Below are 132,123 nucleotides of genomic sequence, written 5' to 3' on the forward strand. Positions count from 1 at the left end.
TGTTGGAGGAGAGCTCTATGGATACCCTGGACCGCCCGAAAGGCAAGAGCTAATCAAGCTAGAGCTGAACATCACTGGAGGCAAAAACGACAGAACTGAAGCTGTCCTACTTTGGGGACATCATGAGAAGGCAGGGTTCTTTGGGAGAGACAATAATGCTGGGGAAAAGAAGGCCGCGGGAGGAGAGGGAGACCAAACAGGACATGGGTGGGCTCATAGAAGAAGCCAGTCATGAGGCTATGGAGCCGAGCAGGACTCTATAGCCTGCTGAGGACAGGGCGGCGTGGGCGTGGCTCACAGGGTCGCCAGGGGCTGGAACACGAGTGAACACTATTAACAGCTGCTTCTATGCCTTCCAGCACGGACAGGCATCCCAGCCCTTTCTGAAAAACCTTTACTGTGGAAAATATTCCAGATGTCTCCCTTTCCCCCTTGGCCCCTCCACCCCGCCCCCACTCCCTCCCCAGGCCTTCCCCGCACTGTGCCCGCGGGTGCTGCATACATGCGTGTAAGCTCTTGGTTAACCTCTCCCCACCCACCACCTTCCCTGAGATTCACCAGTCTGATCCAGCTTTTTTATTTTTAAAATTTTTATTTAATATATATATAAATATACCTTTATTGATTTCAGAGAGAGGAAGGGAAACATCAATGATGAGAGAGTCACTGATCGGCTGCCTCCCGCACGCCCCCTGCTGGGGATGGAGCCCGCAACCCGGGCCTGCGCCCTGACCGGGAATCGAACGGCGATCACCTGGATCCTAGGTCGATGCTCAACCGCTGAGCCACACCGGCCAGGCTCTCTCCTTTGTAAATAGAAAGGTGGCGCGCCCACGCCCCTGCACCCCTTTTCGCTCGCCCTGCGGGCTGCCGCGCTCCTGGACCGTGTCCGCATCGTCTCCCGAGGCCGCCCGCCTTCAGCCCTGCGCTCTCCCAGGTCATTTAACCAGCCTCCCCCCGATGGGTGCTCTGGCGAGGACTGAAGTCATCTGCTATTTACTAAATGGCTGCAGAAAGTGTGGTGCGTGCCTAGGGCAGAGTAGTATTCAGCCTTGAAAAAGGAAATCCTACCATTTTAACACGGATGGGCCCGGAACGCGTCATGCTGGGTGGTTCAGTGGGTGTAAGGTTGGTTATACAGGGTGCATAGACCCTGGCGATCCCTGAACAACACAGCGCCCACAGTTAACAATACGGTGCTGCGCCCTTAAAAATTTAAGGGGGTAGATCAGGGGTTAAGCATTTTACCACACACACACAGAGCAAAGGGACACAGGAAGCTTTGCAGGTGCTGGATGTATTTGTTACCTTGATGGCACTGACGGTATGTTAGGTGTATGCATATGTCCAAACTCATCCAATTGCACACATGAAATATATGCAGTTTCCTATATATATCAGTTATGTTTCATTAAAGCTGTAAAAATAATTTTGGTACTTCTTTTTACTATTAGGAAGACACTATGAGGTAAGTACTACCTACTCTACTGTCAACGTTTTAGTTTCTCTGCTGTGACACCTCCCATTTGGTGGTTTCTCCGAAATAGCTAGCATTCTTCATTCCTGCATGATATAAAACACCCATAAACAAAGAACTGGGCCCTGGGGCACCTCAAAGAAACACACTAAGATATCATTACAGAAGCAAAGATGCGTCATTTATTTCACCGATTAGTTGGAGAGCAAAAGATTAAGGTGTTGGCTGTTGACTCCAGCAACTCGGCCAGGGAGAGGAAAACAAAGGGAATGAAAGCAGGAGGCCTCGGGGAGCCGGGCGAGGCCCTATCGCCGACCTCGCCAGGGCGTCTCCTGGACGCTGAACTAGGACAGCGCAGCCTTTCGTAATAAAACGGCTGAGGTGCTCGACACTCCAGAAACGACTTTCTGGGCGAGTGAATTCTTCAGAATGTGCCTGATCAAGTGCTAACAGCCGAGCTTCCCGGTTCCTAAACATCTCTCTTAATTTAACTTAGATCTAAGTTATAGTCTGTAAATGAGCGATGCCAGTAAGAATGAGGGGTCGATTTATTTTAAGTACATTTATCATGAAATATCAATGTGTACAATTTCAAACATTTATAAATATTGCAATTTATAGAAAGTTGATGTATTCTTAGAATTTTTTGAACAGTGATTTTCACAATTCTTTACAATGAACTTAACCTACCTTTGTAGAGACATAATTATGTTGCAAAGTACCCTGCCACAAAGTAGTAATTTCACAGTACCTTTCTATAATATTTATGTCACTAAAGTGGCACCAGCATCAATAAAACCCAGAAGATTCAACAATTTAGAAACAGCACAATGAGAACTGCAAATCCAAGTTAGCATTAACTCCAAACAAAACTTTTTATATTAACATATAAATATTTTTCCATTTTCAGCACTGATTGAATAAAATAATTAAGAGGCAATATATTGTTTGTAGTAAACAGCAATTAATTTTAAGATGCTTTTAAAATCGACATCAAGAAGCTAGATTAGGCACACGTAATACTAAATATTTTGAGAAATTCTTGGTTTCACTGGAAGCATTTCTAATAGTAAACCTTTTTTAGTTGTGACGGTAAGCAGAGGTAATTCTGTCATCCCAAATAGAAATTATAATTGCTTATCAGCAATTAATAACATATTTGGATGGAAAGTGATCTTGGCTTTATTCCTAAGGTTGTTGTTTTTTTACTTAATCTTTAACCATTTTTGACATCCTCTCAAAAGGATCCCAAATATGTTTAAAATTATGTCAAAGGAAAATAACTTTATAGGGACTAGTCCTTGTGTTTCAAAACAACACTTACTGTAGTATTCCACAAAATTTTAAATAAAAATGTAAGGTATAAAAATATAGTTGAAGTCACAATAAAGTATATTTTCTTTTATTGACATAGGACACATACTTTAAGTTTCAAATGTTGGCTCTTTAAGAAAAAATTTCTCCTGGTAAATAATATGTATAATTGTTGCTCCAAAACATATACAGCCGTCTTCCCCAAGATACTTATACACATAGCGGTCCGCTTAAGACCAGTCCCATTATACCCTAATGAATACAATGTGCTCTTAATTTATAAATGGGCTACCTTCAGCATATAAAATATATAGGCATGTATGTAATACATACAAAGTAAGAAATATAAAAAGAAAAAAAAGTGTTCTTCTCTATAAGATCTGGACACAAATTCAGTGTAATTAGTGAAGCCATGTAAAATGTACCCTTAATTTATAAATGGGCTACCCTCAGTATATAAAATATATAGGCATGTATGTTATACATATAAAGTAAAAAATTTAAAAAGGAGAGATGGGGGGAAAGGGGGGAAAATGTCCTTCCCTAGAAGATCCGGACAGCAATTCAGTGTAATTAGTGAGACGGTGTAAAATGTCTGAAGAATTTTGGTTTTGGCAAATACTTTCCAGAAAAACATCTAAGCTATGAGAATACGAAATTTTCATTTTAAGAATTTAGTAGAGGATTCCATTTAAACATTCAGTGAAGATTCTGTGGTCTCCCTCATCAGAAAAGAGAACTTTGGGGGCCTGCTCATTTTGAGGCGGTTAGCAATCCCCTTGATCGCGTGTGTGTAGTGCAGGGAATCAAACCCTGGCCCATGAGCATGGGGCTGTGCTGGAGGAAAGCTGCCAATGGACAGGGCCTGGATTCTTCCTAGATCTTAGAGGAACTGGGGCGGGAGTGATGCCAAAGGAGGGCTCAGCTCCAAAGGTGGCCGGTCCAATCTTACGGTTGATGTTAAAAAACACACCAAATGTTTCTATAGCATTCTTTCTGCTGCATTTTCTTTATTTCGAGCCACAGGTCTACTTCGAGGGTCATGCAGCAAGTGGCTTATAAATAAAATCAGAGTCTATTAATAGTGTCATCAGATTAAGAGAGAATCGCTGGAGTCTCTTGTTAGGTAAAGAGCTCCCATTGCTGGAATCCGTGAGTTGGTATTATTTATGGGACACCTAAAATTGGGGGCAAAAACCAAATATGTCAATAACAACATACATGCAGTTCAGGAGTTAAAGCAATGAAGACTATTTAAGCATTTACAGAGTTAGAAATTCCATATGGTTTCTAAACATTGCTTCACGGTTAAAAATGCAACGAATATAATGGCCAGTTCCAAAATTAGCAAATAGTAACAATTTTGCTATTTGTTTACCAAGGCAAACAATTTCCACTGTTCTCAAATCTCAGCATATGTTACCAACAGAGAACCTAAGATGGTAACCATACCCATTTTGGAAGCCTAGGAATTTGGAAACTTAATGCATCTTTTGGCTTAGAGACAGGCTGCATGTCGCAGTTTTCATCCTGTCTTGGTGGCAAAGGGGAAACAGAGAGTGGGAAAGAAAGTCAATGGGAACATTTAGCTGCAACGTTCTTTCCTTTCCTTTTCCAGATGATCATTGTGCAGCCAAAAACACCCGAGGATACTGAAAAGCTAATAGAACTTTCCCCAAAACAGCATATAAATTTCTTTACAAATTTAAATTCCAGTTCTTCTGGGGAATATCTGGCCTCTTCCAAGAAAACAGACATCTGCTACTTAGCTATAGATTTACATACACAGAAGCGCTTTGTAAGGTGTAAAGCACTAATACCAACGTAAAGTGTGGTTATTATGGAAGCAGAAGATTTGAGCAAATTCACCGTAAATATGGAGAATACAGAAAAAGGTAGTCTTAGTTTTAAATTTTCATGCAAGTAGCCCATATTTTATCATTAATAAAAAGATAACCTAATTTCCTGTTGATGTAAATAATTTTCAGTCCATGTTTATATATAGCACTAAACTGAAAATGGCAAGCTGAATTAAGGCCTGTCAGATTTGTACACACACATGTTTCCCTCATATCAATAAAGTTTAAATTTTACATTTGAAAACCAGGCCATCATCTAATTAATTAAGAGAAAGAATTTAACTCTCCCTAATCATGAAGATTTTTAAAATGTTTCACTCTCTTGGCAACATATGAAACAAGTTACTTCCATTTTAGCCAATCAATTTGAAGAAAAATTGAGCTATCATCAGGAATAGCTTCCAAAATGATGATTATATTTATATTAATATAGGTTATGCAACGTATTTCATCACATGCTGAGCAAGTTTACTTTCATAAGAATATTCAGTAGAAATTAAGGTACAAAAATAATAATTCAGTTCTAATACAACCCCGATTTATTTAAGCAATAGTTTTAAAAACTTCAGTTCACAAAATGTATTCTTTTAACTAAAGCAAAAGTGATTATAAATTTCCCCCAGTTTTAGAATTTTGTGGAAACTCTGCTAACACACTCTGGCCAAAACTCTTACCAGAATTAAAATCTTAAGCCATTCATAGCAAATTTTTGTAGTATGAAAAACATCTTATGTACATTTGAAAGCCAATTTCATTAATGTCCAAAATTATACTTTTTCACCTGCCACTCTGAAAGTCCTGGCAGGTGGCATTAACAGTAGACTTTCACTCTGGCTCATGGCTGTAGCTGAGAGCAGAATGCAGCCCCTCAGATAGATTGTCTACTAAAAATAAGAGGTTGAGCAGAGCCACAATCTTTAATTCCGACTGCCACAAAAGAGTCATTAGGCTAATTAGACCTTTAATGGATTTTCCAGGTTCCTAAGCATAGGAAAAATGAAAAAAAAAAACACTGAAAACTTCCTGCGGAGTTATATACAAATACATTCACGCTAACTAATAAAATTGTCTAATTGAAAGAGTAACTGACCTGAGATGTACCTTGCTCCGATAAACATTACCATGCTACTCATTATAAAAAAGCCCAAGGGTAGACTACAGAAGATACTAGGGTCACCTGTGGTCATCCAAGTAGAAGGGAATTCCCGTCAAGCAAACCAAAAGAGAGACACATAATTACAATATTTGTGTTAAGAATCACATGATAGCAAAACAAGTTATAAAAATAGTATATTCATAAAAGCTAGCAAAGAGTTATTACTTCCAATCAAAAATATAATCAATATTGAAGGCTTGTGACAATCAACAAACAATACAGGTAGCATGCCACAGGTAGCCAAGGACATAAAGCACACGGGCCATCCGCCTTCCGCTGCCAAAGCCGGAGGAAGCCGATGGAGAGCTTTTTGGGAGGCCGTTGACTTTAGCTTTATCCCCTCAAACACACAAAGTAAGCAACCGGACCCCTCCCCAGTTCAAAGTATAGATCCTCTGGATATCAGAAAAATTATATTAACATACTGAAAACAGATTTCAACCCTTATTGGTTTTGTTTGCTTTTTTCAAATAGAATTTGGTATATAAGGAAATGCACCCGACTGTTCATATTACTCTCATTTGAAAACTAAGTTGTATTTTAATCTGCATTCTGAAAAATTGCCTGAGAACATGGCTGTTTTGATGCTTTCTGACTGAGTCTCAGAATAAAAGATTGAAAGAAAAAAAGATAGCGCCCTGGCCGGTTGGGCTCAGTGGTTAGAGGGTTGGCCCGCAGGCTGAAGGGTCGTGGGTTCGATTCCAGTCAAGGGCGTGGACCTCGGTTGCAGGCTCGATCCGGGCCCTGGTTGGCGTGTGAGTGGGAGGCAGCCAATCGACGTATCTCTCTCACATCGACGTTTCTCTCTCTCTCCCTGTTCCACCCTCTGAAATGCAATGGAAAAAATATCCTTGGGTGAAGATTAAAAAAAAAAAAGAAAAAAAAAAAAGAAAGGATATTAAGCTTACTTAGGAGAAAAAACACAAAAGCTTCAAGTAGAAACACCCCGGGCTAAAAATACAGATCACAGTGACCTGTGCTAGTGGATGGTTCCAGAAGCTTCTCCTAAAAGCCAGATACATCAAAACTGGCCCTGGCCGGGTAGCTGAGTTGTTTAGAGCACCAAGGTTGCAGGTTTGATCCCCAGTCAGGGCACATATAAGAATCAACCAATGAAAACAGAACAACAAATTGATGTCTCTCTCTCAAATCAATAAATAAAATTAAATAAATAAATAAATAAATAAATAAATAAATAAATATAAATAAAATAAAAGTGGTTCTGCACCCACTTTGGGATTGGAAGGCAGGTTATGCTTCAATATATTACTGGTCATTGTTCCATTCATTATGTTCCAAATCTTGCATTGAGCAAATAATTACAATATTATGTTATATGAAAGGCCCGTTTAAACAGCACAGGCATGTTGAAGAAGCTTAAGGCCATTTATAACTAAATATCTACTTAAGCTGAATACTTTCCTACCTAAACGATTAGAAAAAACAGTCCTGTTTTCTTCCAAGAGCATTTCCTTACTTATTATGACACTTCTAATTTACTATGTTTGGTACCTTTCTTCCTCTCTGAGTCCAATGAATTCCCATAATATACACTTGCTAAGGACTTGGAATCAGCTTAGGAAGTTGTGAAATATATTCTGAAATCAATATAGCTTTTGGTTGGTTCAGGTCATGAAGACGGCCTCCCAAAAAGTAAAGTAAGACATTAAGAGAGAAGAAAACAACAAAGGCTGCAGTTGATTATTTTTTTTCATTAAGAAGAAACTAGACAAAAGAAGAAACTAGAAATAATTTTACTTTTAGAAAACTAAGCAATCAATCGAATAAACTAATAAGGAACGACATGGCAGGATGTATGCACATCAACCTGACAATTTACAACTCATGTTTAGAACTTTAAAGTGTTTTCAAAATGTTAGAAACTCTGGATATATGGCAATGCTTTCCTTCAGAGCAGCTTTGCTAAGTAGAAATGGGCAGATACTTAAATAAGCTACTTAACATACAAAGACAGTGGCAGTGATGATAAAAACATAGTTACCACTTCCCGAAGACTCGGTTGTAACCCAACCCATTGACTTCATCACCGCTTTCTTCCAGGTAGAATAACGAATTTCGCTTTCTAGAAACAGAAGGCAGGCAACACACACACATGAAAGGCAGGTTCCTGAGCTGTTCGAAGCACCGTACTTAGGTTCACTCTTGACAAATTGTTACACATGATGCGATGTGGGGCTTTACCAGGGCTCAGGGTTGAGCCAGTGTGGTTGCTGGTGACGGCCAGTGGCTGGGGGACAAGCCTGTTTGGAGGCTGGGGGGGAAATCCAGCACGATCTGCAGGGTGACAGGAGAATGGGACACAGGCCGCCTGCTCAGCCCAGGCCCTTTGCAAGCAAGTGGTGACAAATGAGAAAGGGGAATCTCATTTCATCTGATTTCTCTTTTTTTTTTTTGGGGGGGGGGTGTTGTTTGGGATACAGGGAGGGGTATGCTATAATGTGGAAAGACTAGAATTATTTTTGGTCCAGCCAAAGGATTTAACAAGCATTGATTTCTCACAGGGTTCAAATTGCATTCCTGCCAGACAGGATTTCTTTAGGTGGAAACCCACACTAAGAGGACTAGACAGAAATGGGCACGGGCGCGTCTACACATACCCTGCACCCCTGATAGGCAACATGCATGAAGCTGCCCTTCTTTCGAGCTCCCCAGCCTTCTCACAGCACCCTGAGCCTGCAGCTCCTGCGAGGCACTGCTCAAATGTCACTCGATTCAGAAAGCTTTCCACTGGCCCACTGCTGGCCCTCTTCCGACTCCCACAGCACCTCACACACACCTCAGATCAGCGTCTACACTGACTCTTCATGGTTTGTCTGCCTCTCCCAGGATCCTTGAGTCTCCTGGAGGGCAAGGACTTGGTGGTCTTTTTTCATCTCTATATCCCCACATAACGACAGTTTCTGGCCTGTAGTCAGCTCTAAACAAACATTTGCTGTAAGAACTAACTATCTACATCTAGTGGCTGATTCCTGTGTGTGTGCATTTGTGTGTTGTGGGGAGAGAGAGGGGCTGGTGAATGGAAGGACAATTGATAACTGATCAACTCTGGGCCAGAGCCTTAAAAACCTCAAAGATACTTCTCAGGAGACAGTGATCCTTAACTTTTTGCACAAAACTTCCTTGATTTCGGAGTGGGATTAGCATCTCAAGACCATATACTTGCTGTGAACATTATTTGCTTATTAAAAAGTTGATTTTTTTCAGAACATGAAAAAAAATTGAACTTCATGTTTGATCCAATATTGCAAAAGTGAAAAATTATTTCCAGATAGACTATTAACTTTTGAAACACATTTCTGCATCAAGGTACATGGCATACTGTCTGACTTTAAAGTCATTAGTATTACAATCCACTCTCTTGTATATGGGAAAGAATGAATTAAATTAAGAAGCGCTGGCATAGTCTTCCAGAAAATTAAAAATGCATTTGAAGCTTATTTCCCAATAGCTCAAAATTCACTTTCATGCTATTTTTATGCATAGGTTTTTAAAGTTAGAAAACCAAATTCAGTGCACATAAAACCTTATTTTTGTACTCAAATTTGCTTCAACTTAAGAGATGAAGCACTATTTTTTTTTTTTTTTTTAGCACTATACTATTTTAATAAAGGTGTCAGTCAGAGCTTGGACCTTAGTTTAGTTTGTTGAAAAGTGAATATTTAATACTCATTTATTTAAACTGTTGCTGCTTTTGTCAGGTTAGCCCTGCTGTGCTTCAGATTTACCAGACTATCCCTTAGTCCAGCTAATCATGTCCTAAAACTTGTCCATTGGCACCAAAGACAATCCTGTGTAGACATTAGGGGTGGGTCACTGATATGTCTCCCTTCTCCCTTTTAAAAATGGCTATTCAGCCTGTCGGGTGTGGCTCAGCGGTTGAGCGTCGACCTAGGATCCAGGAGATCGAGGTTCGATTCCCGGTCAGGGCACAGGCCCGGGTTGCGGGCTCCATCCCCGGCAGGGGGCGTGCGGGAGGCAGCTGGTCAATGACTCTCTCATCACTTATGTTTCTCTCCCCCCCCCCGTAAAATTAATAAAAACACATTTAAAAAAAATTCTTTAAAAGCTATTCAAACAAGCTAGAACTGATAGTGTGGCAGTGTTATCCTACACAAAACGACTGTAACACATGAGCAGTAAAAACGTGATCCTAGAAGTTTGTTTCTTTTAAAATAAGGAACAATTTCTCTCATCCACACTCATCCAGAGTAGCCCAACATGCTTAGTAGCCAAACCTGAAACAGTAGCATTTGCTATTGTCCCGAGTCCCTTGACTTATAAACAGAAAGGCAAGCTCTCTCTCGCCGAGGTTGTGTTCACACTATACCATGAAAAGTTTCATTTTCCCTTCCCCAGTACCTAGCACAGTGTCTGGCACATGGTCAATGGACTCAAGGGTCTCTATGGTCAATTATAAGGTCCCTGAATTAAAAATAACACCTCCCAGAACACAGTAGAATGAGTGGGTGAGAGTGCCAACCTCGACATAAAGGAAGCCTGAGAGGGGAGTCTCGCCGAGCCTCGGGGCCTCACCAAACGCCTCCTAGTTCTAGAACGCAGCAGTTCGCAATGCCCAGCTGATACTACAGCCCAGGGCCTCCTATTTAGACACGGCTGGATATGTGTATAAGTAATGAAGATAAATGCTATCTTTTAAATCACGGGCTCACACCATAAATAAATAAAAAGTTTCATTTTTCAAACGTACCCTCAGCATTGATCTGGGGTTCAAAGCGCTCCATCGTGACGGCTGACAGGTCCTCGGGCTCCAGGCTCCAGACGCCGACTCCTTCTGCGGCCCCCGCGGCCATGGCAGCCCCCAGGGCGGTGGTCTCTGGCATGGAGGGCTTCACTGAGGGGAGAGCGGCGCCAGTCAGCGCGGGCCCCGCACCGGCCTCCGCGCCTGCGCTTCAACACACGCCCGGCGCCCAGCGCTCCCGCAGGAAGCAGTGCGGGGGACGGGCGGGGCCCACTCACCCACGGGGATGTACAGAATGTCCGCCTGCAGCTGCATGAGGATCTTGTTGTTGGTCATTCCTCCATCCACCTGCAGGTGGCTCAGCGGAATCCCACAGTCGCGGTTCATGGCATCCAGGATCTTAAATAAGCCAACGCAGTGAGCATGAGCTACTTCACAGTAACGTTCCCCGGGAGCGGTGATCTACGAAAGGAGTGCTCAAGGGCTTCCCAAAGCCTACAGGATAAAGTTTAGGCTCCTCACACAGGTCCTCTAAGCGCTCCTGGGTCTGCTCACAACCAGCTTTTTGTCCCCTAACACCTCGGTCCTCATACTTCTAGCCAAAAGGTCCGGTGAAACCGAACAAGTGTGTTTTATACTCGGGTTTCCCGCCCCAAGGCCTGTTGGTGCAATTCCCTTTGCCTGACGTGTCCCACTCAGCATGTCCCCAACCATAAAGTGCCCAGTGCCTGGCAGATGACAGAACTCAGAAGGTAATGCCAGCTGGAAAAAGAACAAACGCTTACACTTCTCAGATTAGTGTTTAGGCAGGTTTAGTTTTCGATTAAGTATTTAATAGATGTATTAAGCAGTCAATAAATTTCTGACACTCATGTAATTTGTTTAAGAATGATAAAAGCAGGTGAAGTGTAAGAAAGCAAGTCCATATTTATTACCTCTCGGGTTTGGAAACAAACAGCTTCTAATGCAGCAAAAGCAATATGGCATTTATTGGTGAACTGAGTGAGCCCACAGATGATCCTAAAAATTCAAGGATTTTTGAGGTTAGAGTGATGAGAGTGATAAGAAACAAGTCATCAATCTGAAATGCCCTGAATATAGAAAGGTTCAATTTGGTAGATAGAAATGTTCAGGGGGGAAAATAGAAACTAAAAACAAACAAACAAAAAAACTAAAAAAAAAAAAAAAAAAACTAAAAAAAAAAACCACACCAAAAAACTAGACATAAACGTTAAGTAGTTTAGAAAGTCCTTGTGGTCCACAATCCTGCATCCACATATGAAAAAGTTCAAGATCCATCTGAATAGATGACAAAAATATAAAACCAAATCAGCATCGATCTCGATGATGTCCCTTTGCAGATGCCTTGAAGATAAAAGATAAAACACTAATATGAATGTGGACATAGTAGGGGCTTATTGTCAGATGATTTGTAACTTCTTGGAGATAAAAGGATATGAAACTATACTCTCCAAATAGAAAAGGTTTCCTCAATACTTTAGAATCACTTGACAATAGACAGGAAAGTACTGACTTGTAAATTATTAGACCCACGAAAGCATACCTTATTTTTAATTCTTACCCTCTTGCACTGGGCTCCCAGTAAGGTGCATATAACCCTGAGAACGCTGGGACGAAATAGCAGCCATAAGAAGTACCTACTTCTTTAGCAAGCTTTTCTGACAGTGAAAAAGAAAAACAAAACTAAAAATCATTCTATATATCCCACTTACTTTAGTCAATAAACATGTCTATTTAAAAAATCTTAGGACAGGGCTTTTGGTTTCCTACTCATTAGTACAATAAAATGTTCCTAATTATAGCAGTATGCTAGGAACAACCAAAATAAATCACCCCACACTGAACACCACCACTAAAATGTAACCCAGTCCCTCAAATAAAAGAACTGGATTAGTTTCGTTAAGGTACTTTAGCTCATTTCCACTATTTTTAATGTTGCTGACTAAAATATGAAGTGGCCTCCAGTGCATCTCTAATCAGAAATGTGATTAGACAAGTAGGCAAAATTAAACAAGTAGATGAAAGAGTGGGTAGGTGAGCTCAAAATAATGATCCATAAATGGAAAATAGCCACATTAATACCTAAATTATAGGTGCTGGAGTTGTAATGCTCACTCTAATCCAAGAGTTAAAGCTCTTTCTCATCAGATAAATTTAACTGGACTACTTCCCCTGCAGGTTCTGGCAATCTTTGGTGTTCAATTTTACACTTGGGTAATTTTTATGCCCTACCTTGCCAGTTTATTAATAACCACCACTAAATATGTCAATTCGCTGTTTTATAAATCTTCACAAACTAGTCTTTTATGTATAAATCAAACTTGTAATAGGGATCCATAGAATTTAATGTCGCACATGGGGCAAAAGCACAAGTAACTAACGGATTGCGAAGGTAAAATACTAAAAATTTTCATTATTTAGATGAGAACCTTTCATTAGAACATACTCACCAATTTCATCTGAGCTGTTTATAATTCCCAGATTGTCTCTTAGCCAGCGGATAACAGCACCGGCTATAGCCACAGAGCCCTATGGAAAAAAGGAAGCCAAGAGAAGTATATGTTATCACTATGAAAACTTTTCCTGTGCAGTCTCCGCATGTGGCACTACCAGATGGCTAGAATTGAAAAATTTCAGCTTTGGGACTTCTACAAATATCATGCACTAGGTCTTCTAACACAAGCATAGTTTAATCCAGGTCCTTATAGAAGTCCTTCATGAGACATGGAAAAGAGAACCCTCCAGCGCACCCCTGGACCTGTCCCCACAGGTGGACATCAACGTGTTGAGCAGTTTGCTGCTTGTACAACTGTTCTATCTGTTGCTAGGCTACTGAGGTATATTAGCACCTGGAACACATTCCCATCTTATCCGCAAAGTTATCGAGAGAGGTCGTATTCAAAGTTCTTTTCAAGTCCATTTCCTGTATCTAACAACAGTAGGTTAAATCAAGAAACAACAATAGAAAAGTTAGCAAAGACGATAACTACGAAGTAATTATTCTGCGCAGCAGTGTCACCAAGGGATGGGCGAGGCAGCTGTGGCAATAAGGGAGGAAGCGTGTGACTCGAAGTCAGATGAACCAGGTCTGAGTGTGAGTTCTGGTTCTTCAAGGCTGTGATCTTAGACACACTGGTCAGGCTTTCTGAGCCTCCACTTCTTCACCTATAAAAAGGTGGTGGCGATAGCAACACCTACTTGAACAAACTACTAGGAGGCCCAATATGAGAACATTCGGGAAGGTTTTTACTGAATGTAAATAGTAGCTTCATTAAGTTTTTAAATGTTAAAAAGTTTCCACTGACTGATGAATGGATACATAAAATGTAGTGTACCCACACAATGGGATATTTGGCCGGGAAAAGGAATGAAGTTCTACAACACGGATGAACCCTGAGAACATGGGAAGAAAAAAAAGCCAGTCACAAAAGACCATGTATTGTATGACTCCATTTAGATGAAATAGCCAGAATAAGCAAATCCATAGAGCAAAAGAGTAAATTAGTGTCTGCTTAGGACTGTGGTGATGGTTGCATGACTTTGAATATACTCAGACCATTGAATTGTACACCTTTATTTTTAAATCTATCTTTATTGATTTCAGAGAGAGGAAGGGAGAGGGGGAGAGAGAGAAACATCAATGATGAGAGTCATTGATCGGCTGCCCCCCGCACACCCCCTGCTGGGGATCGAGCCCACAACCTGGGCATGTGCCCTGACCGGGATTCGAACCCCCATCTCCTGGATCCTAGGTCGATGCTCAACTGCTGAGTCAAGTCCAGCCAGGCAACAGACAGATTCTGAACTAAGGTGACCCCCAGAATCCCTGCCTCCTGGTGTTCATACCCTTGCGCGATCCGTGCCCCTTAAACACGGTGGGACCTCTGATGTGCTTCTAACCAAGAGCACTAGTCAAAGGTGAGGGGATGCGCGTGTTTACGTTGCTCATTAGCACACCTGTCTTCTGGACTCTGTCCCTCCCTTGCTGGCTTTGAGGACGCAAAGGGCCATGTTAGCAGTCTTCAGGTGAAAAGGGACTGCAGGTGGCCTCTGGAAATGGAGGGCGGGCTACGGCTGACAGCAAGCAGGGAACTGAAGTCCTCCGTCCTACCACCACAAGGAACTCAGTTCAGCCAGAAAGCTGCGTGAATGTGGAACAGGATGGAGCTAAACAGGAGACTGCATCCGCGGCAACACCTTGACCGCTGCCTGAGCAGAGGGCCCAGCTAGGCTGTGCCCATGGGAACTGTGGGATAATAAATAAATGGGCATGGTTTTAAGCCACTGACACTTGTGGTAATGTTGTTATATAGCAGTGGTTAACTAATACTCCTATTTTAGGTATAAGCCTGGCTTGAGAGGGATGAAAAACTCTAAAAAGAAAACCTTAACACTATAGTCATAAATCAAACAAAAGAAGAGATGGGAGAAAGGACATTTAAATAAACCAAGGTGGGGGGATACAGGGAACCCTCTTTGAAGCTCATTTAAATAGACACAGTGGCATAACATAGGATGGTATGTAAACAATATTTATTGAGTGTTTACTGCATGTCGGCTGGCTGAGATGGAGTGGTGGAAAAGAAAGACAAGTACCCTGGCCTCAGGGTACAGTATCCTAGCGACAGAATACAGAAGTCTCAAGTCCTAAATAACCTCAAGTTCCTAATCCTATTAAAGGCCCCCAAGGGATTCTGTTTTGTGAAATAACATTTAGAAAAAGATGAACAAGGAAAGAAAAATACCCAACTTCGGGAAGACAGTGCACTATTAATAGATGGGAGAAGGAAAGCAGAACCAACCAGCCACTCTATTTCATGTCAGTCTCTTCTAGCGCTCAGAAAAAAAATCTCAACTAGAAAGAGTGGGAAACATTTCAGCAGTGAAATGAGTTTTAAGCCTTAGAGCGAGCGAAGGATCATGTGACCCAATTCCTGTTCACTGAGAATGAAAAGGGGAACCTAGAGACGTCACCATGTCCGGCCTAGATGGGTCACATGCCAGGGCGCAGGGGGAAATGAAAGATTATTTTGGCGATGAAAAAGAAGTCGATGTTCACATCAACGGAGGTGGTGAGTTTGCACTTTTTTAAAAAAAAAATCCTCTCTGTTCTAAACACAGCGGATTACAGGAAAAATGGGAAAAAGAGAAAAGTGGAATAACACATGCTGAGTCAAAACCAGAAACGCTGGATGGAGCAGGAGTGGCAGGCCCAGCATGACGGGCTCTGTATGTGTCGCGGGGCAGGAGCAGTGGCCTCTGGAGGAAAAGGGATCCAGAACGTTTTGGATGGAACAAGGGACAGGATGGGCCTCGGTGCTTGAAGCCGGGCCTAGGTGGCGCTGTCCCGCCAGCGGACGGAGGCTCGCAGCCCAGACCGGCTACTTGCGGCCTAAGGCTGCTGCTCCCATGGAAGAGGCAGGGTGACAACCCCAACACACAGGCCGCAATCTGTTAAGCCATCAGCCGGCAAAACCTGGCGGCTCGAGCAGAACTCAGCCCAGTCCGACAAAGGCTTGAGAATGAGTGTGTGCTAAAAGTCATCAGAGAGAGAAATGAAAGCATGGTTTCCATTAAAAGAAAAAAAAGTCATGAAATCAGGAGTCAAAAGAGAAACAGAAATAACCAATTAAAAATCCTACAAAGGAAATTAGTGAGTGAAATGAAAAAAAAAAGCGATAGATGAGGCAAACTGTAGAAAAGAGAGACGGTGAGTAAATTAATGTTCCTGTACACTGCTGGTGGTATTTTCATACGCTAATAAAAAAGAATGAAATAATAGCTATATTTAACAGCATGGATGAATCTCACAAATACAATGTTAAGAGAAACACACCAGATCAAAGTATACATACTGTATGACTCAATCTCTCACTTTTCTTTTTCTTACATTTTTAATATATAGTGTACTGAAAACATGCAAAACTAAACTCTAGTGCTTAGGGTTGCACATGTAACTGTTATCACTATAAAGAAAAGTAAGGAAATATTTTAATAACTATATATGGTGTCAGATGGGTACGACATTTATTGGGATGATTACCTATTAAGTTATATAATGTCAAATCACTGGGGCGTACACCTGAAACTAATATAATATTGTATGTCAACTGTAATTGAAAAATAAAAAATGATTTAAATTAAAAAAAAAAAAAAAAGTAAGGAAATGCTTATAGTAAAAATCAGGGCAGTGGTTGCCTTAGGGGGAGGGAGGAGCATGTGATCCAGAGCAGCACATAAGGGGTTTCTGTGTGTTGACAGTGCTCTGTTTCCTGGCCCTGGGTGAGGTTACAAGGGTCTTCTCTTGATAATAATTGGTTAAGCTGTACACGATGCATTTTTCTGTATGTCTCATATTTCACAATAAAAAAGGTTTTTTTCTGTTTTATTTGTTTTAAAGAGAGAATTTGGAAAAGTAAGGTAGATACAGAGAAACTCACCAGGATTATAACAGAGAAATAGAGATTAAAAAGGGCAGTTAAGAGACAGGGAGGGTGGGGGGAAAGGTTGCAATATCCACACAATAGCAATTTCAGAAGACAATGGCAACAATGGTAGAGAAGCAATATTGGAAGAGATAATTGCTGAGACTTTTCCAGAATTGAAGACAGACTTGTATCCAAGTCCTAACAGGATAAGTAAAAATAAATCCAAACCCAGGCACATCCTAGTAAAACTATAGAACATCAACGATAAGGAGAGAATGTTAACTCCCAGACGACAAACAAGATTATCTACAAAGGACCCACAGTTAGAACAGAGCAGCAGAGGTCTCATCAGCATCAAAAACGGCAACTAAGATAATACTGTATGTCAACTAATAGGAAAATTTTAAAAATGGTTTAAAAAAAGCAAAAACAACGGTTAATCAAAGATTTTTTTTACTCGTCCCAGAGAGATTTGCCACCACAGACTCTTATAAATACGATTTACTATCGACTGAAAATAGTACTAGTTATTGCATGTTTAAGAAAAAGGGGAAATGAAAAACTAAACATTCAAGGTCCTCATCTTGGCTGGGTAGTTAAAAACAGTAAACTATAAACACTCTTAAGAAAATGTGTAATTAAATAATACCTTAAAAATGGAAAGGCACTACAAAAGAAAAAAAAAAACAACCCAAAACAACAACAAAAAAATTAGAAATGCATTTCTTGCTTCCAAATCAGCAGAGGAAGAATAAAAACTAAGATGGATAGCTCTAGTTTCAGTTTTTAAAAGGCGTAGAAAGTAAAATTTTAATACCGCAGATTGCCAAGCCTAACAATAATCTGTCAAATTAAAGAAATGAGTGTTGCCCGGCCGGGCGTGGCTCAGCGGTTGAGCATCGACCTAGGATCCAGGTGATTAGGGTTCGATTCCCACTCAGGGCACAGGCCCGGGTTGGGGGCTCCATCCCCAGCAGGGGGCGCGCAGGAGGCAGCCGATCAATGACTCTCATCATTGATGTTTCTCTCTCTCTCCCTCTCCCTCTCCCTTCCTCTCTCCGAAATCAATAAAGACATATTTTAAAAAAGAAAAAGAAACGAGTGTTGAATATATGCTTTGTAAGCACTTACAGAAAAAAGGAAGCACTGTGACCAAGTGCAATTAGCAGGAACTTACTGAGAAAACGTTTTAACAATCTAACTTTATTCCCTGCTTTCTGTTTGTGGTTTGGTTTAATTTAAAAAAATTGTTTGTTACTTTAAAAAAATTAGAAGAATATGGGAAAGAAAAAATCGTATACTATTGTTAACATGTGTGTGTGGTGTGGGTGAGTTGCTAGGTTAGCAGTTTAAGGAAGTGACATGAGAGATGCCGCGAAAAGAACACTGGACTTGGGCCCTGGCCAAGCAGCTCAGTTGGTTAGACCGTTGTCCCAATACACCAAGGTTGCGGGTTCAATCTCTGGTCAGGGCACATACAAGAAGCCAACCAGTGAATGAATAAATAAGTGGAACAATAAATCTCTCCTCCCCTTCCTCTCTCAATAAATAAAAAATTAAAAACCAAACAAACAAAAAGTACTGGACTTGGGAGAGTAGAGTCCTGACTATCCAGTGGGGTGGTCTAGGCATCTAGACTCTGAAGACCAATAACTTGGATATTTGCCTCCTGGATCAGCTACTTACTAGCTGTCAAAAGTTTCTTTGGCCAAGTGACTCCAGTTTCACTTGTCTACTCTCACATTCCTCGTGTGTAAAACAAGGGGGGAGCAGGGTGTGGCAAAGCCTGTTGTCATAGAATCTAGTGTCCCTGCCTGCTTTTAAAATGTTATGAATCTAAACAAAGTTATATGAATTGAAACAAAATCAGAAAGCATATGCTTGTTAAGTCTCCAGATGAGACAAAACTGGAAGAGTAGCAAAATAGAAAAAGAATTCAGTCTGCATTGGCATAGGCTGAAATCACTATCGCGGAGGGTAACAGGAAAAAACAAAGAACTTTATTTAGAGGACAAAAGATCGGTGCAAACACAGAATGGAGACGACTTGGCTTGACAATGATTCATTTGGAAAAAGCGCTAGATATTTTAACATGAGCTCCTGGAGCCAATGATGAGATGAGGTTTTTCAGGCTAAATGAATGAACTCTCAGGCTAGAGCAGCCGAAGCAGCCAGGCTGCATATGGAATATTCTATTTTCTTCTGGAAGACACTGGCAAATGACCGAAGTCAGAAGGATATAGACAAAGGATAGAAGAGAAGGCTTTTCATTTTGGGAGGGAAGCTAAGGCCAGGTAACCTGTATCCCTCAGACCCTTTCCAGGCCTAAGGCAGCTGTAATTCCAAATGACTGGTTGTCTCCCATACAAGGAAAAAAGAGCAGCTTCCTATTATTGTTATAGATACCACATATCTGAGTGCCTATTGCTGTACTAAGTCCTTTCTATGGGGGGGGGGGGGCGACAGAGGGAGAGAGCCTGTAAGAGTTTAAGTTCCGAGAAGTATTAGGACACCTTTAATACACAGACCAAGTGTTTCACAAATGCTCCTATTATCCATAGAAAAGGGGTTGGGGCAGAGGTTACAGTGCTCATAAGGGAGAGGGCAAGAAATAACTGAAATAAACTAAAGATCCTTATGCTCTACGCTTACTAACTAATAAAATGTTTTAACTAAAAGCAAATCTAACACTTCTGAGAAAATTATTAGGTACTCCAGGAAACAAGACTCAATAAGTTTTCAGATCATACCCTATATTTGTATATTACAAGGGAGCCATTTAAAATTCATTGTAAAGAAATACTTTTAAGAAATGTATCTGATTTTACCAAGAGTACTGCTTCTTTGACTTTTGAAGTAAATGTTTCTAAGGTTTTTAATGCAAACTTACCATGCTCTATAGACTTAGGCTGACATATTCCTATAGGAATTTACAAATGGTTTAAAACAAATGATTTCGGCGAAATATGGCCTAAATCTCACTTCATCTCCCACATCAAAATGTAACACACACTATTTTGATGAAGAGACACATGAAGAGAGCTGCTCTGCCTTTCTGTGCCCACTGTTTCTCTTTGGAACACTGGGGCACTGTGGTCATAAAAACAGAATTTTCAAGCTGAAAGAGATATTAGAGCAAATCAATGCCTCATTATACGTTAGAAATAGAAAAACTTTACTTTGTGAAGCAGCTAGATAATAGCAATGTGGTTAAGGTCCCACAATTAATTGGTAAAAGAACTGAGGAACCAATATACTCAAGGTTTTCTGGGACCCCTGACCCCCAGCTCAGTCCCAGGCTCCTTCCACTCAACCAAATGTCAAGAAGAAAACTGAGGTTTTTCAGTCCTGTATATTATGATTTGCCAGAACAGGTGTTAGAAAACGCTGTGATTTTCTTAGTTTTGAATGTTTGTCATATTTTCCATATTGATTGGAAAGTACTTACTTCCAGTGCATAATACACGGGTTTGTCTCTGCCGAGCTTGTAAGCCACTGTGGTCAGAAGGCCATGCTCAGAAAATACACACTATAGGGAAGAGAAAAAGACTTCAGTAGTCAGGAAAATAAAAAAGATAGCTCATTATTTAAAGCTAAAATAACCTAGGTACAAAGTAATTCAATAAGTATAACAATTTTAAAAATCAATCTTAGTCAAAATTACCAGTATTAGGAACAATACACTACGAGTTTATCCTTTGTTCCAAATTACATTTGCATTAAGAATCTAACAACGTCGCTCGGCCGGGCGTGGCTCAGGGGTTGAGCATCAACCTAGGATCCAGGCGATCAGGGTTCGATCCCCGGTCAGGGCACAGGCCCGGGTTGCGGGCTCGATCCCCAGCAGGGGGCGTGCGGGAGGCAGCCGATCAATGACTCTAATCATTGATGTTTCTCTCTCTCTCCCTTCCTCTCTCTGAAATCAATAAAGACATATTAAAAAAAAAAATCTCACAAGGTAAAAAAAAAAAATCTAACAAGGCCCTAGTGTACATATCTCTCCAGCACAATTAAAACCTATAAAATTCAAAGAATGTAGAATGGTGTAAGAACCATTCAAGTTTCGTGACATCATTGAGCTCTTAATTAGCCCCCGATAAAGATTAAATAAGAGCAGCTTAATAGCAAATTATGCTAAAGCATCATTTATATGAAGTTAAAGAAGACTTTCACCAATTTTTTTATTTTTTAATCTTCACCCAAGGAGTGAGGATATTTTTTCCCACTGATTTTAGAGAGTGGAATGGAGAGGGGAGGGAGGAGAGAGAGAGAGAGAAACCCAGATGTGAGAGAGACACATCAATTGCCCCCCTCATGTGCCCCTCCTGGGGGAGGGGACGGGACCTGCAACCCAGGTACGTGCCCTCGACCAGGAACCAAACCCTCCTGTGGGCAGGCCAACGCTCTAACCATTGAGCCACACCAGCCAGGGAACCAATCTTTTGATTTGAAAAGACCCACCTTCCGGCCTGTATTACATAGTAAGAAGCAGCCTGTTCCATACCTATAACGGAGGGAGAATAAACAGCATGACGATTTTATTAAAAGTGGTGAAACATTAATAACACGAATTACTTAAACTGACACTTAGTACAGGTAAAAGTCATTAAAGTTTTGGAAAAGTTCTAAAAGCTAACCAATGTCCCATACTCCTTTTGGAGTCGTGTTTTAAAGATCAGCCTAGAAGAAAAAGTGCTTAGGGCAATCTTAATGGAAAAGTGCAGGCAAGGTACCCAGTGCTTAGCCAGTCATAGCTCAGGGCTGTTTCTATAAAATATCACTGAATTACAACCAATCTACCTTTAGCTACAGTGACGTTGCTGCTCACTCATGTGAACCGAAGCACTGTGACCACGAGCCATTCACCAGTGGGGCACCAGCTTAGCTCTGTCACTAGAACAGTCACAAGCAGAGACGCCGCTCTCTCCTGGCACAAAGGGAAGGCCAAGTCCAGGGTGTGGGACAGTGTAGCTGGACCGTGGGGACGAGAGTGGCACAGAGGGCAAAGCTACTTCAGGCCTAGTTTTCCTGTCCCCTCGGCAGGGCTGGGCGCTGTCACAGCGCTGGGCGAGTCAGGGCCGGAATGTGACAGTTTCCATGGAACAAGGGAATTTATTCTGTGGCAGCTTTATCAGCCTAAACTTCGGCCTCTGCAACAAGTCCGGCATGTGGACGTGAGTAGTTCTGACCTGTGCCAGGCAGATAAGCAGCCCAAAATGATACCAATAAGGGTCACAGGGCAACACTTTTCAACCGAGTTGGCTGTGATTGTCACCTTTGGCTTTCCACAAGCTGCCCTGCCTGAGGTCAGGATTCCCTCCCCATGAGCCCCGCTGCTATGCTCTGTGACATCCCGCAGGTGGGAGAAGGGACAGCACTCAGTGTAGGGGAGGGCAGAGGGTCCTCAGCAGCTCTGTGACATCCCGCAGGTGGGAGAAGGGACAGCACTCAGTGTAGGGGAGGGCAGTCAGCACCCTGTCAGCAGACCCCATCCGCTGCCTGTCTCGTGGAGCAAACAGAAACTGAGGGCAATTTTTTCCGATCAACATTTTTCCAGGTACCGGTTTTAAATAAGAATTAGCCCAATACATTCTATCTCTTCTCACCCAAATATATTCTCGGCCTGCTTGATGTACAGCTGACACACTGGGGGAGCACGGGATTAATGAATACAAGTTTTAAAAGACACCAGTCAAATAACATTAGGTACAGGTAATAATATATTTACAAAGTAAAACACCTAAATTACTTATACCTTTTTACTTCTGCAACGCCGAAAAGGCTATATATTTGAAGTTATACGTTTCAATAAATATTCATAAAATGGAAGTTAATGATTTGTTTCACACTTTTAAAAGAACTAATCTGTATCAATTTAGCACTCATATAAACATCATTCATGTGAACTGTGGTGCACAAAGTTCATGTGAACTTTGTTCCAAAGCACAAAGCTGATGCGAAGGCTCGAGGCACTTAGTCAAAGTGAATCCTTAAGTTAGTATACTTACTAAGTAATTAATGAGCATTAGCAATGTATGAACAGACTCCCTTGCTACAGTGAGGCCACAGCTTTCAAGGCAGTACACAGGCAACTGTTTATCTCATAAATTTTATTACTTTCTTCCCACTCATCCAACGGATCTGGTGCCTTCAGCATTTATATGGTCTGCCTCTCCTTCCTCAGACATCACAGAAAGATGTCTGGCTTTCCTAACCTCTCTGAAGGTAAAGGTTGCTCGCTATCCTTCAGAGAGAAGTGTGCTGAAGACGGTGCAGTGGGAGGGGGGTGGCCCTGGCCGAAGCTGTGAAGGCCTAAAAGCCTCATTTATTAGTGTCTCTGGGGAGAGGAGGCACCTATCTTAGGTTCTTTTTCTTAAAAGCAAAATTAATGTTCAAATGATCCATGTTCATTGTAAAGAAATTAAAAATACAGAAAAACTAAAAGAAAAATTAGAGTCACCCATAATCTGTTCCTCCACCTAAGAACAGAGATGGGCTTTCCACAGAATTCTGAGCTGTCACTGGCTCCCCGCTGAGTTTCAGAGAGATTAACTAAATTCTCAGTCCAAATCTCTCCAAATTCTTAAGAGTTTGTTCTGCTCATCACTTATCTCCCTTTAGTTTTACAGCCTCCATCTGTTCTCTGTTCAGAGCCTTCTCTGGTCTTGCTGTGACTAAAAACACAAACAAAATTCTCCAAACTTGGTATGATCCTGTTAACCTAACAAACTACCTACTTCACTCACCATTCTGGATGGTTGATTTTTACAAAGCACGTTCTGTCTTCTTGTCTCTATTTTTTTTTTACCTACCCACAACACATATTTGACCATTTGCAACCTGGCTTTCATCTCAAGCATTCTAAAAGCTTCATGGTTGGAGGTCCCGCTGAAGACCTAATTTCTATGTACAACAATCTGTTCTCATTCTCAGCCTCCACAACCTTTTTAGTCTTTTGCACTGCTGACCAAGCCTCCCTCTTAAATCTCTCTACCCTGGATTTCCACATTCTATTTTCCTGAATTCTCTATCTCTGTGTTTCTTACTTCTCCTAAATATCCCCTCTACCTGTATATATACTTTTTTTTTCTTGGTAATTTCATCTATTCCTATTGCTTCCAAAACATGACTTCTAAATAGGGGAAATTCAAAATTTCTACTTTTATACTAAACTCATTCCACATTTACAAATATGTGCAATATATAGCCCACCAGTATCACAAACATTTCCCAAACAGAAATTCTTCTACTTGAACCCGTTCCTTATTTTGGCTAAGCCTAACCAGTGGGCGCAGGTGAGTAGACTCCATACCTAGGCTCCTGTATCTTCTGCTTCTGCAGTGCCAAGGACATCCACCAGCAGCCTTCCTCTCTGTGCCCCAAAGGGAACCAAACCCACAGCCTTCTGGTGGATGGGAGGATGCTCCAACTGAGTCATCCGGCCAGGGCCCCATCCTTCTTGGTCCCTGATCTCATTATGAGCACACTGTCGTAGCCTCCCCACGGCCTCTTTGCCTCTAGCCTCTCCTCACTTTGACCTAGGGCTGCTCTATGATTAAACAAACAGCCCCAGTCATCTCTGAACACCAGCTCACAAACCTTCAGAAGTGTCCCAGTGCCTATCAAGAAAAGAAGTCCTCAGGCTCTTTCTGCCATCTCGGAGCCTGTGGAGGCTGCTGGGGACAGGACCTCTATAAGGACAACTATGTCTGCAAGGCTGTGGCCCAAGGCCACGTTTGCTGGTTATAAGCAGGGTCTCTGGAACCAGAAGGAGCACACAGATCTTAAAACTGAGGGTGACTATGCTCGAGACGAACATGAATGCTGTCTGGGCAAGAGATGTGCTCATGTGCACAAAGCAAAGGACAACACAGTGACTTCTGGTGGCAAACCGGACAAACCCAGAGTCACCCGGGGAAAGGTAACTTGTGCGCATGGAAACAGTGGCATGGTTCCTGCCAAATTCCCAAGCAACCCTCCTGCTAAGGCCACTGGACACAGAATCTGTGTAACACTGGCCTTAAACTTACTGAAAACTAAATAAATAAAATGGGTTTGTTCTCGTTAGAAAAAAGAAAAAGAAGAAAACTCCTCAGTCTGAAATCTAGGGCTTCACGCCATGATCCTGGCCTTCTTTCCTACCACTTTCTCCCCAAGTGTTCTCTAGAGCCTCTCAACAAAGCCTCCGTTTCCCCACCTGCATCTCTGTTCAGTGCTCTGCGCACTCGCCAATACCGCTCATTCCTCAGAGCACCTTGTTACTAATAGTCTTTTGTGATTTTTCTTCCCTCCCTTTGGAACCTAACAGCTGTACCCTAAAGTTCCTTAAGGCACCCGAAGTTCCCATTTATAATATGATTAACTGCCTATTTGTGCTCTTCCCCTCAGGACGAGGGCCAAAGACCTTCTAATTTGCTGCCCCCTCCTCCGAGCTGCAGACCTACGCCACGAGCCCTCCCTTACCTCAATCCATCATTTCAGGGCTTGCTGATAATGCTTAAGCAGAAAGAGGAACCCCAGGCAATTTTATTGGGTACCGTGTTAAGTACTTGACAAATGGGGTTAGCATCTCATAGACTAGCATTAGTGTTCCTGCCAAAGAGGAAAGAAGGAGGGGGGAAGAGCCCAGCTTTCTATCATTTGCCTTATTAAGCTGCCTGGAAGCCAGAATTCAAAGAGCATGTTTCCAGATCCATGCTGACTCAAGCTCTCTTGTTCATGGCAACCTCAGGATACCATGACCTGCAAACAATTTTTATTACCCCCTCTCCTCCCCCCCGCAAAAAAACCTCTCATACTCTCGCAGGAGGACTGCTGACCCTGCCAGACTACAAGAACATGTACTCTAAAATGTTAGGCATTCCACAGAAGAACTTAATCACCGAAGTTAAACACTGACGAGAGGGATTTAGGAAATTCTCAAGAAAAGAACAATAAAATGTAGATAGTCTCTTGCCAGGCCTGTGGAAATCTTTATCACACTGGGGACTATAAAAGTGCAAGAGTCTGGCTAAGTCAAAGCAGATGGATCTGGGTGCAAAGATTGCTTCTGTCACTTACTAGCTTAACCTCCCTGAGCATGTTTTTTTCACCCTGAAGTGGGAGCAATCTTAGTACTCTTAGATGTGGGGCTTGTTAAGACTCTACGCGTGTTAGTAAGGAGATGAGATTAGGAGAAAAATGCACCAAATCTCGACTTTTATCATTCCTTCTGCATCTTGTCAAAGGGGAAACTCCATGTAATGGAGAGAATGCAGTGCCAGGAGAATAGCATTGAAAGGTCCACAAAAATATGACTTTCTAGTTATAGTGAGAAAGTCTAGGGCAGGAACAATATGTCGAAAATTGTAGTTTAAAACATGGCTCTTCCTCCCCTCTGTTCAGCCCTCCCCTGCCGACCACCCCAAAAAAGGCATGGATACTGTAAACCAAAATTTAGTTTCTGGATTGGAAAAGGTATTGAATTTTATAAATGAAGGTTTTCACAAGCCTCACCAATGTGTTTACATGTGGCATAGTGTATTTTATTTGAAGGAGCTAAAGAAAAGCAAGTGGAAAAAATGTGTATATTCCTATTGGAACTCTTAAGCTATTGATTTTCAGCCCGGATGAACATCAAAAGCTTTTCCTCATTCAAAGCACCTAAGGGAAAAACAAAGCACCACTGGTTTTTAGGCCTGTTTCTTAAACTCACGTATTTTTGGCTTGTCCATCTCGGAAGCACATTTGTCCCACCAATGCCGCAGACTGGTCCCCCAAACACTGGAAGTGTAAATGACAATAAAGAACACTGAGACAATATTACTAATTTCCTTTTGAGACGAGCCATAGGACTTCGTTTTCCTTTTCTATTTATCAAGGAATGAATTGGTCTATGTTTTTTGCATTGCCTCCATTTGGCCAGTTTCTTATTTGTTAATACCCCATGAGATGATAGGTATGTGAAGGGAGTGTCAGAATTAACTTATTCAAAAGATTCTCAACCCACGTAAGAAAGAAAATGCGCCGATTTTGCTGCTCTTACGTCTTTCCCAGGGTTTGAAAAGGGGCAGGTTGATTGAGATCTAGAAGGAAAGCCTTCCCGTGGAAGGGGTGAGGGCGGGGAGGCAGCAGGGAGAGGTCAGGTGGGGAGACTTACCCCAGATATTGGCACACCTTCCAAGGCCCCAGCTTTCTAATAAAAATGTAAAAAAGAATGATGAATACCCGCAAATGGGTGGCTCTACTCACATAACTGCAATAGGAACGAGCGTGAATGGCGACATGCCAGAGCATGTGGGGCAGACAAGACAAAGCCAGTGTTTCAACTACATGAGGGGCTCAGAGACAGATATTAGAAGTAGCCCTAAAATGACAAGAAGAGACATGGCGCTGGAGAGTGGACACGAGACATCGGACTGGGGCTCTATTCCTGGTTAGTCAGAATTAAGCCACTGAGCAGGCCGCTGCGACTTCTCTGTGCCTTGATCTATTTATCTGCGAAATGGGGCCTGGGTTCTACGAAGACCGAAGACCGTTAATTCTTTGCTATTATCGCCATTACTGAGAAAAGACTAACACGTTCTTTAAAATGAACATATTAATCATAGCTATCAAGCCAGCATGGAACTGATTTCTTTTGGAAGGCTGCATTTTACCAACCCTTCCTCCTACCCGAACTGCTCTTCAGATAAGAAACACGACAGCGTTCAGGTATTGGGTAGCATTTGTTCATAGCTAATGTCATTCTTCAAGTTTAGATAAGCAAGAGTGAATTTATGTCACGAGGAGTGGTTTTTATTTTGATCAAGTATGGCCAGCATTCCAGGGAGAAAAGCAAGATTTAAGTGGCTGACTGTGTACTTCAACAGACTTGTTTTTTTAAAGAAACATACACTGACACAAAGCAATCTGTACTAGTATTAAGGGATTAAGGGGAAGGTAGGTGATCCCTGAGCTGGGTGTGATGTACCAGGAAGCGCCCCAAACAAAAGCCTTGGACCCACCCGCAGCCTGTGATCTGTGGGCCAGGCTCCTGGCCTCTGGGAGCTGTAGGCCCCCTTGCCCGTCAGAGTGAGGGCAGGGATAGAAGCCACCTCGCTGGCTCTGATGATACGGAAATCATAGCATGTGCGTGGGAACCCTTTAAAAGAAGCCTTTTCTTAGACCATTGACGCTGTTATCAAACTACCGGCAGGATCTACTGTGTGAGGTCAGGCAGGGAAAGAGTTCCTTTCTCTTCACAGGGAGGGGTCTCTGGAAGATTCCTGGGAACATCCTCTGATGAAGCATGCAGAAAAAGTGACAGTGCATTTCCAGCTAACTGGTCTCCAAGGCTGGTCAAGGTAGATGTTTGGAACACTTGAAAGTCACGTCTGATTTCCCTACTATGCTAAAGCCCAAAGCACATCACAACTGTACTTTGTAACTGGGACATCAGAAGTCCTCAGGCCAGGAAACTTAGCGCAGTCTTTCGTTTGGAAACATCACTTAAAAGAAACCCTAAAGCTTGACTAGAGCTTATCATAATTTGAAGAGAGTCACGATTCTAAAGAAATCTGTTTGGTAAATGGACTTCTGCTTATTTAAAACTAAATGGAAATGCACTGTATCTTTTCCGAATGAATGGGTAGAATAATTGGTGGGCAACCTACTCACCAGGCTATGAGAGATTTTCTATAGTCAGCAAGGGGGAAAAAGGGGGACAGAAGCATAATATTTTAAACGCAAGAGAAAACTAAGCCAGTTAAATGTTTTTTTCAAGCATCCTCTGAAACGGTTTCTCAAGAGTAGTTTTTTCTCTCTGACATGACTCAGTTTGTAGAGAGCTATAAAATCATCTACACGCTTTCACTATAGATAAGCAGTGACTACCCCTTAAACAACTCCCTGTTGCCTTAAAAGGCTTTATTATGAACAAAACATTTAAGAATTCTTGCTCAAGCTTTATCCAGAGCACTTAGTGTTCAACTTGATTACTGCTAACACTATAGAGTTTCTAATATTCGCCATGAAATGTCTAAATAATTTTCTTGCAATTTTTTCTTAGATGTACTTTTAAGTTTTATCATTAATTCCAGGTTTTCATGTTCAAACATCAGTACAAGTCCTCCTAGAGCTTTTCATCCCTGATGTGTAATCAAATACTCAATGATGCTAAGCACATTTTTTGCTAAAACTACTTTTTCTCTGAGTTTCAGTGAAAGCAACAGTAAAAATGTCCATTATGGAACCCAGTTTAATGAGCAATCACATATCAGAAATAGACTCTTTGCTTTCAGTTTTTTTTACTAGAGTTTTGCTCAGGCTGACAAAGAATGTAATCTAAAACATGGTTTGACCATTAAAAGAGGCTGTATACCAACAGTATTTAAATAAAAAATAAATTTAAAAAGGTTAGATTATCCCAGTAATACTTCAAAAATATAATACTCACAGAAAAGCCAATTAAAGTTTAAAAAATATAAAATGAATTGGTAAGGACTCTACAATTTTTAAGTTATAAAACGATTTAAATACTAAAATCTTATTTTATATACTACCAACATTCACAGAGAAGTCACAACCCTCAAACTATCAAATGTAACACAACTGATTTTTAAATTCTGAACAGTAAAGTTCTTAAAATGAAAATTTATATTTACCATTAAGCCATAGATCTCAGAAGAACTCCGGACATTTGGGAGAATTTTCATTGGAATTTCAAAAAATCTGAAAACAATAAGATTGTGTATTTAACACTTTGAAATAAATATCTAGAAAATTTACATGCACTTAAAGGTAAAAAAATGTAAATAGCAATTAGTAAATGGATGTACTTGAGTATAAAAGTAAATAGTAACAAATAAAGAAAGCAGCAGAACACAGTTGTATGACTAGATATTTAACATTAGAATTTTATACAAACCAATCAATAAAAAATAAAAAGCACACAGAAACCTAAGTACTTTTCTATAGCAACCTAATCTTCCTTGGAGAATAACTGAGGCAATTGCGTAATTTGGCATGTTTATTGTATACGCAACAATAGTCTCTCTTAAAAGATTACACAACAGCCCTGCAGGACGTGGCTCAGAGGTTGAGCTTCGACCTATGATCTGGGAGATGGAGGTTCGATCCCCGGGCAGCTGATCAATGACTCTCTCACCATTGATGTTTCTGTCTCTCTCCCTCTCTCTGAAATCAATAGACATATCTAAAAAAATAAATAAAAAATAATAAAAAAATTACACAGCACAGGCCTGTGTGTCGTAGCTGAAATACCAGCATTTAAAGTTTGGTGTTCCACTGACTTTGGAAAAAAAATACAATTTCGGTCACAAATAGGTAACATATTTGGAAAACTGTTTTTAGGGGAAATACGACTCACTCGCAGAGCTCCTTATCCCATTCCAAAGAATGAATGTTGAAAAGCATCGTCCTGCTTGCGTTCGTTACATCCGTACAGTGGACGCCTCCATTGGTTCCTCCTGTCAAACACTGGACAGAATAAATAGGACATGCGAAATTCGTACTGGTTTGCAATTTAATTTACATTTCGCCAAGGGCCATAATCAGCAGCAGAGCATATAAAGCAGAGCGGCACCTTTCCACTACTTAATTTGCTAGTTTTCAGCAGTGTTCAATAGAAATGCAAAGCGAGCTACATTTGGAAGTGAAAATTTTCTAGTAGCTACATTTAAAAAGCATCAAGAAGCAGGTAAAATTAATTCTAATAATACTACATATTTCATTTAACCCAATATATCCAAATATCCTTTCAACATAGAAACGACTAGAGACATTTTACCCTTTTTTGGATACTAACTCTTTGAAATTCAGTGTGTGTTTTACACCCACCACATGCCTCGATTCAGACCAGGCGCATTTCAAGGCTAAGCGGCTACCGTATTAGACAGCACAGCTCTAGTTAACTGATAGCTGAACAAAAAACCAGCCTTGTTTTCACCCTCTAATCTTTGGAAAGTGCAGTGTCTTACTAAATCTGGCAAAGTGGAAAACATTGAAATGTCTGCCTCTTCAGGATCTTCCTCAACCTTGTCTTGCTGTTCTTTTCGGTTTGCTTTGGAATAATTCTCCCTGGGCTGTGCCTGCACTGACCCAAGCTCAACCTTGAAAGCAGAGTTTTAAAATCTCTGATGTCAATGTCCCTAGACTGGAACTGAAAGCACCGATGCCTTCTTCTATAAAAGAAAATTTTTTTAATTACTTAATTTATTATCATCGTTATTACTAATTTTTAGTGCTGCTTTCTTTTAAAAATGTGGAAGCAATGAGGTAAGAAAGGAAGAAAAGTGGAGAAAGACATCACAGGGGGCACACAGGGAATGCGCGCCCTTGGGTTCCCTGCAGCTCCCAGCTCCCACATCGCGCCTGACTCTGGTTCCAGGTCACTGTCAAAGTGTCAGAACTAGTTCCACTGCGGCTGACACGTGTGAAAACTGCTGGCCATGACCACAGGGCACGGCCTGCTAACACGGTGTGTGTAAGGTGAGCTTCTGGACCCTGGTTTTCAAGGCCAGCTGTGGGGATCTGGCTGGTAGTAGGGACAATATTCCCTTGAAGCTCCCTGGATGTTGAAAACTGCTGAAGTCTTTACAAGTGAAATTCTGTGTCTGGGATTTGCTCTACAGTGGTCTGTGGGGAGAAAGAGTGTGTGAGTCTAGTTGAAACAAGATTGGCCATAGTCGATTGCTGTAGCTGTCGCTGTAGCTGGCTCCCTGCTGCTTTGGGTATGTTTGAAAATACTTATAAGAAAAATGAGACAGAGACAGAGACAGAGAGAGAGCATGTACTTTAAAGAAATATCTGGGAAATGTTTGAAATGTTACTTTTACTTATTCATGTCCAGCTTAGGCAAAAAGATTATATATCAGAAATTTCCACTACGATTTTTCATTCTATAGCTTAATTAAATAAGAGACAGGCGGCTGTGTACTGTTGAAAGCAAATGATAAAAGTTAGCCCAGGCGTTTCAGCGTGTTAAATAGTGTTTCTTCTAAGAAATGGCTAGTGGGAAACTTTATGAAAGGCAAGAGAGAAAGACGACCTAAATTACCAATTACTAATCACTGAAATTACTTAAAGATAATACATGAGATGTGGTTTTGGTAATCATACTCCATTTTTACTGAAATAAGGCAAGAAAAATGGAGGCCGAACTCTTAGTAAACAGATAGTAGGCATGGCAGTCCAAAACTGTTCTTTAAAAAATTTCTCCATAAATGCATTCTATTTAAACGTACCCAAATAAGCCATGAATCAATAGTCCCAAAAAGAGCTCTATCTTCTTCAACAGCCTTTTGAACTTTTTTCACGTTGTCAAGAAGCCAACGAAGTTTCACGGCACTGAAGTAAGTGCTAAGTGGGAGGCCTGTTTTGGACTAAAAAGAATTGCAAATTAAATTCATGACAGTTGTAAATAATACAAGACACCAAACAAAAAACCTCCACAAATCACAAAATATTCAGTGGCCCTAAAGGCATGGTATTATGGACAAAAATACCTTACCTATCTCATGGCACAGGAAGGCACGTTCATGAACAAAGATCAGAGGAACACGTTTGCAGTTCAAAGAGCATCCACGTAGCATAGTAAAAAGGAAATCAAATGGCACGATGCCCTGTAATCTAGATTTTTGCGATGACTTGGATTAACCTAGTCCAAAGCTCTGCTTTTTTATTTTATATTCCATGAAAGTGATAAACTACTGACAATCGGAGAGTATATGAAATTATAAACTAATGACCAAAACCAGAAAAGTTTGTTTTAAAACATAGGACTTAACACTACATTCATATGTATAAAAACAAGTACAATATAAATATATATTGACACACATTCATATTCAAATAATTTAAAATCAATGGAGAATTAAACTTGATTTTTATTGTTGACACTATTACAGATGTCCCCATCCCCCCCTTTCCCTCTGGCCATCACCACACTGTTGACCGTATCTATGGGTTATGCATATATGTTCTTTGGCTAATTGCCTCGCCTTCTGTTATCCAGTCCCCCCCTCCCCTCCCCGCCGACAGCTATCAGTCAGTTCCATATATCCTGTAATAAATACGATTTGAACACCAGTTTCAAAACCAAGAACCACAAAAAATTGTCCTAAGAGTCCCACTGAAAAATATAAGGGAGATGACAATACCTTGCCTGTTTCAAAAATTCCCTCTCCCTTCATTTATCTGAAGAGGCCTCCAAACCAGGCAATTCTTTATTAGCTGTATTCAGATCAAGAGAGCGGGAGTGTTTAATAAAGAGGTCGATGAAATGGCCCTGGCCGCTGTGGCTCAGCTGGTTGGAGCCTTGTCCAGCGCACCAGAAGGTGGTGGGTTCGAGTCCCGGTCGGGACATGTGTGGGAGGCAATCGATGTTTCTCACACCGATGTTTCTTTCTCACTCCCTTCCTCTTTCTAAAGTCAATAAAGACAGAGGTCAATAAAATGTCTCCTACTTCCTTTCCCTGAATCCCGGGGCCGAAACACTCAAAAGCACCCAGAACTTTCTTTGATGGATAGTAGAAAACAAGAGAAATGGATTTGAAAGTCAGGGTTCAGTGACAAGAAGCACCCCCTGGGGAAGACGGCTGAAACCATGGGGATACTTTATAATCACCTCCAGCCAACCAACCTTAGGATATTATTCCTCCAAGTAGGGCAAGGAAGACAGAAAAGACTTGAGCTGTCCTCAGTTACCTGTGCAGAAACGCTTTACAAATTGTATGACATGACTATTGTGCAATAACATGTAAGGCCTGAATAGTCTTTCCGGTGAAACCTCTGCATTTTTAAACAAGCATTCACATAGTGTTACTTTTGAAGAGTTCTCTTACCTTGACAAAGTTATTATTTCCTGGGATTCTTTTACTAAGATGCTCAACGGTAGACTGGGTTCTTAGATCAAGCCACACTATAGACCAAAATATAACAACATATATATATGAAAAACTTCATTAAAAACAAATCAGATCTTAATGAAATCACTGCCAAGGATAGGAGACTGATTAGTTTCCATAAGCAATTAAAATGCTTTAGCTTTCAAAAGACAGAAATTAGAAAATTAGAAATGAATGGGCATACTGTTAGAGGACAATAAATTTATGAGGGAGAATTTAAAGTTTTATGCAAAATCACAAACCAAGTTAGGAGAGCAATACAAACCTTACGGTGTTTATTTTGTATCCATTTTAGAGAGAGAGAAAAAAAACCAAAGGTGTTTTGGATATGGATTTTCTAAGCATACATGAATGCAGAGAAAATCTAAATGCTAGCCAGGCTAGTGGCCAGGGCAGAATGCACAGCCCAGAATCACCATACAGTGTATAAAGCACGTATGTTTGAAAACCTGGGAACAATCTGTTACAAAGTAGAGATCCTGATACTGTTATTGAGGGGGAAAACAAGATTCAGTCTCTCATGTATGAAATGCTTATTTACATTAAATTCTTTCAAAGTAGATAAGAACCTGGAATCATTAAAAGAATTATTTCACCATTCTTTCTCCATGCTGGATTATAAAAAAAAAACACCTCCATTTTGAACAGATCAACATTATTTTTAACTAAATAATGATTGTCCACTTTCTAATCCCCTACTAGAAAGTATTTCTGTTCTGCTTCATGAAAGGCTTGAGAAAGAGAAAGCATGAAATGGTACATAGGGCAATTGTGAAAGGTAACCAATAGATCAACCGAGCTTTATTTGCCAGATTTAAGTTTTATACCTAACTTTTATAACTTTTAATGTGTTAGTGGTCACTAGGTATTTTTAGGCACTGACTGCGCTCAGATTACTCCTGAAAAGACTCAGGCCTATTTGAAAAGTCTATTCAAAGGACACCAGGGAAAATTACACAGGCTGGTCCACTATCCTTGTGAATACCAACAGTTATTGTCTAGTTTGGGTCACCATAAGTATACTTCTTCTTCCTCTTCATTTATAAACCAGTAAAATTCTGGTAGTGAATTTAAACCAATTATTTCAAATTACTTAAACGGTCATTTCCCTTGTGCTTGATTTTGACAGTGGCTACTGCACATGAGATTTAAATCAGGAACTTCGGGACACTCTACTGGCTTCCACAGGTGTGAAAAGCCGCAAGAAAAGGCTTGTCACAACCAAGGAAATGGGAGGCAAAGAGGAAGCCCATGGACATGCATGGCCCATAGAGGACATCTGCTGCCCAGCATCCATTAATCTTGCTCCTGGGGCAGTATCTCAAATTCTCCTTAGGTAATCATCCTTCTCAACCTTAGCCATGAGGTGTGCCTGAGATTTGACCCTAGTTACAGCTCCAGTATCCCGTCCTGACCCCAGTGGTAAATTCAGGAGAGAGCATGTGGTCTAATCAGCCCAACTAGATCCGCGCTCAGTATGCAGGAGTCGTTCTCAGCTCAGATGGCAGCGTGTAGCTGGGGCCTGCTGCCCTCATGAAGAGAGAACTTAATTGGCCATATTCGGAGCCACCCCAGGAAAGAGAGGTTTGTGGGGATCCAGGTGGCTGTCTGAGTCTGGAATAAATCAGCACCTGAACTAAGCTACTCTTGGATGGCTGGTTCCATGAACAAAATAATGTCTTTTTTCAAAAATTTCTTTTACTGTAGCTGAGTTTTCTATTACTTGCACCGTGATTGATACAAGCCATTAGCAGCAGCATTGTGGAGTTGGCAAGATGTCCCATGTCCAGGGAACAAGGGCAGTCCACTTTTTACACAGTGGAAGTATTGTATGACTGTGACAAAAGTGGGTTTTCCTCATGAGGCAAGTAGGTATTAATGCTTAACAGGAGTAATTGGGAAAAGTAGAGCAATTTGAGAGAAAAGTTTTAAATCTCTGATAGTTAGAATTAACAAGCACATCTCACCCCTCAGTTTTTCAAACTACAGTGGGGGTTAGGGGTTTAAAAGCAATTTAATGAGTTTTGATGACCTACTTTTAAAAAATGAAATAGGATGGATAAGAATGGAACATATCAGAGGTCACTGAACTTGGTAAGAAGCCATTGCTCTAGGTCTTTTGTTGAACGACTCAAAACCTTCTAGATCAGCATTCTTCTACATTTTAATGGACATAACAATCACTAAGGAGCTTAAAGATGACCTCATTCCCAGAAATTCTAGGATAATAGGTCTGGGGAGGGGGCCCAGAAATACACCTTTTAAATACACCTCTTTTAAGAAACACTGCTAGACTCCATGGCAGTTGTTCTTACCCAGAAAGCACACCAGAACCACCAGGAAAACTTTGAAATCACACATCTCAGGCCCTACCTTGCAGGATTCTGGTTGCAGGTCTAGGCAAGGAAGGCCTGAGTCTTTCTACTTTAGTTATAAGCATCCCAGGTTCTTCAGTATTATACTAGAACTTGAGGACCTCTTTTCTAGAGCATGTTCTTTAGGATACTGGATTTGTTTCAATCATTTATTAAAAAAACAAAACTAAAGACAAACTGATGATCAGGTAATTTTCCCCGAGTCCCAGTGGCTCTGTTGCTCCTTGAAAAGGACCACTCAAGTAACTGGGCACTTTACTCCTCATTTGAAAGCTTCCAAGTATCCACAGTGGTATCCGCAGAAGTAACCCCTCACCAGAAAGAGTCAAAACACTGGGTGTGAAACCATCAGGCCAAAGTTCTATGTCTTCTGGCTTTGCCACCAAGCTATGTGACTCCAGCAAGTCATGTTACCCTTTGTGGCCTGGATTTCCTGAATAAAAATAAGGCAGTTGAACTACGTGCTCTCTAAGGTCCCTCTCCTCCCATTATTCCATGACCACAGAGGACTGGCCTAATATTTACTGTTTTTTTACGGTCCACAAGTTTAAGACAATTAGAATACATACAATGAATTAGTAAGACTGCCAAAGAGGGGGGGGAAATGTAAGTGGCTGGTACACTACCAAGCAATTCACAAATGCTCAAAATTAATTCAATTAAGAGCACAAAAAAATTAGAAAACTCATTAAAGAAGCTAAGATGGCAGAATTAGATTTGCAGAGTAAGAGACCAAAAGCCAAAGAGAAGACCCCAAGCTGGAAGACTAAGCCCCTTGTAGAGGTAATTTCTGAGAACAATCAGAAGGAGTGTGAGATCCAGATCCAGCGGCAGTGGTCATTTCCCCCAGCACGTCTGAGTGGGAAGGCCGGGCAGTGAGCAAGAGCCAGTGCACCAATACCTGAGGAAGGGCCAGCAGCTGGAACTGAAGAGCCAGAGGGAACAACGGCAACTGGATCTGAAGGGCCAGGAGAAACTGGAGCAGCTGGAGCATTAGGAGAAATAATGGCAATTCATGCTAGAGATGGCCAGGTTTAAGGTCTGTGTTCCCTTGTTGACCACTTAGGAAATGGGAGCTCACTCACTTGGGCAAGTTCATCACAATGAACATTGTTTTTTCTACACAATTAAGCGTAGAAAGAGAGACACGGAGCAGAAGGGGAACAAAAGCAGTCCAGTCAGTCTCCGGTTCAAGAATGTGTCCATTTGAACAAGACCAGGTGGAGGCCTGTATTTTGTTCGGGGTGACTCTTCCCCACCTTGCCACATATCTGTGACCTCTTTAGAAAAGTGACTGCGTTGGGCCCTGGCGCTCACCCAAGCACTGAAATGGAAAGGCTGCGTGATGCAGGGAGTGAGCGCACCCACAGGGGACGCTGGAAAGGGTGCTAAGGAAGCGGCCCGGTCTCTGTCGGGGCACCTGCGGGAAGGCATGGAGGCGAAGGCCAGGGCCACAGAAAGGCACAGCCCGTCCAGAGGGACAGGGAAGAGCGAAGTTCCAAAGTGATCGTTCAAAAAAGACGCTAGGGAGTCCAGAATATCATCCGGCCTGCTTCTGGAAGGCATTTCCCTTGTTTAGACCAAGTAAATTGGATTTCAATGGCTCAGACCACCGTATTAATAGGTTACAAAAACAACTTGGATGATCTGAAACTTTCATTTGTATTAAATAAAGCGACTTCCAGGGTATCTGGTAGATTTTGGTTTGTGCTGCAAAACAAAGCGTTAAGAGTGAAGAGAAATGCAGTTGCCTAAGTGCCCGTGGACCAGGGTTAGTTTAGTGGCGCAGTAACAGCACAGAGGAAAAATATTAATTTAGAAGACACTTAAGAAATTTGTGTTATTTTCGGTTAGCCATAACAATAGAAGGGAAAAGTACGTAAGGAAAAAATACACTAGAGATCATCTAAATTATTTTTAGCTGACTAGAAGCCAAGGGAAGTAATGTGTCATCTCTGAGATGGTTTGTTACGAGGAGCCAGTGGCCTGACAAAGGAAGCGAGATGAATGGGAGGCTCCAGGTTATGGGGCACACCCTAGGCAAGGGCTGCTGACAGCTACACAAAGTGTCATCCAGTCTCCCTCACAAGCGACACAACAGTAAACCAGATTTAATTGCCGTGTGTTACCACTGCCAAATGTTAAGCTATTAATTAAGCTGGGCAAGAGGTCATGTGGAAAGAGGAAGAGATTATATTTGATGACTGTCCCTGATGACATTTTCAGAAATCAGGTGGGGGCCAGAGGAAATATGGAGCGGGGGGGGGGGGGGGATGAATTAAAATACATATATGTTTATGCCAAAACGTGGGGGCTGAGACCTATTGCAGCTGTTAGGTGTATAAATGCCAAAATGCCAATGACTGGGACGAGTGTGTGGCCCCGGGTAGGCTCTGCATTTCCCCTAAGAACATCTGTCGTGTATAAATCAATCTTTCCATCTGGCATTCCTGGATTAAGAATGCCACCAGCCAGTTCAGAAGAGTGGCCGTGGCCAACACTCACCGAAGCCTCGCAGCTGGCCGCACTGTGTTATACGCCCTATATGTTAACACATGATCTTCGCTCCCCTCAAGCCTATGAGGGCCACACTTTATATTGCTCTCGTTTAACTGCCGAGGAGACAGGCGCAGAATGGTAGCAAGTGGAAAATCCCAGATTCGAACCCAGAGTCGGAATCTAGAATTAAACCTCTATGACATAGGTATAGCCAAGGTGACCTCACAGTCTTAAAGAGAACATAGGGAAATACTGAAGATCGGAGACCTCAAAGTTGAGATCTAATTTGGTTATTTTACTTCACATTTTTTAATTGAAATTTTATTTTTCAATTACAGTTTATATTCAGTATTATTTTAATTCAGTTACTTTAAATGTAAACTGGCCAGAGTTAAAGAAGCCAATCATTGCAAAATACGGCAGTATTTCTTTATCCAGGATTGGGAGACATCAAGCATTCAAAGAACTGTGCCATAAAAGACCCAAAACAATGAAAAGTAAGTAGATTTAGATAAAGCTGGATATTCTACATTTTACAAAAGTAAAGAATCTGCAAAACAATAAAAATAATCACACTTTTGTTGTTTAAGGCCAAGTGTTCTTAGGAGTTTTAGGTCATTTGTCATCTACGGTTCTTTCATGCCAACACTTTGAAACACAACCTAATCCAGGGAAGATTTAAAAAACCTGAGCTCAAGTTTCTTTCAGATCTCAACAGATGATTACACAGGTTTAATCATTGGCCCAGGGCTAACCAATATGTAAAAATTTAAAAAGGCAAAGAGGATGAGCCATGTTTAAAATTGCACACTCCACCTAAAAAGTTATGTATCATAGGGAACTTTAAATCCAACACCTTATGAAAAAATGTTTGCAATACAATTTAAATAAGGAAAATTGTTTCAGAGACAAATGTTTTTGTTGGTGGTTCTCTTTAATACACTGAAGGTCTCATATCAGTGGCTCTTGCCCCCCTGGACCTGAGTCCTGACTATGTTCTACCCTAGTTAGACCAGGACATTTCACTGGTGGCATCAGTGAAACGTGCATATGAACACGCTACAGTCATTGATTCCAGCCTTCCCCGACTCGACACTGGAACCACTTGGGTAATTTTGTACTTCTTTATCAGTTTAGTCTGTGGTGTATTTATAAACCCAAACCTTTTTTCAATACTACTTAGATACCGAGGTATGTAGACCACTAATAAAGTTGGTTTTGGAGGAAAGGGGCTTAGAAAAGTGGCAGAGTGGGGGTGGTGGGAACACTTTGGAAAAGAATATTGATGAAAATAATGCTGAGAGGGAGAGAGGAAAGTACCAGCCAAGGGTAACTGAGAGGCCTGCTTCAGATCTGGGGCCACAAAGCTCCAGCAATCCACCTGTGAGGTCATAATCGTAAACGGCAGCATCATGGCACAGCGACTGGGAAGCAGGGATGCAAAGTGACACTTCTTTGTTTCAGATACCACACCAGTGTTTACCTTGCTCAGGGGATTAACACAGCATTTTAAGACTAAAACTACTAACGGGGGCCATCTGTGCCTCAGTGGGCCCATTTAAACTTTTGCTATGCTTTTAAATGTATCTGCTATAAAAGATGTCAGTGCACAAACACCTTCATCGCAAGCAAAACCAAATAAATAGCCTTTCTCAGTCTTCAGCTTCTTCAAGTGTATCTCATGTCCACTAAGAGTACTCTGAAAGTCCCCTACTTGAAAATGCCTTTTTACCTTCAGGTTTCAGCACATGTTCAGGTATGGCTTTCTGCACTCACCTTGCCTGGGGATCAAAGTGCTTCTTGATTTTGTGACTTGTTATCTTTCATCTCTTTTCAAAAATTTTTACCATCCCTCTTTCCTTTTCTTCTGGAAATAGGGCCCCCTCTACCCTCATCAGCCCTCATCTATCCAAATTAGAACACAGGCTTTGGGGTTGGAGAATTTCATGTTCAAACTCTAGTTACAAGTATGTTGAACTTCCTCACCTTACTCCGTATTTCTCTTACTTTTTTTCCTGTATTTTCTAAACCTTTGTCTCTCTGTGCATCACTCTGGATATTTACTTCCCATGTCTCTTCTGGTTCACGAATTCATCTTTAGCTCTGCCTAATGCGATGTAAAATTCATCAACTGAGTTTTTAATACGGTTCTAGAATTTCCACTTTTAAATTTCTAATTTTGTTTTTGCTAAGGTTGTCAAGCTTGTCAATGAATTGCCTGAACATGCTGATCGTGATTATTTTAAAGTCTGATAACTCTAATATCAGGGTTTCCTATGGGTCTGTTTCTAGTGCCACTTGTTTCTGTTGGTTTTTAGCCATGGCTTGTTTTATATGCCCGACTGTTCTTTTACAGAAAGCTAGAAATTGTGTATGAAAACTCTAAAAGGAAGTTAGACTAGGAGCGTTAGCAATCTCAGAACATCTGAATCGAACTGCAGTTTAAAATGATCTGAATCTGGGCTTCAGTTCCTGGGGAGATTGGAATAGTTTCAGTTTACCCTGCTCCTAGGATTGACCCTTCACGGTCCCAATCAAAAGTCTGTGATTTGACCAATTGTCACCCCCATCCTTGGCAGCCCCTGGCTCCATCTTTTGCCTTCCTCTCTTCATAACCTCTGAGAGCGCTGCTTGGCCTCTCAGAATCTACAGATACCTCTAGGAAATCACCACCACCAAACGCCAGGCCCACCGCCCTGGCCTGCCTTCCCTCCTAGACATTGGTCCCACCATTCCTCACTGCTTTGGTAGCCTTCTGGTCCTTCAGGTAGCTTCTGTTCTTGTCATTGCTCCACTTCTCTAGCTGTTCTCAGCAGACAGGTGCATTTGAAAGAACCCATTCCACCCACTTCTGTCCCATTTTGCCCCATGTTGCCCAGGGCATGGTTTCCAGGGCCCTCTCTATCTTCATCAGCCCCCATGTATCCAAATTAGGACGCAGGCTTTGGGGTTGGAGAGGTTCATGTTCAAACTGGCTTTACCTCTACTTATAGCTATAGGGCATGTATAGCTTTTCCATAATTAATCTAGAAAACAAGGCTAGTAAAACCTACTTCAGGGTCACTGAGATGAAATAATATGGGTAAAGTGCTTATTGAGCATTATTATCACTGCTAGTCCTATTAAAACCCTTAAATAAATCACCCTGTGCTCGATTTGGACCCATCTCTTCACTCTTTGGTGAAATAAGTGTATACATTTTCACCTTCATAGCTTGTTTACATTTTCCTCCAACTTGCTCTTCTCCTAATGTAATTCAATACATTCTTCAAGGCCTAAAGTGGAGTCTAACCTTCCCCAAAGGCATGCCAAAAATTCAAAATCCACACTAAACTGTACTTATTCTAATTCTTCAACTTAGCAACACACAATTTATCAACTATTCCCTAATTTTGTGTTAGTCTCTTTCCAAAACTAGATTATAAAGTGTTTTAGAAAACAGCCAATAATTCCTATCCTCCATAACACACCCAGTATAGCACAAGACATGCAAGGAGTTCTCAAAACATGCATTTGGTTCAGTTTGGAGAAGAAGTTCTTCATATAGGTATGGGTGGAATTAATACTCCAAAGCCCAGAGAATGGGGAGGGGTGCAGGGGGACACAGGTAGAAGACAAGGGATTGCATACAGAAGTGCGTAACAAACAGAAACTTCTCCTGGTAAAATATTGACTTGATATTCTTCAGTATAAGTATAATTTCAACTGACCTCGTTACATTATTTTAAAATGACAACTCAAAGTCCAAAGTTGCACTTTTACAATTAGACTTTAGAGTTTAACAGGAACTTTCTGGTTCCTTTGAGTAGGCTCTTCTTTTCACTAGAAAAAAATAGGACCTTTGGTTGCAATTTTTTGACAGTTTTGGAGTCCTTTTAAATCATAAATAACAGAAGACATACTAAATGCTATCTTATAACACAATAACATTAAATGCCTTATTTTTTATAAAGATGATTTCCAAAGGATTCATGCTACTCTTATAAGGCACGTTTTTAGTATATTTTCTGCTCAAATATCACTTTCTTCCAATTAATACTAAAGTAACTAGATTATTCAAGTCACTGTAAAGTAAAAAGACTTCACTCTATAAATCATCCCATTTCTGACAATTTCTGCCTCCATTCCCCTCCCCACACTGTTATTTTATTGACAAAAACTGTGCTTTGCTATTTGTGACAGAATAATGCCTTTTGTGATTATATATTTAGAATGAAATTTTCCTTTTAGCAAGTGACAGTATCATTCGGTGCCCAAATGTCACGTGTTAAGAGTGATGCTAAAATATATCCACGGTCATTTACATTTAATAAGCTGTGATATCTAATGGTGGTATATTTGAGACTTTGGGTGAGTTTTTGAACTCCTTTTGAAACAGCCTAATTTGTAGCAGAAGGAGCTGAAATTGTGAGATTTTCATAACCTCAGAAGAATCGATTCAAATTCCTAGGTGGGAAGACCAGGTACACAAGTGCTTTACAGAGAGATGACTACGAACATTTGTAATTTTGATTTCTGAGGGGAGGAGGAATGGAGATCTCTTTTAGGTATCAGAAACAGCAGGGATTATAAAACAGTTCTGGCAACATCAACTCGCTTGTATAATAGAAATCATCAGAAAAAGGGGAGAGCATGGGAAAGAGTGAATTCAAGATGTGAATAAATTGCTAAAAAATGGGGCATATATAACAATGACTTTCTTAGAGGACCCTTCTGTCCATCCCATCGAATTGCAGGAATCACGACCACGTGCTGTTTTAGCCAGGTATTTTAGTATGACAGCATTTGCAAGCGGAGAAAGGCCTTGCATTTGACATCCATGCACAACAGCTTACCTACAGCATTATAGAGAGGCTCTCCAGTTATCTTGTCCCAGACCACAGTGGTTTCCCTCTGGTTACTGACGCCAATAGCTTTAAAGGGAAAGTTAAACAGAAGGGAACAGAACATTAAACAAGAAGGAAACTACTTCAGAATAGTTCTCATTTTTCTTACAGGCACAGCTAAACATAACAATTCAAAAGAATATCTGCAACATTTGTAGTGGTATTGAGTTTATTTTCCTTAAGTGGCCCCAGGAAAAGGGAACGCTCAATGTCAAGTGTTTCTTTTTATTGCTACATACCCCTTCCTGCTTCCTTCTCAGCACACAATGACAAGAACCCAGACTGATATCCACATGAAAGGCTCCAAGGATGCCTTATAAAAACGGGATGCATTACCTTTCCAAATCTATACTACCCAATTTATTATTCTAAGGAGACCAACAATCGCCTCATTCATTTATTTACTAGCTGCTCCAAGAAATTTCCTTCGGTGTGTGCACTTGTGTGTGTGTGTACCTGCATTTTAGGAAAATAGCCACAGATAAGATCCCTCCATGCTGGGCAAATGCATTTTATGGTCAGTTAGAAATTCAATTTCATTTCTGTATTTTAATAATACGACATAAGACGTATGCATTTAGATCAGGCATAAGTACAATATGTGATGGTACTTACATTATACTGACCGACATACAACTCAAGTGCTACAGTTACAGTAAGTTACTGTAAGTAAAATACGAATCCATATCATCTTATGTAATTCAGCTTGTTTCAGCTAAATTAGTTCTCAGATTTGGTTGTACATCAGAATCGGCTGCAGGGCTTTTTAAGAAATACCAATGCCCAGGCCCTGGCCCAAACATTCTGATTTAACTGATCTAGGGTGGGATCTGAGCATTAATATTTTTTCTTAAAATTCCCCAGGTGATTCTACTGTACAGCCCAGGTTGAACACACTGGGCTAAAAAAAAAAAATGGAGCTCATCCAGAATTTAAGACCAGACAGACGTCAGAGGCTATGTATAATCAACAAAATATCTAATGCTCAAATCTCCTCTAGAATCGCCTGTCATGTGACCTTCCAGACAGCACTTCTAGTGACAAGGTACTCACTACCTCTCTCCAGGCAGACAATCTCTATTGCATAGCTTTGCTATTAAAAATAAAATCCTTAAAAGAAAATAAACAAGCCCGGCCGGGCGTGGCTCAGCGGTTGAGCATTGACCCAGGATCCAGGAGATCAAGGTTCGATTCCCAGTCAGGGCACAGGCCCGGGTTGTGGGCTCGATCCCCAGTCAGGGGGCATGCGGGAGGCAGCCGATCAATCACTCATCACTGATGTTTCTCTCTCTCTTTCCCTGCCTCTCTGAAATCAATAAAAATATATTAAGAAATAAAAAATTAAAAAAAAATAAAGTAACCAATATTTAAAATAAATAAAATACACAAAAACTAAAATAAAAATAAAATCTTTTTCCTTGTAGCTTCCACCTTTAGATCTTAGCTAGTCTTTGGAGATACACAGGAGAAGGTTAATTCTTCTTCCACATGTCGCTCTTTCATACTTGAAGCAGCTCTTTTGTCCCTCAAGTCTTCTCTTCCCTTGTCTAGGCTAAATGATCCAACTTCCTTCCACTGCCTCCATATGGAATATTCCTCCTCTCCTAGGAACATGCAATTATCTGTATTACTCAAATTGTACACCTAGAATAAAACACAATAGGAACATCTGACCAACACAGACCTGAGGGGGACCAGCACTCCCCTTGTTCTAAATAATCTTTATCCAATGCAGATTTACTTACTTTAACACCTTTTCTAGAGGTACAAAGATGATTGAGATTCTACTCCAAGGAAACTTAGAAGACATTTGGGGGGAGTGTTTTTCAAAAAAAATAGAAGGCACAAATGTTTGTAGGACTAAAGAGAAAGGAGAATTGGTGGGGGTGTGAGACTGGGAATCAATGGGACATGGTAGTGACAGGAGGGGATGAGATTAATACACAGGCGGAGGAAGGAACCTCAAGTAGGACAGAAAGCTACAGCTTCCCTTGTGATGGGAGGAAGGTGGCAAGAGATCCAGACATTAAGTAACGAAACAAGAAGTTGGGGAATTAAGGCCCCAGAGCTTCAACTTACTCTGTGAAGCACACAAGGTTATTTGCTGAAATGGGGCCTAGAAAAAGTTGAACCGCAAGTTTGGGGCACTATTTAGTAGAGCTCAGAAGCCAGACTGCTGGGGTTCAAATGCTAATTCCTCTGCTTCCTAGCAGCTCGACTCTGGGTCTAAGTTTTACCTTCTGTAAAATGGGCATAACAGTTCTCACCTTACAGGGTTACAGTGAGGAATCCCTAAGATCATGCAGATTAAAACAGTGCCTGGCACACAGTAAGCACTCAGGAAATGTTACTTACTGCTGCCTCTGAATTTTTCCAGTGTTCTAACATCTTGTCATTTTTACCCTGAAACCCTGTTTTGTTTTTTTCTTTTAAGTTTTCTGATTGCTAATCCCAGCACATGTGCCTCTCTTAATAGTTATTTTCTCTTTCTCAGAATAACACATTCAGGTTTTGTAATCTCCACCCTAGTCCATCTACCATTTAAGAACATGTGAGCCCTAGCTGGTTTGGCTCAGTGGCCCCAGACTGAAGGTCTCGGGTTCGATACAGGTCAAGGGCATGTACCCCGGGTGCAGGCTCAATCCCCACCCCGGCTGGGGTGTGTGCGGGAGGCAACCAATCCATGTGTCTCTCTCACATCTCTCTCTCTCTCTCACATCTCTCTCTCTCTCTCACATCTCTCCCACTCTCTGAAAAGCAATGGAAAACATGTCCTCTGGTGCAGGTTAAAAAAAAAAAAATAGAGCATATGAAAGTTATAGGCATAAACTCTATTATTTCCTGGCCCCAAAGAGACTTTTGTATCTAGCAGGTTCATGCTTCACCTACATATTCTTTCTCAGGGGGTATTTTTCTTAACATTGAGTATCTCAGTGAAATTACTAGTTAAATGCTACATTCAACCCCTCTGGTTCAATTTTGCTTAAAAGTGCCTGTGAAAAGTTATCACCACCATCATAGTTAAGGAAACAAGACTTAGAAAAAAGCCTTTGGAAATACTCCAGGATGTTATAATTGTTGTCTTGGAAGAATTATGGATAACATGCATCCTTAGTTAAAAAGAAAATCGTAATTTATAACTGGAATACATTTAAAAAAAAACACCCAGAGCAAAATAAGCAAAGTACCCTGTGGGAGGAGGTATAAAGCTTTTTAAGGAAACTGCGTCTGCAAGGTGTGTGCTTGAGCAAGGTTGTAACAATCGCAAATGAGATGGTGGCCACTGCTGGGGAGTTCTTTAGGGGAATGAGGTGCCCGAGACCCCCAAGAGTCGCAGGTGGTGGAAATGCATGTGACTAAGTAGGGCAGGGCGAGGCAGTAGAGGAATGCATGTAGCGCTTTCCCTTTTCTCCAACAGAGACAACTATTTTTTTTTAAAAAAAAAAAAATAATGTTTTTATTGATTTCAGAGAAAGGAAGGAGGAGGAGAGAGATAGAAACATCAGTGATGAGAGTCACTGATGGGCCACCTCCTACACGCCCCCTGCTGGGGGTCAAGCCCGCAACCCGGGCCTGTGCCCTGACCGGGAATCGAACCGCGATCTCCTGGATCCTAGGTGGATGCTCAACCGCTGAGCCACACTGGCCGGGTGAGTACTACTTTTGATATAAGAGAATCTAATTGCTGAGAATGCTATGCCCTTAACTTTTAGACAGTCTATGTTGTGTTGATTATATCACATGAGAGAGGATGAATGAAGAGTATCTGGCACTGTAGTTTTTGTTCTTCTGAAGAATAAGTATTTAAAATTATCTAGATCAGTGACTCCCCGATTCAAACACTACTATAATTTAATCATGCCATATGGGCCTAATGGTTAGAAACGCTACTTTAGATGCAAAAATTATAAATTAAGAATATCAACATAATGTAAATGTAAATTTTAGTTTATTTTCTTTTGAATCTGGCATCATTTTCTCATGGATAATATTATAAGCTTTGATTAGCCTAATTATGTACTCTCTCTTCAAGTAAAGTGAATAATTTCCTTATACAGGGGTGGGCAAAAGTAGATTCACAGTTGTTCTTAATGGAAAAATAATAAATGAATAATAATACAGTAAATTGTGTTTCATGTACTGACAATTGGAAACCTACCAAAAAAGCCCAGCCCTGTACTTCAGAGTTCCTTGGGCCCAATGAGAGGCAAACAGAGCTGGCCGACGCTCTAAGTCAGGGAGGAAAGCAGGAGCCTATTTACTTGTCTTGTGCTTACACGTGCTGCTCAGCTAGAAAGTGAACTTTCATTTTGGAGGCATTGTTCCTAGAAACCTGAAGTCAACCAACTTTCTAACAAACGAGGACAACTAAAACCAATGGAGCTGGAATTTGCAAAAGAAATCCAACCAGCTCTAATGAACTCTTAATGATCATAGGTTAAGACTATATAAATAACAAGTCGCTTTTCTGCAGGGGCGGTGGGAATCATTATTTGCAACATTGGAACTGAAAACTGGTTTGTGAGGTTATCATCAGTGTCACAGGATCAGCAGACAGGAGAGCTGTGCTTGAATGTCACCTACCACTGCGCAGCTCTCTGACCTGCACTAAGGCTCTTCCCCTCATTTGCAGCTAGGCCTAGGTGACCAAAGGTCGCTTACAGCATTAGCGTTCAGTGACGCAGAGGTCTATACAGGCAAGCAAAAGCTTGGCCCTTGGCACAGACAATAAATTACCTGCGGGGGGGGGGGGGCAATTTGGCACAGCTGGCAAACCGCATCTGAACCTTGGGGAACGCAACTCTAAAAGAAGTTTGAGATACTCCCACTTAGGTGGAGGGGTAAAACGAGGGCAGGGTATGAAAAAATTGTCAACAAATATCCAATCTACACATGGCTGTTTGTTACTCTCAAAAGTCTGCAATAACAGAAAGAACTGTATTATTGTTACCATTCTCCATTAATTTGCAGTTATTGTGGTTATTGGGTTAACATCGGTCTTCCACTTTGTTAGCTGCACAACCTTATCTGTGCTCCACTGTTTCCCAGCACACAGTAGGCACTCAGGTTTGCTGGTTTTGATTATGCTTAGTCTTTTATTAAGTGATTTATACAAATAGGGGAAAGTCTCAAAAAAATCAAAGCTTCATCTCAGGAGGGTGGGTAAATCTCAGAGCCAAGAAAGATGATGTGAATCTCAAGGCACTGCCATCACCAATCTATGGTTTCCCCCTACCCTGAGTCAAACTACCTAATGAAGAAAAAAGTAGCCCTTGAATGATGTACTTGAAAAGCTTAAACTATAAGATATGGCGATTACCACATCATGCTTCTACCCCTTACACCACCTTATCAGTTTTGGATGGCTAGGTTATTTTTTTTCTCCTTGTATAAAATAAATGATACAAAGCCAAAATTAGGTAGATATTCCATTAAAACTACTAGGAATTAACAGAGAGATTCATAATAGTCTAACACGCTCAAACATTTATTTCCAGGGAGATTTTACTAGCGAAGTGTCTTGATTTCGAACAGCCTCCTCTCCCCTGCTGTCCCTTATTCTAGCCTTTCTGCCCTCAGGGAAAGGCACCCCTACCTACCCGGGAACTCCAGCAAAACCCCAAGCAGCACCTTTCAGCCATCCTGTCTTTACTACTCCGACATCCAATCCACCAGGACATTCTCGCCCTTTCTCCCCACCCTCACTGCCATCGTCATTCCACTCTCCACAGGGCTCCACACTGCAGTCAGGAAGCTGTCTTTAAAACACAAGTCAGATCCTGTCATCCCTTGTTGTCTGGCTTACAACCGTTTCACGGCTCTCTGTGATACTGAGAACAACATTCAGACTCCTACCTACTTCCCTGGCTCCAGCTCCTATTGAACCCTCTTACCTACCTACCCACTCTTACCCCGTGCCCTTCTTTTACTCTACTTTTGACACGCTTGCTTGCTTTTTGATCCAAGCTCACTCCTACCTCAGGACCTTTGCACATGCTGCTTCCTTTTCTTCAAATACTCTTTCCCCAGATACCCGTATGGCTGGTGCCTTTGAGACCTCAGGAACAGTGTCACCCCCTCCAAGAGGCCTTTTCTGGCCACCCAATCTAAAGCAAGCCTGTCTAGGCACACCCTACCATATAACTCAGTTTCATTTTCTGCATGGAACTTAGCGATATCTGAAATTAGCCTTTATTTGTCTACTCTTATTGTTGGTCTCAAACCTACCAAAATAAAAGCTTCATGAGAATAGGGACCCAATCTTCCTGTTTATTGTCATATCCTCAGTTCTCACGGAAATGCTTGGTGCTGCACAGGCACTCAATTATGTGCTGAATGACTGAATGACATTGATTGAGATAACTGTACCATGGACAAAAATATTCTATTAAAAATACCTTTTATGTTGGAAATGTCAATATTGAGTTGTTCGAGTTTCTCACATGTTTTCTCTATACACTCATAGACAGACATCAGAATTTCCTTAGGGTCTTGTTCCACCCATCTTTGAACAAAAAGAATGCATTTGGTTAGTCCACAAGAAAGCAATACAACTGTAATTTATAGCTCTAGAAATGTTCACTCATGAGGCTGCGGCTGTCATATAAACTAAAATCATATGAGCAAAGCAAGGCATATTCAATACTCTAAAGAAATGACTGAAAGGAAAGCCTATTTTATTTCCCTTACATTATTATTCTTCATACAGTAATCGATCGTTTGAATGGAGGCAAGTAATAACAGGTCACAAAACAGCAAATAGTCTATTTTTAAACCCAGTAAGGAATTAGTTCCCAGAGTCTTTATATCCCATGGATTTGATAAATTGATAAACTATCTGATGTTTCACTAGTCACTATTTATTTATTTCTAAGTAGACCGATATCTATCTAACTATCTAGCAAAAGGAATTCTGAAAAGTCAAAAAGCATACTAATCTATTTTGCCATTTTTCTCAAAATGTTTTGTTAGTATTTAGGGGGTAATTTAAATTTGTTCTAATAACTATTTCAAGTAGACAAGCAATTGGTCCCAAGTTTTCAGACCCAGTCCCAGTGCAATTTGGTAAGATACCAGGGCCTCAGAAAGAAGGCTGAAAGGCTCATAAATGATGACACAGAGAAACCTGGGGAAACTGAGGAAACCCCCAAACCAGAAATGACACAAGCTAAGAGAATCCTACCCTCGGATCTGCAAGTATCGAGAGAATTCCAAATGCCTTTCTCCTCTGCCTTCCTCAGGCCTGCCTGGCTCTCCCGAGCTTGGAGTTCTGTCTCTAAACTCCCTTTTTCCAAAAACCCAATCTCCCTCCACATATTTCTCATTTTCATCCTTCCAAGCCACAGGTATCCTCTTTCCAAATTGCACTGGGATCTGGCCTGTGGACAGTTATTCTAATGCTGCTAACATATCAATAGCTTTTATTACTAAACAAATGAATTCTTTAAAACAGAACATTTTTCCTAGAAAGAAATTATAAAATTTGGTAGGACACCAATCCTTTTCTTAAATCGAAGTGAACTTTACAGTGAAATGAACAGATCTAAAGTGCACAATTTGTTGAGTGTTAACAAATGTATATACTCATGGAACCAACACCCCGGTCAAATTATGGAATATTTCCATCATTGTAGAAAGTTCGTTGATGCCTCTCTCATGTCAATCACATACTCCACGGCAACCAATTTTTGGATCTGTCATTCTAAATCAGTTTAGCCTCCTGAATTTCAGATAGAGCCATGCAGTATGCATTCTTTCGTGTCCAGTCTCTTCCACTTTCCATGATATCGAGGAGATTCATCTATGTTGCTGAATGTACCAGTTCAGTTTAAAAATTGCTGAACAGTATTTCATTGTTACCCACTCTACTGGTGACAGCCATTTGGGTTGTTTCCAGTTGGGTTATTATGAATAAAGCTGCTATAAACATTCATGTATAAGTCTTTCTTTAGACATGATTTCACTGCCCTTGGATTAATTCCTAAGGGTGCAATGCTACAGAAGGATGGTTAATTTTATAAGAAACTGCCACACAGTTTTGCAAAGTGCTTGTATCATACATGTCATTAAATTTTAAATCAGTGATTTTCAACCTTTTGCATCTCACGGCGCATATAAACTAATTACTAAAATTCCGCAGCACACCAAACAAGAATATATTTTTGGCCGATCTGACAAAAAAATTAGGTATAATTTTCACTCACTTACACCCGATGGCTATTATTGTGCCGGTTGTTGTCACTTTTTAATTTGACAATCTAAGGGAAAAGAGGTCCGTGGCCCTGACTAGTCAGGTATTGCATGCTTTAATAATTTTTGCAGCACACAGGTTGAAAATGGCTCTTTTAAATAATATACTTAACATTCTATTTTAATCACAATTACTACATATAAACATTATTGTCAAAAAAGATGATTTCAGCATTAGATGATAGGTGAATGCTTTTTAGGAAAAACGTATCTTTAAGAAAGAAGAGCACACTCAAATCATCAAACAGTTAATGTAGAATTTCTGATATTTAATACATCTGTGCTTTATTACTTTATCATTGCCTTCTTTTCTGGCACTGAATTCTTAAGCCATCAAATACCCAGATATTTTGCGGAGCTACCAAGCTACCGCTCCTTTTCTTGACTAATAAACACCTATCCCATCCCTCAAGTCTTCTCAGGAGGGTGTTTGATCAAGTTTATTTTAAAAAGCCCCTGAGCAGGTGGGGTGAGACAGCCTCATAAATGTAATATGTTTACATATTAAATTAGGAAACATACCCTTCTCTTGGAAACTCTTGTTTTATTTCCACTTGATGGTGACTAAGTAGTTCAGCTGTTTTTGAATTGAAAACCTGAAAAATATATTGCAATACCGTGGTCAAAATGCAGGCCGAGAGCAAAGATGTTTAATTTCTTTAAAGTCATTCAGCAACTGAAGTTCTTATTTACTGATAGAATAAGTCCAATCGGATGAAATGCCATAAGATGTAGTACCTTCTCTGCAGACAGAAACGTAAAAGTTATAAGGTAGCTTCAGAAATAATAAGTTTCCTTTAGATTAAAAAAACCCACAAACCTATTGAAGAGAAAGCTACAGAAGCAATCCCTTAATCTTTAAAAAACCAAAATGGCTCCAGATGTAGGAGCCAGCCAATTAATAGTATAGATTTCTTTTTGAGAATAGGAAAGATCAAGAATAAAAGAGGGCTGGCAAGACGCCGAGAGTGGTGGCACAGGGCCCCTTCCCCCTGGCATCGGCCTTGGAGTGGAGGCAGGCCCGGTGCCTAAGCAGGGAAGCGCGCGGCGGGCATTCCCTTAGCGGGAAACGCAGCAACGCCACGAGCTCGCAGGAGAGGCAACTGGGAGAAGTGTCCCCTGGCACCCAGCTCCGGGCTCTGTGACACTTGTCAGGAATTGCTGACCCTTGATATAAAACCTTAAAACCCAGGGGGTGAAAGCTAACGAAGAAGGGCTTTACAATCCCCCACACATTGAATACTACTAAAACAGCACTTTTCAAAACTTATCAACCTCTTTTCAAATTCTGTGGATCCTTGAATAACGTTCCCCCCCACCCCCATCGAAAACCCACGGAGAACTACTCCCACATACTCGGATTTTGCAACCACGGAGTTGACCGTTGAACAACGTGGGTTTGAATAGCACCGGCCAATTGAACTCCTGCCCCCTTACAAAAAAAATCCGTGTTGCTCAAGAGTCAACAGTATATTTTTTTTCACCCGGGAGCACCTATACTCGAGGACCAAAGTACATAGTCTTTCAGAGTCTGTAATTGTGTCTGGCTGGCGTTGGCTCAGTGGTTGAGCAACCAAGAGATCCAGGTTCGATCCCCGGTCAGGGCACATGCCCAGGTTGTGGGTTCGATCCCCATGTCAGGGGCGTGCAGGAGGCAGCCGATCATTGTCTCTCTCATTATTGATGTTTCTCTCTCTCTCCCTCTCCCTGAAATCAACAGAAACATATATATAAAAAACAAAACTAAATCGGTGCAATTGCAGCGGTGGAGTCACATCCAATTAGGCAAGGCCGTGTTTCCATGCCTAGGCTTCCAGTGGGAGCCAGTTACCTGCTCAGTGGAGACTAAGAAAGGGAAAGAAATAGGAGAAAACACACTGTGTGTTGCTGCCCCGCTCCCTAACCACACACACACCTCTCCTTTTGGGGAGGAAGTGATAACACAGTGAAAGCACGAAGGCAAATTCTCAAGCCCTTTGAGGAGATAAAATATCTTACAAGTCAAAGGTTAACTTAACACAACATAAGTAAAGGGCACTTGGCAGAAAGCCATGTAATTCACAACTTAGCATTAGGTTCCTCGGTATATCTGCTCCATTTGTCCTATTTTATTTGCTGAAGCATCTCTAGGGCCTAGACTAGTGCCTAGCAGAGCCCTAGCACACTCTGCCTGGGAAGCCCAGGTAGAATGAAAGATGATACTCTTGCCCGGCCGGTGTGGCTCAGCGGTTGAGCATCGACCTAGGATCCAGGAGATTGGGGTTTGATTCCCTGTTAGGGCACAGGCCCGGGTTGCGGGCTCCATCCCCAGCAGGGGGCGTGCGGGAGGCAGCCGATCAATGACTCTCATCATTGATGTTTCTCTCTCTCTCTCTCCCTTCCTCTCTCTAATAGATATATAGATATTTTTAAAAAAGATACTTTTTTCCCTCTCCATGTGATTTCCCCCCTAGCCGACTCTTTTTATGCCACACTCAAGGCTACCAGGTAGCCCACTGAGCAATGGGCAGCTAAATAAATATTTGTTGTATGTCTGAAAAAATATGGTCTATCAGGTACTTATTAGGAGAAAAATTATCAAATAAAATGAGAAATGGTTATGTGGCCTAAACCCTAATAGGAAACCAGCTGTATTCCTTTATTATATCACTGCTGCTCCCAGGGTCTACTCTCAGATCCCAAGGGACACTGGTGTCATAACAATGTGTTCCTTTTTGCTGCCTGGATTTATGAAAACCTTGATGGCAGACCTATAGGGCTATGAATGGAGTGCAACCGTTCTTCCATCACCTAGTTTTAACTAGGTTAACTTTAGGACCCTCACACTAAAAATGGATTTATAGGCCTTTGAAATAGGCAGAGAAAAGGGAAAGATTTTGATAAATTCTGTTTGTTACATCAGAGCATGATGCCATCTGATCACACAGCATTTGGATATAACAGGATGGAGCCTGGGTCTCCCCTACTTCTTCAGAGCGCTAAATCGAAGCAGAAAGCAGACACCATCTTTAGCTGTTTAGGATTTGAGCCTGTACCCCACTCCCAGGCTTGTCGACATGGTTTAGATTTAATGTTTTTAGAATCTGTGACTTTTTTAGTGCAGCACCATCCAATAGCAATATAATGCAAATCACAAATGCAAGTCACATGTAATTTTAAATGTTCTCATTTAAAAAAAAAAACAGTTAAAAGAAACAGGTGAAATTAATTTTAATAACACATTTTATTTAAGCCAATATAAAATTATTTCAACATGTGATTAATATAAAAATTATTAATGAGAGCTTTTACATTTTTGTTTAGTACTAAGTCTTTGAAGTCTGGTCACAGAATGGGTTCGATTGACATCTGGTCACCCACTAATCTCAAGAAAAATTTCTGTGCATCCAGGAATGCTGTTATATGGCACACAATCCCCAAACCCAAGGCACATCCCCCTTAGGTATTAGTGTGGCTCTAAGAGACCCAAGGCCTAGCTAAACCTGCTAATGTGCATGTAAAAAACAAAAACAAGTGTTATTTTTCTCATCCCGAGAGTTGACTTTTTGATCCCTGCAATCAAACTACTTGGGGCTTTTATTGTCATTCCTTTTGTTTATTTGGGGTCCCCTGACAGCTTTCAGGGGAATTTGTCTTTAACATGGGATCTTCACCCTCTAAAAATTCCCCAAAAGTTCCTTCCACGGGAACTCTAGCTAGTTATACGTACAAACATTTTGGTCCCTCCTCTTTTGCCTTTTTAAGGAAAATGGACCAATTTAGCCAAAATAATTGAAAACTTAAAGGAAAACCTCTAAGTTGACCTCAAGGCACTTCTCCCCCATCCCCAAAGAGGATTCCAAACCTCTCAGGGACAATGGACTGTATTCTTTGATTGATATGCAGAAGCTTCTAAGAGACATAACGGCTTTAAAAAACAAAACAGCTCTAAAAGGATCCCAAAAGAAAAGTTTAGCATCTGAGCTGGTACTTTAAAATTTTCTTACTGTTTCACCTGCCCCAAACCTGACAAGATATTTGAGAGGACTTAATAACTTTTAATCAGAAACTTGGCAAAATTGGAAGCTAAAGATTCAGAGCCTAATAGAAATTTTTTTTACAAAGCCTCCTCCCCTAAGGTAAAATAAATTATGTGTCCAGAGGGAAAGGAGCAAATTTGGAATGACGCAGTTGGGACGTCAGGTCAACCTACGATGTCACATAACTTACAACCAAATTCTTTGGGGAATAGAGAGCAGTTGTCACAAATCTTACAAGTCTTTGTGAAACCAGAAATGCAACTCGAAGGAGTTCAAAGCCCACCTATTGTTACCATCCTCAAGTCCTAAGGCTGAAAAGAAAAAAATAGCAAAGGATGGTTATTTGTGTGTTTGTTTGTTTTTGAAAGCCCAAACTGCTGCTCTGGCCCCAAGGCTCCTTGCCAAGAACAAATACAAATCTTAATCATCTTCTCCACAAATATTAATAAGAAAAAGCCATCTGAACGAATAAACTTAACTTACTCCAACTGCTATAAATTAGTGGCGTTTCCCCCTTGTTGTACTTGTCTCATGGCTAAAATTGTATTTATGGCTAAAATGATAAAAACAAAACTATCAGGTTTCTGGTTACATCTAGTATTAGTGTATGTATGTCTACTTGCAGAGAATATTACCAGAATTGGTTTGTAAATGTTATAGCATGGTATGAAGCTAGGAAAATGGCAGGACAAGCGGAACAGGGAAACTAAGACAGTGAAACAGCAGTTTGCAGCCGCCCTAAACCAAGGGCACTCGAGAGGAAATGGTTTGCACGTCTCCTCCCCAGCCAGAGGGTAAATAGCTTGAATCACTCTACTCAGGGAGACAGAAAACAGAAATAACAGAAATCCAGTTAGTGCCATTTGCCAACCACACCCAAAGGCAGACAAATTAAGAATAAATCTCATTTTAAGTACATCAGCATAAAGCTGATGATTATTCTATTGATCCACCCCTAAGACCTCCCCTAAATGCCTAGCCTTTAAAACCTTTGAAAATAAACGTCCCAATGAGCTCCCCCCTAGGGGAGCAGGCCAGTACCATCTCCTTCCCCTTCTTCCCTCCGAGGGGACCCTCGAGACTTGCAACCAGGGGAGCAGTGGGCAGCAGCAGCTCGTCCTGGGTTAACCCCTGAACCTGTCTCTGGCCCCCTTTTCTCTGGCTTCTCAGTGGCCAGGGCAGCCCGGCCTGGGCTCTTCTGTTGCTCCTTCTGTGCCCTTCCTTGTTTCACTGTCCTAAGTGTGTTTTTGCTTCGATCAGTTCTATACTTTGTCTCTCTCTCTTTTTTTGATACACAAATATGTATCTGTACTTTGTCTCTTGACTGAAATCTTTCCTTCAAGAAGGGAGACCTGAGGTCTCCTCGTCTCCCTGTAACATAAAGAGCTCTGTTTAATTGGCTTAAAGGAATTAAGTGCTTACATAAAAATCCTCAAAAATATAACAGAAAACTAAACCAAACGCTATTTCAGGATCATGTGATATGAGAAAAAAAATATATATATAGAATTTAACCCTCACTCAAGGATATGCTTATTGATTTTAGAGAGAGTAGGAGAGAGATAGAGAAACACATTGACATGAGAGAGAAACATCTATCTGTTGACTCCCGTAAACTCCCCGATCAGGATTGAACCCGAAATGTAGGTGTGTGCCCTGGTAAGGAATCGAACCCACAACCTTCTGATATATGGGACGATGCTCCGGCCAATTGAGCCACACCGGCCAGGTTGAGAAAATATTTGATATTAAAACTGGTTTGAGTTTGCTTTGGTTAAATAGGCATGTCTTCAGCGTATCTTTTATTCTACCTGGGCTTACTGGTCAAATAAGTCCATGTTTTCTCTGTTGCAAAATTTGTCAGCAGGAAGAAGAAAAAAAACTCAGCACGATGAAATTTCATAAGTAACCTAAACATAATTATTGAGAACAAGTAAAATAAATAGACGTGGATGGGCTAAAATGTTTTTTTAGGTAAACTCAACAATGAGTTTATGTCTTACGGTAAGTCTACTTAAAATAGTTTCCCAAAATCTTTTGGTAACTTGAAACCTTAGAGTTTTGCCAAGTTTAATGATGAGTCAAGTTAAATTCACTGAATGTGTGGATCATTTCCAAATATGATAAAATACTCAGACATTGTTAAAGAAAGAAGGAAAATTATTTTTATAAAAGGTTGTTTAAAAAGAACTTTCTGAAACAACACATGTCCTCTGTCTTAGAAGAGCAGTGGAGAGACAAAAAAAAAAAGTGGTCCTTACCAAGTAACTGTTCTTTAGGCTTGCCTCGCTCATCCTAAACCGAATTCAGCTACTCCCCATAAACATGCACGTTCATTTCCCTCTGCATGTGATTTCCCCAGCTAGCCCACTCTTTTTCATGCCACACTCAACTTTAGGTGCGATAAGACAATTCTCAGGAATGTAAATTCCCTCTCTAGGACACTATATTACATAAATTTAAATGACCGAAAATAAAAGTATGTTATATTGCAAATTTCACCACAAAAGGGGTAACAGCATCTTCCAACCAACCACAGAAAACATAGCAAATAGCACTGTAGTTTTCTTCAATATGAAAGTTATCAAATAGCTTATATATACATCCAATGCATCTATAGTTGCCGAATTTCAGTCTTTCCAAGACCCCACAAGGTTCACCCTTCCTAGCCTTCCAAACCAGGAGGTCTAGTCATTACCTCTGAGCCCTGTAGGCCCGTCTCTGCTGAGGTCTATTCATGTGAATGAGCACCTACCACGAGTCAGATGCTGTATTAGGCTTTGGGGAGGGGAGGAAAAAGGCACCATTCTGCCACTCAAGGAGCTCAAAATGGAAAGCTCTTGACACTTCTGCTTGTGAGAAACAAGAGGACAAAAGAGGGTGGCAGCTCTCTGGTGAGAAAGTGCTCTTGCGATTTGTGTAATGTGCCAGGCAAGTAAACAAACCAACTCAGTGGGGGAAAAGGTCCCACAAAAGAATCCCATCTATAGTTATCACAAGAGTGGCCTCATTCCAGCTAGGAATCAAATGAATTTTCACCAAATTTACTTGCCCCTAAAGGGCAAGTAAATGTGTTGAATAAATAAATGAAAGAAAGAAGCAGATATTTGTCCCTGAGCCTCATGAGGTCTCTAAGTATAATGAGATAACTGGGGCCAAGGCAGTCTTTCCTGCCAAAACAAGCATGGAACTACAATTCTACTCCTTCTTCCTAGATGCTGGCTATTGTAGTGAAGTGGTTACACAACCATTATCCATGGTGACTACACCTGAGGCCAGCCCAGGGCCCGATGAGTCACAAGAAGATCAAACCAGCAGTGCTTATTCAAAGGCAAATTTTGGGACAGATTGCAAAACCAACCTGTGAGTATATATTTCTTGGTGAAGATTCGTTTATGGCCACAATTAGAACCGACACTTGAGTGAAAGCTGGGCAAGTGGCCTTTTCCAGCCTCCCATCTTCCCTTCAATGTACTCCAGGCAGTGAGGGAGCCAAGGCAGGAGTTAGGACAGGCTTCTGAGTGCTACACACCTGGACTTGAATCCTAGTTCCACCAGTTACTCTGTGACCTTCGGCACAATCTCCAGCACAGTCTAATTACCTGTGTAAAGGAGCTTAATAATACTCCCAGCATCAGAGTTGTTATAAAGATTAAATGAGCCAGGCCGGGCGTGGCCCAGCGGTTGAGCATCGACCTAGGATCCAGGAGATCGCGGTTCGATTTGGGGTCAGGGTGCAGGAGCAGGTTGTGGGCTCGATCCCCGGCAGGGGGCGCGCAGGAGGCAGCCGATCAATGACTCATCATTGATGTTTCTCTCTCTCTCTCTCTCTCTCTCTCTCTCTCCCTCTTCCTCTCTCTGAAATCAATACGTATGTTTAAAAAAAAAGATTAAATGAGATAATGCTGGAAAAGTCCTCTACATAGTACCAGACTCATTTCAAGTCACAACACATTCTAAGCCTCTGTTTTTTCTTTAACATTCAACTTAACGGGGGGGGGGGGGGGGGGGGGGGGGGGGGACAAAGCTACCAAATGAGAGAAGGAAGTTGACTGTTTAAGCTGCAACTTTTGTCTTATAAAGAAATGGCCCCTCCTTAAAACCTGTTACAGTAATTACCTTTCCAAGAAGTTGTTACTCTGCAATCTGAGTAACCATGTGCCAACCACAGTTCACTTGCCTATGGGACAAGTTGGAAATTTCCCTTTAGCACAAAGCATATTCATTCATAGGTTGCCAAGAGTAATTCTTTTGACAACTGGAGGAAGAAATGAGTATGTTCTTAAAATTTCAGATCTACTACTACTAAAATAAAAGAAATTAAGAAATTAAACATACCCAAGTTAGAAAGTTTTAAGATTTTCCTACTAGGTAAAAAAGATAACCAGAATTAAATTCAGCTGCCCTATTAAAGGTCAATCTGTATAAAGTGCTCCCTGTAGACAAAACACATGTTCATTTGCTGTGTTGAGCAAGACGTTTTAAAGAATACAATGAACTAGACCTAAAAGGAGGTCCCTGCCCTCAAGCATAGCAGGAATAGAATTATAATACAAAGTAGCTCATAATCAGAAAAGTGCTATAGGAAGTGGGAGAAATCCTGACAAAGGGGTTGAGGAAGACTTCTCCTAAGAGTTGGCAGTTGAGCCACTATTTGGAGGCAGAGTAGAATTTCAAGAAGGTATGGGGAATAAGGGAGGAGGCATTTCCTTTGGATGAAAGACCATGAGTTAATATCACTAGCAGAGAAAAGGAGAGAAGAAAGCTTGGAGAGGTTATTGGTCTTGTGAAAGTTGAACTGGATATGCAAATTGAATAATGTCCAGGAAATCATTTAAATACCTTTAACTTTATAAGCTTCCTTATGACAGTTCTTATCCACTGCAATCTTTGTGAGAAAGTAAGCAATTATTTTTGAGTCATAATTACAACGTGGAACAATATGACTGGAACAACTCCTGGGAATCACCTTGTGATTGAAGCACTTATTCAGCACATCTACTATCTGCATTTTGCAGGAAGTGGCTTAACAAGCTCTTTCCTTGTAACCAAAGGAAAAAAGACTTTGCTAAACCATTCCTAAGTTGTGGTGTTTGTTTTTTTGACTTTGCACAGGATCTCTAAGCCCTTTATTTCCCTCTGAAGCATTCTCTCCTAGTTTCTCAAGGATAGGAAAACTGTATTGATCGACTTTCACACATCAGCCTATAAGCAGGACGGGTATCTCCTGAATTTGTACCTTAGCTTACTCATGGAGATCATGCCATACAGAGATCAATAAACAGAAACTAACTTTCAAAGGCTCATGCTGTTCATGTCACATACTGAACAAATGACCGAGAATGTGAAGTTGACTTAATTATTCCTTCCCCAGCAGAGCAGAAAGATGTCCCCTGGGCAGCAGAATCTGAGGGACCAGGTACAGCCTGTAGTGGATAAAGATCGCTGGGCTACGTGGAGAGCAAGAGTGAAGAGATGGAAGGAAGAGCACAGTCAGGCTGGCTCCTAAAAAGCCTATGAAGTTATGAAATATTTTACCGACTTCCCTAGAAGGCAATGGCTGGAAAACAATCTCCACGTTTGATTTGTCCCCCACGGTGCTTTATGAACTAGTCAACATTCAAGAACAGGAAGATTACAGAAGATTACACTGAAAACTTGAGAGGACCACCTTCTTTAAAAAAAGTTGAAGATCTGGCAACACTGGTCTTGTGTTCTTGCTTGGCAGCTATAGACTATCCCCTTGGCTGGTCCGGGTCTGCTGTCTCCATTCCACCCTCAAACCTGTCTATCTGCCTGGCCCCTGGAGGCATTCATGGGGGCAGTTTTTTGTTTTTTAAATATGTCTTTATTGATTTCAGAGAGAGGAAGGGAAAGAGAGAAACATCAATGATGAGAGTCATTGATCAGCTGCCTCCTGCAAGCCCCCAATTGGGGATTGAGCCCGAAACCTGGGCATGTGCCCTGACCGGGAATCGAACTGGGATCTACTGGATCCTAGGTCAATGCTCAACAGCTGAGCCACTCCGGCAGGGCTTCATGCACTTTGGTCAGGACGTGTGTCTTAATGGTCTTCATTTTAAATATACAATGATGATTGTATATTTCATATGTTAATGAAATCCAGTTAGGCAGACTTTCTTAATGATTCAGGATTACTTTATGAAAATAAGACAAAGTGAAACCTGTTTTTGGTGATCAAAAGATAAACAATGTAAGAGATTGGAGAACCATGTCTTGGCAGCTGAAACTGAAATCAGATTCAAACTAAAACTGCACCGAAAGCTTTCCAGTGCAGACAACAGAGAGGAGCATCCAAATGAAGGCACAAATGAAGGTTTTAGTCCAGTGGTCAGCTAAACAGAAGTTTGGAATAACATATATTCTGCATGTACAATATATATATAAAGTATATTCCCACATACGTATGCATGCTAAATAATGCATGAAAAAATGATTTGAGGTAAAGCAGTGAAGATGGAGCTAAATAATCATCAACTATTTACATCAACTTGTCAGGTTAGTCAAATGTCCAATTGTTTATTTAAATTATTTTTAAATTACCTTAATGAGCTCAGTGCTAGATCACTTTAAGAGCAAGATTCCTCGCAGAGAGTCACTTTAAATAGGACTGTTACGATAAGTAAAAAGAGAAACAGAATTTCCCTGTCACTTTTCTCCGTGAAGCACGAAGTGTTTGTAATAGGCAAAGTAGCAGAACTGAAATTAGCTAGTGCTCGACATCAAGCAAAGGGTCTGCTGGTAAAGGCAGAGCACCGTCTTTTTCCTAATGTGTTCTGCGCCCCCCGCCCCCCGCCGTCGCATTCTACCTTCTACGATTTCTGTGGGAGAGGATGACAACGCATCATCGCTAATACTATATTTGTTCTACTGCTCCAAAGGACGTTGTGTTAGGCTATCACAGCCGTGACACAGCTTTCCCCCCATCCAAGGACGTCCTGAGCCCCGCAGGCCAAACGATCCGGGGGAAGACCGCAGCAGCGGTCAATGTGACCACCTGTCCCTGGCTGCAGGCGGAAGGCTCAGCACGGATGCTCGGCGGTTCCTAGTTCCCTTTGGAGAAGGAGTTCCCCCCTTAGTAGGTGACCCGGCTGCACCACTGAGGCCGGGGCTCCGAGCTCGGCCGCCGGGGTCTCGAGAGGCCGAGGTTCCCCAAGTCCGGGCGGGACAGCTCCAGCGTGGCAGGTCCTGCTCTGGGGGGCCTTGGCCTCCTTCCCTTGTCTAGAGGGGCCGGGGGAGGCGCGGGATGGGGACGCGACAACCAGCGCCAGCTCCCGCCCTGGCTCAGCTCCTCAAATGTCACCCCGGGCTCACCAAAAAGCGCGTCGAGCTGGTGCCCTGGTCCACTGCCCCAACCAATGGCCCCAACACTGCTTTCTTCGTGGCTGCCATGAAACCAGCTTCGGGTCGGCTGGAGATCGCGGTCGGTTTCCCGGGTGACCGCGGCCAGCGGAGGAGGCGCAGACACCCAGTGCAAAGACTAGGCGGCGTGTGACCGCAAAACGATCGCACGGTGCTCCAGGCAGCCCCTTTACCCGCGCGGAGTCTTCTCGCTCCGCCCCTTCGGCCCGAGCCCGCCCCCAATCGCGTTCCCCAGGACTCCGGAGGCGTGGCGGGAGGGGCGCTGTCTGCCGGGCCGGCCAATGGGCGAGCGCAGAAAGACGCCGAGAGGCCAGACAATCCCAGGGCTCTGTGACGTCACGGGGCGGGGCCTGGGCGCGGCGGGGGCGGTGGCCGGCGCGGTAGGTCACGTGGGGCCTGGCGACCCGGCGGCGGAGCCAACCTGAAGCAGCGCCGGCGGCGGAGGCGGGTGCTGCCCGTTGGCAGGGAGGGCCCGCGGCCCCGGGCAAGGGCACATCCCCAGCCGCGTCCTGGGCGCCGGGGTTTACTGCCTGCGATGCGTGCCACAGAGCAGAGCCGCCCGTTCCTCCGAGCGCTCCCGGGCCGACGGGGCCCCGCCTTCCCGCGCTCCCTGCGCCCCGCCCACCTTCCCAGCTCCCCGCCCTACAGAATAATAATAACGACCCCCTCTGCGGGAACCGACCCCCACGGAGTGTCACCTCCAGAAGCAACGCGAACCCCTCACCTTGTAGGCTTTTCTGGGACGAGGAACGCGGAAGTTCTTTCGATTTCGCATTTAAAGGAAACGCTCCAAATGAACGTCTCCATGTCCCTGAATTTACTGTCCAGCAGAAAGCACCTCCCAGCCCGGATGCGCCGTCCCTTGTCGCTGGACCTCGCTGCGCGGCGCCCCCCTCACGCCCCATTTCCTCTCCCTCCCTTCACTTCTCTTGGCGGCCAACGGAGAGAAAAGGGGCTTTCTCATCTGACCTTGAATTTACCTTCCCTGGATCCTTCCCGGTCCAGTGTTTCAGGGGCTTTCAAACTTTGCAACAAGACCCACTACGTAGGAAATAGTTTACAAAACAGTCCCAGGCATGGATGTGCACGTTCACTTATTTATAACATATATTACAGTTACATATATAAAAGTACATTTTATATATAGCTATGTGGGCGACGAAGAAACTTTACTCTTGTAGGTTCTTTCGGCTGATCTTATAATTAAATCCACAAGAAAGATTAACAAGAGAAAATTTAATTTAATTACATGTGTATTAATAGGAACCCCCCACACATGAGAGGGTTCAAAGACAGAAAGAGAAAATGAGGTATATATGGCATTTTGAGCTAAGGATGAGATAACGTGCTGGAGGCTTCAAAGGGAGGCCAAACTTTTCCCTGCCTTAGAGATAGTCATTAAAAGTTATTTCTGATAACTCATAATGGGCAAGACCCCCCAATTTGAATTCTTTAAGGGAAGGGAGAGGTAAAAGTTTCTCCTGAACTGGCAGGGTCTCCTTCAGGCAAAAATAATTCACATGTCAGGTAAAGACAAATGCCATATGGTTTCATTTATATATGTGAAATCTAAAACAAACAAATGAACAAACAAAATGAAACAAAACGAGACTCATAGAAACAGAGATCCTGTTGAGTTGAGGGTTGCCAAGGAGAAAGGTGATAGGGGGGTGGGTGAAAAGAGTGAAGAGGAGCGTAGTCAATAATATTGTGACAAATTTGCAGTGACAGATGGTTACCAGACTGAGTGTGGTAATTACACTGTAAGGTATATAAGTGTCAAATTACTATATTTTACACCGGAAACTAATATAATATTGTATACCACCTATAATTAAATAAAAATAGGTAAATAAAATTTTAAAAATTAAGGTAAAAAGTAATGCACAGGCCAAAGTGGCAAACCTTGTGGAAGACTGGTCTGAACCCCTTAATTGACATATATTGAAAAATGTTCCCAAAACAATATTTATTCTTCCATGCTATGTATTTTACATTGTTTTATTCTATTACTTAGCATTTTTATTTTAAAAATTATTTCTCCCCCTCTCTCCTCTTGTTTTTCTTTTTCTTTTTTTTTTTAAAAAGATCCCTCCCCCTTTTTATTTCATGTAGCATTTTAAAAATATGCTGGTTGAAAACCACTAAACTGGTTTTGTAAACTTCCATGCTCTCTATCAATTTCTAAAGCAGTCTACTATTCCCACTCTGTCACTTTTTTCATTCCTTTGCCCAATCTTTCCATGTTCTGAAATATCAATTCTGTCTTTCCCTCCTCTAGCCTTACTCTATAGTACCCCACTTATTCATTTCTGTGTTTATAGTTTTACCACATTTGCTCTGGAAATAAATTTTCCTATATTATGTTTAGAAATCAGATTCTGGTGTTTCATATGAGGCCTGCTTATGGAGATGCTGGATTTGATAACTACAGATAAACTGGCTTGCTTTAGGACAGGGATGCAAATGAATCAGTATTTCTAAATTTCCTGGAAGAGGAAAAGACACAGGCAGGCATACAGATAAATGTAAAGGAACTAGGCGAGTGTGCCTCTCAGCACCGTGAAAGGCATTAATTGAATGAAAACACATAAGGATTTCTGAGACTCCGCAGGCAGGAAAAAGAAAGCCACCAAACTTACCACATTGATTCATTTAAAAATATTCCTGCCCTGGCCAGTTTGGCTCAGTGGTTAGAGCATTGGCCTGGGGACTGAAGGGTCCTGGGTTCGGTTCTGACCCAGGGCATGTAGCTCCATTGCAGACTCCATCCCTGGCCCTGGTCAGGGAGAGTTCAGGAGGCAACCAATCGCTGTGTCTCTCTCACATCAAGGTTCCTCTCTCTCTCTCTCTCTCCCCCTCCTTCCACTCTCTCTGAAAAGCAATGGAAAAAATATCCTTGGGTGAGGATTGGGAAAAAAAAATCCTGACCCTGTTTGACCTTTTACATACTTTTGACTCTCAGATTCTAACAGGACAGCAAATTATTTGTTTGGAAGTAGAGTGAGATCGGAATTCAGACATTTCAGAACAAGTAGGGCTAGATACGCATGAGAGATTCTCAAATGTATTGGTCCTGTGGTCTGTACTCCACATCTTCATTTCTTTCACAGAAACAAAATTGAAAGACTGAAATATTTGAGCTTTCAGGAATTGCACACATCTAAGCTTTGTTTTAGAGATCAGGGAAAGTCAAAGGGAAGAGTCTTAAATGTAAGAGTCTAGCTCAGCCTGTGAGGACCCACCAAGACAGAGGCAGGCCCCTAGGCCCCCGGACAGGGCAAAAGGCTTACATGAGTGACTCAGTGAACTGCAGAGGGTGGCGGCAGTTCCAGGAATTAACTTAAACCCGTGGGTTTGACAAATACCAGGTGCACTCCAGCCTCAGGCGCCTGTGGTTGAGGAACATCCTGAGCCCACCCTTCCTGCAGAATTTACAACCCTTGCAAGGACAATGATTGCTTGCTCACTGTAACCCTATATAAGCTTGTTGTAAATTTAGATCAGGGTTCGAGTCAGAATTCCACTGCGTTGGATACGACCGAACCCCAGCGAGCTGGAATAAAAGTCCCTTTTGCTGTTACATTATCGACTCTGGAGTGATTGTCTTTCCGCCGCATAGGGGATCTGATTCTCGGACATAACAAGCCTATCTTAACTTCACACCATATATATATATATATATATATATATATATATATATATATATATATATATATATATGTGTGTGTGTGTGTGTGTGTGTGTGTGTGTGTGTGTGTATATACACACACACACGCATATGTGTATATATATGTGTATATATTTTTAATTCTCACCGGAGGATATTTCCCCCATTGCTTTTCAGAAAGAGTGGAAGGGAGGAGGGAAACACCAGCTTGAGAGAGACACACCAAATGGTTGCCTCCTGCACGCACCCGCACCAGCACCAGGGCCAAGGAGCCTGTAACCGAGGTACTTGCCCTTGGCCGCAGTGGAACCTGGGACCCTTAAGTCCACAGGTCGACACTCGAACCACTGAGTTCAACCAGCTAGTGCCACACTTTAAATATTTACTCTGACTCTCATAGACCTACAGTGTATTTTTTCTTTTTCTTTTGGAATTACTCCCATTTGTCTGCTCTTATCATTCTAGCCACAGCTGCAGTCTGAAAATTCAAATTTAAATAAATGCAAAAACCAGTCAATCGATATTCTGACTTCATTTATCATACCCCCATTGAGACTGAGTTGGAAGTAACAATAGGGCCCCCCCGAGGCCCAGAGAGCCTGAATGACTTGTCTAAGACCGGCCAGTCCTCTGTGGCAGAACCAGGATTAGAATTTCAATCTCCTGACATCAAGCCTAGTGCCCTTTTACAGCTGCCTGAGGGAATGGAAGCTGAGGAGAATTAAGAAGGACAATGAATAAAAACAAAGAAAGCAGGGTGCTGGCCCACCTTCATCTCCCCACCACCCGCTCTAGACCTGAAGGCAAAGCAGTGGAAGAAACACTGGATCTGAAAGCTAAGGCCATTGGTCTGATCTTGGCCCTGCCTTTCACCACTTGATCTTCCTGACCTTAAGTAACTGCTTTGCTCCCATGGCTTCCTTTTGCTTATTTGTAAAATAGGGAAAATGTCACTGACGTGGATGGGTTAATGTGAGGCAAGTGATGTAATGCCTGTGAAAGCACTCTACAAGCAGCATGGCTAATCATGAAAGGCAAGATGCAGTCTCACTGGCAAGTCTGTTTCCACCAAAGAAACTCAATGGTGAAGACCAAGGTCTTTCATGCAACTGATTTAAGGAGCTTGAGTCATCTGAAGCTCACTGTGATGATTTCCGACTGGTAGAGCAAGAAAGTAATGTTAACCCCCATTTATTTCTCCTCTGGTTTTTCCTGCTCTTTGTTAATTTACAGAGAATTTATATAAGCAGGAAGACTGACTACATTTCCCTAGAGAATCTTTAGAGAATTTTTTTGTCTTGTCCAGTAACGCTTCTTGGTCTTCTTATACTTGCCTGACTTATTCTCTCTAGTCTAGACTATTTGGAAAGTTAGCCTTTCCTAATCTCTCCTTGCTATTATAATGACAACTTGGCTATGGATTGACATGGATGTGAAAAGCGTAACATGGTGCTGGAAAAGATTACAGTAAATAGCACAGGCACTCCTTTATTTTATGGGATTGGGATGATTTAGGCAGATATAAGAAGTGATTTGCCCAAGGTGGCAGAGGGAGCTAAAGACAGATTAAGAATTTAAGCATACTTGATGAAAATAGCCAAGTTGGGAGCTTCCCCTCCTGGTATGCAAACTGGAGAGCCCACTCACATGTATGTTAAAAATCTCACAGTAACTACCTAGAATTATGTGTCACTTTATGTAATGTTGCAGTTGTAATCGAGTTAGAATACAGCAATGATTCCCAAACTTTACCTACATCAGAACCACCTAGAGGATTTGTTAAAACCCAGGTTGCTGGGCCCCAGCTCCAGAATTTTTATTTAGTAGGTGAGATCTGAGAATGTGCATTTCTAACAAGTTCCCGAGTGATGCTGATGCTGCCGGTAGAGGGACTGCACTTCGAGAACCACTGGGCTATGGGTCTGCTGGAATCTGTTTCTAGGAGTTAACAAAATTGCGTGGTGAGAGAGATCTGTCTTATGATTTGTGTTAGTGCTCTTTTCTTGAAAATGTATTTCTCTAACAATCAAGTAATCCATTTAGAATACTGATGGAGAAAAGCTTAAGGCAGAGGCTCTCAAAAAGTCTATATCAGAACCACCTAGGATACTTGTTAAGGATGCAGATTCTTTCTCCCTTCTTCCTACCCCAGCCCCTCAAATGCAAGGAGTTAGGCTCCTTGATGCCAAGGATTTTGTCCCATTATTATTATATCCCTAGGGTGTGGGTGTCCTGTAAGTGATTGTTGAATAAATGAATGAGTGAATGTGACAGACTGTTACACAGGTGGTTCCTGGTGAATTATGCCTTCTGGTAACAATGCCCTTGTGTTGTACCTTCCCACATTTAAAAAAATTGTTTTAAAGTTTTATTGTAGGCTTTGCTGCTGGATACAAAAGGAAGGCATACGACTGTCACAAGCAGGGCAGTAGCTACAAAGTCTAAGCTGTAAAAACCATTTCAAAACATAAACTTGATTTTTTGGAAATACATTGTGTCATAGGCTGCCTCTAGGAATATTTTTGGTACAAAACAGTAACATTTCCCTTGGTAAACAGACAAAACCCATCCATTACTTTACACACATTCCCATCTCCTTGTAACTACTCTACCTGGTCTAGTCTCAACCACCCTTCTTAGTCAAAACTCACTGCTGTCCCTTTACAGGCACAGATAGGACTGGGCTTGTGCTACATGACTTGCGCGGGCAATAGGATGTTAGCAAACATGATGCAAGCAGAGACTTGATAGGTGCGTGTGCAAAAGTGGCTCTTTCTTTTTTTTAAAAAAAAAAATTATTTTTATTGTTGAAAGCATTACAGATGCCTCTTTTCCCCCCCATTGACTGCCCCCCCCCCGCGCCCAGGCCTACCACACTATTGTTTATGTCCATGGGTTATGCATATATGCATTTAAATTCTTAGGTTAATCTCTCCCTACCCACCCATCCATCCACCCCCACCTTCCCTCTGATATCCCTCAGTCTGTGCCACGCTTCCATATCTCTGGATCTATTTTGTTTTTCAGTTTACTTTGTTCATTAGATTCCACATATAAGTGAGATCATGTGCTACTTTCTCTGATTGGCTTATTTCGCTTAGCATAATACTCCCCAGGTCCCTCCATGCCAAAAGTGGGTCTTTACCCCTTGGAGACAGCTGCCATGCTGTAAGAAAGTCGATCTAATCTGCTAGCAAACGAGAAGCCATGCGAAGGAGAACAATGGCACTCTAGCTGACCGACAGGCGCTTCCAGATCTGTGAATGAAACCATCTGGGGTGTTTCAGCCCCAGCAGAGCTCCTGGTTGATTATAGCTGCTAAATGAGTAACTTAGTTAAATGAGTGACCTTAGGCAGTATTACCTAGAGCGCTGCAAAATCACTCAGCTGACTGAGCCCAGCTTGTGCACAGAGTCAAGAGAAATAATAAATGGTTGTTGTTTCTGGCCACTTGGTTTTGGAGTGGCTTGTTATTCAGCAACAGATAAATGACACAATGAGCACATTCTGCTGTGATCTCTAGTCTTTTTTAAAAAAATATATTTTTATTGACTTCAGAGAGAGAGGAAGGGAGGGGGAGAGAGAGAAACTTCAATGATGAGAGTCAGTGATCGGATGCCTCCTGCACACCCCCTACTAAGGATCGAGCCCCCAACCCGGGCATGTGCCCTGACCGGGAATCTAACCGGTGACCTTCTGAGCCACACTGGCCAGGCTATGTTTCTTTTTATTTTCTGCATTTTGCCACTGTATATAAAGATATAAAAAATATGAATACTAACAAAAATGAAGTCAAAGTAACCACAATTATGTTCAAAATTATGTTCATCCAGGCCAACATGACTCAGTGGTTGGGAGTAGGCCTATGAACCATGAGGTCATGGTTCAGTTCCCAAGCAGGGCACACACCCGGGTTGTGGGCTCGATCCACAGTAGGGGGTGTGCAGGAGGCAGCTGATGGATGATTTTCTCTCATCATTGATGTTTCTCTCTCTCTCTCCCTATCCCTGAAATCAATAAAAACATATTTAAAAAATAAAAAAAATTCTGTTCAATTATGTGTGATTTCATTTATAATCTTAGGGCACTGACCTTTCAAGTGCTCCATTCACACATTATATCATACAAAAATTATTTAGTGCCTTCTCTGACAAGTCACAGAATAGGCACAAAATGTATGTTGAATGTGTGAAGGGAATTCACTAATCTCAATGAGATTACAATCATTCATTTGCTGATTCCTTAAAAAAATGGGTGTTCTTTAGGCTCCATACTTAAACTTGATTAGAAAAAATTGGAAGAAAATCTATCATTTATCATTCAGTAATGGCATGTAAGGAGAGAAGAACAATGATCTTAATTGAACTATATTCATTGTCTTCTTAATGGGAAACTCTACTCATTTTTGAAACACTTCACTAAAATCACATGTATCTTTGGGGGCACTTTTTATTTGTGAAGGAACCTGTAGATTTCATATTTTAAAGCATTGGAAAGAACATTACAGATTGTCTAGCTCAAAGGCACTTATTAGAGCTGAAGAAAATAAAGGCAAGAATAAGTAACTTGTCCAAGGTCACTCAAATGTATGACATTGCTCACGAAGCGCTGAGATGTTAATGTGTGTTATGAATTTATCACTATTTATGAAAAGAAGACCTCAGAGTAAAATCCAATCTACAATGAATCAACAGTATTCTTTTAGCAAAGATACTGTAAACATATAAACATTATATGTATAAACAATTAAGCCATCACTGAAACCTCAGATACTAGTGAGAACGTTGAACAACAGGAACTCTCATTCATTGCTGGTGGGAATACAAAACGATGCAGCCCCTTTGGAAGACACTCTGGCAGTTTCTTACAAAGCTAAACATATTCTTACCATACAACCCAGTAATTGCACTACTTGGTATTTACCCAAAGGACTTGAAAACTTATGTTTACACAGAAAACGTGCACCAGATGTTTATAGTACCTTTTTCCATGATTGCCGAAGCTGGAAGCAACCAGGATGTCTTTCAGTAGATAAATGGATAAAGTAACTGGGGTGCATCCAGACAATGGAGTATTATTCAGTGCTAAAAAGAAATGAACTATCAAGCCATGAAAAGACATGGAGGAATCTTAAAGTGCATATGACTAAGTGAAAGAAGGTAATCTGGAAAGGCTGCATACTGTCTGATTCCAACTGTATGACATTCTGGGAAAGGCAAAAGTATTGGGAACAGTAAAAAGACCAGTGCTTGCCAGGGGTTGTTTTGCGGTGAGGGTGGGGGTGAATAGGTGGAGCACGGAGGAGTTTTAGGACAGTGAAACTACTTTGTGTTGATACTAAAAAGGTGGGTCTGTATCTCCTTATGCATTTGCCTAAGCCCACAGAATGCCAGCGCGAAGAATGGACTCCAGCGCTGGCTGTGGGCTCTGGGTGGTAATGAAGTGTCAGTGTGCAGGTTCATCAGCTGTGACAAATGCGCGGCCCTGGGAGAGGATGCTGATAGCGGCGGAGGCGTCTGTACGGGGCTTGGGGTCATGTGGGAATTCTCTGACATTTCCATTCAACTTTGCTGGGAACCTAAAATGGCTCTAAAAAAATAAAATCTATTTTAAAAAACTATCAAGATAGTTTTGATAGATTTGGATGGGTCTGTCCTGTACTTACTCTCTCCAGCTGACTGCACGTTACGGGGCCTTCATTACCTTGGTGGAGATAACACCGCCCTTTCCCTTCCATGGCCATTTCAATGGTCTGCTCTCAGCCTCCTTTACTTTTCACCACACTGCTTTTATTGGTATATGTCCTTTCACTGCGAGAAAATAAACTTCATTAGAATTCTTTTGAGTTGTACTTATATAAGCTTATAAATTTAATAATTTTTTAAAGCTAAGCTTCTTTTAAATATTTTGTAAAATACTGGCACAGCATGAAAGCACTAACTTATGGAGAATAGAATTTTTTCTCTTTTTAAAAACAGTTGGCCCCCAAATTCCTGCTCTTCAGTAAAATTTCACGTACACTTTGTGCTAACATTTTCAAATATACCTTAACTTCTCTACTCTCCTTCATGTCCTTTCCCCTAATTGCTGGTTAACGACACTACAGTTTACGAATGGAAATTTTTTCTTTGTAGTTTGTGTCTGCCTGGCTGCTTGGAAATGATGGTAGTGTCACAATCGTTGGTTGGCAGTTAGGCAACACAGCAAGAGGAACCTTGTTAAAGGGGAAGTAACTTCTACTGGTAAATTAGTGTTTGTACAGTGAAGAAACCATAAGTTTGTATGACTCTTCTCATGACTCCATCTTCTTCTGGATGGGGTAATATGACATCTCTGCCTATTAAAGAGAATTGGCTTTGATTTAGTGCCTATGTCTAGACACTTTGGGATGCCTGCATATCCCACAGGTGTGACAAAGTCCATATTACTTTGACCTATGGAGATCTCTAGTCTGCCAATTTTGCATATATGGGCACCCAAACTGGCACACTCATTCAGGAAAAGGGGACAGAGTGATTACTTTCAACTTATCATTCACAAGTCTGTGATTTTGAAGCTTAAAGGAACAAGCCCCATTTCAAGTAAGGGTTTTGTGCCTTCTGTGGTACCCCCAGTGAAATGTTTTGCAGCAGAATAGTTTTTCCCCCCTATAATTATGTTTACTATTTGGGAACTTTTTCTGTTATCAAGTATAAGAGAGCTTGTTATGAGGATTATATTCAGGAAATACACTATTTTCATTCTTTTGCTATTTTCCCCCCATTAATTCTACTGAAATTCTTTTTTTTCTAAAAGTGGAAAAGCATATTATATATTCCAACAAGAGTGAAAATACTACAGGTACTTATTGTATATTTTATAACTATTTAGCCCAGTATTTCTACGGCTTTAGAGTCATGAGTCCCTGAATTAAAGTCTGTGCTCTTTCAAAGGTAGGTAGGTCAAGCTAAAGCAAATTAAAGGTTTTCTTAGACTCACTTCCTTAAAAATACCACTCCTCTGCCCAGCCAGGGATGGCCTAGCGGTTGAGCATCGACCTGTGATCCAGGAGATCGCGGTTTGCTTCCCAGTCAGGGCACAGGCCCGGGTTGTAGGCTCCATCCCCAGCAGGGGGCGTGCGGGAGGCAGCCGATCAATGACTCTCATCATTGATGTTTCTCTCTCCCTCCCTCCCTCTGAATTCAATAAAGATAGATTTTAAAAAAATCTCAAAACTTGATGTAAAATAAAATGTATAATTTGAAATCTATTTTAAAAAAAAGAAAAAAAAGAAAAAGCAACCATGGACTGATCCTGCTAGCTCACAGTGCCTGTTCTGTCTTGGAAACCCATTGCCTCCCACCCCTATGCCGTCACACCACTTGTCTAAATGACTCAGTTGGCAATTCATCATGTTTCCCCTTATCTGTTTCCTTAATTTGTCATGTGTGGATCATCTGGAAAATCACATAACTATTACTAAAAATAAAATTCAGAGGAGGCCCATGTCCATATAGTCGATTCTGATGGTTTAAGGAGTAGAAGTCAGGGTGACAAGGTGAGAAGACCGAATGGGTGTAAACTGATGGTGGCGGGAGAGGCCTGAAATGCAAGCTGGTTACTAATGGTAGGAAAGGAGGCGGGGGCCTGCCCGTAAGTGTTGGGGAAGCGGGGGAGGCGCTCGGTCCAAGCTCTTAGGGGAAGAACTCTGTAAACTTCCTCATGCCTGAATTCAGAGTAAGCGCTTGTTTACCTTGCCAGGCCCACCTCTGGCAACTTCCCTGTTTGTACTGTACGTGTTGCCAAGCGAGTGTGCTTTTCATTCTCCAAAGTCATCCTGCTCTTTCCCCACTCTGTGCCTGTCACTGTGCCGTTCCCGCCGCCTGAGATGGCGTCTTTTCCATTGTTGCCTGTCAGATTAGACTTGTCCTTCCAGGCCGATCTCCAGGTCCACTCCTTTCATAAAGTGGATTACTCAAGCAAACGTGACCTGTTCCTACTCGAACTCCCACCATCCATTTCACAGTCTGCTTTGTGTTATCATTTTACCTGTGCTTGTTGTATCCGTCCTTTCCTTCCTCTCCCCTCTGTTATCTATTGGACACCATCCTATATTTTATCTAGGCCTATAAAAATGCATGTCCTCAGGGCCTCTTCTCTCAAAAGACTAGTTGGTCTAAAGGGAGATGCGGACGGGTAAATGGGAATTGTAACATGTGGTAATCTGAGCCTCTAAACAGGAAAATCTCCTTCAAAATTTTTATTGATTGATTTGAGAGAGAGATTTGTTGTTCTACTTATTTATGCATTCATTGGCCGATTCTTGTATATGCCCTGACCGGGAATCGGACCCACAACCTTGGCATATTGGGACAGCGTGCCAACCAACTGAGCTACCCGGCCAGGGCCAAGAAGGGAAATGTTAACCAGCTGTTTAGCGTCAGGATCCTGAGGGTAAAGGGAAGAAGTCATCCCAGCAGAGTCAGTAGCACAAGCAAAGACACTGGGTTATTCACAGATTGCTGGAAGGAGCAACATATTAAACATGTATTTTAGATCTTGGGTAAATTAATAACCTAAACGTATATATTCCATGAATGCTTGCCTATTTGTTATAGCTTCTGACAACCTTCAAAAAGCTATCATTTCATCCCAATTTATAAATGAGGAAACCAGGCTCGGGGCTTAATCATTAATCTGGAGTCAATGAAATTCGAAGTAGAAGAGGAAGGGTGACAACATAGGTTCCCTGATGCCAAAGCCATGCTCTTTCCTCTACATTCTGCTTCTCAGATCTGGCTCCTCCTGGTGGGAGAGAACTGGGCAAAAGGTCAAGGACAGGTTATAAAAGAAAAGTTAGGAGCTGGAGGGTAAATGACATAACCCTCACAGTTTTTGCCCAAGACGAGCTCTGCTTAGTCAAGTACACAAAATTCAATGTCCAGCAGGGAGACCACAGTGCATTAGTTCCTTCCCATGGACTCTCCTCTACTTTCAATGGTTGGCATTGCCATTAACAGAGGTAATAAAAAGGGGGACATGCAGGGTGACCTCTAACCTACCTAAAGAACTGATGCGTATGCAGTGATGGGAGCCCACAAGGATTTCATAACATTCAAGTGTAAAGGATTGGTTTGGAGTTGCACAAATCACCAGAGTGAAATTCTGACCTCAGTGACATCCCAATGATGCACCATTTAAAAAAAAAAAAAGCTAGTACTATATTCTAATTTAAAGCAAAGTTTCACTTAATTTCCACTTAAAAATATGCATGTGCTATATATCACATTTAGGAGAATTAATAAGAGTTTTGTAAAAGCAAAGATCACTGGAACTCTAAAAATTTTGCTTTCTACAGAGACCAGCACTGCCACCCTCAGTAAAAGGTGGAAATTGCATAATCAAGTACTACTATTGGATCCTTAAATTAAGTGTAAGTCGCTCCCTTAAATTAACAGCCTTGGATGGTGGAATATTTGTGTTGGAAGAAAGCTTGGAGGTCACTCCTTATTTTCTACATTAAAAATTAAATTAAGGGAAACGTGGTGACTTTGCCAAGTAACATTTCTTTGGGATTTTCATGTACTTGATGCCATTTTATCTTTGAAACTTTGTGAAGTAGACATGATAGGTGGGATTCCAATTTTACAAGAAAACCAAGCTCAAAGAGTTTAAGCCTTGGTCATTAGCATAAGGGCAGTAAGTGATCATGCCAGGATTTTTGTGGTTTTTCCTGTACCACGTGACACTTCATGAATTTTTAATCTGAAGGAAATGATAGCAAGGAACAATAACAAAAAAGCACTTGGCATTTCACTGTTTTCTCATGTAACCCAATAAGGACGTGGAAAGTGTTTTAGATCGGAGCTTGAGGCTTACTTCCAGCAGCGACTGGCTGAGTGACCTTGGGCTACCTTCTTACATGTGTTCCTCTCTGAAGTCACAAGCCTGAAACTTGACCTGTCTTACAGGGTTGGTGTGAGGCTCAAATGAGATAATGGTTGGGAAGGTGCTGTGTGAACAATAAAATGCTAAGTGATTATACGGTGAAAGCAAATTCTGGACCATCCAAGCTTTAGGAATGCAGGGTGCTAATCTAATGAGGGACACCTCTAACCTATAAGGGAGGATTCGACAACTTCAACAGCAGAAACGATAATCCTGAACACAAGAAGAGACATTTAGGCTCTTGTTCAGGAAGACAATATAATAAGGAAGGCATTTCACAAGGGAATTTACAGATTCAATACATTACCAGTTAAAATCCCAACAGAGTACTTAACAGAACTTGACTATCTGTAAACTTTTTATGGAAAAACACTCAACCAAGCAATATTTTTAGCAAATACGATAACAGCAGAGTATTAACTCTGCCAAACTTTGAAATGATTTTCTCATTTTTCTGGTACTATTTTTTTTTTTTAAATATCTTTATTGATTTCAGAGAGAGGAAGGGAGAGGGAGAGAGAGAGAAACATCAATGATGAGAGTCACTGATCGGCTGCCTCCCGCATGCCCCTGCTGGGGATGGAGCCCGCAACCCGGGCCTGTGTCCTGACCGGGAATTGAACCCCGATCTCCTAAATCCTAGGTCGATGCTCAACCGCTGAGCCACGCCCGGCCGGGCTCTGGTACTATTTTAAGTAGAGAACATAGAATGATGAAGTAGAATAGATATAAAAAAAGACTAATAACATTTTAAAAGATCAATATATGGCAAGTCAAATGACACAAAGTAATACAATTGAGTCACTGGTAAATGTGTTAAAGAAAACATATGAATATGGAGAAAAAGAAATTTACAGCAATATCTTGTATCACATTCTAAATATAATTCAAATTAGTTATAGAGTTAAATGTTAAAAAGCCATCTACAAACAAATCTAGAAGAAAGTGGAATCGTAGATCTTAAGTAGGTTGCAGAAGGGAGATAATTTCTTGATAATTAGAGAAATAAAAATATTTGTGGTAAAATGGAGATAACAAGAAATGCAATGTTTTCCTACAACGATGAATAATAAAATCAAAACAAATGAGTGAGGAAGATATTTGTAATTCCTATGTAGGAAAGAAATTTTAGCCCTAAAATATGTAAGCAAGAGTGATATGGGTTTATAAAAGCAGTAACTACTTTTGATAGAAGCATAGTCAAAGAATGTAAATGTACATTTATGTAAGAAGAAATGTATGGAGTAATCAAATGTTATTCAAGAGTTTAGCTTTGAGAAGAATTAAAAATTTTGTGAATTAGAGCAACTATAAGGTGTCATCTTAACTATATTTAATTAGTGAAAATAAATCAATTCGAGTAGATCATTGTTGACAGGGTTGTGGGGAAAAAAGATGTTCTTATATATTGCTGGTAGAATGTGAGCAATCATTAGCAAGGAAATACTTCAAAAGAAAGGAAAAAGACCCACTTGTACAAAGACATACAAAGACACTTACATTTGTGTATTGTATTCCAGAAGGAACTAGAAAGTATCTGAAATACCACTGTGGAGAAATTACTAAGCAAATTGTGATGTGTTTGGGCAATGCATTAATATTCCGATTACAAATGACAAATGGTAGGAGCATATAAATATGTGGAAAGAAATATATAAAAGGATAGTAAGTAAAATAAATAAACAATGTACATACGTTGATGCCAGCCTTATAAAATTTATAGCATAAACAGTAGGGTTGGAAGGGACCCTATTGCTAAATAGGAAATAATGTTTAAACAAAGGCTTGCCCCCTCATTTAAATATTTTGGTTTGACTTTATTTTATACTATGTACCTAAAAAGTTAAAACATAAAAATAGGAAAGTACATTAAAGTCCTGCCCAGGTGTGGCTCAGCGGTTGAGCATCGACCTAGGATCCAGGAGATCGCAGTTCGATCCCCGGTCAGGGCACAGGCCCGGGTTGCGGGCTCCATCCCCAGCAGGGGGCGTGCGGGAGGCAGCTGATCAATGACTCTCATCATTGATGTTTCTCTCTCTCTCCCTCTCCCTTCCTCTCTCTGAAATCAATAAACATATATTTTTTTAAAAAAAGAAAATACATTAAAAAGTCAGAGATAAATAAAATTCTCCCCGGGGCTGTGCATTATTATCTTTAATTTTTTTTCACATCTGCACATTGTTATTTACTGCTATAGATTGAATATTTGTGTACCCCCAAATTCACGTGCTGAAACCTAATCCCCAAAGTGGTGGTGTTTGGAGATGGTGTTTGCCAAGTGATTAGGTTGTAAGGGGAGAGCTTTCACGAATGGGATCAGTAACCTTATAAAAGTCCCCAGAGAGCTCCTGTCCCTTCTTCCATATATGGCTATAGTGAGAAGACAGCTATATGAACCAGGAAAGGGGCCTTCACCAGCCATCAAATCTGCTGGTGCCTTGGTCTTCCCAGCCTCCAGAACTCTGAGAAATTTGTGTTGTGCAAAAGCCACCCAGTCTATGGGATTTTGTTATAGCAGCCCAACTGGACTAAGACATTCACTATTTATAATTGTGATACCTTTTGATACTTTTTTTTTGGAAAATATGGTTTTTTTATTGATTTCAGAGAGGAAGAGAGAGGGCAAGGGAGATAGAAACATCAATGATGAATTATTGATGGGCTGCCTTCTGCATGCCCCCTACTGGGGATCGAGCTCACAATACAAGCATGTGCCCTGAACAGTAACCTCTTGGTTCATAGGTCGACACTCAACCACTGAGCCACGTCGGCCGGGCCATGGGTCACATTTTTATGGCATTCTTGAATGTGCATTTGGATCAAACTTGGACATTTTCTCCTGTTAATCTGTCTCTGTTAATTTCATTATTAACCCAGCTTGAATAACTCAGAATTTGAAAACCAGGTCAGAAAAAAAAAATCACCATCTGAAATGCAGCTAAAATGAATCAAAATGAGGGAGATTAATCATGAACAAGAGGGAGATTAATCATACCTAGAGAGGTGGTTTGGGTTATGAGGGTTATGAGGGTTATGAGGGTTATGAGGGAACTAAGCCAGAACTTAAGTGCAGGTCTTCTGACTTTCAGTTCTAGAAGTTTTACTCATTAAAGTGGAGATAAAATACTGATTTGTTGAATTTTGGAGGGATGGGCAAAACTTCAAGGCTGAGGTGACTTTCCAAATAGGAGAATCTGTCATTGTGGGCACAGGACCCGGTTAGTGTCCTGTTTGGCAGGGCACTTCTTGTATTTGCTCTACCTGGTGTTGGGTAAAGGTGTGGGCCCAGAGCAGGCTCTCAGCAAGTGTTTGCTTGCTGCTCCACATGGCCTCTTCTCCAGTGTAATGTTCTTTTTAACCTGGTTGAAAAGTGCACACTATTAGAAACCAGGTGACAGCCTCCACAATGGTCGGCTCACAAGGAAATGTCAGGAGAGAGTGAGATGAAGAGGCGTTTGGGTGGGGTAAGAAGAGGAAATGATGCATCACTTCGGGCTTGTAAATACAGGTAAAGGCGGCTGAGAGACACACGGTTGCTGTGCCATTTTCAAGGCATTATAAAGAGCTTCATTCAGCTGCATGGGGCTCCGTATGTACTGTGGGGGGGGGGGTGCTGGGTTGTGGGGACAAATAGGGAACACAGGAGTGCCCTTCTCCAAGCAAGCTTAGAAAACATTCCTGTCACCCTGCTTCTCTATCTCTACTCACCAAGAGGAAAGACAGGAACATGGAAGCCCACTTCAACTACATCAACTAAAAAGCCAAGTGCCATTGTGTAGTTAGCATATGTTATTCAACTACGTTGTTGCTTCTGATGACATATTCTGAAAAGGTTATGAAATCTGCTTGAGAAATGGACAACGAAGAAAGGTAATATCTTCATTGGCAATTGGACGTTGCACGCCCATCCTTTCCCCCCTTCACTCTGAGTGTGTACCAACTTGCCCATCAACTTTGGAATCCAGAAAAAAGGTCACGTCAACTGAAAGACAGAACAGTTTTTATTCTGTTAAAATTCAAAAAAGGTCAACCCCAGTGACTTTTACAAAGCTCTGTTTCCTGAGTTAATGGGGGGGAAAAATCACTAGCATTAGACATTTCATGGTGCCATGATTTATTTTCTCTCTTCCAAATAAGGTTTATGTCATGGCTTATCTTTCCTGTCTGTATGTCTCTATTGTTGGAAATTTAAAGTTTGCACTATGTTTATCCTGACTATAGATCAAAAGTAGTTAAATGACCTTCAGCAAGGAAGAACATATTGCAAAATCACAGATCATTGCTCTGTTTACATTTTTATTAAATATTTGTTTTAAGTGAAAGGGTGTTCTTTTTAGTCACCTCTTTTAATGAAAGTTAGTTAGCAAAGCCACTTCAGAGCTATCAGAACATAAATATTTGTTTTCTTATTGTGTTTTATAGCAGAAGTCAGAGCTCAGTCAACGCTCTAACTTGTAGAGACCCCTAACTTAATAAAGAACTAGATTTTATTGGTGTATTTTTTCTTTGTTGAGCAATATTTAATGACTTTGTTAATTGTTTTTTGGAAAGTAATAGGTAGTTATAGGAGACCAAGTGGGGGATGAAGAAAACAATTACTTAGGTAAGAAAGTCCAAAAACTTAGTTTTAAGGCCATAACTTATTAACTGAAACCTTGAGAAACAGGTTGATCTGAATCATACGAGTTGCACATGAATTGAGGAAATGGTAGCTGTAAAAGCCTAACGTGGCATAATTAGTATACTAATTAGGTCTTGAGAAAGGGCTCTGGAGTTAGACTGTGTAGGTTCAAATCCCAGCTCAGTTGCCTATTGCACTGTAACTTGGAGTAAGTTACTTAACTTTTCTGTATATCACTTGGCCATATATAAACTGTGGATGAAAACAGCCCCTACCTCACAGTTATGATGATTAAATGAGCTAGTATGTGACGAACACATAAAAAGAACTATGTAAAAGTTAGTTATTATGTTAAGAGTGGTGGTCTCAATATTGAAACTTGTGAATGATCAATTCATTAAGAATTTGTCACATATCATGCTTGAACTCGATCAAGAAGAAAAATAAACGTATGGATGACAACCAGAAGCATCTATACCCACAGAGCTCACTGTCTATAATCATTAGTGTCACTTTATTACTCTATTTCCCACTGTCTTCATCACCATAACTACTAATCTCAGCAGACTCTTGCCCAAGAAGATAACAGTCGCAAGTAACTTTATTATTCATTCTGAAAACTTTCTGAAAGACACACTATACCCCCAGGCTCTTTGAATTCCTTGCCTTAAAAATCCTCACCTTGCTCTGTTCACCACCAATCCTAAATTATTATATCACTGTCCCTGCCTAATCCTAACCAAGGTTACTTACTGAACGGCCTTCCGTAACCCAGCTTTCAAAAGCCTGTATCCTGACTTTCCCCTCCCTATGCAAGATTCTTTCCAGGTCATTCTCTGAGTAAGAATGAACTCAGCTTTGTCTTATCAACAAATGGTTTTGGTGATATTTATCGGGGGAGGGAGCAGTATTGCATAGGAATTAGTCGACTGAACTCTAGAACTCGAGTTAGAAGGTATGAGTTGAAGTCACAGCTCTGTCACTGGGCCAAGTCACTAATTTTCAGATGCCTTTTCTGCAAAATGTATGCATATATATATATATATACACACATATATATTTAAAATCCTCACTTGAGGGTATTTTTTCCATTGCTTTTCAGAGAGAGTGGAAGGGAGAGAGAGAAGCATCGATGTGAGAGCGACACATCCATTGGGTGCCTCCTGCACATGCCCCAAGCAGGGCAGGGGATCGAGCCTGCAACCGAGGTACGTGCCCTTGGCTAGAATTGAACCCGGGACCCTTCAGTTCGCAGGCTGACGCTCTAACCACTGAACCGAACCAGCCAGGGCTACATATGGCATATATAAAAGTACCTATATAGTGTGTGGTATAGAGTGCTTAATAAATGTTTCTTATATTACCCTTCTTTTTCTTTTTGGTTGCCTGTAATAGGTTACCTGTAACTGGGGAAGGGTAAGCTGGAGAAATGACAATATTATTAGTCTGCTGAAACCATCATCTTTGGGTAAATGTTCCTTGGCCCTCAGTAACACCTTGTAAATGCAGCCAGTGCAAGTTGAAGACCCTGGAGAACGAGGGTACATCTTTCTTCATGAGACACCCTAGTTTTCTGAAGGAAATGCACATAGACCCAGAGCAAATATTAAAGTGTTTTTATCTGCAGAGATCTAGTAGCTGATCCCAAACCTTATGGGTGGAGGGCTGAGGAGGACCAGCAGTCAGCTCCTTTGATCCTCAGATCCTTGTGGGTATGTGACAGGTGTCCTATGTGGCCATTCCTAGGCCTTCATCACCTTGCTCACTGAGTCCTCTCCTTCTTTCTCACCTCCTGTGCCCATTATGGGTTTATTGACTCTCTTTACCCTTTTGGCCTACTATGGGAAAACGGGTCAAGACCCTTTAAATCTTGTTTTGCTAGCTGCACAATGCTAACCTTTGTCAGTAGAAGGTGTCGGAGAGACATTGCAGGAGGGAAGGATACATATGGTCTGATGTGCTCGCTCCGCAGGCTCCTTTGGGATGCTGGGCTTCACCAGTGCAGCTTCTTCAGTGTCCAGGTTCCACAGTGCACAGAAGGCAGCAGCTTCTATCGTCCAGAAGCTTCCCCTGGCACCCACCTTGAGTGGTTTTATAGCAGAGCGCCTCTCAGGAGACACCTGTCTGAACAGCTCCTCAGGAATTCCAGAGGACTGATTTTTCTCAGCAAGATACTGTTGCTAACTCTTTTATTTGAACAACAAACGAAATATATTTTATAAGGAAAGCAGAAATAGCTTGTCTTTCATTGGTATGATCCATGTTTCTATTCTAAGAGAAGATATTGGTCAGTGTGTATACACACACACACACACATACACACACACACACACACAGAGGAATGGGAAAGTGCAGTGAAAGTAAAATAAGAAAAAATCTTTATGTCAGTTGGTATACCTCATGCTGAAATCCTTTAAATTGAACCAAGGGCCTCCAAAACAGTCAATCAAGGGTGGTATCTTCTTATAGGTTAAAAGGACATTTCATATTCATACACTTGCTCATCCACAAAATTTCAACTTTTTAAAAAATATATCTTTATTGATTTCAGAGAGAGGAAGGGAGAGGGAGAGAGAGAGAAACATCAATGATGAGAGTCATTGGTCGGCTGCCTCCTGCACACCCCCTGCTGGGGATCGAGCCCGCAACCCGGGCCTGTGCCCTGACCGGGAATCGAACCTCAGTCTCCTGGATCCTAGGTTGATGCTCAACCACTGAGCCACGCCTGGCTGGGAACAGACTATTCATTTTCTTTTCCCAGGGATCTTTAGTTTAATTTTAATTTTCAATGGTTTCTTTGTTAACTGACATAATGGTTCTTTTAGAATGGTCTTGATATACTGTCTCTGACTCTGTTTGAAGGCTCAGGCCCAACAGGAAAAAGACACGATTACAATTGCTTCCTCTAGACACATCTCTTTTCATTTCTGCAGTAATGCAGTTTTAACAATGTGAACCGAGCACCCTCTGGGGGAAGTGTGTGAATGAACTCTCTTTGCTTCAGTCATACTCGACAGTTTTATTAGACACAGATCCAAGTGTAGGCTATGATTATGATTTCTTTTTTTAAAATTGATTTTAGAAACAGAGTGGAAGAGATAGATAGAGAGCTTTGTTGTTCCACTTATTTATGCATTCATTGGTTGCTTCTTGTATGTGCCCTGATTGAAGATCGAACCCGAACCTTGATGTATTGAGACAGCACTCTAATCAACTGAGCTACCCAGCCAGAGCCTGATTATGATTTCTTAAAAATCTTAAATTCTATCTCCGAATAGAATGGAATCTCAGCTACCAGAGCACATTAATTGATACAGCACTTTATATGCATGACAGTTGCCTGTATCAATCTGAGCTCTTCTGCCTTACATTTTCCTTAATGGACTTTCCATTTTTCCAGAATTTAATATTTATGAAGCAGCTAAATTTCTCTGCTCAAAAGACTATTAGTAGAATGACAATATAGTTTATAGAGGTATTAACAAGATAGCATACTTTGAACTCTGGTTTCAAATTGACCTGAATTTAAATCTTGGTTTTATTATTTGCCTCAGTTTCCTCATTAAAAAAAAAAAAAAAGGGCTATGACTAGTATCTAACTCATGGGGCCATGCAAATTAATAACTCAGATGACACACGTAAAGGGCTTAGTAGTATGTCCAACACATGGCAAGTGCTTAAGGAATTATATTTTTGCCTCATGTTAAAACTAGAACACTGGGGATGTTTTCAAGGGAATGTAGAGCTATCAAAAGGACAGAAAATTTCTGAATTTCCTGAGGAAATAAAAAATGCAAGTGGGCTATTGTTTGGTGACCTTGGACCTCTGAGGATGACTGTCTTCTCTTAAACCATAGTCTCCCTTGCTCCCTTTTGAGGCCCTATCCAGCATGGCCTTTGCTCATGCCTTAAGCACAGCATACTTTCTCTCTCGCAGCTCTGAGCTGGTGAGCATCTAGTAATTCTTGGTTAGTTTCTTCACTCCCAAGCCTTTGCCTGGCAAAACGCTTCTCATTCAAGCTACAGTTGAAAAGTCATTTCTGGGGAGGCCCTGCCTCACCTGGATGAGGTCAAGTTCCCTGTTATTATCCACTTCTGCATCATCTGTATTTCTTCTTTTCTTACATTTGTCATATTTGTTTAGGGTCTGGCTTTCATATGACTCCAGAAGATCCCTGATGCTAGGGACCTACAGCTCTACTTCTCATACCTAGCACAGGACCTACACAAGAATAGATGCTCAAAAGTATTTGTTGAAATTATTGGGGAGAGGCCCCATGATTAATAGTGCAACTGGCACATCGAGTGTACAAGTTTTCTACACAAAGTGTATATTTCTACAAAGTGTATATTGGTTTAAAGCAATAGTCATTTTACTTGCTCACTATTTGGTGTGTCAGCAACTTGGGGTCGGTTCAGCTGGCTTTCACTAATTCATATTCACCTATGAGCAGTCCTGAATAATTTATGATGTAGACCGTGAGAGAAATAGCATTCCTTCAGTAGTTCAGTATAATAATCTGTACTTGGTAGAGCTCTTCCCAATATCTATCCATTCTTTTTTCGTCCCTAAATTTCAAAGTTCAGACTCCTTGAATTGTAGCTGAGTAAATAGACACCAAAGTAGACTTTTTTCAGGTTCCATTATAACTGTGCCTATGTAACTAAATTTTAGACCATGTGTATAAGACATGTGAAACTTCCAGGAAGTACCTTTAAAAGTGAGCTAGATGCTGTTCTCCTTTCCTCCCCCCTCTTCCTGCAAACTTGAATGAGATTGTGATAGCTCAGGCTGAAACAGTCATCTTGGGACATGAGGCAGAAGCTATGTGTTGAGGACAGTGGAGAAACAACCTAGAATGGGCCTGAACCCATCATCTGACTGTTGGGTTGGGTGGAATGGAGAATTGGTGTCCTGGGTGCTCATGCCCAGATGCCCACCATCAGGATCTTAAGGGAGTTTTCGAGACCCTGTCACAGTTGTACACCAAGGGGCAGGCCTTCTCCACCTTGGCCTGTGTAGCTGGATCTTAGCATCAGGAATTCGCTAGCTAGTGGAATATGTCTTGTCCTTGACCCAAATAGCAGTCTATGCTTTAGGACTATTTCTATCACCTCTCTTTGTTATGAAGAGACTACTTAAAAACAAACAAAAACCACTTTTCTTATATGATGTATTCCACATCCATAATTATCAATATTTGGAGCTTTGCCTCACTGTGTTTGTGCCACCCTCAAACTCCTTTTGTTACAGGGCTTTGATTACCTTTATCTGTCTAGACTCCAGTCCTCTGTTATACGCACCATCATCATCTAGTCTTCTGTTAGCATTGGTTTCTGCCACATAAATGCCTTAATCATTCCTCACTCAACACTGAGTGGAATAGTCTTCCTCACTATGTCATCCCTAAAACTAATTATGCACCCATCACACTAAATCTCTTATTCTCTGGGTATCTCGCTCTTTGGTATCCCTCCTGGGACTATCTGTGTGTTTTTTCTTGTATATACATGTTTCTAATTACTGTAATATCTCCTAAGCAGAATGTCTTTTGCAGGGGAAATCTGGGTTTTAGCTTGTTTAATCTTAGGTATAATTGTCACTCTTGTTTGTCAGGCCATTCATGCCATGGGTAAGAGGTTAAGGGCCATCTCTTGAAAATCGTATTTGGAACAAGCCTGCAACAGTTTCTAAAATTAAGTTTTTTTTGGTAATAGTTAATATAGACACATGTTACAAAAGGGTAGAATGTTACCAAAATTATGTTTCATGTAAATTCTTCCAGAGACGTACTAGCATTTAAAAGAGAGATTGCATACGTATTATGCAAGTGCTTTTTTTACTTAATATATCTTTAAGATTGTTTTATATCAGTATACATACTGCAACTTCATTCTTTTAAATAGATGCATTATTTATTTATCAAGTTCCTTACTGGGTAATTTCTAATCTCTTACTATAATAATAAAAATGCTGCAATGAATATCCTTATGCATACATCATTTCACACACATGTGATAATATCTCTGTGATAAATAACTAAGAATAAAACTGCTTAGTCAGAGGGTTTGTCTAATTAAATTTTTTGTAGATATCTTTGACCATTTGTGTGAGGGAAAAATGAAATCATTTTCCAGTTCCAATTTACACTTCTCTGATTACAGTGAAGTTGAACATCTCTCAGCAAATTTTACAATGACTGTATGTCGACTGCTTCATCTGATATTCAGCTGCAGTCATTACCATTCTGAACACACTTTCCAACGTTCTAGATCAGCAATTTTCAACTGGTGTGCCACAAAAAATTTTAAAACATGCAATACCTGACTATTTACTCTGGGGCACTTACCTCTTTTCCATTAGATTGTCAAATAAAAACACGACAACAGCCCAGCCGGGCGTGGCTCAGCGGTTGAGCCTTGACCTAGGATCCAGGAGATCGTGGTTCGATTCTGGGTCAGGGCACAGGCCCGGGTTGCGGGCTCGATCCCCAGCAGGGGGCGTGCAGGAGGCGGCCGATCAATGACTCTCATCATTGATGTTCCTCTCTCTCCCTCTTCCTTCCTTTCTTTGAAATCAATAAAGATATTTAAAAAAAAAACAAAAACATGACAACAGCCAATGCAACAATAGTGCAAATGAATCAAATTATACCTATTTTTTTTTGTTGGATCAGCAAAAAAGATATTTTTTTGTGTGTGCCACAGAATTTTAGTAATTAGCTTATGTGTGTCATGAGATGAAAAAGGTTGAAAATCGCTATTCTAGAATATCTTTCTCCCTGCAATGTCCACTTAGGGAAGTGTGAAGAGGCTGGTTGTTCTTAGGCTGAAGGGTCCCTCGGAGTGAGACCCTAGATGGTACAGCACCACGACTGCTTGTGTTCTCTGTATTTCCTCTTCTGATTCACTGATAATTATCTCAGTTTTTCCACTCGGGGGCTATGGTATTTTCAGCTTCCTGTGGAAGGAAGCCACTCGAAGTTCCTTGTACTCATCTTGGCTGGCCAAGGTCTTCAGTGTCTTACTGAAGGTTCCAGGAGGCAGTTGGGAAGAAAAAAAACATGAAGGGGGAGAAACAAGAATAAGCTGGAACCTGCGGGGCTGAGCTGGAATCCAGGAAGGTGGACTGGAACCGGTGTCAGTTTCTCACACCCTTTAGCTTCTGACTTTGATGATGGGGTTGTCCCTTTGGCACAGAGTTAAAGGCACTTGGCCTGGGAGTCAGAGGAGCTGGAAGAGCTGTCGCCCTGCTGCCACGCGCCGACCAGGGAATCCAGCAGATAGGTGACACACGCATGAGCTGCAAAAGCACTTCACACCCCCCTCCAACCTTCTGAATTAAAGAAAAATGCCTGCTATTCTATTTCCACCTTCTGAATGACGTGCGGAATGTCCTATGATTCCAGCTAAACTGGAGCTATGCCGGGAAGGAAGTTCTGGGAAGTGTAGTTTCAGCTTAGCTAAGTTAGACACCACCAGTTCTCATCCTGGGCCTTTAACAAGACATTTCAACACTTAGTGGTTTAAAGCAACAAATATTTATTGTTTATAAGTTCTCATGATTCGATGTGCTTGTTGGGCAGTTGTTCTTTCTCTGGCCAGGATCTGCTGGAAGCTGAGTGGTCTAGGATGTCTTCACTTACTGGTAGTGGGCAGGCTTTTGTTCAAGTGGCCTCTCAGCTGGGATGGCTTGTCTCTGCTCTATTATGCATTACCTCATTAATTCAAATTGCACTGACTCTGCCCTTGCCCACACAGCAAAGGCCTCTAGCACCCTTCCATAATCTTAAGTGTACATCCACTTATTCACTTTTTGAGCCTTGGTTGGGGTCTCACATCAGCTCATCACTTGTCCTCTCAAGTTCTTCCTCTTCAGTACTCTTGTGGATATCTGTTCCCACAAAGGCCACTGCAGGTTGGTGTCTACACCTTAACACAGACGGTGACATCCCCACTCCATGAGAACACTGCTGTTTGCGTCGAGGGAACTCTCTTCTCAGGTTCTTAATGCTGCAAGCCCTGAAGGTATCAATACCCCTTCTCACTCCTTGGAGTCCTTGACACACCGAAGAGGGGTGCTTTTTACATGCAGAAGTGGCGAGAATGTCCACCCTCCTCCACTCAGTGTTGTACTTTATCTCCTGGGCATTGACCCAGGCCTGTTTGTGCCTCTGTGCCAACATTTCCTTTTTTAAAATACTGATTTTAGAGAGAGAGTAGGGAAGAGAGAGAGAGAGAAACATCGATGTGAGAAACACTGATCAGTGGCCGCCCTTACGTACCCCAACGGGGAATAGAACTGCAACTTGGGTAAGTGTCCTGACCTGGAATTGAGCCCATGACCTTTTGGTGTATGGGACAATGTTCCAACCGAGTCACCTGGCCAAGGTCAACATTTCCTTTTAAAATTAACTCCTCAGCTCCTGTCTGCCAGCCACATTCCCAATGGTAAGTCAGGAGTCCAGGGGTAGGAAAGTCATATGTGGGACAGACGTCAGGCTGTCCTTTTCAATGACCAAAGGTATTCTTGTACAAAGAGTGTCTTCGTGACCTTACTCACCAGTATGTGAGGTCAGCCTGAATCCCAGGTCAGGTGAGGCTGGGGTCATGCGTCCACAAGGCATGCTAGGTCATTCCCAGTGGGGGCCCCTACCCCTCTTTCCTGGCTCTTCTCCTGTTCCCTTTACATTCACCCCCCCCACCTTACCCTGGCCCCTACAGTGAATTATTAGCTATTCCCTCAGTGTGCATTAGCTTTCACATCTTTTTAACTTTACCCACGCTGGTCTCTCTCCAATTTCTACTTGGAGATAGCTTCTTCATTCTTCCTAACTCAGTTCCAATGTTTCTCAAGACTTTTGGTCATAATTACTCCAGTAGCACCTTTTAAATAAGTCCCCTACTAAAGTATTTACGATATTCTGACTTGAAACTATTTATGACTCAGTCTGGGCAGACACTAACCAGGAAGTCAAACGCAGACAATTGCTTGATGGTAGGAGCTATCTCCCAGACTCTGGCACAGAAGATAAGGTAAAAAAACCTCTTATGATTTGACTGAATGATGAAATGACTGAACAGATAAAGAAAGAATGGTGTAAAGGACAAGACGGCGTGTGGGAGGTAAATGGCAATGCCACAGCTGAGGGCTTGTGGAAATAAGTGTTGCTCTAGTTCTGGGAGTAGCAGGCTATTTCAGAAGACGAAGAAGGGGTTCTGCTGGAATCCTTGACTTCTTGGTCAAGGCGCTTTGATTAAGGTGCATTCAAGGGGAGGAGGCGCAGTTCCTAAAATTGGAACTTGTCCCAGTCTGCGCATGGGCTGAAGGTATTTGTATACTAGCCACTCAGAAGGGACTATCCTAGGGGTCCTGAATTGCGACTATCCTGAGGAGGGGGCTCTCAGGTCTTGGATCTCTTGGAGTTTTGAGGATGTCTGGATGGACACAGAGCTATGCTGTGCGGGTGTATATTTATAATAACAAATGAGGCACTCAGTATATTAAGTGGATCAATAATAGAAAATGGCTTTAACTTTAAACTGGGCAGCTATTAGGAGTATATGTATGGAACTGTGTATGGTACATTTCTGTAAACAGTCTCTTTCCCTATCTTTTTTCCCGTTCCTTGATTTCTATAATTTGTCTTTTATATATGGCAATATTCCAATCATTTTCCAGACTTTGTTTTTTAGGGTAGTTCCAGGTTTACAGCAAAATCAAGCAGAAAGTGCAGAGACTCCCCATTTACTCTCTGCCCTCATACATGCTCATTTTGTTTTCCACTTTATTATTTTTAATATACAAGCAAAACACTCATTAAAATCCCCAACTAAGCAAAAAGAGAGGGGAAGGAAATTCTTTTCAAATAACATCTTTTAAAGATAACTACTGTTAATTTTTGGTGGCTACCCTAATATAAACAAACATTTTTCTTAATAATCTTGCTTAGAATGTAACTGAGTGGAAAATAACTTTTCTCACACACTATAATTTTATTTTTTAAAGACTTGCTTTTTTTGTAGGCAAGGTAATAAATAAATACACACAATACATGTTCTGAAAATTACCAAAGGGTATACAGCTTCTTCCATACACTCCCAGAGACAAACATTATTTAATATCTTGTTTTTCGGTTACAATATCTTGGAGATCTATTACATTTCCGTTCACTGAAATTTTATATACTTTTGGTAGGTGGTAAGAACTATTAAAGTTGAAGTTATCTTTTTTCAAGTAAGACTAATTTAAACAATTAAACATTTAAAGGGAAGCTAATACCTTTTTATTTTTATTTTTGTTAATCCTCCCACTAGGATATTTTTTCCATTGATTTTTTTTAGACAGAGTGGAAAGGGGGGAGGGAGGGAGGGAGTGAGAGAGAGAGAGAGAGAAACATCGATATGAGAGACACATCGATTGGTTGCCTCCTGCACATGCCCCGACCAGGCTGGGGATTGAATCCGCCATCAGGTACGTGTCCTTGATGGGGAATCAAACCTGTGACCCTTCAGTCCATGAGCCAACACTCTAACCACTGAGCAACACTGGCCAGGGCAAGCTAATGCCTTTTCAGTGATATTCAGAACTGCTAATATCAGGAGGCACAGAGAATAGGCATTAGGCAAAGAGCAAGAACTGTGGAGCAGATGCTAGGGAACTGGCAGAGCCTGAGGGCCGGCGTGGAAGGAGTTGCTCAGTTCTAGCTGGTCAGAGGAATGGGAGTGGCCAAGGTCCTTGACTAGAGATAGGAAGGGAAAGAGAAATTCATGGAGAGGAATGAGAAAAAAGCTACTGAAATGCTGAAGAATCACTGGTTTTGTTCTACTTTGTACGTGGAAAGGGGAACTTTCTGTCTAGTGGCAATCCCTAGTTTGTGCCTCAGAGCACATCCTCATGGCACACCCACAAAGCCTATCTCTTCCAGCCGCTCTCCTCATTGGTAATCTCTCTTGCAACTCTCCTTCCCACCTCAGACTGCTCTGATGTGAGGGGACTCTCAAGGCCCATCGGGAACTGCTTTGCGTGGTTCTGCTTGAGATGACTTCTTTACCATGGCTGGGACACATGCCAGAAGGGCATCAACTTCCCTTCCCCCGAGAGTCTTTTTTGCTCTCCCATGGGTTCCAGAACTCTCATTCAGCACCTTTCGCAGCACAGCACCAGAACTTCTGCTTTTCAGAGATCCTCTGCTCTTTGCTGAGTTAAGAAGTCTTGAGAATTAATGGCTGCTCCCCACTTTCTGTGGGAACAGGTTCTCTGTCGACCTTCTGAGGCGCCCAGGTGATGCTTTGAGTTATAATTGTTGGGCTTGGGAGAGGATTACTGCGTGGCCCCAGTGACAGCCATCAAGTTGAGTTGGATCAATGGATTGGTCTCCTTTATCAAAGTAGAGATTTTGTTTTGTACAATGCTTAAAACAGTTCTTAGGCTCTGAGTTCAAAAACTATATTGAGTAGATAGAAATAACAAGTAGAAACAATAAATGAACAGATAGAAATGTAAAGAGGTTCCCAGGCTAGCACAGAAAAGTTAATTTAAGCAGAATGGAGGTGGAATCCATGTTAAGAGAACTATAGATGAGAACCACTAGGTGTAGCAATACTTCCAGGGGAAATGTCTTCAGAGGTTCCTGACTCCTTGAGGCAGGTTTAAATGACACAGTAGATCCTTCCAGTGCCAAGCTCTAGGTGGAGTCCATCTGGGCAGGGACTGGAATTCTAAGATTGGGGAATAGAGACTAATGGGGAGTGGAAAGGCCTTAAGAGGGAGCAATCCAGATTGGGTTTGGAGCTTAGGGGCTGACCTGGGCATGAGGGAGCTGAGCCCTGGTAAAGGAAGCTTCCTGTGGAGAGGAGAGGTTGACTGTCTTCCTTTCTCGTCTGTGTCACTGGGGAGGCTCCTGCGTAAGATAAGTAGACACTGAAACCTCAGGTCGGGGAGGGGATGGAGAGGGGAGTAGGAACAGCAGCTAAAAAGTTTGGAGTCCTTAGTCACTGAATGGGATTTTCTCTTCCCTTCTTTCTTGCTGGTAAATGCTGTTGCCCGCAGAGGGAGGTCTGTCTCCCCCTAAAGTCCCTTCCCTTCTTGCAGAGGCCTTCTACTCTGCTTTGATCCGAGAAAGGCAGTCAGAACTTGGGAAGGCAGACCAAGGAAAGATGGAGGTGTGGCAGGAAAGTGGAGTTAGTCGGACAGCAGGGGTGCAGTCGGTGGTGGGAGGGGACAGGAAAGGAATTCCATGGCCCAGAGGGAGGCAGGTTCTTGAACTCACAAGGAAAGATCAAGTGGGGAGCTTGTTTGCATTTCTGTCACAGGTAAACACGAGAAACATTTCTCTCTAGATGAGAAGTGTCCCATTGGCTGGAGAAATCGAGTTCCACTTAGAAAAAAGAGCTCTCACCTTGGAAGGTAACCTATAAACTCATTTTAGTGAATTGAGTAACAGTACCACTGCCATTATTTTTAGAAAAAGAAAATATTGCCCAAGATGACTAATGCCTGTGGTAACGGAAATGGTCCTATTGTCACACTCATGACTGTTTCAGTGCCCTGGTCTTCTCCAGGAACAGGTGTGCTCTTCGACGGGTGTCTGCCATATGCTCAGTATGACACAGACCACATCATGTTCCCATCTGCAGACTTGGCCACCACATCCTGATCTTGAAAATCTGAAATGTAAACTGAACTGTGCTCCTTTTAGGACTCTATTCTTAGTGACTTATGTGAATTAACTTCCTACCTAAATTTCCACATACTGAAGAAGGTTTTTCCACACATGCTTCTGCCTCTCCTTGAGGAAATGAAACAAATAAACCAAGACTTTTTGATCACATGATATTTTGTATGCAAATTGGCAAAAGTATCTGTTTCATGTATTTAAGTAGTTCTCTTATTCAAGTAGTGGTTACAAGTATGCCATATATATATAATTTTAGGTTTCTCATTAGTGTTTTAAATTAGGGGATGTTCTAGCAAAATGGTTTTGAGCCCGGCTGGGGTGGCTCAGCGGTTGAGCGTTGACCTAGGATCCAGGAGATTAAGGTTCGATTCCTGGTCAGGGCACAGGCCCGGGTTGTGGGCTTGGTCCCCAGCAGGGGGCAGGAGGCAGCCGATCAATGACTCTCATCATTGATGTTTCTGTCTCTCTCTCTCCTTCTCCTTTCCTCTCTCTGAAATCAATAAAGATATATTAAAAAAAAAAAGATATATTTAAAAAAAAATGGTTTTGAAGTCAGTCTTCTTGGGTTAAAATCTTAGCTCCCTAGTTATTAGCTCTGTGTCCTTGGGAAAGCTAAGTAACCTCTCTGTGTCTCTGTTTCCTCATGTTCAAAAGAGGGCTAACATGGGCCCTGTTGAGAGGATTAAATGAGTTAATACATTTAAGATCCTAAGAATAGTTTTTGGTGTAGAATAAGTGTTCATTAAGTCTTAGTAGCTGTTATTGAAACTCAAAACTGTTCAATACAAGGAAAATTATTTGGTGTAATGGCAATAGAACAAGCTTAACATCAGGAAGAGCTAGACTGGCATCTTTAAGTCCCAGTCCTTGCCTGAGCTAGAAAATTATTTAACTTTTCTGAGCTTTAATTCTCTTATTTGTAAAATAGAAATAATGATATGTATTTTATAAATTTTTTTTAATAATTTATCTTTATTGTTGAAAGTATTACAGATGTCCCCTTTCCCCCCCATTGATCCCCTCCACCGTGAATTCACCCCACTCCCAGGCCTTCCCCAGACCAATGTCTGTGTCCGTAGGTTATGCGTACATGCAAGTAAATTCTTTGATTAATCTCTCCCCCTCGCACACCCCCACCTTCCCCTTGAGATCCTTCAGTCTGTCCCATGCTTCTATGTCTCTGGATCTATACTTTGTAAATGTTACCGTGAGGCTTAAGTAGGGTAATAATAAGTCATAACTCACACGTGGTAGATATTCTAGTCTCAGCAACACATACGTAACTGAATGCTAAACTTGTCCCACCCAACTCCCCTAATAAGGCCGTTTCTCTGTTCATTTAGGTCAGCAGTTTTCAAAGTATGGTTCCTAAGACCTTTTCAGGAAGTCTATGTGGTCAAAACGATTTTCTTTTCTTTTTTTCTTCTTTTTCCTCTGAAGTCACTAACTGATACACTCCCAGCACTTACTAACATATTTTCTGAACAGAAATAGCTCACACAGAAGAACTCTGGATCAAATGTTAGATAATATTTTCTAACTGTATTACGTTATGTCTGTATTTGAATGAGACAAATCGGGGGTGGTCATGTTGAAAATCATTCGGTTGGAACAAATAACTTCTCACAAGTTTATATCTCTTAATTTTAGCAAGTGTAGTGGAGGAAAAACTTTTCCATTACCCTCTTAGCCTCAGTGACTGGAAACCTGTTAATTAAACTAACTAAACACAGATTAAGAAAAAAGGCATACAATTTTTATTGATGCTAATATTTTTACAAGCATGGGGTGGTGGTGGGGATTCACAGAAAAGTGAAAAACAAAAAACAAAAACCCAAACAAACAAAGAAGGGGTTAGACTCAGAGGTTTATATACCATTTTAACAGGGGCTGACAAATTGTGAAGTGACTAGACAAAGGAAAGGAGGTTTGGGCTTCTAAGGCTGAAAAATTATGTGAAAGTGACTAGGAAATATATAGAGGAAACGAATACAGATTAGGGTGACCCGAGTAAGGTTTGCTTATGTGGACTCATCTGGGTGCCAGCCCTCCCTCTCTGGTGATAAAGGTTGCTCTCCTCACCTTGGTACAGGCGAAGAGAAAATTGATGCCCTGCTTTTAGGTAGAAAGGGCTGGGCAAAGGGCTCTTCCTGCACTTTCTGTTTCTCAATTGCCTTCAGCTCAAAATAATCAATATGCCAAAGTGACATATTTTGGGGTAGCATGTCCTAATCCCTGTCACAAACAAGTGAGGCATCTTTGTCCCCACTTTATAGATGAGGGCTCTCAGGCAATAAAATGTTAGGAAACTTTTCCATGATGACTCTGGAAGGAAGGGGTGAAGCCTGTAAAAACGCTTAGTTCTATTGACTTCTACTCACACATCAAAACCATTTTCATAATAACACCAAGATGCTATTTGCCTTTTTCACTGCACTGACGTTTGCACTGATGGTGAAAAACAATAAAAAAAAATTCTGGCTGCTTAGCACAAATAAAGGCAGTGGCACAAACCCTCCTAGTAATCATTTTACTCTTCATCACCACACAATCACAATAAAAAATGCCTATGTAATTTAAGAATGTCCTTGATGAAACAGCAAAAAATATTAATTTTATTAAATCTTAACCCTTGAGTACACTTTTAAAAATATTCTCTGTAATAAAATGTAAAGTATGCCTAAAGCACTTTTGCTGCATATAGAAGTAGAATTGATGCCTCCAGGAAAAGCACTTGGATGACTGAGCTGTGAGTGGAACTAGCAGATTTTCTCATGAAACACAATTTCTACTTGAAAGGACAACCGACAGACATACTATGGCTATTCAGACTTGCAATTTTGGCAGATATCTTGGAAATGAAGGAAGGGAGTTTGTCACTCTGATGAAAACAATTGACAGTATATACGTATTGCTGATGATAAAATAAGCTTTCAAATTAAAATTAAAATTTGGAAAAACTTGATCTACTCTTATGATCCTGAAGGCCTCCCAACACTTAAAGACTTTTCTGATAACATTGGTTGTTACATTAACAAATGTGAGTTTTTGATAATAAAATAGGAAATGTGCCAGCATTTGCAAGGGCCTCATAACTCAGTGAACCAGGATTTTTTCAAATGACCAAAGCATAGTGTTACAATATCATGAATGAGTAAAAGATACATCAAAGCCTGGTGGCTCAGCGGTTGACCACTGACCTAGGATCCAGGAGATCGAGGTTCGATTCCCGGTCAGGGCACAGGCCCGGGTTTCGGACTCCCTCCCCAGCAGGGGGCGTGCGGGAGGCAGCCGGTCAATGACTCTCATCATTGATGTTTCTATCACTCTCTCCCTGGGGCTCTCCCTTCCTCTCTCTGAAATCAATAAAGACATATTTTTAAAAAGATACAAAGTATAAGGTAGATCAATGGATTTTAATGTAACAGACTATGTAAGCTCATTGATATGGTTTCAGATTCCACATTACATCCTTTAAGAAATTATCATTTTTTGAGTTTTGGTGTCGGGTCAAAGAAGATCCACAATTACCTAATAAGTCTATTAAAATACAGTATTCTTCCCTTTTCCAGCTGCATATTTCTGAGAGGCTGGATTTTCTTCATATACTTCAAGTTGAAATTTTTAGTCCAAACAACATATTCCAATAGATTAAATGCAGAATCTAGCTCTCTTCTATAAGCTAACATTACAGATTTGTAAAAATAGGAAATGATTCTACTCTTCTCATTAGTGTTTTTGGAAAATAATTTTTCTTTAAAGCTATGTTATTTACATTACTATTTAATGGGTCTATCATTGTGATTATTAAATGAGTTTAAAATATTAAAAATTTCTTAGTTTTAATTTCTATTTTGGAAAATATCATCATAACCTACCAAAACAAAAGTTCTTTGGCATCCACCATAATTTTTACATTTATAAAGGGATCCTGACACCAATATATTTGACACCTACTGCTTTGGACCATTACTCCTGAACACTAGAAGAGCTGAACACTAGAATCACCTGAGGAGCTTTTAAAAAATATGAATGCTTGAAAAAACAAACAAACTCCCAAAATACCAATGCCTGGCCCCACCCTAGATAAATCAGAATCTCTGGGTTTGGAGCCTCGGTATTAATATATATGTATGTATATTTTCTAACTCTCCAGGTAATACTAATGTACATTCAGGGTTAGAAAACTATTGCCCTACTATAGTATTTTCCCACCTTGCCCAACCATAAGAATCATCTGAAACATTTGTTAAATGTAGCAGTCCCAGTTACCTCCCTAGACCTAATGAACCAAATTTCCAGGGCAAGTGGCTGGAAAATCTACTTGTTTAATAAGCATCTCAGGTGATTCTTAAAATGAGACAACTTTTGGGAAACATTGCACCATTCTCTTCCCAACCTCTTCATTCTCGATGGCAGGCTATCTAAGGCATTAATCGATAACGAGGTCATTACTCCACTAAGCTAAACCCATGAAGTTTGGAGTACACACCTTAAAACTACCCCTGGGAAATTACTTTTTAATGTGAGATTTTGCATGCAGAAATGACTTTAAAATTTAAAAGATTAAAGACAAAGTGGTTAATTACTTGACAAGGTACTATTCTCACATTTTTAAAAAAAATTGATTTTAGAGAGAGAGAGAGGAGGGAGGAGAGAGAGAGAAAAAGAAAGAAAGGAAAATGGATTTTTGTTGCTCCACTTATTTCTGCATCATTGGTTGACCCTTGTATGTGCCCTGACCAGAGATCTAACCCGCAACCTTGGCGTATTGGGACAATGCTCTAACCAGCTGAGCTACCCGGTCAGGGCAAGTACGTACAATTCTTCTATGGAGGGATTTTTCTCCCAGGCCACTCAAATTTTGTGGTAAGTACTAACTCTATACATTGGGATGGAGTGAGCGAATTTCCCATAGGCAGCTAACTCCTCAGCCCAAGTGTTCAGAGGGCCCTATGCCAAAGGACTGGCAACAACCAGTTTTTCTTGATTGTCTTGTACCCAGGATAAAAGCTTTGTAAATACAATTTCATTTCCTCATGAATTGTAAGAAGGCAAACAGATCCAGGGACTGACTCAAATGGGTTACCTTAGAGTGCAGACCAGAAAGTGGTTTATGGGGATCACAGTGAAGTGAAACTTGACTTAAGAGAACACACCCTCAAATTCCGACTTTTTATCTTTGGGTAAAACAGGAAGAAGGCTCTGCCAGTATTAAACAGTAATTTCCTGTCTGCAGAGCTACAATCATTCTTTTTCCTGGTCCGAGAAACAAAGAAATCACTCAACTATGAGTGAGTGGAGGTAGAGATTGAGCCTTAGTTTTTATGTGCTCACTGCTTAATGCCTGGCTCATAATAATTGCTCAATAATAGTAGTGATCACTTGTCTAGAGATCAGTGTTAAAAAGTACAAAGTATTAATAATTCTATATAGACATTTCTTTAATGTAACTTGTGTTCAATGAGGATCACATTGAAAATTTGTAAAAATGTATAAGAAAAACTTAGTTCTGCCAGAAAAGATAGCCATATAGCTGAAAATAGTATTTTCCTCTGGGGAGTGGAAATGAGGGAACTAGAAGAGGAGACTTTTCCCTTTATAGCTCTCTAGTAGTATATATATATATATATATATATATATATATATATATATATATATATCCATGAGCAATTAGTTTATAGACTTTTTAAAATGACAAGTTTAAATTTTGAATTACATAATCATACAAGTGGAGACCTTGAGGGTACCTTGGAGGCCCCTCTCTCCTCATCAACACCAACTCTCAGAATAGTTCCAACTTCCTCTTCATTGTTATTCACAAGTGGTAGTTGTTGGAATGCCTACAATTCTAGTCTTCTATCAAGAGGTAGAATTTTTAAAAGATTTTTTTATTGATGTTTTTTAGAAAGAGAAACAGAAACATTGATCGGCTGCCTCCTGCATGCCCCCTACCAGGGATTGAGCCTGCAACATGGGTATGTGCCCTGACTGGGAATCAAACCAGTGACCTCTCAGTACACAGGATGATGTCCATCCAACTGAGCGACACCAACCAAGGTTAGAGGTAGAATCTTTTGAACATGGGTTGGCCATGTGACTTGCTTTGATCAATGGGATGTTAGCAAATGTGATACAAGCAGAGGCTTGAAAAACACTGGTTCACTGGGGCCTTCCACCTTGATGCCCTTATCACTTGCCTAGCCTGTTGATGATAGAGAACGTCCCATTCATCTTCATTGCCCTAGCCAACCACTAGACATGTTAGCAAGGCCACCAGGGGCCAGTCAGCCCACATCTGACTCTCCAACTGACTACAGACACATGAGCAATCCCAGATGAGATCAAATACAGCCTGGCCCAGACCAGAAGAGCCCTCCTACAGAGCTGTGAACTAAATAAATGGTTGTTATTTTAAACCACAAAGGTTTGGTATGGCTTATTATGCAGCAATTGGTAACTTGATACAGTCTCAAAATTAGGAAATCTCTGCTCCAGTCAAATAAGTCCAATCAATCTCCATGACAAATTATTTTTCATACCCCTATGTTCATACCTTTTTCCTAAATGAACTACACTCCTTTCTCTTTACCCTACACTCTATTCTCTTTACCCAACACCTATCTCTTTTCTTTGAATGTCTCTTCATTTTTCCACCTCTCCATGACCAAGAACTTTCTTTTCTAAACTCTTGAAATACGCGTTATATCTGTTAACTAGGCCAGTGCTAAGTTTTAAATTTTATTATAAATATTTCTGTAGTTTAACAGAACAGAAATTAATGACAGTTAATCCAAAATAATTTTACAGAAATATGTTGTTGATTAATTTTTCCTTCCCAATTTTATTACTATTTAACCCATTAGTCTACACTTCTTTGAAATTTGTGTTATCAGCGGGGTGTCCTACTGATAGGGCCATATGGTTATGATGGGAATACAGGCAAGTGCAAGAAAGCAGGAGCAAAGCCGGAGGAACAAGAGAGCAAATCCTTTTGTCTGGGGACTTTAATCTTCTAAGATTTTGCACGCTTGCAGTGGCTCCACCCACTCTAGCCAATCATCTTCCCTATGTCACTATGACTTACTGTGTATGTGCCATTTTTCCCTTTGTCTAGTCTCTTCCCCCAGTCATCTGCAGGGAATGGACTGGTAGTTCCTTGGGGAGTGTGAAATTGCAGTTTCCTGGTGAAGCTGCCCAGATGGGCATGCTTATAATGCCTGGCCTCCCTTTTGCTCCTTTTCTATTAATATTAATAATTAGCTTTTAATAATTACAATGGTAACAATTGTACAACACTTAAAAACTGTTATTTTATTGGAAAGATACAGAGAAGATTAGCATCGCCCCTGCACAGGAATGACAAAGAAATTAGTGAAGCATTTCATATTTTTAGAAAAAACAAAAACAAACTTAAAAGTTGTTATTTATCTTTTCTATGTACAGGGGTGAGCAAAAGTAGGTTTACAGTTGTGAGTATGCCAAACAGAGTTTATTCTTGTATGATTATTTTTTAATTATTGTATTATTTGTTTGTATTACAACTGTAAACCTACTTTTGCCTATACCTGTATATGTCCAATTCCTGCCATTTTACTACTATTGGCTTCCAAAGGGTAGAAATTTTCCTCATCTCTCAAAGTGTTTTGCACAGGAACCTTGTATATAATACATAAAAAATAGCGTTGTAAGTTTTTTGGGGGTCCAAATCCCTAGCACTAACTGTGTGACATTGGGCAAAAGAATAAACTTTTCTGAAAGCCAAACTTTCCTTATTTAAAAAAAACACATACTTTATAGGCTTATTTTGAGGATTAAATGAGATAAATCAAACATTCTAATCAGTACTGCATCCATAGTAGGTATGCTCTACATAAAAACTTTTGATGTGAATAAAGCCTTGCATTAAAATACAAAATACAGGTACATTTAACCTGGCTACTTAAAGTGTGGTCTTGTGCAGATGTGCAGCATTGTTATCCCTGGGAGACTGCTGGAGAGCTGGAATGTTAGGCCCCACCCCAGACCTATTGAATCTGGATTTTAACAAGATTCCCAGGTGATTCATACGCATGTCAAAGTTTGAGAAGCACTGCCTTAAAAGACAAAGTAAAGCCAAGAGATCTGTAAATTGATTTATATGATATCTGGGCAATTAAGCATTCCTATCCGATGGATTAGACTCTCATCTAGCCTCCTTATTTGATGGGAATTTCTGATAATGAGCCCCCAAAAGAAAGTTTGCATCATTATATGCATCATAGTAATTCCTCCAAGGGAGTTAATAGAAGAGACTTCTTTCTTCTCTAAACTTCAAAACCAATGAATTGATTTCTACTAAATGTGAATACAGAGGAACTTGTAGGTTTAAACCTTATCTTGAAAAGTTTTGCTTTTCATTAGCCTCAAAATGTTGTGGTTTTTTTTTTTCATCCCTAGGAGTTAAAGAGCAAGAAAAACAGTTACAGAGAATAGAAATTACTTTGTTGTTGTAAATGGTACCTGTAAATAGAAGTTGCTTAAACACAGCTAGAGTCTATAATACAATATATACATCGCTAGAAGTTTACTCTACAGGGACAGAAACCAAAGGAGTGTTTAATGTGGCCAGTAGGAGATAGTGGTGAAAAATTTCTATCCTAGAAGCCTCTCCACAAAGGGAAGAAATCTGGAGACTTAAGGGCTCAACAACACTATTTTCACTTCCCTGTTGATTTGTGAAATAATGTCATTTGGACTTAAGTTTTAGTTTCTTCTCCCTAGGTCTCATGAGTCCCTGGTTGCTTTTATAAACATGAGTCAGTACAATGGCATGATAAAAATAGAATTAAGGGGAAAAAGCTAAGAGGAAACATTCCAAAGAGAATGTCAATTTTTAAAAATCTGGAATTTTCTCTGGGGTGGTAGGAACTTCTACTTGGCTTCAGAGTATGTAGTTCTTTCCTCACAAATCTACCCAAATTGCACAGTCTGGTGGAATTAGAGCTCACAAAGATTATGTAGGTTTAATTTTTCTAGGCCTTTTCACCTTTCAGTCAGGATCTAAGAGCTAGCTGTTCGGTTGGCTCTCATGAAGGATCCTATGAACTTCTAATCACTGCTTGGTGACAGAAACCAAAGTTTTCATTAATAGCATGGGTGTAGGGCAGTATTTAAAGTGCTTGGGGCCTTTGCCCTCCAAAACCACTGTCCTAAATAAGTCAGGCTAGGAGAGAAAGATGAATTTGGGGAGTCCACTATCACCTTTGGATTTGAAGTTTTACTATGCTCTTTGTTTTGTATTATAGCTCAGATTACTGAAAATGCAGAAATAGCTAAGGAAGATGGAATCCATCTGATATCAAAGTCCAATTTTACCCTATTAATTAATATATCCTTTTCATTTAATTCAGTCTAAGAGATCCAACTTTCTCTTTGTCTTCTTTCTTTTAAAAGTCTGAAAGACAAGCAAGATAGGCTTGGGTTTGGGGTAAAAACTGATGCATGAAAATTGAGATTCTCTACAGATTTGGTTGAGTCTTTGGCCTCCTGGTCTTAACAAAATGAATTATTATGAGGCTAAAGCAGAGTTCATACAAATACTCATTTGTGTGAACTGCAAAGAACAGGTAAACAAACAACACCAGTAAAATGAAAATTCTCAGTTGCTCAACTAAGGAACAGAACAAGTTTTTTTCTCTTTCAAGAGCAATTTATGACAGAGGAAGTGAAGCATTATCTTGACTTGAGGAGGAAGTGTCTCTGTTCCTAAGACCCAAACATCAGATTGGGGGGAGAGAAAATGGGTTAACAGAGAAAAAGATGAAAACTGGGAAAGAGGGGCAGAAGTGTGCAAAAATGGGCAAAAAGAAGCAAGGACTTGTGCCAGAACTCTGTCAAGCATTTCCAGGGCTAATTTATTTTAGAGTTAATAATAGAGATTTGAATTTTGGTGTTAGAGATTTTTGCTAGATTATTATGGCAGAGAATGTCAAGTAGTAGCAAAGACTGACAATTAGAAAACAGAAACCAAAATAGTTCATGGGATTGTTAATTCCTCAGATATTCAGGTACTTGCTTTGCTACCTCTGATTAATGCCAACTACAGGGTAATGGCCAACAAGGATGAGCTATTCTGCACACTATACATGGCCTTAAAATGAAACATATGGGATTAAATTCAATTTGCCCCTTTAATTTATATCATATTTCAATTTTGAGTTACTTTTCAACTGACAATTTTTCAAAATGCTTCAGAAACTTTATGAATGCTGTAATCATATTATTTGATGCTGAAATGAAAATCTCTGAAGTAGAAAATGGGAGTTATTCAAGAGCAAACAGTATATATTACAATCAATTATATTCTAAGTAACAGAATCTCTAGTGCACAGCAAGCCATTACAGCTTCATAGGAAATCAGAATGTTGTAGTTAATAAAGCAATTATAATCTGTCATCCCATCCTCAAGATAAGCAGTACTGCCCTGGAGCTTACGTTATGGATTTCTTTGGTATAAATTAGACCTACTGAAGTATAACCAAGAATTTTAAATGTCATATTAATTTTACTCTATGGAATATGTAACATGCTCCTAAGCTCCAATATGTTCAAGTTAATTTTTATAGAATATCAATTAAGATTAATCTTCTGCAGAGGAAATGCATTAAAACTTCATATATAATACTGTAATTGTGTCTGCAGGAAATAGTGATTGTAAAAATGACTGAGATAAACTGTGAAAAATGAATATGGGAAATGGAATTGTGTTTTTAAAGATGTTATAAGTTACACATTATTGTGAAAAAAGTTGATTTCTCTACCATTATGTACTGTTATGTGGGCGCTAGGGTTTTTGCTTTGCTCATTTTTCCTAGAGGTACGGATCAAATTCAGTTATAAATGATTCTGATCTATTGAGTCAACTTGGCAGGCACTGGTGACTAATTATTTGTAGAGATCAGGGCTAAGGTGAAATTAGAGAGGACTTCGACATACTGAGCTTGGGCAATGCTATAAAGATAAGTAAGGATGTGAATTTTGGGGTCAAAAGGTTAAATTTTTAAAAAGAAATTATGTGAACCTTATATATGTGAAGCAGTCAAATATCCACAAATGAGAATCCAGAGGTAATAGGAGAGAGATGCTGATCCTGGAGGTGCGGAGTCACAGATCATCCAAAGAAGATAATGGAAGGTAGGGCAAATGATGGGTTCACTAATAAGATACCAGTGGGGAGGCAAGAATTTCAGTTCTAGGAAATAGACGGTTGCTAGGAAACCATTGAAAGAGCTTAGAAAGGAGATAGTGGGGAGGCCAGGAGAAAAACTAGCAGTGTACAATGACACCAAATCCACTGGGTGGTGGTAGGGACACCTTCCTGAAGGAAGGACTACGTCCACAGAAAACTGGATAAACACATTATCACTGCATGAGATGTCTATGTAGCTGTTAAAAAGGATGAGGTCAATCTGCATGTAATAAAATTGGAAAATTTTTTTCATTTTGTAATTTAATTTATTAGGGTGACATTGGTTAATAAAATTATATAGGTTTCAGGTGTACAATTCTATAATGCATCATCTCTATATTGTACTGTGTGTTCACCACCCCAAGTCAAGTCTCCTTCCACCACCATTTACCCCCCTTTCCCCTCTTCTACCCCCCCACCCCCTTCCCCTCTGATAATCACCATGCTGTTGTCTGTGTCTATCAGTGTGTTTCTTTCCCTAATCCTTTCACTCTTTTCCCTCAGCTCGCCAAACCCTTACCCTCTAACGGCCTGGCACTGAAAACTTTATATAAAAAGATAAAGGACAAAATAGCATATGCAATATCTTAACATTTGAATACAAAATAAGATAGATATACTCTTTGGATACATAAGAAGCTGACAATTGTAATTGCTTCTGGGGAGAGGACCTGAGAGCTGGAGATCAGATAGGGAGAGAGGTTTAATTTTCACCGCATACCTATTTGTACCATTTAAACTTTTTACCTGGACACAAATTTTAAAAAATAAACTATTAGGTTAACTTAAGAACTTAAATGCATATATGCATAACACATGGATACAGACAATAGTGTGGGGAAGTCCTGGAGGGAGGGGTGCAGGGTGGAGGGGATCAATGGGGGAAAAGGGGGACATTTGTAATACTTTCAACAATAAAGATAAATTTAAATAAAAAAATAAACTAATAAAAAAGAGAAGAGATTAGTGAACACTGTCAAATATTGTAGAAATGTCAAAGAAGTTATTAACTTAACGATTAAGGGGCCTTAGTATCTTTCAGAAAGTAGGTTCAGTTGAGTCATTTGATATTGAGAGAGAAAACTATATTGTAAGTGGCTTGAGAGCATACTTTAGGAAGACAAAGAATTTATCCTGAAATAGTTGAGATTTGATGGAATAAATTTGTGAACCGATCAATTGTGTGCATATACATATATATGTATACATATATATTTAATAAATACATATATACCTTTCCCTAGATATGGGAAAGACAATAATGGATTTTATCTGGAACTGGCAATTGGCAAGTAGGATGTGACAGAAACAGAAACTGTTGAGGAATTTGAGAGTGCTGGTAAGAACACTTGAAAGCGAGTAGAGGGTAGACAGGGTGGAGAAAATATGGTGAGGATTGGGGGTAAACTAAGTATGGGTGACATCATAATGGAAATAGCTTGAAGAAATTTTGACATCAGGAAAGGTAACTGAATAATAGGAATTACTTCCATTTAGAGGCACAGAAATCAAGGCACTAACTCTTTACCTACCATCCAACAGATTGATAGAAAATCATATTACAAGAGTTCAGCTACAAAGAATATAATTCGGTTTTATTATAGTCAGCAAAAAGAAAGCAGTTTAAAGCCAATTTCATAAGCTCAGGTCTTATCAAAAGAGAAATGGCAAGCCAACTTGACATAGTGCCACTACATCAAAATAAAAAGCTTCTGCACAGCAAAAGAAACCAGCATCAAAATGGAGAGAACCCACTGTATGGAAGAACATATTTTCCAATGATATATCTGATAAGGGGTTAATTTCCAAAATGTAAAAAGAATCCTGAAACACCAACCCAAAAGAATATATGCACCCCTATGTTCATAGCAACATATTTACAATAGCTAAGATCTGGAAACAGCCCAAATGTCCATCAGCAGATGAACGGATAAAAAAACTGTTGTACATTTACACAATGGAATACTATGCAGCTGTAAAAAAGAAGGATCTCTTACCCTTTGAAGCGACATGGGTGTACCAGGAGATGATTATGCTAAGTGAAATAAGCCAGTCAGAGAAAGACAAATATCACATGATCTCACTCATATGTGGAATCTAATGAACAAAATAAACTGATGAATAAAATAGAACCAGAGGCATGGAAACCTGGAACAAACTGATGAATCTCAGAGGGAAGGGGTAAGGGGGGCGGGAAGAGATTAACCAAAGAATTTATATGCATATATTCATTGCCCATGGACACAGACAATAGGCGGTAAAGGCCTGGGCTGGGGCAGGAACTGGGTGGAGGGGGGCAATGGAGGCAAAAAAGGGGGGAACATCTGTAATACTCTCAACAATAAAGATAAAAAAATTAAAATTAAAAAGAGATTTTTAAATTGATTTTTAGAAAGAGAAGAAGGGAGAGGGAGAGAGAGAAACATAGATGTGAGAACAAGACATCAATTGGCTGCCTCCTGCATACCTCCCTCACCCTTGCACTGGGGATGGAGCCCACAACCCGGGCATATGCCCTGACCAAGAATTGAACCAACGACCTCTTGGTGCATAGGATGATGCTCAATCCACTGAGTCACACAGGCTGAGCCCAAGCTCATATCATGAGGTCAGAATTACCTTGATTCCAAAACTAGACAAAGACATTACCAAAAAAAGAAAAAGAAAATTATGGGCCAATATCACTGATGAACTGTAAATGCAAAAATCTTCAGCCCTGGCCAGTAGAATATTGTCCCGATATGCCAAGGTTGCAGCTTCAATCCCTGGTTGGACACATGCAAGAGTCAACCAATGAATGCATAAATAAGTGGAACAACAAGTTGATGTTTCTCTCTCTCTATCTTCCTCTCTCTCTAAAATCAATTAAAAAAATCCTCAACAAAGTATTATCAAACCAAATTCAGCAATACATTAAAAAGATCATATATCACAATCAAGTGGGGTTTATTCTCAGGATGTAAGGTTGGTTCAATATCTGCAAATCAATTAACTTGATATGTCACATAAACAAAATGAAGAATAAAAATCATATGATTATATCAATAGATGTAGAAAAGCATTTGACAAAATTCAGCAATCATTTATGATAAAAACTCTCAGCAAAGTGGGAATAGAGGGATCATACCTCAACATAATAAAGTCCATATATGACAAACCGACAGCTAACATACTCAATGGTGAAAAGCTAAAAACATTTTCCTTAAGATCAGGAACAAGACGAGGATGTCCACTTTCACCACTTATTCAACATAGTACTGGAAGTCCTAGCCACAGTGCTCAGAGAAGAAAAAGAAATAAAAGGCATCCAAATTGGAAAGGAAGAAGTAAAATTGTCATTTGTAGATGATATGATACTATATATAGAGAACCCTAAAGATTCCTCCAAAACATTATTAGAACTGATAAATGAATTCATTAAAGCAGCAGATACAAAATTAATATTCAGAAATGGGTGTATTTTTATACACCAATAATGAACTCCCAGAAAAAAAAATTAAGAAAACAATCTCATTTACAACAGCATAAAATAAACTAGTAATAAATGTAACCAAGGAGGTGAAAGACCTGTACTTGGAAAACTATAAGACACTGAAGGAAAAAACTGACGATACAAATAAATGGAAGCATATGCCATGCTCATGGATAAAAAGAATTAACATTGTTAAAATGTCCATGCTACTCAAAGCAATCTATACATTCAATGCAATTCCTATCAAAATACCAATGGTATATTTCACTGAACTAGAACAAATAATCTTAGAACTTATGTGGAACCTCAAAAGACCCCAAATAGCCAAAGCAATCTTGAGAAAGAACAAAAAAGTTGGAGACATTATGCTACCTAATATCAAACTATACTACAAGGCTATAGTAATCGAAACATCATGGTACTAGCATAAAAAGAGACACATAGATCAGTGGAACACAATAAAGAGCCCAGAAATAAACTAATATATGACAAAGGCGGTAAGAATGCACAATGGGATAAAGACAGTCTATTCAACAAATGGTGTTGGGAAAATTGGACAGATACATGCAAAAATTCGAAACTAGACCACTTTCTTACATCATATACAAGAATAAACTTAAAATAAAGAGTTAAATGTAGGACTTGAAATCATAAAACTCCTAGAAGAAAACATAGGCAGTAAACACTCTGATATTGCTCTTAGTAATATTTTTTCTGATATATCTCCTTGGGCAAGGGAAACAAAAGGAAAAATAAACAAATGGGACTACATCAAACTGAAAAGTTTTTGCACAGCAAAGGAAACCATCAACAAAATGAAAATACAACCTACTGAATGGTAGAACATATTCACCAATGATACACCTGATAAAGGGTTAATACCCAAAATATATAAAGAAGTCATACAACTTAACACCAAAAAAAACCCCAAACAATCTGATTAAAAAGTGGGGAAAGGACATGAACAGACATTTCTCCAAAGAGGACATACAGATGGCCAGTAGACACATGAAAAGATGCTCAACGTCACTAATTATCAGAGAAATGCAAATTAAAATTAGAATGAGATATCACCTAACACCTGTTAGAATGGTCACCATCAATAAATCAACAAACGACAAGTGTTGGCGAGGATGTGGAAAAAGGGAACCCTTATGCACTGTTGGTGAGAATGCAAATTGGTACAACCACTATGGAAAACAGTATGGAGGTTCCTCAAAAAATTAAAAATAGAACTATCATATGACTCAGCAATGCCACTTCTGGGTATTTATCTGAAAAAGTCCAAAACACTAATTCGAAAACACATATCCACCCCTACGTTCATTGCAACATTATTTACAATAGCCAAGATATGGAATCAACCCAAGTGCCCATCAAGAGACTAGCAGATAAACAAGTGAAGGTACATATATACAATGGAATATTACTTGCCCATGAAAAATAATGAAATCTTACCATTTGCAACAACATGGATGGACATAGAGGGTATTATGCTAAGTGTAATGTCAGACAGAAAGACAAATATCTTATGATTTCACTTATATGTGGAAACTAAAAATCTATATAAATGAACAAACAAAACAGAAACAAACTGATGGTTGCCAGATGGGAGGGGGTTTGGGGGGCTGGGTAAAAAAATGAAGGGATTAAGAAGTACAAGTTGGTACTTACAAAGTTGTAATGGGGATATAAAGTACAGCATAGGGAATATAGTCAGTAATATTATAATAACTATGTATGGGGCCAGGTGGGTACTAGACATAACTTCTTAAGTTATATAAATGTCTAACCATTGTGCTGTACACCTGCAACTAATATAAAGTCGAATGTCAACTGTAATTAAAAAATAAAAAAGGGAATAAAAATATGACTTAAAATACTAGTTTTCAAGTAGAAATTTCAAAATGTATAGAGCAAAATGTAAGATTCATTCTCAAAAGTCAATTGCTTATTTCTGGTTTTCTGTGTATCCCTTTAGAAACATTCTATGTATAAGCAAATATATGTGTGTGTGTGTGTGTGTGTATATATATATACACACACACACACATATATATACATATGCCTTTAAAAATACAAATTGGAACATGTTATGTTTTTGTTAAAGAATGGATTTTGGAGATCTTTCCCTATTATTAGACATTAAACTACCTCACTCCAACAACTGCATAGTATTCTAAGATAGGAATCTCTCCCCATTTTTTTAGCCAATATCTTATTTGTGAATTTTTTCCATGAGTTTACTTCCTTCATCAATGCTGCAACAAATATCTTTTCACATGTCTGTGCACAGGTGCAAATATATCACATGGATAAGTTTATAGAAGTGAAATTGTTGGGTCAAAGGATATAAATATAAAAAACACACAACTTTGACAGGTACTGGGAAATTGCCCTAAAAATATTTATAAACTCATCAATAGTACATGAGAGTGCCTGTTTCTACAAAACCTTGCCACTAAGTGTTTTCATGAATTTTTTACCTATGTTAATTTGAGAGAGAAAATGGTTTTAAGTTGCATGTTTTAAAACTATGAGTACAGTTAAGAAATATTACTTCTTAAAAATTATAATTAGTGATAAGACTGAGAATTTCCTAAATCGTATCTGACTTTGGCTCTCTTCTGGGAGAGAGGTCCTATAATTTAGTTATAGGAGTAAATTGATAGGGGTCTTACATAATGCGTAATGATAAACTGTTTTAACAAGAGACAGTTTCATAGATAGGTTTCACTTTTTGAAAAAGGGGAAGAAACACCATTCTGTGGCTCGATGTGGGTTTGTCAGTTATTGCCTCCCCCCTTTCCGGGACTTCCCACTGTTGTTCTTTAGAACAAATCAGACGAGCAAAACAACTCTTTTTCCATTGGATTACTTATAAGAAAAATGGAAATGCAACAAGCAGCTTAGTTTCTTGTTTTTGAGTAGTGGAAGTTACACTCACCAAAGGCTTGCGAACATTTCTGGATAAAGCACTGGCTGGCTTCTTCATCCCTGTATGGTCAATCGTTGTGTTTCTGCAGGACCAAAGGAGCAGAGTGGTTAGTGAAGGTAAGAAAATGAGGCAACAGGCCCTATAACTGCTGACTTTTTCTGCCATTTCTCTTCTCATGCTCATTTAGTTCCTTTAACCTCAGAACTCAGATCCAACCTTATGACTCGTAAAATGCTTTTCTAGTTTACCAAAGCAGAGGCGAGTGGGAGTTTAAATATTCAATGGAGTTGGTCAATAAAGACAAATTAGGTCAAACACTTCCTTCTCTTACCTCCTCATGTTCACATTTGGGGCTTTTCTAAAATATTGTTTTACCCCCCAAAATTGACTGGTCTGATCAAATATTTGTTGTGTAATTTATTCAGTCCTCATTCGCTAATTTCTATACAGGTTTAGCTTCTGTATTTTTAAAAGAAAGCCAACTAACTGTACTTTCATTTTTTTTTTTTAAAAAAGGCCGAAAACCCTAAGCAGAATTTTGCACAGAGAGCAGAACTCTTGAATTGTGACAGTGATGTAGTTTTAGAGAGGAATACAATCACAATAAATTCCAACTGGATTTACTCTCAATTATTCATTCAGTGAGCTTGTGATAAGTGTTTTCTGAGTAGCAGGACATGTTCAAAGTAAATGTGATCTGCAGTGATGATGCTTTTCGAATTGCCATCTGGGTTATTTGGGGAGAATCTACTTTGTGGGCTTTTGTTTGGATCATCTTTACACTTGATTTTCACCAAAAAACCGAGAAGCAGTTGTTGGAATTATCTTTAGACCTGTTCAAACATTCTTCTTCTTGGGCACATGTACCTGTGCTTGAATATAGGCCTTGTTTGGCCAGTATATTTATATGGATATTTTTAGAACATTGCTTGCATTGGTCAGTATAAGAACCTTGTGTTTCTGAACTTGAGAAGTTTCTTGAGGGAGTAGAGAATATTTAAAATGTGGGTAAAACATTCATATTACAATGGTAATGCTGGAGATATACAAAGGTAGTGCGCTAATTCTAATATCATTTTGATGCCATGTTTCAGTAGTGATTTCAAGTTACTGAACCATTTCCAATCACATACCTAATGATTATCTTAGATATCTGATACTGTCCCTCTATGCTCTTCACAAACATGATAGAGTGCAAATTTATCTTCAGTGGTTATTTACACCCCCCAATTTTTGTTGTGCAAAGTTTCAAACCTATATTAAAATAAAAATGCCAAGAATAGTACAATGAACGCCCATATTTCCATCACATAGATTAGTTGTAGCTATTTGCCACATTTATGTTCTCTCTCTGTCTCTCTCTCTCTGTATATATACGTACACACAAATATACACAGCTTTTTCCTGAACTGTTCGAAAGTATATTATTGACTTTAGGGCACATGACACTTCCAAATTCTTGAGCATGTATTCTCTATGAAAAAGGGCAGACTTCTACATAATTATAATGCAAAGTAAATTTAACATCAATAGAATCTTGTTATAGAACAAATAATTCATATTTAAATTTCCCTAATTATCCACGTGTACTTTAGACAGTTTTTATTTTTTAAATCCAGGATCCAATGACTTATCTTGCATTGCATTTGGTTTAAATGCTTACAATTATGTAAAGGTTAACATTAATTGACATAACTGAAGATATAATCAACAATGATTAACAATTATAACACCAAAGAAATTTAACACCAGTCAATACTACTATGATCACTTTTTAAATTTTTTTAGTCCTCTCATTTTGTGTCAGGATGATTTAAAAATAATTTTTATTAGCTTTACTTTTTCTATTTGTGAGATGTAAAGACAATATGAAAAAATCCAAACTATAAAAAAATATATTTACTAATATTTCTGTACCAAAATTTACATTTTCTGAAATAAGGAAGTCTACATATCCAGATAAAGCCCTTGGAAGTAGTTACCTTTGGTCATAAGGATCTAAGAAAATTTACTTACTTGGTGATGTTAACATGGAAAACAGAGGCCTTTTGACTTACTACCTTAGCCATCAAATTAGACTTTCAGAAGTTAATTTGTTAAGAAAGAATCACTTCACATTTTATAGAATAGATAATCCCAAATTATATGTTTTGTGACAAGAATTGAAGCATGGATGAGTGATACTTTAGAGCATCTGTAAACAAATGCCACATAAGATGAAATAATAGGGATATAAGACACGGTATATGATTAAGTGAATGATTATTTCCAGCTCTAAAGAACGTGCACTTTCAAAGATAACATGTTTTTATATACAAGGAGATCCTTCCTAAAGGAATCCCTTGTTTTGGGTAAAGTTCTTATATCATTTGCTAAAAAAATTTAAAACATAATACAGATTTGGTTATAGTATTGTAACTAGATAGTGAGCAAAATAATATTCAAGTTTTTCAATGATAGCCTTTCATTGGTTTATCTGCAAAGCTCCCAAATCAATAAGCTCTTAAAAAAACATAGGTTGGAATTATGGAATCCAGAATTTAGATTATAGGGGAAATAGAGAAGTGGAGAGATGAAATAGAGTATTTTGAGCATGTGGGGGTATTACAAATAACATCCTTGATATATCACCTACACATAATCTTGACAAGAGAGTTTGATTCACTCTCAGTTTTTTAAAAAAATATCTTTATTGATTTCAGAGAAAGGAAAGGAGAGGGAGAGAGAGAGAGAGAAACATCAATGATGAGAGAGCCATTAATCGGCTGCCTCCCACAAGCCCCACACTGGGGATCGAGCCCGCAACCCAGGCATGTGCCCTGACTGGGAATCGAACCGCGATCTCCTGGATCCCAGGTCGACGCTCACCGCTGAGCCACGCTTGGCCGGGCACATCCTCAAACTTGAGGCAAAAAATAAATTTGCTCACCCGATTAGAAAGGTAAAAAAATAATAATGTGTTGAAGAATGTCAGTGGGAACAGTTAATCTCAAACATTGCTGGTGAGAGACTAAATGGGCCCAAGCTACTTGAAAGGCAGTTTGCAATAGCTATGATCTAGTAGTTCAGCTTTTCCAAATCAGGCCTAAGGAAGCATTCATGGAAGCATGTGCAGTGATTACACGTAACAGAGAAGCAAGAGACACCCGAACGGCCGCTGTGAGAGATGATTTGCTACCATAAGCTGTGCCTGTAGACATACGATTCCGTAACTGTGAAAAGGCAGATCTATATAAGCAGACATGCTGACAGGTGGGAACCAAATTGCACCCCAGCTAGCTAGGCCTAAGATCTTCTATGGAGCAGCAGATGCCGTCTTCCTGTCTTTAGCTCCAGAACGTTACATCCTGTGATGTGGGAGGCAGCCCCATCCCACTGCCTCCATTTTTATGTGGCTGTGGTCTTCTCTGCACCCTTTCTCACCCCAGACCCTCAGATGTCTTAGTTTGCATGCACACAAATTGTTCTTCTAGGGACAGGATCTGTTCTGCTGCCTTATTACTTCCAACTCCCCCACTTGCTACTAATCCCCAAACTTCCTGCTTTCCTTTATTTTTTTTATGTTTATTTTTTAATTTTTTCAAATTTTTATTTAAAATATTACAAATGTCCCTTTATCTCCCCAATGACCCATTCCACCCCATCCCACCCCCCTCCCCAGTCCCCCCTCCCCACCATTGTCCATCTCCTTGGATTGTGCATATATGCTCCTTTTAAAAAATATATGGTTTTATTTTTAAAATGTTATTGATTTTAAAAATTTTATTTATTTTATTTTTAAAATATCTTTATTGATTTCAGAGAGGAAAGGAGAGGGAGAGAGATAGAAACATCCATGATGAGAGAGTCACTGATCGGCTGCCCCCTGCTGGGGATGGAGCCCAAAACCCAGGCATGTGCCCTGACAGGGAATCGAACCTCGATCTCCTGGATCTTAGGTCGATGCTCAGTCGCTGAGCCATGCCAGCCCGGGCCCTGTTTTCCTTTTGCCATTGCCAGTTACTCCTTCATTCAAAAGATGCCCCAATGATTTATTTCACTGTTTAAGGTAGCAGCTGATTTTGCTAAAGTTTCACCCAATCCTGATAAATGCTATATTGGGGTAAAGGAGAGAAGACCTAGAATCTCTTTCTGAGGGACATGGATTCTGCATGGATGGTTAGGGCTCTGAAATGCTGATATATGAGATGAGATTTGAAGGGTATGGATGGTGGGCCAGGGGACAGATAGGGAACCGGGGCTCTCAGGACAAGAAAAAATACACAAGTACCTGGGATGGGCATGGAGCTTGGGAGAAAGTGGAAATTCAGCATGCTCGGGTCCTGTGTCCTGTGGGGCATAGGTAGAGATGAGATTGGGAAGGCAGAGAAGGACCACCTGTCTCGAGGGCCTAATGTGTATGGACTTTATCCTGGAGGTGATAGGGAACTGTTAATATTTAAACAGGGCATCTGTAATGTTAAATTACTTTGCTTGTAAAATTAAGGGTGAGATGGTATCAGACTATAGCAGTGGAAATGGTTAAGGAAAGTATTCACATGGTTAGATTAAAAGACCAGAGGATAGCCTGGCCGGGCGTGGCTCAGCGGTTGAGCATCAAGCTAGGATCCAGGAGATTAAGGTTCGATTCCCGGTCAGGGCACAGGCCCGGGTTGCGGGCTCCATCCCCAGCAGGAGGCGTGCAGGAGGCAGCTGATCAAGGACTTTCCCATCATTGATGTTTCTATCTTTCTCTTTCCCTTCCTCTCTCTGAAATCAATAAAGATATAATAAAAAATAAAGACCAGAGGATAATTGTATATACCAAAGACATGAGCACTGCTACACAATTGGGACATATATGTAGTCCTCTGGGGTGGGCATTGGCTGTCTTCCTGGAGCTTTTCTTTCTGAACTTCATTGTACCTTCCTTCCTTTATGCAGCAATGCTGTTGTTATTAAATGGAGTCAAGATTGATAACTCTTTTCCTGGAAGGACTAATTTCTTGTCATGGCTGTGATATTAATTGCTCTCCACTGTGCAGTAATGTGATATGCTTTAAGATCATACCACATGCTTTGGAGTTTGTAAACTTGGACTTGGACCTTTCCTCTAGTACTTAGTTGCTTTGTGACCTTGGGAAGGTCAGTTTTCATATCCAAATCTCAATTTTTCTCATTTGGAAAACCCAGATTATATTACAGGGTGGAGCAAAAGTAGGTTTACAGATGTGAGTACGTGAAACAGTTTATTCTTGTATTATTATTTATTAATTATTGTATTATTTTCTTTTTAAAAAATATTTTTATTGATTTCAAAGAGAGGAAGGGAGAGGGAGAGAGAGGCAGAAACATCAATGATGAGAGAGTCATTGATCGGCTGCCTTCTGCCTGCCCCCTGCTGGGGATCGAGCCTTCAGCCCAGATATGTGCCCTGATGGGGAATAGAACTGAGATCTCCTGGATCCTAGGTAGATGCTTAACCGCTGAGCTATGCTGGCTGGGCTATTGTATTATTTTCTATATGGACAACTATAAACCTACTTTTGCCTAACCCTATGTATATAACATGAAGTATTATTATAAGATTAGGGGTAATTTGTGGAAAGCACCTGACACAATTGCTATTATTATTATGCCCTATCCAACTTATTGCATTTGCTTTTTGACTTAGGTCAAGGGTAGGGAAGCCATGGCCAATGGACCAAATTGGTCCTCTGCTTGTTTTTGTAAATAAAGTTTTATTAGAACACAGCCACATCCATTTGTTTATGTATTGTCTCTGGTATCTTTCCTGCTATGATGGCAGAGTAGTTTTAACAGAGACCTAAAATATTAAATACTTGGCCTTTTATTAAAAAAAGTTTCCTGATCCTTAACTTAGGTTTTTCCAAATGTTCCCTCTTATAAAGTTCTTCCTTCTTTAGATTTTCTCTTTGAATCCATGCTTGTGTTGTTTGTGTTGAGTGTAAATTAAAAGTGTGTTTATGTACAGAAGTTAAAACAACAGCTTTCTGAGAAACTATGTAAATGCTAGTGTGGAAGGAAAACTTTGTTGCAATTTCTTCTGAAATCCAAGTAAATGATTTACCAAAGTGCTGTACTTCAGCACATATTTCTAAGTTGTGAATTTGCACATAAGGTTAATTTTGGTATTCCCCTGTCTGGTAATTATTAATGTAGGCTAAATTTGCCTAAAACATTTCATCTGCAACTGTCCTTGGGTGTCTCTTTCTTCACACTTAACCACTCATGGGAAATTCTAAAAATATTTAGATATTATATATATACTCCAAATATACATATACGGCTTCTCTATGATGAGAAATAAAAATTCAAGTGATAAAATATCTTTGAACAACTGAAGTAATCCATTGGGTCAAGTTTTAGTGTCTCAGAGGAAATGAAGTCTAATAATGTAAACATTTGTTTGAAGTATACATTTTGTAGTACCTTGAAGAGACTGAGTGATATCATAAGAATTTCACTGGTAACCACTTAAAGGTATTAAGAAAAAATGCCAACAACTAATCAAAATAAACCCAAATAACTTTCTCTCTTTATTTTTAAATTGTAGAATGTCATGATGTACAGCACTGTTTTCATTCTAAAGATACATGAAAGAGTTTTAATGAAGATTAAATTAGTCAGCATATGTATAATTTTTGTTTATGAGTTTCATCCAATACTCTGCAGAGCTTTAGAACAATCTTTGAAAAGCTGCTTTAGCATGCTTTCTGCTGCCCTCTGCTGCTAACTTTTCAGAAATGAATTTCCAATTCTGAGTAATGATCACTAACCCTCTTTCTCTTCTCTTAATATAGTCATTTAACCCCTGCAATATTAAAGTTTGAAGGGACTCTATAGGTAATTTAATACCACAGATAAGTTAATTTACAGATAAAAACTTGAGTCTCTGAGAGGTTAAGCAACAAATGAAAGTGGGCTCTGTTTCTGACTGCCAGTGTTTGACTTCTTGGTGCCTGTGGGCACACTACTTAATTTTCATATCTATAAAATGGATATAATAATAGTACCTACATCTTAAAGTCTTTGTGGGGATCCATTGATTTATTACATCAAAAGCACTTAGGATAGTATCTGGGTTGTAGCTAGTACTAATGTTAGCTATTTTATAAACTTGTCACTAACTAGACTAAAACCACAGCTAGTGACAAGGTCAGTACTAGAATTCTGGTCCCTTGACTACCAGTTCAATAATTTTCTTTTACCTTAGAGAGTCTCAATACATAACTAAATTTTAACCTGTAAATGTGAATTTTTAAAATGTTACCTGTTTAATACATTTGAAGCTCTTGTAGTCTTTACAAAGCTACATAATACTGCAACTCTTGCTGTCACTCAACTGTTCAAGGCAGGCTCCCCAAGGAAATTATTACAAATACTCACAGGCTCCTCAAGCTCCCAATATAAAGTCCTACTGCTCACAGTTGAGAGATGATTTTACTGTTGATTTTAAGTAACCTCTCTAATGAGCTCCCTGCCTGAATCTCCAATAGAGAATGTACCTCATGTCGGACTCAGGAGAAACTAAACTAAACCCAACAGCTCCCTTTCCAGTTCCTTCTCCTGATCTCCCCATTTTGGTCAATGCTGGTGCCATTTTCCAGCATGTCCAGACTCAAAGTTACTTTTGCTTTGCTCCCTTCTCTCATGTACTTTGATGTCCGAGAGTCTTGGTCTCTTAAATTCATTCCTTCTCTTCCTTTTTTGATACCTCCCTCCTGGTTCCTGACCCAATCACCTCATGAGGCTGCTGGATTCATCCCCACCTAACATGGGTCCTTAACTCCAATATTACTTTGGTGAAATTCATCTGGCACTTTACCAATCGATTACATCATGCCATGAATCAGCTTAGTCATCCGCCAAAGCTTAGTATTGTCTGCAGGGTAAGTAGAATAGCCTCAGCCTTCCATGACCCAATTTACCTCTCTAACCTTATCTCCCACTCCTCCCTCACAGGAATCTTGTCCTAGACATTAGGACACACTTTCTGCCTTTCCATCACTGGACCTACCTTGAGCTCCACACATCAGAATGGTAGCGTTCTTTTTCCACCAGAATAAAAGTACTAACAAAGTTCTCAGTCAATGGCAAATAGGGGAAAAGGTCCATTACTCAAAACAAATCCTAGACTCTCTTCCTTCATCGTTATGAAGGAGTGGAGATTATATGGACTACTCATAAACATCATCCACATAAAGTAAAAAAGAATCCATTAAGGTTGATTATTTATTATGAAAAGAAATAGGATAAAGAGTGGGAGATTTGGGATATGTCTGAAGGAGAACAAGGCAGAATAAAGAGTGATTCTGAAAATTGTAACATTTTAGTAAAGGCTCTTAGGTGACCATGGCAGAGAAATAACACTTGTATCCCACCTAGACTGGTCTCTATTACTGACCCACATAAGAATGACAGCACAGGCCTCTCTACTTTCGTTGGCCTTCCCACCTCTCTCTCCTTTCTCACTGCGTGTTCAAATTCTTCTTGTTCTTTAGGGCCAAATAAAGGTTTACCGTTTACTCAGTGATCTCTCTTTCTCTTCTTTGCCCTTAGACTACGCAATATCTTTAATCACAAACTCAGCTGTGCAGGAAATGTCCCCTTCTCTTCCCATCTTAGTTACTTGAAAAATATTTATCTGTAATTCTTATTTTAATTAAAACATTAATTATATAATTTGGGTCAAATAATTCTAAGATGTTTGCTATGAAAAAAAACCACATCCCTTTTCCAGAAGCAACTACTTTAATTATTTGATATTAACTACCACTTCTTTAAATAGCATGTATATGTTGCAACTTTTGTTTTTTTCTGTTTGGGACATTATTTATTGACTTGTCACTGTGAAAATAAAGATTTAGTTCCCTTTCTTCCCCTGGCTTTCACCAAGTATATACATTTTTTTCCTGTTCCTCTTACTATATGGACTGGCTACCAAGTCTGGACACATAGGCAAATGCCCAGGACAAGTTTTATTGATATCACATTACTAGAAATGATAAAACATTGCCCAGCTGATTCCTGGTCAGGGCACATGCCTGGGTTGTGGGCTTGATCCCCAGTAGGGGGCATGCAGGAGGCAGCAAATCAATGGCTCATCATTGATGTTTCTATCTCTCTCTCCCTCTCTCTAAAATCAATAAAGACATACTTAAAAAAAAAAAGCAAAAAATAGAAATGATAAAACATTACCTGTTTCCTGACTTTATTGTCATCTTGTGGTTATACTTTAAATTTGGTTCGATCAGTTTTCAGTGACATATATTATTATGACTATGCAGAAACTATTTACAACTCAGCCATGTAGCGAACCAGTTTTTTGCTGTACAACTTTTTCTTAAATTATGAGCTGGAATTTATAATCTTCTAGATCTGTGGTGTGTAATATGGTACCCAAATGTGGCAATTTAAATTAAGATTTCAGTCACACTAATCACATTTCAAGTACTCACTAGTCACACGTGCTTTCGGATATCACATTGGGCAGCACAAATATTGAACATTTCATCACCACAGAAAATTCTGTTGGACAGCACTTTCATCACCTCAGAGACAACCTACGAGACTACACAATTAAAACAAAACATGTTTGGGAACTATTCACATAGGCATTCTAGACTTCTCCCAATAAAAACAATGAAAATGTTGAAAGGAAGTTCTATATAGATACTATTTCAAAACAGCAAAAAAAAAAAATCTCAGCTAAGGCTCCCATTTTGTTACCCCACATCTAAAAGTTTATGCTTGTGGTTCATCAACTTTTGATATTCCTTGAAAAGAGTACAGAAATGAATGAATTAATCAGATATCACTCTAAAATTATTGCTATGACAGTGATCATCCTGTGAACTTTAAATTGCCATTATAATGACCAGTCTTCAGTATTTTAAAATTTTATGTTATCACCTTTACTATCTTCTAAGTCTGTGCTCTTCAATGTAGTGCTATGTGGTGTTTCAAATTAATTTATATTAAATAAAATTAAAATTTAGTTTTATTAGCCACATTTCAAGTGCTCAGTAGCCATATGTGGCTATTGGTTAATATTTGGGACAGCACAGATATAGATCATTCCATCATTCCAGAAAGTTCTGTCAGACAGTGTTGGTTTAGATTTTTCATTTCCTTAGCTTTTCCTAATTCACCCCTAAAGTCTATAGCCAATTATATAAATATTATTTTGTGATGGGAAGACTTACTCTCTTCAGTTTCATCTTTATCTCCAGAAGATGTCTGATTTGTTCTAAAGAGTCAGGCTGCTTTTTGAGCCTGTTACACAGCTTTCATCCTGGAATGTTCTTTTACTTTCATTATGGGTAGGACTCTCTGACACTTCCTGGGCCAAGGACAAAAAATGGGGAGCCTCAGTCTGCAGCCCTTTTATCTTCTCTTCCTAGTCCTGGCCCCCATACCCAGTTTTAGTGCACAGACCCAACAAAAAGCCACTCCTTTGTCACTATTGGGCCTGGGCATGTGTGCATGTCCAGTCCCTAAGTTGGCCCTAGTCATGATGGATTTGGAGAGAAGCCTGTGCGAACCCTGAGATGGGGTCTGGGTGATTTGAGCAGGGAATTCGGAGGTCCCGAGTACCAGGAATGTGGTTTAGAAGGCAAGAGTGTAGAGACTGGGTGAGTTCCATCATGTTGGCTTCTAGGGCTCCTCACCCCATTGGGGGAGGGGCGCAGCTGCAGGAGAGCCAGAGTGGGGGGCCCTTTCCAGCGCGAGGTTTGGAAGAGGGTGTCAGGCTCTCTTAGTCTGAAGGCTCCTTTGTTTCTCTCCTGTGCTGGATTTCCCATCTCCTGTATCTGTTTTCTCCTTTTTATTGATTTCCTTACTCCTTTCAGAGGAACACCTCTTCCATTCACTTTCTAAGAAAGTTGCCCAGGAGATGAACTATTTGAGACTTTGACTTTAAAATATCTCTATTCTATCCTCATACTTAATTGATAATTTGGTCATTCAAGTCTAGGTTGAAAGAATTTTTGTTCAAGAATTTTTAGACATTGTTGCATGGTCATCTTGCTTCTCATGTGGTTGAGAAGTCTGCAGATTCTGGTTCTTGGACTTGTTTCCTGTCTTTTTCTCTCTCTAGAAACTTATAGTATTTTTTCTTTGATCTGAGTGTTCTACCATTTCACAATAATAATAAGAGGTGTAATCTATTTTTACCCAGTATTTTTAGAGCTCATGTCCTTCAGGTCTGGGAAATATTGTTGAATTCTTTGAATTTCTCCTGTTTACTCTGTCCTCTTCCTGAACCTTCTACTATTCAGATATTGGATCCCCTGGACTGGTTTTCTAATTTTCCCTTTATCTCTACTATTTCCCATCTTATATTTTTGTTCTACTTTCAAAGTGGGAACTTGCCTCAATTTTACCTTTCAATCATTCTATTGAGTTTTAAAATTCTATATCTTTTTTAATTTTCAAAAGCTTCAGAATGTTTTTAAATAGCATCCTATTCATAATTCAAGGTTGCAATGTTATCCTTATTGCCTTGAGAATATTGATGGTACTTTCTCCCACCCCTACCCCAAATTTGTTTCCTCTAAGTGGCTATTTCGGTCTCTCTCATTCAGAGCTTTCCACAGATATTTCAGAATTCTACTACTTATATTTAAGGATTGGGGATCCAAAAAGCTAAATGGACTGTATTGATTGTGAACTTGAATGAAGGGTGATCTGGTTGCCTCATTTAGTTGGGGGAACCTCTGATGTCAGTTACTCTTCTCAGACTAGTCTCATTCCCCAGAACAGTCTTCCAATAGCCTGCCTGGAAGGTGGATGTCCCTTCACCAGCATTCTGAGAGTTAAAGGGAGAGGTCATGGATCTCAGCATCTAAATGCATATGTTTATTTAATCCATCTGTTATAGGTTCAGTAATTCAACTCTCAGCTGGTATCTCATAGCCTAGAGATCCTATATTTTATTTTTCAGAAAATAAATCTCAAGTGTTCCTTTGGGGATGAAGATGGGAGATGGTCACCTGGCTGCCTGGAATGAGGAGGATCTGGGTTTCTTACTGCCTTTTAAATAAACTTTCAATCAATCTTTCTTATTTTAGATACACTCCCTTTACCCTACTTCCAAAGGGTACATGGTGCTACCAGTTCCTGAACATTTAGTAAAATTAAAATCAGATTGGCTCTTGGGTTTTCCCATGGGTCTTGTAAGATTTAGCCTTTTCAGGTCTCCTAAGTCATTAACCCCTGGCCTCCTACTTTCCAGTTCTAAAATGTTATTGCTTTAGTCTCTTCTCTTGTTCTTCCCCCTTTTGTGGATTATATCTTAAAAAATCACTTACTGCTGTTTTAGTGAAGTTTAGGGAATGGAAAATATGTGCACATGCTTAACCAGCTATTTTTCCTGGAAATCTTTGCTTTTCTCTACCTCAGTTTGATTTTGCTTTTGAGCTCAGCTCACATTCTCCCGAGTAATCTCTGTCAATCAGGATTTCCTCAGTCACTTCAGGGCTCCATCTTCCTTGGGTTTGCCTGTAAGTTCCAGCTTCCTTACCTAGAGCCATAACGTCAGTTGGGGATGTGGGGATGGGGGCATCTCTGATTGTCATGTAGTCACACTGGCATCCATGGTAACTTCTCAACCTTCACTTGGCCCTTGGTTAACATCTGCAGAGATCATGTCTGCAGTCTTCCCATTCCAAATCTAGGTCTTCTCCAGTTTGGCAGGCCCTGGACGGCATGCTGGTGTGTGAGCAGACTTGTTGAGGCAGCCTTTGATCTGTCCTCCTGGGCAATCCACATGGCTGGTTTTCTTCCTGCTCTTGCACCATGCTGGGCAGGAGACAATTTTGTGAGACTTCCTGCTTCCTCAGATTCTACCTGGGATATGGGGCACAAATGTCTTCTATTTTTGGCTCCCAAACCTATCTGGAGCCATACTGTTTCAGTCCATGGGAGATTCCATCCACTGAGTATATTGCTGATGCATAAATATTATGCCTTAAGTTTTGTAGGGCTCCGGATTCTGAAGCTTAAAAGCTCAGGTTATGATATCTCAAAAGCCATTTCTCTAAAACTATGGTTTCTGCTGAGAGTTTCTGAAGCCAGTTTAGAAACTCAAAAGCTGAAAGTTGCACTTCTGCTCTGGGTTTCTACAATGATGTTCTGAGGCCTTGAAAGGGGAAGGCCTTAGCTGCAGCCTGGGTGGGGTGGAGTGGGAAGCTCAGGAAATAACTGCCTCACTATGAAGCCTTTATTGTAAACCTTTTTGCTCTGTTAATTATCTTCTCATGTATCTAAAGATTTGCCTTTTCACCTGGATGTTCAGTTTGCTGAGATCAGAACCACACTTAGACAATTTTTTTCAGGAAAGGAAAACATTTTCTTTATCCTTATAACTGTCCAGCATACAAAACCACTTCATGGATTTGTTGAAAATCTTTAATTTTGTATCTTTATGGCACATGACTATACCTAGAATATAAACATTTAAATAACTGATAAATTTGCTGAATATATCTTGGAACAGTTCCAAAAAGAGAAAATAAACTTTGAAAATATTCTTATACAATTAAAACAATTACATTAATTATATTTATAATATTTACTTTATACAATTAAAAATTTTACTTGGGCAATAACTGCATGAATAGAAAAGAGATGCTAATATTTAAAAAAGGACCCTTATGTATGGTTAAAATAATCCTATTCTAATTTGACTTTTCAATTCAGCTTCATGTTGACAGGTCTGTTTTAGAAGCCCAGCTTTCAAGGACAAAGAGGACCAGTTTTCCTTGTTGTCTCTTGCCCAGTGCCAAGAATGTCAGTGTGTTCCTTTTTTAGAAAATGCAGCTGCTGGTTTCTAGCCTATTCTAGACACTCCAGACTCAGGTGACAACTGCTGAGGGCGGGGAGGGGAGGCAGGTGTATAGAAAGCCCATGGTCAGGAAAGCTGTTGGGTAACTAGGGTAGAGGTAAATACATTAGTTGGGTGCAGAAACATTACCAGGACTTATTGTGAGAAGTAGGTGGGATAGAGCAAGCAGGAAACTCATCCTGTGCTGCAAAGGTTGGTGAGGCCTCATGGTCCTTCATGATGGGTTGATAGTAAATTAATTTCATACCATGCCATTGTTGTCCATTATTTAATTTGAATTAAGAAATATCTTTTGAGTCCCTCTTAAATGCAACAACTGTGCCAGTTCCGAGGGATAAAATCCAAAGATGGGTAAAATATTGCTCTATTTTCAGTAGAACTTGCCTCATTATTATTCTCATAACCCACCAGGTATGTTGCTTCCCCAATGCGCAGCTTCTCAATCACTCTCCACTTCCCCTGGGGCAGGATGCAAATGCCTTTGCCTGACTCCTAAGGCTCTTCACAAGCCAATTCCAGCCTATTTTCCCAGCCCCTTCTGCTTACAGTCGGCATCGTGATATACGGTGACTAGGCCATGCCACCATATTCTCTTATAACTCTGTGCCTGTGGCTGGAACTCCTAGTTTTCACAATTTAGCTGAAATGTCATCTTCTCTGCGGCACATCCTGAAACTCCTCCTTCTTCTCCCCAAGTGGCGTTAGGGGCTCCTCTTCTTTACTTCGTTTGTGCCTATCACTATTCGAACCCTTGGTGATATAATATCGGAATTGTTTGTATGCAGTTTGTTTTCTCCCATAGTGGACATTTCTTGAAGGATGGAACTGTGTCCTGTTTATCTTTATATCTCCAGCACATGCCATAGTTTTGGTACACAGCAGGCACAGAATTAGCAACGGTTTGGCGAATGATTGAAAAATGACTTCATTTATTTCCTTTACTTTTTTGATATGTCATCTGCCAGTTTAAAAAATTCTGTCTTCACTTGCCCCATCGTTACTCACCAACTCTCTTTGCAGAATGCTGTCGGAAGGGTACCTCAGTGGACTTGCCTACCAGAACAACATCCCCTGGAGCTGCGCATCTTATAATGAGAGCGTGGTGGAGGAAAGGGAGGAAGAGACAAACTCTGCTGCTCTCTCCTGCTCCTCTGTGGACGAAACACAAGTCGGAAGTCTCTACCTGAGCTGCAAATCCTCTGGCAAGTTCATTTCTCCAGTGCATTCGAGAGAGAGCCAACACAGTAGAGATCAGAGACTCACCGTGCTGCAGACAAACCCCAACCCTGTGTTTGAAAGCCCAAACTTGGCTGCAGTTGAAATATGTAGAGACCTCAGCAGAGAGACCTACTTGGTTCCACCTTCCTGCAAAAGTATTTGTAAGAATTACAATGACCTACACATTGCAGGGGGCCAGGTGATGGCCATTAATTCCGTGACAACAGATTTTCCTTCCGAGGGCAGTTTTGAATACGGCCCTTTGCTGAAGTCATCGGAGATTCCTTTGTCGATGCAGGATTCCATCTCTACTCAGCTCAATGACTTTCCCCCAAAACCTATCCAGCGGTATTCGTCCTACTGGAGAGTAACCAGCATTAAGGACAAAAGCAGCCTGCAAATGCAGAAGCCGATTTCTAATGCTGTGCTGAACGAGTACCTGGAACAGAAGGTGGTGGAGTTGTACAAGCAGTACATTATGGACACTGTGTTTCACGACAGTTCTCCTACCCAGATTCTGGCATCTGAACTCATCATGACAAGTGTGGACCAAATTAGCCTCCAAGTGTCTAGAGAGAAGAACCTGGAGACCTCAAAAGCCAGGGATATAGTCATTAGCCGCCTGTTACAATTGGTGTCCACTGAAATCAGCACTCCTAGCCTCCATATTTCACAGTATAGCAACGTGAATCCGTAATAGAGAGGCTGCTTCCATTCCCCTTGCTCGACTACTCACAACTGAAACACTTCATTCATTTATGCTGAGAACGTGGAGGAGGGGTTGTGGAGGAGTCAAGAACTAGAGGAGTAAACATTGGCCGGAGGTGAGGTGTGAATTAAGAGGAAATCTCATAATATTACACATGATGAAGAAATGCGGGAAGAGGAGCTATAAAGAATGATTTAAGAGTGAGGGCTGTATAGCAACAAAGCAAAAATAAAAATAATTTAAAAAAGCAAAGGTAGGATTCATTTCAAGGTCTGTAGAAATTGGAAAAGAAGCCAAAGGTTTCATTGTAAAGAGTTAAGAATATGTTTGCTACTCATAAATTCCTCCAAGTTGTTTTTTCTCTTGAAGGAAACAAACTGTAGAAGGCTGCTATATTTGGGTAGAGATACAGGTTCAAACAGTTTCAAAATATGTTTATCTCTCTTTTCTATTCTGTATCAGTATATCACTTTAAAATATACTCTTTATAACCATGAAGACAGTAGCAAATTGCAATTGTATTTTTATTTTTGAATGATTACTCAGCTATAGCTACAGCCACAAAACAGTCACTCAAATCTCCTAATTCTGTTTTCTAGTGGAGATGAAATTTTCTAAATGGAAAATACCACATAGTGAATATTAAACTATTTTGTGTTGCTATGTATGATTTTCTTGGTGACACAAAATTATGAATCTTATTTTGCCTCATATTTTTCTCTTCCTTCTCTCCATGCTCTCTTGACCCTTCTGGACTGAGGAAGGGGTCTTCTGTACCTTGAAAACAAGGTCACAAGGTGTAGGGTCCCATGATATCAAATTCTGTAAATTCACACACCAGAATGGTGCCATTATGAGGGCTGCACTGCTCTTCCCCCTTCCTCTAGTTCAGGGATTGGCAAACTAGGGACAGTGGCCAACTATAGCTTGCCAACTGTTGTTATTTTTTGAGATATAATTGACATATAACATCATATTAGCTTCAGGTGGACAACACGATTTGATACTTGTATATATTACAAAATGATCACCACAGTAAATCTAGTTACATCATTTTTTAAAATCCTCACTGATGGATATTTTTTCCATTGCTTTTTAGAGAGAGTGGAAGGGAAAAAGAGAGAGAGAGAAACATTGATGTGAAAGAAACACATCGATTGATTGCCTCCCGCACGTGCCCAAACTGGGGCCGGGGATCTAGCCTGCAGCCAAGGCATGTGCCCTTGGCTGGAATTGAACCTGGGACCCTTCAGTCTGCGGGCCGACGCTCTAACCACTGAGCAAACTGTCTAGCGTTAGTTACATCATTTTTAAGTTCTCATGAGTTAAGAATTTTTAAAACTATTTAAAAATGGAAAAGCCAATCAAAATATTTTGTGACATGGGCAAATTATGATATTAAAAATCAGTGTCCATAAAATAAGGCTGTATTAGAATATAGCCACAGCCATTCATTTATGTATTGTCTATGGCTCCTTTCACACTAGAATGGCAGAGTTGAATAAATGTGACAGAGAACAGATGGCCCACCAAAACCTAATACACTATCTGTCCCTTGAAGGAAGTTTGCCAAAAGTGCAGTACAGTACTGCCTTGCCTATATAATGCTTGCTTGACTTAATTCAGCTTCTCTGGCGAAGATGGCTCTGAGATGGAGACTCAGGGAACTCTGGAGTTGGGGTAGCCCTTCAAAATAGATCTTAATTAAAATTTGAAGGTTGGCTTTGGTTCTCCAGCCAGACAGGAAGGGGGCATAACCTTAGTTGAGGCAATTTAGTTGAGGCAAAATTCCCAAAGGGGGAATCAAGTGTGAGCCTTCAGCAGCCAAACTCTGAAAGCTGCTGGAGGAATGAACTAATCATCCAGAAGGAGGGATATGTGGAGTGAAATAGCATCCTCTACATTTCTTAGTATTTGTATCTGTAGAATGAATAATTTTTTTTTACAACATATAATATTGTATAAGGAAACTTGGTTAAATAATTATTCAAAAATGTTATTCATTGTTTTAAATGTCATAATAATAGCTGCTATGTATTAATTACTTGCTGTGTATTTGGCATCATGTTAAGCATTTTGTATAGATTATCTTATATAATTCTCAAAATAACCTCTGAGAGAGTGCCTTTTTTTTTTTTAAACAGAGGAGCCAACTGGACTCAGGGAAGTTCAATAATTTGTCCAAGGGCACACAATGGGTGGAGGAACTGGTGGAACTGTATTTGAATCCTGTTCCATTTAACTTGAAAATCCTGGTTCTTAACCACTACCACCTACTCTCATGTTGACCACTATGATTGCCTCATTAAAGACTGGTTTTCTACTCCAAGGGAAAACAACTCAATCTCTTAACTATTATGTTACTTCATTTTTATAGTGTTTTGCTTGATAATATTTATTTGCATATCTTCCCCCCTCCAGAAGATCAGCTTCAATTTGTTCGTTTCTCCACATGTCAAACAGCACTTGCACATAGTAGGTACCCAATCAATATATGTCAGAGGGATGAATAAGTTTTGGTTGCGTTGGGTACTACATCTGGTGGTCAAAGGGAAAGACCATAATATGAAAATCAGATGATTGTGACTAGAAAGAAGTGCTATTGAGAGTTCTCAAGGAGAAAATTGACTGAATAAATGAGCTTAATTTCTTACAGCAAGTTAGTAAATAGCATAATAAAATGCACTATAATAAAATGTGATCATGGATATTTTCCTTTTAGCTTACTTACTAAGAAATAATTTGTTACAAAGTACAGATATACCTCAGAGATATTGCAGGTTCAGTCCCAGACTACCACAATAAAGCGATATTACAATAAAGTGAGTCATAATCTTTTTGCTGGTGGAGGGTCTTGCCTTCAATTTGTAAAAAAATGCAACATCTGTGAAGCACAATAAAGCAAAATTCGATGAAATGAGGTATGCCTGTAGACTGGTTCATTTTTTCCAATGAGCATTTATTTGATGCTGTGTTTTTTGGCAGGGTGTTGGAACAGTGTATTAAACATATGTAGGGAAGACACATCTGTTCTCTGCAAGTTTACTATGTTGGAGAGACTTAGCAAATAACCAGGGAACTAGTACCAATGCCACTTATTAAGCAAGAACTTGGCAAAGTGGTATAAACAGGAATACAATGATTAGTGATTGAACTCAAGTCTGGTAAGTGCTGAAAAGGAGACATGTCAGGAAGTACTGGACAGTGGAAGAACCCAGTGCAGGCAAAGATTCCAAGGAGAAGTGATGGGTATAATTACTTTTGAAGAACAAGACTGGGTCTAGGCAGATGGATGGGAGAGATGTTCTAGGCAGAGGCACGGCACAGTTTGGTGTGACAGTTGGATGACTATAATCGGAGCTGAATGAATGCATGATTGGTCAGTATATTAGTTTGCTATTGCTATTGTAACCAGTTAACACAAAATTAATGGCTTAAAACAACACAAACATTATCTTACTGTTATGGTTGCCAGAAGTCCAAAATCATTTTCACTGGGCTAAAATCAAGGTGTTGGCAAGGCTGCATTCCTTGTGGAAGTTTTAGTTTCCAATATCATCTTCATAACAAACATTTTATAGATCACTCATTCTGTCTTTTAAAAATACTTTAAAATATTTACAGCTTTCATTTCAATTGGTAAACTATTACTCCTTGTTTGGATATAGTTATGAATTTTGTGTTCACTATGACCTATTCTGAATATCTTTTTGCTTTATAAGTTTCTTAATTTAGTGAGAACATTATTTTTACCATGATGCTGTGCTCTACCAAAATTAGTAATAAGTTTACCCTCTCAAAAGTAAAACTTTGTCTTCAAAGTTTAACTTTTTGGCAGCTCTCTCTAGGAAGAATGCCTGCCCTCTTCCCCACCTCCTCCCCCAGGCATGTTTGCTTTGCCTCTCTCTTTCTCCTAAGTTCCAAGGGCCCTTCTTTTGTCTCTGTAACTTGTTTCCTGAGCCCAAGCCTATGTCGTCTACAACTCATTTCTTCTACCTCTGTGAGTTTCTAAATAAACTTTCTCTTATAGTTTGAGTCTTGGCTCTGAATTCTTTCTGAGCCAGAACTCAAGTACTGAGGTTGCAGAACCAAGGTCCACTCTGACTCCTCTGGTCTAACACTTGGTGCTGTTTCCGCCACCAATACTTTTATCATTAAATGAGGCCAGAGAGCTAGGGGTTCTCATGGGCACAGCTTGAGCTCCTGGCTCTTACCCAAGTCGGTCTGTCTGCTTTCCCTGTGACCCAGTCTGCAGGCAGCCCCAGAGGTGCCTCTCATGCGTGCAAGCCCCAGAGCTCCCTTGGACTGGCTGGTGAGTCTCACCCTTTAGGCTGGGAAGCAATGACTGAGGTAAACCACAAACTCTTTAGCCATAAATTTCACTTACATCTAGTAGAACACAGGCATCCAATTAAACCCATAATCCTATAAAGTTGCCAGCAATCAAGCAAAAAAAAAAGTTTAACTTTTTAATTGAATTTGTAATAGCATTGATATTAATGTCAGATGCTTTATCTTCAACAGAATGAACATTCA

General features: G+C 40.3%; 2 protein-coding genes, 1 non-coding gene and 1 pseudogene across 4 annotated transcripts; 3 read left to right on the forward strand and 1 right to left on the reverse strand.

The window, feature by feature from the left end:
• Window positions 1-1,698: 1,698 nt before the first annotated feature.
• GK (glycerol kinase) lies at window positions 1,699-63,326 on the reverse strand. Of its 2 annotated transcripts, XM_016209553.2 has the most exons (21): window positions 63,226-63,325; window positions 52,394-52,467; window positions 50,020-50,126; window positions 43,571-43,648; window positions 33,799-33,875; window positions 32,200-32,337; window positions 30,324-30,433; window positions 29,599-29,665; window positions 28,613-28,630; window positions 27,114-27,149; window positions 26,670-26,737; window positions 21,437-21,479; window positions 20,424-20,504; window positions 12,998-13,076; window positions 12,109-12,205; window positions 11,462-11,546; window positions 10,805-10,925; window positions 10,536-10,679; window positions 7,809-7,889; window positions 5,741-5,827; window positions 1,700-3,969 (listed from the first exon to the last, which is right to left on the reverse strand). In XM_016209553.2, exons 1-21 carry the CDS (start codon window positions 63,301-63,303, stop codon window positions 3,959-3,961), a joined length of 1,680 nt encoding a protein of 559 aa, XP_016065039.1. In that variant the 5' UTR covers window positions 63,304-63,325; the 3' UTR covers window positions 1,700-3,958. The 2 variants fall into 2 exon arrangements, with proteins under 2 accessions (XP_087669612.1, XP_016065039.1); XM_087813486.1 differs by lacking the exon at window positions 5,741-5,827 and having other exon boundaries at window positions 1,699-3,969; window positions 63,226-63,326.
• Window positions 24,681-25,019, forward strand: LOC107534443 (large ribosomal subunit protein eL33 pseudogene; annotated as a pseudogene).
• A 38,133-nt stretch (window positions 63,327-101,459) lies between the features above and the next one.
• On the forward strand, window positions 101,460-101,565 carry LOC148090611 (U6 spliceosomal RNA). The gene has a single exon (XR_015713819.1). It is a non-coding gene; the product is annotated as a U6 spliceosomal RNA (small nuclear RNA).
• Window positions 101,566-111,758: 10,193 nt separating this feature from the next.
• Window positions 111,759-127,575, forward strand: TASL (TLR adaptor interacting with endolysosomal SLC15A4). Its single transcript, XM_016209552.2, has 2 exons — window positions 111,759-111,927; window positions 126,681-127,575. Exon 2 carries the CDS (start codon window positions 126,682-126,684, stop codon window positions 127,573-127,575), a length of 894 nt encoding a protein of 297 aa, XP_016065038.1. The 5' UTR covers window positions 111,759-111,927; window position 126,681.
• Window positions 127,576-132,123: the final 4,548 nt, after the last annotated feature.

Source organism: Miniopterus natalensis, chromosome X (assembly GCF_054644295.1).
Source record: "Miniopterus natalensis isolate mMinNat1 chromosome X, mMinNat1.hap1, whole genome shotgun sequence".
Taxonomy (NCBI): Eukaryota; Metazoa; Chordata; class Mammalia; order Chiroptera; family Miniopteridae; genus Miniopterus; species Miniopterus natalensis.

Excerpts from the sequence above, each read along its gene's own strand:
- GK (XM_016209553.2), bottom strand. The coding sequence starts at position 63,303 with ATGGCAGCCACGAAGAAAGCAGTGTTGGGGCCATTGGTTGGGGCAGTG. Across the intron at positions 43,649-50,019 it reads TGACATTTCCAACATAAAAG|CTATTGGCGTCAGTAACCAG; the intron begins GTATTTTTAATA and ends TTCCCTTTAAAG. Across the intron at positions 12,206-12,997 it reads AAACAGCTCAGATGAAATTG|AAAAGCTTGCTAAAGAAGTA; the intron begins GTGAGTATGTTC and ends TTTCACTGTCAG.
- TASL (XM_016209552.2), top strand. The coding sequence starts at position 126,682 with ATGCTGTCGGAAGGGTACCTCAGTGGACTTGCCTACCAGAACAACATC.